Source organism: Pagrus major, chromosome 8 (assembly GCF_040436345.1).
Source record: "Pagrus major chromosome 8, Pma_NU_1.0".
NCBI classification, from domain to species: Eukaryota; Metazoa; Chordata; class Actinopteri; order Spariformes; family Sparidae; genus Pagrus; species Pagrus major.
Window position 1 is genome coordinate 5,439,304 of NC_133222.1, and position 144,179 is coordinate 5,583,482.

Below are 144,179 nucleotides of genomic sequence, written 5' to 3' on the forward strand. Positions count from 1 at the left end.
GTGAGTTTGACAGGACAAAAATGTTTTCTTTTATGGATAAACAATGGTTCCTTCATTCGTTTCTATGCTAGATTTATCTTTTTTTGTGCATCCTAAATGATTTAAATATGCAAATCTATCTTACCTTCCCGGTTTCTCTCACCTCAGGGATCGATTCAGGACCTCGGTGAACGTGGTGGGTGACTCCTACGGTGCAGGCATCGTGTACCACATGTCCAAGGCAGAGCTTGAAGAGCTGGACGCACACACGGCCAAATCGGACGACATCGAAATGATGACGAAGACCCAGTCTTATTACGATGACATGAAGAACCACCACGAAAACAATTCCAACCAGTGCGTCTTAACCGCTACCGCTACCGCTACCACAACCGCTACCGCCACTGCTAACAATTCTGTCGTAGTAGATGAATGCAAGGTACAATTAATGCTTACGGACATAGAGACTTGTATATAACCCACTCTGTTGTAGCATGCTCACCCTGCACCTTTGCTTGACTCTGTTTTATTCATTGCATCTCTGTTCATGACCATGTAAATGCATTCACTGTTATTTTATGACATGAAGCAAGAGAACAACAGATGCATGTGCACGTATGTATTTCATCCTTCTGGAATAGCAGCTTTTGTGTTGAACGAACATCCAAAATGTGAAGCAGTCTTGCTAAAAAGGTTTCCCAAAAAATTATTGCAGTTCAGTTCAGTGCATGCAAATGACGGATACTTCAGTCAGCCTAATCTGATGATTGTAACCTGTTGGAGATTGGCTCTAAATCAAAAGGCAGAGCCAGATAATCCTCATTATGACCCTGAGGAATTATTTAGCAGCCCTCCTATCCATCAAAAGTTCACACTGCATCCATTTTCCAAAAAAGAAACTTCCCAACGGAATAATGTTTTCCCTTTTCAGTAATCATTTTCCTTTTGTTTAGCCGGTGAGGTTTACTCTTTCATTTTAAAATATAGCTGACTTCCATTGTTAGTTCCACTTCCACAGTTTTATTTCTGTAGGATTTAAAAATGCAAACCTGGAAGGTGTTACATCTCATTAGCAGTTCACATATTCCCTTCTCAAGCACGTCTACCACGCAGTCACTGAGTTATTACCGTTTTTTTTTTTCCGTTTTGACACAAGCTATTTCTGCACACCGCTAGAACTACGTCATGAAATCAAAAGCTGTGAAGTGGCTCCCCACAATGTAAAACATAATGCAGTTTGAGTCTAGTCTTTGAATGTATCCCAGGCTTTCAGAATAATATATGGGAGTTCAGAGAGCTTGTTCCCCCACACACCCTGGTGGGAAAGGTCTTCTGATGAGCTTATTCATTTATTAAAGGATGAAAGGTGTTGCCTAGCAACGCTGACAACCTGTCACACAAGTACGTCAATCCATAGTAAAAAAAGTTACGTCCTCCTTTCTCTATTTATGAACATACAATTACATATGAAGGCGACACAAAGGCTTGCTACTTCCAGTATCCATCATGACTAATTTTTGTTTTTCTGTTTTCTGGTCTGTTTTGAATGTAAATTGTATGATTCACATTTCTAACCCCTTTCTCCAAAGACGCCACTGTAGAGTGCTTGCAAATTAGCCATAACGTAACAATGCATTCATTTTGTAGTGTTTGTACCTTGTTTTCTATGTAATCCGTCTGTTTATTCATATTTTATTTATTTGTATCGTTTGTTTTTTAACTGCCTGTTGAGTTTTGTGGTCATCATGAATTTGTGGTCTGTTCCCAGGTCAGTAAAAGAAACTCCACTCTTAGGACCACCATAAGCATGATCATCAGTGGTCATACAGGAGTTCCAGTAATCCTCCATAGTTTTTGCATATTGCAAAATAGCTATGATACTATGAGCTATGATAGGCTGTGTTTTAATTGCCAAAGTACCATCGCTACTGCACCCAAAAACTGCAGAAATGAATGTGGTAAATGGTAACACGGCTTTACAGTTATAAAATGTTTACAGTCAAAAAACACTCTTTTACCTCTGATAAAACCAGGATAGAGCAGGTATATATGTAGGTTATTGTTAAAGTGAAATTTTTTGATGGTTGACCAATCAGATTGCATGGATGTAAATTAATCTCATACATGGAAGCAGTGTGTTATTATAAGCTGTTTGATTGAAAGCTTTATAAGTAAATGATGTGTGTGTTTTCCCTGTGCCTTGGATCCGATGTTTAGATTTCCCTGCTAACTGCTTACAGGTAACCTCAGCCACTAACGGCTCTGCTGCGGAGTGCACGCTTGTTGAGGAGGAACCGTGGAAACATGAATAATGGCAGCACAGAGATCCCCTGCTCCTGGGCTCCACAAGCTTTCCTATCTGGTGATGAAAAAAAAAAGAGTGAATGAAAAAAAAGTCACACGAACAGAACTACTAATTGTTTTTTTATATAGTTTAGTTTTCTTTTTTTTTAATTAGTCCCTTTAAAGGTTTTTGTAACTGTCTATCTGACTGATATATAAATATATATATATATAATACTAATTCACTTAACCGTGAAATGATAACAGAGGTATACATTTACCTGTTAGAGCACAATTATGTCCGATATAGCAGATACTTGCACAACATACTTCAAGGCTTGGGGAAGGAAGGAAGGAAGAGAAAGTTAGATAAGCTATTGCTAGCAATACATTTCGCTTCTACATTTAAAAAGTTGAGAGAAGAAGAAGTGGCTGTATAAGACTGGATCATGCACTGAGATCATCTTCCAAGTTTCATACATGCATAAAAATACAGGTGATTCATTATTTAATGCCAGAAGATGAGTGGGAGTTAGAGCATTAATCATGATGTACTGATGTAACGTTTGTTGCTTTACATCCCCGTCAGTACCGTCGCTATGTGTGCATCAGGCCGCTTCTCTTCCTATCTCAGCTCAGTCTCTTGTCTAATAACATCTTTTTGATTCTGTCAGAGCCGCTAAAGTGCGTCTGACTGCAGATTGCCCAACACTACGCACTATCCAGCAAACTGAAGAAAGGGTAGGAGGCAGGGTAGAACGATAGTGAGCAGGAAAACCTACAAGCACAGTCAAAAACAGTGGTATTATAAGCACAAACCATAACACTGAGCCCATTTTATTTCCTTTTTTTGTTTTCCTCTTTTTATCTACTGTAAAGAAAAGGGACTTCTTTTTTTGTGTCACCTGTTGAGTGAGGTATAAAACTTGTTTGTTTGTGTGTGTGTGTGTGTGTGTGTGTGTGTGTGTGTGTGTGATAGAGGGAGAGAGAGAGAGAAAGAGAGAGAGCTGGGGTTAAGAACATGACCAAGTCAATTATAGGGACCAAACAGGCAGAAAATCAATCATCTCACAGAGGCCTTTGAACTGCCTCCATGACGTCGCTCACACACACGCTTCACTTTTCTTACATCGATGTCCATTTGTAATTGAATGGCACGGCGTTTGATATCGACGCTTTTTTCAGACGAAGCCTCAAAAACTTAAAGAAAGCCACTGCCCTAAATATGAAACTTTATACGCTCCCTTTCCCCCCAAAATATATGACTTTGCGATGCCAATGAAATTAAATTAGCATCAAAATTAATACAATAAATAATTGACATATCTGAATAAATTCTAGCACAACAAAGGAGATTATACAGAGCACAAACAGAGCGAGAGCACAAAAAAAAGCCAAAATAGCAACGAGGATAATTTTTTAAAAGTCATGCACACTATCCTTCCATGTCGATTGTATTCCAAGTTTAAAAAAAAAAAATGGTTAGAATAAAACGATAAGGGGAAAGCAAAAGATACTCAGGCTTGTATGTTTACTCTCTTACAGGGAAAAAAAAAGTTATAATCCTAAAATGTTTACTTGCTTGCTAGAGCTTCAAGAAAACGGCCTCTTCACAGCACAACATTTGAAAGCTTCGACTCTCAAAAGGTGACAGTTTACTGCAAAGATCTTGAAGGACAGTGATTTTATAATATGATAACACGCTGGGAAGCACAGAAATGTATTTCAGACAACATTCCAGTGGTTGAATCATCCTCAATCTGTGTACTATCTCAAAGCGCAGACACGGTTATTGCTCGAGTACACGAGGTGAACCACCAGACAAAAAAAAAGTAAAATAGAAAACGCAGAAAGATGCAGCGCTCGGCTGTCAGATGGAGTCTTGGCTTGCACAAACAGAGACGGATCATTGATGTAACACTTTTCGCTTGCCAGATTCTTGTTTAGCCAGACCTAAAAAGGTAAACAACAATATATTTTAGCCACCAGAGCTCAAGACTGTTTCTACAAAACCCTAGATGCTGCAGCTGTGTGTCCATATGTGTGTAGGTGTGGAGACTTTTTAAGAAACCTCAGAACAGAGCAGTGGACACTTCACATGCATTATGCCAGAATGTTGCCAAACTATCAGGTAATAAAAAAAAATACAGTATATTCCTCTCAAGAACCAAATGGCTTAAAAAGATCTGCAAACATACAAAAAAAAACACAGCTTGGACTACTGGCTGTTAATCTTTTTTTAGCCTGTGTGAGTGAGAGGTCTGTGATGTGGCTGCGAATTTGATTTCTTTATCAGTATCGTGTCCTTCTCTCCTGTCTTGTTTTCTTTTTTGTTTGTGCTTAATGACAACCTTGCCTTGGAGATGTTCACTTCACAAATGCCAATTAAAGTAACACTAGGAAAACTTAACAAACCACTTAGCGCAGCACTCTGTCCTTTATAGTTCCTGAAACACACTCTCATAAGACGACGCTCACTTTGCTTTTAATTTTTTGGTTTTTTTAACAGAAGTGTGCTTTGATACAACAAAGAGCACACTTGGCGTTCTGCTGTACACGCTGCACAGACTGATACACACAAAGACAAGCATGCACACACACTCAAACACATTTTTTTTTTGTCTTTTCTTTTTTCAAATGCACGCATACGAACACACAAACACCTCGAAGGTCACCACGTTTTTTTAATTGTAATCAGCGAGCTGCAGAGCACAGCACTGACACCCTAACCGGCCCCTCGAGTTTCATCTTTTGACTTTGTGATCTTCAGGAAAATTTAAAAAAAACAACATCTCTCCAGTAAGGAGACAATGCAGACCATAGTGTCATCGATGGGGATTGAGTGTTGGACCACTATTATGTTCAAACTCACAGTTTTAGAAGCATGAATAAAATAAAAATGATGATTATTTTTTTGCACCACTATCTTAAAAAGCATGATATTATGAAGTGCCTCCTTGCACTTTGTGTATATATTGTAGGTAACAGATGGTTTTTTTTTTTTGTTTTGTTTTTGTTTGTTTGTTTTGTCCTTTTGTTTTCTTTTGGGGGCGTTGAAATGGTATGTAGGAATATAGTTTCATTGCTGTGACATTTTTAATGTAATCCTCTAGAGAGAAAAAAAATATATCATCTGTGTCCTGAGTAAAAAAATAGATTAGAACAAAAATGTATAGAGAGGAAATCGTGTAATAAATTGCTTGTTTTTTTTATTCTCTAATAGCTGTTAAACTAGTTGTTTTACTTACCTGTCACACACCAATATATAAATATCTTTTTTTTTAATCTAATGTAAGCGTTTTGAATGTTTGTTCCATGAAGATATAAGAAGTGTGCATTCATTTTCATTGTACATAAATAAATATATAATTGTTCTGTTCAGTGGCAATGCAGAATTTTCTGGAAATTTTACAGTGATCCTGAAGCAAACACGGTTTGCCTGAAGATGAGAGAGGAAGAAAGAGAGAAAGAGAGAGAGAACGAAAGGGAGGGGAAGTTTCCTGTTTGACAAAGACGGGCCAACATGAGTTATTTCGGTGGGAATTAAAGGGTTTGCCGAAAAGAGAGACAAATAAAGGGGAAAGGTCAGATTTTGCCCTGTACGTAGGATAGAGTGAGGAATCAAACACAGCCTAGTAGTTGATTTGAGTGAAAGAACAAACATCAGATGTGTTCAGCTGCCTGTTACAGTATAGAGCAACATTCCTCAGGTGACTCATCTGAACCATTTTGTCTTTTAAATGGAGAAAAAACTACCTTAGTCTCAGGCATCTTTGTTAACCTGGTGCATGTGCATTTAAAAAGCTGCGAGATCTTTTAGATTCCCTGTCTGCAGACATCTTCACACACTCGACCTCTGACCATCAACATCATGAAGGTTTATATGACTCCCACTCTGTAAACTGCCTTTACTCCACATGCCTTTTTTTATTTTTTGCTTTCTACACAGAAACCTTTATGCACGCACAAACACCTGGATTGCAGAGCTTAATGGTACTGATTAAAATGGAAATGGATTGACACAGTGTTTTCAACAAAGAGCCAGTATATCTTCAAGCTTGTCCTTTTCTACTGAAATGTGTCTTTTTGAAGAACCTCAGAGCTAAAAACAAAACCCGAGCTGATAACCTGTCTCACTCCTGCCTACAACGTGCTTTCCTGATCTTACTTTTCTAGGCCTTCCCTCTTTGTAAAGCTGTTGTAATTTTGATGTAAAGGCAGAGCGTATGTGTGGGGGAGATACACTATCAAGAAAAAAAACGACAAAAAAAATAAGTACATGAATTCTTTCCTCGGTCTATGGTATACATAAAAAAATCTGTTTCTACATATCAATAAGTGTTGTACCTTTGGTGTACATATACAAATATAACTAATAAATGTTGATTCATAACTAAATATTGGCTGCTCTTTTGATTTTTTGACTGTATGAGTTATTACATCTTGTCACCACACGTCTGTTTCTGTCATTAAGTCTGCTTAATTCTGACTGCTGAGGCAAAACTTTACTTTAAAACAGGGGTATTCGATGTTTTTTTCAGGCTAAGGATCCCCTATCTGGTAATAGCACAGAGCAAAGGACCCCTCCTACATATATTTTTAAAAATCTGTTGCATATTAAACTGGGCTTACATTACCGTGTAGAACGGCCAATAGTGCCGTGTATAAACAAGTTGGCAGCAGCTGTAGCATAGCTAATATTAGACGCATTAGCCTCACCACTTGCAATTTCTCATTTGGTCTCTGATGTGGAGGGAGTTACAAAACAATCCACCGTGGCTCAAAAGAATATCCGTACACTTGTGATATTAATAAAGATAACTGGCTGATATGCTCCATAATACGGTTGTGGTTAGGTTAGACTATAATCAAAGGTGTGTGAATGAAAGCTTCTGTAAGTGTTCGAAATCAACTTGTTTCTCCTTCCGCCCCCTTATGGAGTTCTCTGTCCTGATTGGATAAAGTGGGCAGGGATACCAGGACATTTTATTTCTCTGTTACTCTGTGAGCGGGTGGAGGAGAGACATGGGTAACTAATCAAACACTGTAACAGTGATTACTGCTGGTGTGGGAGAACAATAGGATTCTCCCAGGTCATTCTGTCCTCATACAATAGGACGTCATACGTATCCTGTACGGACGTTAAAGTCTGGATAAGGATAGTGAAGTATTGTCTATGAGGAGTATATCTCATAGTCTCTGCAACCTAGTCATTCAAGGCTACTGTAGATATGTCTACAGAACAGAAGGACAGACTATCTCAACGTCAGTCATCGGTGTCTCTGAGTCTTCTTCATCTCTCCTGATTATAACAGCTGATTAAAAATTATTTCTTGCAAATAATATGTTGGATTCATGTTAATATGTGTTTTCAGTCACACAACTACACCAACATCAACAAGAAGATGTAGATAAAAACATCAAATTTTACATAGAGGAACGTTAAACATCCCCTCCAGACACGTATTAAGACAAGTGGTCTGATTGTCTATAGTCTATGAACAGTCTAAAGTTTTCCTGCTGGGTACCAGATGTCTACTTCATTGCAAATTCTCATGTGCACTGGCAGCTTCAAGTTTCTTAATCACACTTATATAAGTTTCAAATTGGACCAGGATCGACTTCCAAACTAAAAGTGATGCCAGAAAAATCATGCTTGTAGGCCCACCTCTTAAAATCTGATTTCCAGTGAGCACAGAGAAGGTTTTCAGCAATGAATATGTAAACCGCCTGCTAGTGTCAAACTCGCACACATCATTCTAGACCAGGTGTAGCCAACATGGTGCCTGCGAGCTCCTGGTATCCGGCTGTGAGCATATGAGTAGCCCGCAGGGGCACCTCAAACCTAGACTGTCTCCTAAAAAATGTAGCCTATTAAAGACATAATATTCCTCATTTAACGGTAAACTGAGCAAACATGTAGCCCTCCATATTACTCAATTTCACTGAGGTAGCTCAAAGTCTCCAAAAGGTTGGTGACCCCTGTTCTAGACTGTGGGACTGTAAACTGTAGAGACTTTAAGTATATAAGCAGAAATGTTCACATTGTAGAGGTGGCGGTCTAAACAAGTGTAAGCAAGATTTAGCATGACACTGTGCCGTTACCAGGGGGAAAAAAATGACATTGGATATCCAATAGACAATTAGGCAATAACAATATCCGAAGGACAGTGAAAAAACTGTTTTCACTCGAGCATGTTTTAACTGAATACTTAAAATGGAAACGGACAACGCCGAGCATTTCTAAGTGGGTTTGTTGTTGGCAACACTGTCGCAAAGACAACTGGATTGTTTCCACTGTTGTAACAACAACGCAGGACAAAACCTGAGTTTATTAATACATTTAGTCCTTAATAGAAAGCCGAAAGCAAATAGAAATGGTGCCAGTCAGCCTTCATCTTCTTGGGAGGTTTCATGCCTGGTGGCAGACAAAATAGCACAAATAGTGTAAAACAATGAAATGTTTTAAAAAATGTTTTATCAAGCATTTTTTTTTATTGTTCAATAAATAGTTTATAAAACATTTCATTGTTTGTTAACAGTCAAATTACTATTAACTAATGTTTAATTAACTATAAATGTACCCTTTATTAATGATGGTTATTATAAAGTGTTACCATAAAAAGAAGTAGCCAAAATGCCACATAGAATGCATGTTCATGTCAAGATCATAATAATTAACTACATATAAGTCAGCTGTGATGACAGTCTGAGCAGCTTTAGAACAGTATTTAATGACCCAGTGCACATGCATAATAAATGCATGTGCATAAGCAGCATAATGAGAATAGGCAGTAATTGTGCTCTTAACTCCACTATTTGCAGCTTATCGCTATATTGAAAGACGGCATCAAAATGGCCGTCTTTATCTCTCTATCTCAACCTTCGCTTCCTGCGTTAACATACTCTCAGATCACAAACCGCGGTGCCATGGAAACCTCACTTCCTCCTATGTGGCGGTGACGTAACCGCTCGCATTCCCTGTCATGCCATTCACACGCTCCCTTTTTTGTCCTCACACATACAAGAGCAATCAGTGAGCGAACACCACATTCCTGCACTTTCTATACAGATTTATTTTCATGTTCATGACTTTACAAATCTTTTCAGCGACGCGTTTTGTTAATTTTGTCATAGAACCTGCCTACACTAGTACATTTGCTACTTCTTCTCAGAAATGAGTCAAATAAGAGCAAAAAGCAGGAGAAAAAACGGAACAAAAACGGAACAAGTCAGAAACAAAAAATCAGTTTGCAATCGCTGTTTACAATTCAGCGTTGTACTGAAAAACCAGGAGAAATTAGCTGTCACACAGGGGATAATATTGATATGGCACAAAGTATGATATATTTCACCAATGAGAAGGTCAGTAGAAAAAACTGCAGCGTTTTTCGTTTACATGTGTGAATGTACAGAGTGGCTGAAACATCGAGGCCGAGGCAAACACACAAGCTTCATTCATGGCACCCCTCCCCCAATGTTGTCACAGCCTCTTTCTTTAGTAGAAACCGTTACATTGCTGTGTGTTTAGAGCACATGGGCCCCCTCATTACATGTGCCATGTAGCTTGGCTCCTAAAGCTAAGCCCTGTCACTCAACTTGTCTTGAGTGAGCTGAAATGTTGCATTTAAAAAAGGGTTAATCTCCTCTATCCAATTCTGTCTTTTTTTACGCTTCCTTTTTTTCTTTAATCAATGTACACACTGTGTATATAGTATGTATACTTCATCTTTATCATTTTACTTATCCTCAGGATAACATCAGGGACTTTTCATCATATTCCCAACTTCATATAAATGTATTAACTGACTTCAATGGTGCAACAATTGCGCAGTTTTTGGATGCTATACATCAACTTGATTCATACAATATCCACTCCACTTTGACTATTGCAAAAATCCATTCACAATTGTTTACCTCTGAGGTGCTGTTTCTAATTAAATAACTCTCAAAAAAAAAAAAATTACACATTCCTTTAATTAAAGGAGGCACAAAGCCCCCTTCTACCAAACAACAAAAAAGCACTGGCAGCTATTGCTAAGGCATTTTTCCAAAACATTATACTTTATATACAGAGACCAAGAAAAAAGGGACTCAAAGCTGCATAAATTAAGGTAGTGACATCCCCAGTTTTCTTGAAAAATGGAAAAACCAAACTCCAGTCCACAGGCAATGTCTGAAATATACACGAGGTTACAACAATAAGCGAACAAAAACAAAGAAACAAAATACATTGAAAACATCAAGGGTTGTTTAAAATGATCTTTTTTTTTATCTGTAGTATCTCAAAGAAAATAACCCAGTTTCTCACCGTTGATTTATTATTTCCCATTTAGCTTAAAATTTAAAATCCACCAATTCTATAAAAAAAGAGACCAATTTGTCTTTACAAATAAGCCCCTCACACCCCTCCCTTTAAAGCCTGTGTCTGTCCAGACCCATCATCAACAGAGAAATTGACACAAAAACACATTCATACGTACATCCTGCTATGCATCAATGCATGATTAACACTATCATGCATTCACTCCTAACTACCCCTGGCATCAAATCGCACAAACAAAACGCTCTACATGTTGGTTTAAAAGACCGTGAGGCAACAGCTCCACACCCAGTACAATACTTTTAACCTCAGTGAGACAATCTTTCTAAATAACACACACATACATCCTTACTCAGTGTCCATTCAGTGCTGGCCACTGAACTGTTTTATTTTTTTAACCCCCAGTGCTTGAAGCCCCACCCATCCAATCTCCTCACCATCTCCTCCTATCCTCACCTACACTCTTCCCTGTCTGCCTCTACGCTCCTCCTCTCTCACGCCAGCTGCTCTTTATCTGGCGACTCCTCTAGCGTGATGACGGTGAACTCCTCTGTGTTGCCGTTCTCCTGGATCTTCTCCTTGTTCATGAGGGTCACCATTTCCTGCTCTCTCTCCTGGGCGTGGGAGCTGGATGCCGATGCCGCCGCCCCGTTCCCCTCGCCGCCATCTTTGGGAGTGATCATCAGGGTCTGTTGTTTGCCGCACCAGCTGCAAGAGCACATTCAGACATATTTACTCGTCATTGATTTTTCTTTGCAATCCGCCAGTCTCCAGAAAAATATGTGAATACTGGAACACTATGAGACTATTGACTGCTGTGCACACTAGCAACAGGGGGTCATGTTGTCCCCAACATGTTACATGACATCTCTCTGTTAGTGTATGAAAAAAATCAAAGTCATACGTGTTTCTTTTCGCAACAGCTGCACACACGATGAGAATAACAGCAACGACCACAATCACGACAATGATCACCAGCCAGTCTGGAGGGAGAGATAACAAGCCAAGAAATAAAAGTCACTGTCAACAAAGAGTGGATCCAAACAAGAGTGCCCTTTTCCCAGCATGGTCTTATTTGACCGCAGTCTCAACGGATGTTATGGTGTTAGAAGTACAATCCTTGTTCCAAAAAAGTAAGGACACTGTGTAAGACATAAACTTTCCTTTTTGTGTCATGGTTTGGGTTTTTGGTTTGGTTATTTTTTGTTTTAGTCTTTCTACTTCCTGCTCACCTGTGTTCCCAGTGTTCTGTTTCCCTCCTGTGTTCCCTGTGATCCTCCTCAGTCTGATTTTCCCCCACACCTGTCTCATATCAGCCTCGTTAGCACTGCCCTGTTCCCAGTGTCTCCCCACCTAGTTAGCTTGTATTTAGGCCTGTGTTGTTCCCTCACTCTTTGTGGGTTCATCTGTTTCCTTCCACGCATGTTCCCTGGACCTTGTGTGTTCTCTCTGTTCCTGATTTGTTCCTCATGGTTTCTTCTACATCTCTTTAGTTTTTTCCTTGGACTTTCCTTTCCCTGTCTTTTGTTACCTTCTTTTTGGACTTTGGATTTTACATTTTGACAGGTAGTCAATTGAAAACAGTGCAAAGACAATATATTTAATGTATTACCTCATCAACTTCATCAAACATTTTGTATATATACGCCTATTCTGAATTTGATGGCAGCAACAGGTTTCAAACAAGTCGGGACAGAGGCAACAAAAGACTGGGAACGCTGTGGAATGCTCCAAAAACACCTGATTGGAATATCCCACAGGTAAACAGGTTAAAGGGGCAGCGTTCAAGAGCAAGGACAGGGCAAGGTTCAACACTTTGCGAAACATAAGATTGTATAAACGATATTAAAACATGGGCTCGGGAACACTTCGTAAACGATATCTTTGCAAATGATTACATTCCGTTTTTATGTACATTTTACACAGCATCCCAACATTTTTTAAGTCGGGGACGTAAATGTGAAGTAAGATGGTTGCTTACTTGATGAACCGCCACTCTCTCGTGACTCAGGCACATCCGAGACTCGTCCCCTGCCATTAGGTTGTCTTGGTTGTGGAGCTGCATGTTAATAAAACAGAAGGCAATGAGTCATGTCAGAAACAGGTAAGTCACTGACGTATTAAACTCAAAAGTATCCACTCTTGCAAAATGGAAAACAGAAAATTAGATGACCTATTCAATATGTGGCTGCATCACAGAGGTGCATGCATTTTTATCTCTTTGTAAGGCTTTGTGGCACCAGATAGTGAAAGCTTTGTATTAAGAAATTTGCTTTTTTCTTTTAAAATAAAGCTGAACTTTTACATACAGTACGTTTCAGTGCCTTCAATAGAGACTTTTATGCAGTTAGTGTGGTTGTTGAATATGCTGAGCCTGATTGTGATTCCTCTTCGGGACATAGAGACGGAGTAACTGAGGCCTGTTTTGTAACAAATCCAGTCCACAGCTCAACTCAACACAAGGGGGCGTCATGTGTTCTTAAAAGTTACTTCAGTCCTCCTAAAACCTGTTGCATCTGATGTCAGGAAGTGCTGCTCTTCAGTAATGTTTCCATGGATCATAATTACAAATGAACTCAAGTATCACCATTTTCTATGATTTCACTTTTGGATATACAGATGGTCGATGAGGTAACAGGAACCCTGCAATATAATGCAATCCAAAAAAATACTATAGAGTTGAGCCAGCAGTTGTACTGCAGCATTTATGTGTTTGATATATTCTTGCTCGTGTTTTTCTTACCCTCTGTCATGCCGTAATCTTCAGGATCCGATGGGCTGTCGTGATGCTCATTTGGAATGGTAGGATGTGCTTCCTCTGGCTCTCCGACAGGGGCCGTTGACGAGACGGCCCCATCTGGCTGCATCCCAGAACCGGTTGGCTGGTCGAACTCTACAGGATTGAAAGTGGACCCCACAGTGCCATTCTCACTCTCTCCAGAGGGACTGTCTTTCATGGAAGGACCCTCTGTGGAAGCCTCTGGCTCTTCTGCTATTGTAGTAGTTAGTACTATCAGAGAATCCTCCCCGGTGGATACCGTGGGGTCACCGCTCTCACTGTCATCCTGTGTTTTTTGAGTGGTGTCTTCCTGGCCTTCTGCTGGGGTTGGGACATGATCCTCTGATGATTGGGGAATAGAGAGGGTCATGCATGGTTGTAACTTTTGATATATTTTAACCCTTTCTTAGCAGTATCGTAGTATGTATTTGGATATCATATTATATATATTTTTTTAATGTCACGCCAACATTTATATTACAATGATAATACATCTTAATACAAAACGCAAGCATAATAACATGCATGGTGGACGTTACAATCGAACTGTGTGAGTCATTCAGCTCTCTTCTCTCTCGTCACAACTTTGTTTTGCTTCTTTAACCTCGAAAAAAAGGATTCCACTAGGGGTGTCACAATAATGCAATTTTCACAATAACCATGATATTAAAAAATGAAATATTGCATTAGTAATACACATATGATAATATCATGTGGATAATCAAATGAGTTCATCTGGTTGCCTTTTCACAAGTAATTGAGTGTAATTGTTCTTTTTGTTTTCTTTTCTTTAAAGTTATGGTTACAGACTCTCTCCACCTCCCTAAACTTGTATGTTGAGGGTAATTATTTGCCCCAAAAAAGACACAAAACAAATATTAAACAAAGTTAAAGATAATTTTGAATGATTGCATTTTATTTTAAATTTCTATAGATATTGCTTTAATATTGTGGTTGTGAATTTTGTAGTTAAAATCTGATATCTTAACAGCCTTAGTTTCCACGTGTGGAAAAAAGCCAATCACATACCGTATGCGTTTACATTCACATTTTTCATTTTCATTTTTCGAATTTCACATTTTGTTTGCAATTATTAGGCAGTTTATACTTCAGTGCACCGTGTTAGTGTAAATGCTGCCAACTCCATGTAAGTACTTAAAAGAGCTATTTTTATTCTGCTTTCCCTAATCATCATTCAAAAGGTTTGTTTGCAACAGCTTCCAGGCAGAAAACCCCTGCATCACACATCAGCTGACATACAATCTGACAGTCATACAGTCTTTTTTTTATGATGTGATTTCAAAGTGCATAAATCTTATTTATCTAAAATGCATGTTTGACGCTGTCATATCTCATTAATAACAAGACTTTCACTAATGTCAGGTTGGAGACCTTATTTACCTGTTAGACAAAATGACAGCTTGAGACTACCCAAAACTGGCAGTAAGCATAAGATGTTGCTGTTGTGTAGCTATTAAAGATGCTCACAAAGGGTTACGAAGGGTTAGGGCTAACCCTAACCCCAACCCAGAAAAACCAGATAGGTCAGACCAACGTGTTTTACCGTATCTTTAAATGTTACAGTTACGGCTGAAAATGACAACAGAAATAAACAAGTTTGCTGATTTCACATATCTCCAAGATGGCCAGTTATCTTTACAGTAACCTGTGTTACCACTGTTAATGTGCAGTGTGAAATAATGCTAACCTGGTGTTACGTGTGGGAAACTGATCCCTCATCAGGACTCAAAGCGGTCGTAAAAAAAAGGAACCTCACCCAACTGACTTCTTGTTTTGGCCGGGGAAGAGTTGGGTTAAATGTACGTCCCACTTCAGGTAACATAGCTAGGAGCTGAGAGGATGTTGGTGTTGACTATTAGAGATGAGATCATTTGGTAACCAGGAAGAGGTGTTGTCGGAGGGGTTTTCAATTCCTAATTCTGTTTTCTTTCCATTCAGATGAGTTTCATAACCTGGACATGCTGCATGTTTTTAAATGTTGGCATCCTATCAACTGTAATTTCGAGACATGTTACAGGATACAGTGCTTTTATTCTATCATTTTTGAGGCCTTTGTTTCAGTTGATCACCTATTAATGTTTAAACTTTGGACACATTGTGACAAATGTGCACTATGTGAATTACAAAAACATTAACAGGCATATGGTACCAACCTGGTGCATCTGAGGATAAGCGTTCGGCGGAAAAGGCATTCTCACAGTTCTTGTCAGGCCCAGCTAGAGCACAGGGGACACGGAAAGTAGACATTACCAAAATGGAGAGGCAAACTGGCACTTGAGTAATTTAAGCGTCACCTTTGGAATAAGCCGATAAACTGCCAATATCCTGTGGATGTAATCACCTGTTTCATCGTAGCAGTAGGCATCATAGAGGTCCTCAGCAGTCACACGTGAATTAATGATGAACCCAGTCATGTTCTTTGCACAGTTTTCATGGCTACTAAGTCTGAGGATGACAGTGCTCACATTGCTGGTCCAGCCGTACCTGAACGGACACAACAATATTATTATTTGGAAGACACATTTTGCCACAAATTTGGAGACATTTTGTTAATAAAGAGAGCATTCTGTCTCCAAGCAGCCTGGTCTAAACACATTACATCACACTGCTCTGAGAAGTGGAGACAAACGCTGTTGAGCAACAGACCTTTTCCTCTGTCGTTAGTTTACAGTGTTTCTACCACATGACAAACATGTGGCGTATGTGTGTTGTGAAACTGAAAGGCCGCCTTCCTCTTTCCTGGTTTTACATCTCTTAATGAAGTGACCAAGTGTATTCACCATTGTAGTTAAATTCTGGGATTTTTTCATGGTTTCTATTTGAGTTAAAGCGTTTCCTGTGACATTTCAAAACTAAAAAGACCCCAAAGGGGACATTTTGAAAGAAAAGGCCCACCTCATGGCAAGATCTTGAGAATTTTGAGGTCAGTGAATATTGTTTTATATGACTAACAGCGCCAAAATGTACATTTTATTCAACAAGCATTCACATAAAATTAATATTATTAATTTGTAAACCAAGGCTTGTGGTTTCACCTGCATGTTTCCATGCTTTTATTATAGGCCTCCTGGAGTTGGTCTGGACTTGCCAAGGTGCTCTTCAGCTGCTCACACACCTTTTGAGCCGTCTCAAAGTTCAGGGAGTGACGGCTCGCTCCCTCAACAAGAAAAACCCCAACATAGCTGCAGCTGCGAGAATTCACTGTAAGGAAAGAGAGGGAAAACAGTCAGGTTCAGGTGTCCGACAGCATTCATCACCAGTTAGATACGGTATACAAAGCTGTGAGTAGCCAGCAGGTATCAGAGTCTGACACCGTCATGTAAATACCAAATGAACAAAACTGTTTCTTTAAAATACATGTTATATCAACATGTGATTTCATTCATGTCTTCAAAACTCAACGCCACATTTACAACAAGCGGATAGTGAGATAGAGCAAAAGGTTTAAGACCCATGTTGCTTTTGAAATAATGAACAGTCAGGATTTAGATGCTGTGAGTTACATAGCGTGAATTTTATATTTTAATTTTAACAAAACACTAGGTGAGGATTCATTCACTAGTTTTCAAAGAGGAGCTCTTTACTGCTCCTTCATATTTTCTTTAATATTATTTTTTAATTATTTTCCCTTCTTTTTCATGCAGGAAACGCAGCTAGTCACTCATTTCAACTCCCATTCAGAAGTTTCGTTTTTTTTTCTATAATAAGACACTGTGATGGTGCACATGAATGCTTTCAGAAACATAAAATGTATGAGCAAAATCTATAATCTAATTTATGCAAGACATTGCCTTTTGTGTCAGTATTCAAGTGTTAGTCATGAGCTGGCTGGTTTGTTCAGATGAGTTCTCTGGAAGGGAAGCACCATGAGACAGGCAGCATTCTTCATCTCCAGTGTTTAGCCCTCAGGCCTCGCTAAGAGTGCGTTTTCATTAAAACAAAGTGTGCAAACAAGGAAGGATAGGCATACGTATGCACAAACACATACACCATTTATTTGCCTTGACATTAATTCCTCCATCCATCCATCCATCCATCCATCCATCCATCCATCCATCCATCCATCCATCCATCCATCCATCCATCCATCCATCCATCCATCCATCCATCCACTTTTGATTTTGGCAGTTTTAATCCTCCATAAACTTTCACTGTAATTAGCATTCAGAGAAGCATCCAATGGTCAATATTACTTCGGGACTACGAGAGGTTCCTAAGAATTCACGGGATTTGAGTGGTAATCCTCAAAACCTGCTCTTTGTCAAAGCAAAATCAATCACTGCAGATCAGTGAAAGTTTGTTCAGTAAAATCTGGCTCTGGCGCACACTGTTTCTCATGAGTGATTCTCAAGCCTATTTGCTTGCGTTTGTGCTTGCCTAAAGGAGAAACCTCAGGGGAAATTGACTCTCCCCTGCTGAAATGAAAGCAAAAATGCAAACTAGGCCTAGCAGATGAGGAGGCAGCATATGTATGCGTACACATGGAGATCATGGAGACACACCCTTTGCAAAAAAGACTATAATGAGTGGAAATGACAAGAAATAGCTTTCAGAGCTTAAACATGTGATTCTCGACATGAGCAGGTGATCATTTGCATTGAGGATGAAAAAAAAGAGCGTGACACCACCTGGTCAGAGCTCCGTATATGACCACAGCTCACACTCTGACACTGACTTTGTCTCCATAGTGATCTTTGCAGAGCCAATGAGAGATGAAATAATATTCATGAACAAACGTGTATGCCCGGAAAATCTGATCAGGAAACTGATTCTGATTCTGATTCTGCGGAGGCTTTACAGATATTTCTGACTAAAGTGCTGTGAACACATGACGACATTTAGTGTCGCGAAACTCAGGTCGAACAGAGTCTACTGGTTTCATATCAGATAATCTTTAAATATAAGAATAATTTGCCTAAGAGAAAGCAAAAGTAGAATCCTTTACCACAAACTCAGATATCATATGAGGGACTTACTGGAATCTGTACATCTGTGGATGCACAGAGGAAACCCATATCTGTACTCTGTGTTTGCTGCTTGTTTAAATGTGCTACCATAGTGACAGATGCACGTGTTGAGAAAGATGTCTATTACTAATGCTAAGTCACTCGGCACACTCACACTCAGCAGCAACACTTGCACCCACACACACACATACATACACATTGAGTCATTTGTTGCACCTGGTACAAAATAAAAATAACTACTGTGTCGACTTATTTCAGTGAACAACTTTCAAAACAAACACACTAAAGTCAGCAGCTGTAGTGTTTATGATTCATAAGAAATATACACCCTTGTGCTTTCTCACCTGAAAGACGTTGCTCAGTTTCAGCAGAAAATATGAGTTACAAGTTTGGTAGAAGATTAAAGTTAGAAAAACAAACAAACAAACAAAAACACTACACTTGTAAAACCTGCTCCCTGAAAAAAATATAACCACTTGACAACAGACCGATTAAGAACAATGCCTGTAAATTAACATATAATATTATACTGTGATAATTATCCTGTAATATATTCTACATTTGTGAAGCTTTATTGAGAGAAATGAAATTGACTTCATGTTTATTTTTGGATTGGCTTGTGTTGCTGTTGCTGTTGCTGTTGCTATTGGATTGCATTGTTTTGTACAGTATGTAGTAATCAAAAAGAGGGAAGTGCACTGTCTGGCGACCAACTGTACAAATTTCAGGCTGCATCATGAACTGAGGCATGAAAAAACAAGAAATAAAAGCAAAAGGATGCTACAACATTGAGATGATGTGAGGCAATATATTGGTTTTGCCTTAATAGTCCTTCATGTTGCACTTATTTCAACTAAAGCATATATATGTATATCCCAACTGGAGATGCTACACTCTTAGAAATATGGGTTCAAAACGGTTCTATCTGAAGGGCTGAGGTTCTACTCAGGACCACTTGCTTCTGAAGAACCATTTAAAAATGGTTCAATAATAATAATAATAATAATAATAATAATAATAATAATAATAATAAGACATTTTATTTATATAGTGCATTTCAATATACTAAGACACTTTACATAATCACAATATAAAAGGAAACAACACGTTAAGAACAAATGGAAAAATCCATTAAGATCCATTTTCTACCCAAAGAACCCTTCACGGAAGAAAGGGTTCTTCAAGGTTTTTTAAGGGTTTCTTGGTAGAACTCCCTAGATGGGATCTAGATAAAACCCTTGGAATGAAGGGTTCTCAGTGGAACCACCTCAGTGGGTTCTTATTTGTTCTGGATTGAACCCCCAGAGAGAGTTCTAGGTGGAACCATTATACCATAGAGAGTTTCCCTAGAACCACTATAGGGGGTTTCTGGGTGGAACCTTCACAAATGGTTCTAGGTATAAACCTTTACATCGGATTCTGGGTAGAACCCTCTAAAAGGGTTACAGGTGGAACCTTTATAAAATGTTTTACTAAGAACCAAAAAGGGTTCTCCTATGGGGACAAGCCAAAGAACCTGATACGGTTCTATTTAGCGCTTTTATTTCTAAGAGTGTAGATACGCCTCAAGTTTTAAGGAAAACATTAAGGAAGTGTGCAAAATCGCTATTTGTTATTTTGTGAGCATGTTGATCACTTTTCTGTGGAAAAAGCTGTCAAGAGTGAGCGCCAACACTTGTTCTGTACGGCAGTTGTTCTTGCCTCTCTCTCTCTCTTACACACACACAGACACACACACGCACTCACACACCTGAAAGGACTCCAACACATGCTGCCACATGGCTCAGTGTCCCTGAAAGTAAACGGCCCTGGCCTTGCAAAACTTGCCCGGGAGAGATCAAAGAGAGCACAGCTTACCATCAGCGAGCTGAAAAGGACTCTGACATGAATCTGAGCGTGATCATTAGTATGCAGAAGGAACGGTCATGGGTGTCTTTATACAGTCGAGAAAGCCTTCTATGCCAAGGCACTGACTCTCCCAAAGGCTCCATTGTCACCTAATGGAGTTGAAACCAAGGAGACTGTAAAGTCTGGGTGCACAGAACCTGAGAGAAAGGGAGCTCCAACACAGCTGCTTGCCAAAACCCCCAGCTGCTCTAGAAGTAATAGACAAGCCCCAAGCCTCAACTCCCACTTCACTTTCTCGTTCCCCCGCTCTGTCTCCTTTTCTCTTGTTTTCTCTCATTACTTTCTGTTTGTCTTCTCCATGCCAGCAATAAAGTACAAATTACCCCCTGCATGCAGGTGCACAAGCACACAGGCAGATCACAGATGCACATGCACACAACTCCGCAAGTCATAACCTTTGTGGAGTCATGACACAGCATGGAGCACAGCAAGAGAGCCAGTGAGCTCAGTATCTTGATGTCAAGAGTAATAACACACAAAGTTGGCTTATTTTCAACCTTATCTGCATTTTTACTCTTTCCACTTTTACTTAACACCTCACTGAAGTTTTTTTCCTATATATCACATGTGCAGGCATCCCATGCTTGAACACAGAATCAACTGTATGCATCCCACTGCGACTGTAACATCCTTTTAGTCACAGTTCATCAGCTGGTTTGGAGACCTTGTTAGTCACCATCGCCACCACAATGCTCCAGTGTCCTGCATTATCACACTTGAGTGAAGTTGCTCTGTCAGCAGGGATGTCTCTGCCCTTCGCTGGTCACAGGTCCACCGGGCCAGCAGGACAGGTGAAACATGAGATCTGGCGCAAAATGTGTTTGTGCGCACACACGCTCACAACAATACCTGAAGGTCACAAGAAGGACCCAGCTATCTGTTTTTTTGATCTTGTGCGCCGTTTCTTTTCACACCTTCTGTCTCCCTACGCCTCCACCCATTACATCTTTAACGGCAGCCTGGCTTTCTTTCATACAGGAAAGGCGGGGGTACTTTTCTCTCTTGCCTTTTAATAAACGCTGGCCTTAAAGCTCTCACAATTTAAAAGGTTTTATTGAACCCAAACAGATGATTTGTGATAAGACACTTGACCTCCAACACTTTTAAACATTCAGGTTTGAAGATAAAGGAGACGTCGCACTACAGAAGCCTTTCACCTGCTACTTCTGTTAATACTGTCACTCCAAAACTGTGATACGTCTTAACGAAACAAAAAGCAATTGTCCCACATGCTGTGCACATATTTTCATTAAAAAAAATTTTCGTTCACGGGCTGTATTCCATGAAATTATCAAGCTAAATTGAAGTGGCAAAGAAAAGAAAAGAAAACGAGGATGAAGTGTCTTTTCACTGGTTTGGAGTGGATAAACAACCATCAGAAGTTGACGGTACCAAACTCGTTGATGAAGAAGTAGAAGAAGAAGAAGAAGTAGAAAAAGAAGAAGTAGAAGAAGAAGAAGAAGAAGAAACAGTCACCTCAGCCATCTACAGTAAGAGGGAATGTGGGACTTTTCTTCTCTCCGAGCGGAAACACCTGATCAGTCATGTGAGCTAAATGTTTGCTACGTGTCTTTCTCAAAAAAGGGGAAAGCCGCATCAACCGAGCATACATTTTGTTTATTCAAATTATTCCATTCCTATCAACCTTTTCTGATGCAATACTACAAAATGCACAACACAGCCTCTTTCTGGGAACCGGGAGGCCCTTAGCTTAGCACAGCAAGTGGAAAAAGGGAAACACCGACTCTAACGCTAATCATCACATCTGAAGCTAACTATTAACCCATGTCTTGTTTCTTAAATCCATACACAGACATAAATTTGGACATTGCCAAGCTGTTTCATTCTGCTTCCAGTCTTTATCAAGCCCCAAGGAAGAGCACCAGGCTTTGAAGCCAACTTTCGTAGTGGCCAAACCGTGTAATTACAGACTTTCTCCCATAAGCTTACGCTGTAATAGAAGCAGCTGTACACAGCCCCTCGAGATGACTTGTTTCACTCTCAGAATTTGAACCATTTGGTCGATAACATAACAGAGCCACACGATAAAATCTTTTTATTTCCCATTCAAGTTAGTCGGTTTGCTAAAACGGAAGTTATCTGCACGGTTGGCGGAAGTCTCTGGTGCAAAAGCTCTTTAAGCCTCACAATGCAGAAGATCTAGGTAATTTACTAAGAGGAAGTGGAGCTTTTGGCTTCATGTACAAGTGAGCAGCTTACTTTAGGCTATTTGAGCATAGATACGTGCAGATTTCAGTGCCTTTGTGCATAATATCAAAGCATAGATCCAGTGTAATCTGCTGTTATGCCCGATGATACAGTGAGTTAAGAAATCAATGCCTCACGCAGGAGGATGTACGTCTATTACAGAGCTCTTTCTGAGCTGTTTTCCCAAGGAAACAAAGACTTTAGTGTACATGAGATTGGAAAGCAGGCAGGGGGGCGTGCGGTGGGGAGCAGGAAACTCACAAATCAGTTTTAAAAAGTAATTATAAGGTTTAACAGCACTAAAAGACAGACAAAACCTGGAATATGAGGACCCCTGCACCATGTTAGACCAGTTCTATCACTGTGCAAAGAAAGGAAGAGGAGGGGAGTTACACAATATATTGGTGCAGATTTGTAGACGGAGGTTACAGGGAAGGCGAACACGTGTCTGAGAGTCTCAGGTGGCAGGAGACGGTCCTTAGAGCCTGTACGGGCACAAGCCCTCTTTGTCAAGGACCGGTCCCAGTCTGCAGGCCCCCTCACCACCCCTCACCTTGAAACATAACACGGGGGCATGCAGGAGGGGTCGTTACGCCAAGGAGGCAAACACGGCCACCTTAACAGGAAGTCCAGCGGTCAGGTTGGCCCGAGTGCTTGCAATACTAATCCCCCGCATAGAAGAAGCAGCGCTCTGAATTACGGTCAGAGATTCTACAGAGGAAACTCGAAAGATAGACCAGCACCAAGAATGCAGATTAGATGAAGTTGATTAAGAGTTTTCCATGTGCTTGAAGCTTTACGTATGTGTTCATCGCGATCACCAGATGAACATGCTGGGGACAAGAAGTTGACAAATTATAAAATTTGGAAGGTCTCACAGATGAGAGACTTGACACTCCCATGATCAACTGAATTATTGAAGCACAGCATTAAATTTGAATTATCCTGAAATGGGTTTTTATTACATATCTTGTCACATATTTAGTGTGTGTCATAAATTCCTAGTCACACAGTTTCGTTCCAATTAAAATGGATGAAACCATAATTTCAATGCCATTTTCAGCCAGTACTGCATCAGAGATACCAGCTGCAATCTTTTTTTTTTTCGGACATTTTGGGGGAATCGTAGACATTGATGCAATTGACAGCATCGTAAAAAAAAACTCTCCATAAATGAAGTCTTGGTTAACTGGCCTGACCGCAAGTCCATGAGTCCTGCTCTTAATGATGTGCCGCAGGTGAAAACACAGCCACAGGTTTAAGGTTCAAAGACAATGCAGGGAGCAAGACGAGCTACAACCACCACAGGACACTTCTCGCCAGACGCCAATTACTCTCAACACTCCAGCGTAGAGATACATATACAAACACACACACACACACAAAAAGCTCACAACTACTCAGTACACAAGGAGCCTTGAGGGGGGCAAACACATGTTGAAGCAAGGGGGGGTGGAAAGTGGGTCCACCCCCTTCCCTCTTCCCACATACAGGGCACATATGAGCTATCTAGGTAGTCTCGTATTTGCCTTTAAATGCTGGTCAAATTTATAGCTTGATGCTGATTGTTCTCTGGCGGAGTGCCAGAGGGAGTCTTTGTGAACAACCCCAGCGCAGCCTCCTCGGGGAGCAAACCCAGACGAACCCAGACCTGTTTGATTCAGTACCAACTTCACCTCCAGAGATATATTGCCTCCGAGCAGCAAATCCAATCAAAACCTGACGCAGAAAGCACATGTTAGATAGAGACAAAGAGAGAATAGGGAGACATTGAGGAGGGGAGGGGGGGGGTGCTAGAGCGATTGCTGAACATCCTTTGTGTACAGAATAAAGCGTTAAGCGTGGCAGCACAGACTCCAGCTGTAGCCGCACAGCAAAGAAAAAACAAAAAAATAACTCTTTCTGAAAAGGACTGCTTTCGAAAGCTACACTGATCATCCAAAGCCCTGATAAATGAGGTTCACTTCCCAGAGCGTGAACATGTGTGAGACAGAGAGCGAGCAAGAAGAGCGCCTGTCTCCTTTGTGTCTATCAGGCGTCTCAGACTGCCAGACGTAAGCCTGTCTGCGCTGGTGAGGCACACACTCTCTCTGCCGGCATCCACTCATCCGTTCTACAAGCAGCAGCAGCAGCAGCAGCAGAGCAGCACAGCCTCTTTCTTCCACTGTCTTCTCTTTACATGAACGCTCACTTAAATTCTCAACAAGGCTCAAGAAGGGAGAAAAAAAAAAAAAACAGCAATAATGTCTGGTCCTAAAACCTGGCAACAAAGGAGCGTTGCCAGGTACAATTCTGGCAGAATAAGGTTAAAACAAAAATAAAAAAATGTAAAAAATTTAAAGAAATCCCCAAACAAAGAGCCATCCGCTGGGCGAAGGCACAGTCCCCTCACCTTGAAGTAGCTCCGACCTGGAGGAGGCCAGTAATCCAAAGGTGACCCCCAAGAGAAGCGTCCACATCCTGGGCAAAGCGTCTGGCGATGACTGGGTGAGTAGCTGGTTGTAAAGGTGTGTAACAGTTCTCCTGTGGTTCTGTCTTCCCCTCTGCCAGGAGTGTGGCTGGTTTGTGTGTGTGTGTGTGTGTGTTTGTCTGAGTGTGTGTGTGTCTCAGTGTGTGTGTGTGTGAAAGAGAGACAGTGAATGAGTGAGAGAGCAGTAAAAAAAAAGAGAGAGAGAGAGAGAGAAGAGACCTGTCACTGTGAAAGGAGCTGCTGTGAGTGTCTGTTCGCTGCTGGAGCTGAGTCAGACTTTGCCCCAACTTTTCTATTCTGTAGCCCGAAAAGACACAGAGGCTAGTGGCTCACAGGCAGAAGGGGAAGAGTGGTTCATGTGAGTGAGCACACACCCTTCTGCCTCTCCCACACTTGCCCCACCTCCCCTCCCGCCCCACCTCAGCACCAGCCTCTCTCATTTTTCCTCTCTTTGCTCTTTCTCTCGCCTCTTCCTGCTTTTATACAGTGTGTAATGGAGAAGAGAGGTGATCTTTTCCTTCTGTCTGGCTGCTTTTCCTTGTCTCCCTCCTTCCTCCCCTCCCTCCCTCCCCATCTCCCACTCTGCCTCCCTTCTTCCTCTTTTCATGTTCCTGACAGCAACAGTTTCTGAGAGCCCATCTGGTCTTTTGTTGTCCTCACTCCATTTTCAATTCATCCGATTTTCTTGTCTCTGCTTCCCTCACGCTCTCTGTCTTTCTCTCCCCTTCGCTGTATGTCTCAGTGTGATCCTGTGCCACCAATTGAAAGAGGTCACATCCATTCGACAGAGACACACCTCATCTTGAAGTTTTTATGGATCCAAAACATTGATTTAAAACTCTGGAACGTTGCACACACATTTCTTCTCCGTCTAACATCTGTCTTCACCTTCCGTGATCTCACTGCGCTGATTGGTCAAGGTATAAATTCATCAGAAGAAAAATGTTTAAGATGCAAAAGCAAGCACCAGTAAAGAGCGATGTATTTAAACCTCTGTCTTCTGCAGGAAACAACAAAGAGGATGGTCATGAAAATCTGTTCCAGTTACGCTCCTAGATAAGTCGCCTCCTAATTCAGAACCATGCTCGATGCTGTCTGCCACATCTCAACAACCGCGACTATTTTTTCCGCTTCCATCATGTGAAACTTGCCTCCATTCTTACATCGAATGTTTAACGTTTCACCTCAACAGGTGACGGTTGGAGTCATCTCAGGTTTCCGGGGAATCTCCCCGGCAACAGTATCTCGTGCTGTTTGCATATGGTTGTGCAATATCACAAATAAACAACTGAGATAAGAGTGCATGACTGGTCCGTAATTCTGTGACTTCCCTAACAACCAACCGTAAAAAAATGTCTCATGGCTCAGTGTGGCTGGTAATTTTGTAGTCATGGGGACAGCATTGAAACTGGCCCTTCAGTTGAATACATTTATAATGACACTCAGAGGCTCATGGAACTAAATTCACAGCGCTTTGAGCCCATTTATCAGGGAACAGGAACGTGAGGTAATGGGTAAAACTAGAAAGCACATGAACACAGATAGTGTGCAGATATTTAAAGGTAGATATGCTTCTCAACCGGAAACCTTCTACTTGTTTAGGTGTGACACACAGGAAGTATCAATAAACAAGACTAAGAGTCAACAGTTCAGCTATGTGAGCCACATGTCTTTGAGCTCAATGTCGACGTCAACAATGCTAACATTACAAAACTAACCCTGGTTCCCTCAAGTTAATACTTACGATCTGTTCAGCAAGACAATCTTCACAGATGAACACCACTTTTATGATTTTAGAAGCGTAAATGAAATCGCCAGAAGTAAAAAGCTAACGTTAGGCTAGAAACAAACTACACTGTGGTCACGACTTCAACAACACCACCACTAAGCTTCTCATTAAGCTATAGTATACACACTTCACTATAAATTGATCAATCTACAAGTTGTAAAGTAAGAATATTAGAGTATTTTTGCAACCAAAATCCAGCCTGTAAAGAGGGACTAGTGGGTAGACGAGCCTCTGTGGACTCGTTTAGCCACTTGTTAGCAACCGTCTTTTTAAAGACAATCTCACAAGCTTGTGTTAACCACAGAGGTTATTTTGGGCATTTAAATGAAGACCCATTGAAAAAAAAACCTATCGACTTTGAGACGAGGGAACCAGAAGCTCAAAAATGCTAACTTATTTCTGGGGTTTAGGACTCATTCTGGCTGTAGTCTATGGGACAAACTGGCCTGATGATGCCAGTAAATTAAAACCACAGATGTGTCAACCTAATGTAGGCTTTCAAGGAAAAGCACCACTTCCATTAGGGTTCAACCTCTGGGGCCCATTAATGTCTGTACAAAATTTAATGAGATATTTCAGTCTGAACCAAAGATTCTGGACCAACAGACTAACATTGCCAAGCCACCTCACTAGCATGGCTACAAAGGCTGACATAACTCCGATCACACAGCTGATACTGATCTATAAATATATACAGTGAGAACAATGTAGGGTAGGCCAACTCACAGAGGATCATTAGGACAATCTCTTTGACTTCCTTTTGCATTTACTGGCCTCCGGTTTGGGACAAACCACCGGTTAGAAGAATAACAGGCCAATGAAGAGGTCATGAAAAACAGATTTATGGTCTTTAATGGTCGTAAATGTAAATATTTAATAGGAGATTTAGATTTCGTTTGGAGAATAAATTACAAATGCAGATGACAGATTAAAGATGCAGTTGGCTATGATTTCTCACAGATTCAAAGAACCGAAACTGGATCCACACCCACCCATGATTTCACCCAAGAAACCAAGGTCAGTGTCAGAGTGATTCACACCTCTAATTTTGCAAAGACAAGCTACTTCCTGTTTTAGTTGTTGTCATAGTGACACAGTTCTCCTGAGGCAATAACAGCAAAGAAACATGAATGTTTCAAACAAATGTGAAAACCCATGAAAGACTGTACAAGGTTCAAGTTTTTTTTTTTTTTAAATAAAATGTCCCTTGTTCCCTTCCCTACTGTTTCAGAATCATCTGCTACATCTTTTATAAGAAGACTAATGTAAATACAGCTACATAAAAAGGGATTTATAGTCAAATTTAATTGCAACTGAAAATAAAAAACTGAAAGTTACTTCCACACTGATAAGATAGTGAAAGAAAAAAAAGCAGAAAGTGACAGACACTCTGAAGACAAATGATTATCCAGCCTGAGTTTGTTTCCTTCTCAGAACAATGTCTGTCTCAGTTTCTCTCTCTGGAGAAACATTGAAAGAAACTGCAAAGACGACCCACTCCCTCGATGCTTGGGTCAATATTTAACATTGGCTTTGTTTGATAAATCTCTTCTCAACCAAGTGAACATACAAACCGTCCCATTGTCTGTCCCAGGGCAAAAAAAAAATCTCATTTGTGGAATGCACAGAACACTCGATCACTGCCAGTCTGCAGAAGTAAACTCGTCCGCCTTAGTTGAACTTTAAAAGCTGTATATTCATTTTGAATTCATACAAAATAAATAAATACATAAATAAAAATAGGGGGCAGCATATCACCGGAATAACCACTAACTGCTGCTATATGCAGCTATCGTTAGCTAATTAACTCTATTGGCTGTAGGGGAGTGTGCAGGTACGAACAGGGGCTAGCTGGTTAGCATACTAATTTCAGTAGATATCTCCACAACACAATACATAGATGTCAAAATGTTAAGACTCTTCTTTCTTCACTTCATCTTCTTGATAATTTTGTGCACTTTTGGATGTTTTCAACTGAAATTCTCACTTATTGCTCTTTTAATAGGTGGTTTTGAAAGAGGAAGCAAAACAGCAGAGGGATTTTTGTAGCCAGACCAACCTGGTAATAACCAAACGGTTAACTGAGGCTCCAGAGTTATTAACTGGCTAGCTTTACTGTATGACATAACAGCAGTGCAAAAAAGAAAAACACAGGAGCTGAACAGCTGTATTCTGGGGACGAACCCTAAATTAGACACCAGACTGCTGAGTCAGCCAATACGCATCCAGGGAAGACAAAAAAAACATTTCCATGATGGTTACTCAGTGAGGACGCGCACATGTACTCTCGTCAGACGTCCTTGTGGTCGGGAATCCTTGTGGTAATGGCTGACTAATGGCACCTCCTCAGCATTCCAGTCGGGCGACGTGCCTTTTTCCCTCCAAACCAGCGCAGTCACTGGAATGCGACTGGAAGAGATTGTGAGATGTCCATATACGTACAGAGCTGCGAGGTTGAAATCCACTATTCGCTCTCTAAACATCCAGTGAATTTGAGCGTTTGCACAGATGTGGAGTAAAGTGGTGCAGGATATGTGTGTAACATATCAGCTGGTGACAAACATAGCATTAAGTGATCACACATTTGAATGTGATCCACCTAGGGGGAAACATGTGATCTTGTGGGATTAATTAGACGGATGTTTGTGTCTTTATCTGACAGTTTAACTTCCTGTCTGACTTCCTGCTTGCTGAAACTACTGAGATGCGATCAGAAATCCATCTACTTGTGCTGGAGGTCTCTGAGGAGGTGAGAGAGGTTGTCAGGAGTGTGTCCTTGTTGGCCCATAGATGAGCTCTGCCTGAATGAACTATCCTGGCGTCACGGGAGCATGAGTGGAGTGCTTCAAAAGGCCAGGCTTTGTGCAATGACAACAAAGCGAGGGCCTCGCTTGGTGTTTGGGTGCTGGGACAGCCGAGCGGGCGTGTTTGGATAGTGAGTGTCACAGAGTACTGCATAGCCATCTGGAATGTCCTGTGTCATCCCCAATGTGGGCCGTACTCTCGGTCAGAACGGTGATGATAAGCCGCGGTAATCTCACAGGTGAAATGTTTACGGATGCCACACCGTTTCTGGTTAGTTTGCATGTACTTCCTTTGAAACAGGATGCACCGAGTGAAGCTGCGATGGAAAGCTTTCTGAGAAAAGGCATGAAGGTCTAAATGTAGTATACCAGCGCATACAGAAGAAGGAAGTGGAAGTATGAGGTGGTAATTTCGCAGCAGGCTTTGCCAGCAGAGTCTGCATCCCAGTTAAAAGACGACTGAATAGAGAAGTGCTGGTGGTAAGGGAAAACGGGGAGAGCAGAGGAAATCCTGTCAACAATGGTTGAACAAACTTGAGCGTGAGATAATGTGGATGAGAGCAAGCCTCTCACCAACCCTGCTGATCATTCACAAAGCCTGTTCACACAGGGAAATATGTGTCTGTCTGTGTGTGCGAGACCAGAGAAAGAGTCAGGGATAGAGACTAAAATGGTTCAACTAAAAATAATTCATTAGGTAGCCTTATTTTATCCTCAAAAAACACTACCTCACTAGACAGTGAAATTCATTAAAAATCCATTTGATTTCATTTGAAAGCCTCTGGACTGATAAAACATAAATGGTTCCACGCTTTGATAAAGCTCACGAGAACTGGGAGGGGCTGGACGGCGGCTTAGGAAAAGGGTGGGGTTGCGGACTGGGGGAACTGCACCACACACCCACCCTGTGTGATTTATCTTTCCTCAATCAAGAAGTGCTTCCCGGCCCTCATTGGATGTTTAGTCAGTCACCACTCCTGCTATTTGGACCAAAGCATTCACCACGCGACGCATCTGAAGGACGTCCAAATATCGGCACAACAGAAGTGCACACTCGGCACACTGGCTTTGGTCACCATGGCAACTGCCTCCATCACTCTGCACCATGCTGTGTGTCCATGAGTCTGACCTACAAGCCAGCCCCGAGCCCGAGCGCAATCTTCAAGACCCTGCGCACAGTTCATCAAAACCTCAGTGGGAACAAATCAGATTCCTCCTGTCTGGCGGCTCTCTTATCCAGCTGTTACACATAACGAGATTTCTGGGCAGAGATTGGCGGGTGGCAGTCAGAGCAGTAAATGTCAGGCTGGTGGCAGGAAAGCCTAGGAAATGTCAGCATCTGTTTTGGTGCATTTTGCAGAGCTGATATTTGGAGGGGCATTGTTCAACTGCTCTGCTTCACAGTTCCAGCAGCAGTTGTCAAGCTGATAGCAAAATGTGACATAGCAGCAAGTCCTAATAAAGGAACATGATTTCACCATCTCGACATACAATACCAACTAAGGGCATTATTGCATCAAGAACCAGAATAGTCTGCTTTGTTATACATATTTGGTATATTGCATACCAATGACACAAGGAGGCTTCATCTCTTTATGCCAGGAGGTATGGCTGCACAAGAACACAAGACACCTAATGATCATTTCTAGGGAAATGTACATGCAGTTATCACTTGCTCTGAGCATTTTAACACCGCTTTCCTGTCAGTGTGCCTGTGGTGTGACAGTTCTCTCATCTATGGGTGTTAAAAAAACAAAAAGTACTCTACACACACATTTGTGCTCACTTCCTGCCGTTTTAGGGTGTGATTTTTTAAAAATACGTGCTTTGATGGCAGCTTGCAGGTTGGTTTTGCCGACGTAGGCAGCTGCGTCAATTTCTGCATTTGACATGATTGATCTCAGACCGATCCTTGAAGCCACTGTATCTCCTTCCAGCAGCTGGTGAGGTCGTACATACAGATATAATGCTATGAGCACTGCTCACTCAGAAATAAGACATTTACATTCAGAGATAAGCAAAAGAAAGGGATTAGCCTGGCTGAAGCTGAGAGATGATGCCAGATGATAGCAAATGGTCTCCAATGTGCTGGAATAACATATATACTGTGAGTGAATGACTTTCAAATATATATAAAAAAAGAAATGACAGAAGCTACAAAGCTACACGTGCACATCACCGACCCTCCTCCACGTTGCTGTACGGTGACTATGACTTTCGCTTAAATGTTAAAGGCCACTGTCTTTGTCCTCTCCTCACGTTTATTTGAGCGGACCTTCCATCACCGTGGCAACTACCACCGTGGAAGCCGTATGTGTGTTGAGCCGAACACTGAGCGTACTGTAGAAAACGGCTGGGCTTTGCCAATTGCCTGTTACCGCAGAATGCATAGATATCTATCTGATACCGCAGCAACCACATAACGCCTGTCCTCGATCCAAAGTCATTCAAAAGTGGTTGGTTGAGAGTGTGAAAGAGCTGCAGTTCAAGAGCCGTTATCGGAGTCGCTTTCAGACGTTGGTTTTCTCCACAGCGCTGGCCGTAACAGCTTGAATATTAATTCCATTCCACCGACTCTAGTTCATTGCTACCTGCATAATCCACAACTCACTTGAGGTAATTTACATTCAGAGTTAAAAATGTAGAAAGCCAAGTGAACGCCACACACAAAGCAGAGCCTGGAATTCAAGTTCGAGACTTGTCAAACTGCTTTAAGAGCAGCAATATTCTCATTGTAGATGCTGCCTCGTATCAGCATGTGTAAAAAATGGAAATCTAAGTTTCAGAGAAAGTCTAAAAATCACAACATTCCCCATTCCAGCAGCTCCCTCCTTCATCTAAAATAGAAACAATACCCCTGCTCATGCATATCTAGGATAAGCTCTGCCCGACTGGTGCTGATACATATGTAAACAGCTGTTCTGCCCGTGTTACAGCGAAGATAAACATCTGCCAGCAGAGGCTGACCTGTATACTCAGCCCAGCAAATTATCTTAATTGGCTTCTATGAAATAATATTATGTAATCTCTTTAGATTCTAATTAAATAGGAGCAGACACACACACATCTGCAGTCTCCCTGGTAGCTGTGCAACATCATGAAGGCGGAGAGACGTTTTAATGAGGCGCAGCAGACAGGTCAATGTTAAACAATGTGTTTTATTGGCATCGAAGGAAACCAAGAACTAAATGGCCATTTTTAATTTTTTACAGTTGCAAGATTCGTTTTCAGGTTTGTCACAAGCTATGAAATAAGTTAAAACATATTAACATGAACAATGAGTTAAGTTAAGTCTGTTTCAATTTGTAACAACAGGAAATGGTTTGTCTCGAAACAGGATTTCCCTCGATGTTCAATAATAAATATCTTTGACAAATGAACATATGGGGTTTTTTTTTTTTACAGAATTGTTTGGATGTGTATTAATAGTGACACAGATTTGATACACTGGGACTGAAAAATAGAACTAGAATAACCATTTTATATATACAACACTTGTGTGATGGAACAACCTCCCCTATTACAGTGTGTGGGATGCACCCTGCCATGCAACTTCTGTCTTGTCTTGCTGCGAGAATCCTCAACCACTCTAGCAGAAGCCAATTTTAACTCCTCCATCACAAAGCCTGCTGATTATTGTCAGAAGCAAGCCACAAACAGCAGTTTATACTATGTACAAGCCTACTTTGTACGCCTTAATCCAAGCACAAGAACAGGAATCAACTTTTCTAAGAGCTCTTTGCTTGTGAAAGCACGAGTCAGGCTTTGTCATGCAGGTGGTTCTTGCTTCCTCTAAGTCCCTTCCCCACAGCTATTTCACTTTGTCTTCCTCAGGCAAGGGCCATGCGTTGCGGTTGTTCTAAGTTGGCACGGAATTTGTCGAGAAACCGCGAGGCTAATTCGTCATCCACCAGCCGTCCGTCACTGGACAGCGTAACTGTCATCAGCTGCTGGGTGCGCAGGGTCTGGTCGTCCTCGCACAGTCGCAGCTCGGCCCTGGAGGTCCCGACGGCGAGGATGCACGCCTGAGGAGGGTTGATCACAGCGCTGAAGCCACTGATACCAAACATCCCCAGGTTGGATATACTGGTGTTGAGAGAAAGAGAGAAGGGAGAGAGGAAGGGGAAACAGTACACATATTACATCATTAGTTGAAGCTCAGCAGGGGTCAGAAAATGCATAAAAATTAACAAAGTGGACATAATTGTGGTTCTATAACCGGCTCCTTGAAGCAAAAGAGAACATTACATCTTAAGAGCGAGTGAATAAAAAATGAGATAGTGAATTGTGAACATCTTATCTTACAAAAGAGAACACTGATCAGTAAAGATTAACACAGCAGCACTCACCATCCACATGTCTCCCTAAATGTTCTGTATGGTGAGCAAGGCTGACCCGAGGGCAGTTTCAGGCTCGCCTTAATGAGAATTATAGCTCAGGGGGATGGAAAAATGAATAGAGGAAGGGCGTACACATATATCCTCAGGAGGACAAAGAGGGCTGCATCTCCATAGGAATTCATCGCTCCTGCCTGACACAGAAACCCCATTTATGTCTAAATGACACCATTAATTCTAATGAGTTGAAAAGCCTCCCTTCCACTTTTCTGCAATTGATGGCGCAGTAACTGATGGCGCTTGTCGCCCAAGACCACATTCAGTTCAGGCACCAATGAAATGTAGAATATGCATAATGTATTGACTATCTGTGGAACCGGATTCAGGTCATAATAGCGGAAATTTATGATGACTATCTTATCTCTGAGCTACGCAGGAAATTGTGAAACAGAATTAAGTGTTAGAAATGACAGGGCCACTGCTCCCACATACCAAAAGTCAGTTTATTGAATTAATATAATTGAGTTGTACTAAATAGTGAAGATTGAAGAGGACGGGCAACATAAAGTTTGATCATTTTCTAACTTCCCATACAGATTTTTCTTTTGCTCAAGAGATGATGTTTACCTGAATGAGCCTCCCTGGTACTCCTCTGGAAGAAGTTTCCCATCTCGAGCCTTCCGGGCCAGTGCCTGTGGAAACATTACATGTCAATCAATCTCTAGAGCTTCATGTCAGTGTGTGCCATATACATAAGACAGAAGGAAGCAAATATCCAAATCATTAGAAATACACCTGAGCTCAGGGTGTATTTCTAATGGAAAAGTCAGGGGATCAGCAAAGATTCATCCTCGCTGTGTCATGAAGGCCGTTATAAAATGTTATGCTCATCCATAAAGTAGACGATGAGATATTTATCAGGTTAAATGAAAAACTTGTCGCTACAGGTAAAGTCAGGGGATGATCCAATTTGGTAGAATTCATCCTCAGATGACCATGAATATCTGTACTTTATTTCAGGGCAATACATACTATAGTTGTTGAGATATTTCAATCTGGTGGGTCAACCAAGTGGCTGACTATCCAACAATGCCAGCTGGAGCTATGCTGTTAGCATCCTGGCCAAAAGCTAGACACCATTAAATTAATGCTACAATATTGTGTAAGTTCTGTTGTACTGACAGGGACCAATGCGTCTATCGGATTCACCACAGAAACTGGTCAACAAGCCGCAAAAGACTTCTGCTTTAGACAAAAGTTGTCCTTAAGCAGAGCAATTCTCCTAAAGTGTTGAAAGCCTTTCAGACACAGATTTATACCATTCAGACCTTTTGGTGACAGACCACAGGGGTTAATTTTCCAACACCATGTCGAAGAAAAATAATTAAATGTCCAAAAGCCAGCCTTGAGATAAATGGAAACTATCAGACTGTGCATTGTTAAAATGAAGAAAGGGAATTGACAACACCCAGAGGGGAAGATGAGACATCTTGTGGGGAAAACTAACACATTACTGAAGCCAGGTTCTATCAGCGCATGAGTGAGAGCGACAACCTCGGAGAAAACACAGCGTATCTGTCGATATAGAACAAAGTACGTTGATGGTCCCTCGTGGGCGATTGTGTGCATCGGACAGACCTTCACCAAGAGGCATTCCTGTGACTCTCTAAACGTACGCAGTTGTACCACTGATTAAATACAAGTCAAGTTAAACTACAGACCTTCCTGGAATAACAAGCTGTTAAAAAGCCATTTCTCTCAGTCAGGTTGAGAATGCTGGTTAGCCACCAGGTCTTCATTCAAAATTGAACTTTATTCAAATGGAAATGAAGTGTAAAGGTTAATGCAGTGACACAACTAAGACAGAAAGTCAAGAGTGACTCACTGGTTCATGAGACACAGTGGGATATGGTGGGCACATTCGAGATAAGAGCATTAAATACAAAAGCTGTCCGATGTTCCACTCCATCACATCAATAGCCAGCAGCGACCTCTCTGTGCTTCATTCAAACCACATGTTGATTTTAATCTGAGACCAATAAAGACTTGCAAATGTAGATTTGACTCAAGGCTGCAGCAGAACTATGAGGAGCAGTGGGCGGCAAACCGCATTTTGAAGGCTCAAGTGGACTGAAATGTTTTAGCCCTTATCAACCATATCAGATGTTGTTTTGATGTGTTTATGTAAGGTTTTCATGCTGTGATTTAATCGCTTGATATTACAGTTTTGAACTAGAGGTCATCAAAAGTGTTTCCACTCCACTTTTTATTTTCCATAACCATATTTTCCTCTGAGGCTTACCATAAAGGGCAAAATTAATATTCCACTGCATTACAAAAATATGGCAGATGAGGATAATAACCAAAATAATTTGCTCTTCACTTACATATGCATTTTGCTTCCCCTGACACACCGAATATATTTTAATTCACAGCAATTTTATCACAATCCAGCATCGTCATTACGGTATACAATATCACAGCAATTCCAATCTAAAGTTCAAACACAGCAAGTGAGAAGGAACACGTAACAAATAAATGAGAGAGGTTTGACAGATTCAAGATTCAATTGTTAAAAGATCTTCTCTACTGTATTGTAATATGTGATATAACACCATAATTGGCCACTCTATGTGCATGCAGTAAGCATTGCTTTGTGTTTTTGTATTGGGTTGTATGTTTAATTTATGTTATCTGAATATGCATAATAGACTGTGTGTTAAAGGTCACACTAGTTGTATGATAAGTATATTATATTATGAATGAGACAAAAAACTTGTTCTATTGGTTCTGCTTAAACTGGGAAGTCGGAATTTCCGAGTTCCCAGTCTGCAATTTCAACTGAAAGTCGGACTCACCTCACCAACCTCAACCTCAAAATCCAAGATGGCTAAACCGCTTATAAACAGCTGAGGAAAGCTGTAGAATATAATATTTATTAGCACTTCTGTTGTATTTGTGTCTCATTAAATCAGTCTTACACAGTGTACTAACAAACTGTATCTGTGGACATGTTGCTTTGATGTTTTTAATCATTGCCATCAACTGGTATTGCTGACAATGATGAACAATTGCTAACTGGTATTCCAAGCTGTTTCACTGTAACGTGGTCGACTCTGCTGTGAAATCATTTCCAGCTCTGACTTCCGTCTTCCGAGCTATATGAATGCACCCCATAATGAGGCTCTGCTATGTGCAAAAAATGCATTAACACAATGAACGCATCCAAAAAAGGGTCGATGAGAAACAAATATGTAAATTGGGGCGATGTGTGTCGAACTTTAATGATGTGCTTCATGAACAACGCATCATTTCCGTTAGCACTAAAGCACCGTATTCACAGCTAGCTTTGCGAACACATACAGTATAGCACTATTGTCACGGGCTGAGGCAATCACATCTACATCACAAGATCTGTTTGCTTGCATGGATTAATGCCATTACAGCACAGTCATAAACGCTGAAATCTGAGCAGAAGTATGTCTGAAACCTAATTACACAGCCACTCACTCCCTCCCTCAACATCTCTCAGTGACACTCACAGACAAACTGTGTGTATTCCCCAAAAACTACCACGCACACTCTCACTCCTGCCAAGTTGAAATTGGTACTGTCACGACTACAAATACAACCATGCCAATACTACTTCAGCCACTGTCACTGCAACTACATTACAGCTGCCACTATTACTATCATCACTACTATTACTGCCACTGGGCCTGAAATGTGATGTCAACACTGTGTCAACCGGCTGATTTATTGTCATTAGGGTTAAGTCTACAGCACTACTGACAATGTTTTACATTTAATTGAAACAGTCAAGGGTCTCCCATGTTTGTTGAGAATTGGATGTTAACATCAGACATCATATCTTCACTTAAACATACTGCATGTGCCCTCAACATTTAGGTGTATACACCAGGTCACTGCTGGTGAGAGAAACTTCATTAATCACCCTCATCTTGAGAAATTCATCCATGTGATCTGTGTGTTTGTCTGTGTTTTTAAGGAGAAGGAGAGTGCGTGTCTGTACACGCATATCAGGTTTTCAGAACACATTTATGCGTTTGTGAATAAACGGCTGTCCCCAGCTGCTGACTGAGAGCAGGGGAGAGAGCTGACCATTGTTGCTTTGTTTTCCATCTGTGGCCAGTGACAGCTGAGACCTGCAACCTAACAACCCAAAAATAAAAAATATCCCAAATATAATCGGTTATCTACAGATCTATCCAGTTGATATCAAGCTGCTATTGCTACACTGAGAACAGGAATAAAAAAAACTTGTTTGTATGCAATGCATCCAGCCAGAAGGTGAGTAAAACTCTACAGATGCCTGGAGAATGTGTTTTCCCATACAGCTGGACTGCAGTCAAGTTTCAACTGCCTTATCTATTCTCACAAATCAACAGCAAAACTGTGATACACTGAACGCCCCCGCAGCTTCGAGTTATAATCTACCAAAAGCAAAGAAAGCGTAAGAAAAATACTCCTGCTAAAAGGCATTAAAAGACAGCTCTGACAACAAGATTACCTCATAACATATAACATAACATAACGGTTTACAATGTGTTCTTGTTTTTAATTCCTCTTACCCCTGTGATGTTTTACCTGAACATTAGTCGAGATCTCCTGGACCCCTTTGCTTGCAGCATCCTTGATGATGGGGGTGATGAGGCCCTTGTCGGTCGCCACTGCGATTGAAATGTGGATTGAATCAAGTGCACGGGGCCCATCGTCAGACCAGGTCACATTCACCTCTGGCATTTCCTAGGACAAAACATCAGAGGTCAGCCCAGGTTCTGACCGATATCAAGAGGGACAAACCACAAGACGATGAGAGATAAAAAAACCTTCCTGCTTTGGTTACATGGTGCTTCCATGGAGCTCATGGGTGTGGAGAGGCTGATACAAAACTTAAAATGTGTATAATATGACCTGTGGCGTTTATAGTAATCAATTATGATAACATTCAAAAAAACGTTCATCGATTTTGTGGTGAATGTATACGCTTGCTATCAGGCAAGCAAATCTAAAAACAGATTTGAACAGATTTAACAACAAAATAAATTGTAATATTGTAGTTTTTTTTAATAAAAAAACATCCATTTTGAATTCCAGTTGAAGTTTAATCAGTGTACTAAAGGTACAGTGAAACACGCCCACCAGATGGTTAAAAAGGTAAAACCAAATTTGGCCTCAACACCTACGTCCTGCTGTATAAAGGTCAACTCAGCGGAAAGTACAGTTGCTTTTTCCAGGTTACAGATGTTACACAAGTGAAACACATATCGCTGTTTGGGGCAGGACCCAATCCAGAGGGGCATTTTGACCATGTGTGACATTGTACTAACAGCAAAAAAACATGAGAGAGAGACATGTGGTGCTTGAGCATTTTACACTCACATTATGTGGGAATGTACCCGTTTTTGTTCCACATTCCTCACATTTACTGTAACACATGCACCCAACAGCCAGGTTTTCTCAGCTGTTGCTTGCGTTTCATCAATATCTTCCTACAGACTGCATGATGCAATGATGAGCTCCCATGATGTCTGGCACATGTTTTAACGCTCAGGGCCAACACATTTACATAGTGAAGCACAGAATATTCCACGTTAAGTGATAAAGTCGATGATAAGACGTTCTTATTGCTGCTGAGACATTACACGCTAGAATATCTAAATGAACCAGAGAACTGCATCTGTTAACATCCATACTTCTCATACATTCCTCAAATCATCATCAGTCAGTACTTTTCTTTCTTTGCTGCATTTATTATGGGAATCAAAACAAATTAAAATGCTGTAAAAAGTAATATCTGTGATTTTGTCTCTTTCTTAAACTAATCTAGTCTAATCTATATTTAGTATCCCAAATGCAACTTTACAGCAATAAAAAACATGTTAACTGCATGGTACAAAAACGGTTTTGGTCTCTATAACTAATTTCCCTGGATATTACAACTGCCCTGGGAGTACATTTATATATAACTCGCTCATTTAAATTATATTATGGCTTAAAGTTATGTAGAATAGGGTGTGGCTGCTTTGAGTGACAGCTAGCCGCTAGCTTTCTAACTCAAGCAGGCTTTGCAGAGATGGCAACAGCTGAAGCTCACTGAGAGCTCTTTAGAAATTGGGAATCTGTTACATCACAGAGACTGTATCTGTGTTTCATACGGTCTGTGGTTGACTCACCACTTGAATAAATCAGCAATGAGGACAACGGAGAAACCTTGCTGCAGAAGGAATACCGTATTAATTGACCAAATGATGTTGCTTTAGAAATCATACACAGTCAGAACACAGACTGCTGCTTTTAAAGACTTAAAAGACCATATACCTCTATACACATAAGCTGAATAACCGTGTGGTATATTACAGGTATTTACTCTTCAGGGATGCATAAACAAAGATGAACAGGTTAAATTAACAATAGAGTTGATTCTCAACAATACTTACTTTAAGTGTAACAGCAGCTGCCTTGATAATGAAATCATTAACGGACACTTTGATTTGTTCTGAAAAAGACAAAAAGAAACAGTCTGTGAGTCCAGTTCAAGGTCTAGAAGGAATCAGCACAGGAGATTTTTGCTTATAATCATGATTAAGGCTGTGAGATGGCATCTATAAGAGGTGTTCCTAGCTGCATAGATAGGACCAAAGACAGATGAGGGCTGACAACAAATGGCAAAATGAGCATGTATTGTGGTCAAGATCGGTGAGTGATCCTACACAAGAAAAATCTCATATCTCCAACTGATCAGAAAAAGTCCCTCTCTGGATGACTCAGTCCCGACCATTTGCTCCACTCCTCTCCTGTGTGTGACACCAGCGGCCTAGGCCTGGCATTGCTGCCAACTTTTACTGGTGTCCATTAGTGCAGTACCAGACAGTTATGAATGCTGTGAGCGGGATGATTAACGAGCTAACCGTGAAATCGCGCTGCTCCTGAACAATGAGGGTCCACAAAAACAACCGGGCAGAGAGAATCCCCTCAGTACACACACAACCTCGCTAATAGGTCTGGAATGGCCGTCCCATTTCCTCCATCACAGAGACAGGACCCGGAGAGATTTACGGTTTGTTTGACAGCTGGGCATTGTCAAGCTAAATACAGCCGACTACGTGATGGCATGTAGAACTAAGTTTAAAAATAGGAAACTGACAAAGCACAGAAAATGGCCCAAAGTAAGCAAAGATTACATTTTAGGAATTCTTGAAAAGCAGCCGTTATGGATTATTTATCCATAACGGCTGAAAAAATGACTGTTGTGACGCACGAACGATGTTCCCTTTCCCTTAACCTTTGTTCACCTTTAACTCACACATTCTGGTGGGTCTTGCACAAGAAGCTGCGGTTAGCTGACAGTTGACTGGGGAAGTTGCTACAGAAGGCTCCAAGGCCCAGAAAATAAAAGAGCTGCTTGCCAAAATGTTGGTCAAAGATACTGCTAGATCCTTTTAGTATTGTATTTATTATTCAAGCTCTACCAGGTACAGTCCATTCATACACTGCACAACAAATGTACCTTTCTAGCTCCTTTCCTCTAGTTTACATTGCCTTTACAATCCTTTTCCAGAGTCTTGTAATACTTTTCCTTCATCTTGAATACTGTCATTTATTGCAAAAGTTGCACTGAAGAGCCGGCACCCGAAATAATCCATTTGAAACACTTTGAACCAGAGATAAATGGTTACCCTGGTAGAGTACTCTACTGTCCTGTAAGCACAAAGTATCAACTATATGAAAACCTCACTGTTATAAATGAAAACAGCTTCCATTCCTATGATTTTTTGTCATCGAACTTGCTGACACAATATGCTTTCCAAACTGGAGCGAACAATTTCAAGCAAGCAGACTCAGCCACCGCTGTTTGTCAAAAGTGAGCAATTATAGATTAGAGTTCTATGAGTATGACAAACTCTGCCTGTATTATCAAGATATGATCAGTCTTGTGTTGTAAAGTGTGGTGTGAAGAAATAGCAGATCTGATCAGTGTCGGACATGGATGTGTCCGAGATACCATAACGAATAATTATGATTCACTCATTTATACCCACTTCATACCCAATGAACTCTCATACACCCACAACACGATGGGTTATTCTTAGACACGAGGAAAAACTACACACATCGGTTTCTCCTTATCACAGAACGAAATCTGTGTGAGGTGTGTGTGCAAGTTGGTTTGAACATGACGTACATGACTACCCTGACTGAGAGGACATGTAACATGACTGTCCTCTTTGTCAAGCGAGCAGTCATGTGAAAACCTTGAAATCTGCATCTTCATGGAAAAGTTTCCTTCTAAATGTTACTGTCAGACTGAAGGACATGATACCAACATGTGCGTGTAAAGAATAGCCTCATCTCCCTCAGCGTTTCCTGTTTTTACCTTGGGCCAAGTCTTTGCGGAGGTGCATGATGGCAGCCATGTCACAGTCGACCGAGGCGTACGCGTGGGGGATGGTGGTCTTCGATTGCGTTAGCCTTTGAGCAATAACGCGGCGGACGTTTGAGGCCGGGATCTCTGTGAAAGTGCCCTGAGGAGGACGAGTGGGAAGGAGAGGTTAATAATTGAATGAGGAGGAAAAAAGGCAATTTTAGAGAGACAACAGGGAAAGACAGGGAGACAAGAAGAGTGATAGTCATATCTCAGCTGCCATCAATCACTCAATAAATGCAGGGCGTTAACAATGTGAAGACGCTATTGACAAGCTTGTTACAATGAGTTAATGATTGGTTAGGACAAAACAAAAATGTCAGCATCTGGTTATTTATAGACCCAGTTGTTGACATCAATAGGTCATAATTTACAACATAAATACTCATGTAGACCAAAATATCATACGGTGAAAAGAAGGGGGGAAATATCAAGAAGTATTTGGAAATACAGATATAATTTGACTGATGGTAATCTTTCACAGGCATACTAAAAGAAACTCTTTCAACTTTCCTGTTAAACTTATCTGTGCTATGTGGTAGTTTCATCCATCTTGATAAGAAAAACAAGTTAACAAGATGGTTAGAATATGCCGATACCCCGACTGTGTGGGGGTGTTTCATATCCTCGCCCGAGTCGAGGGTCTAAGGACAGAGGATGTCGCTTGCTGTGCAGATTGTAAAGCCCACTGAGGCAATATGATTGTGATTTTGGACTGTATAAATAAAATGTATCTGATTTGTTTTATTCCGTCCCCAAAACCGACATGGTCCACATTACTCGTGTGACCGTGACTCTAACCCTAACCCTAACCTAACCCAGTCACATCTTAAGCTAGCTAATGTCAGCAAAACTGAGCCATATAATGGTCAGGTTACATCAAGAGGAGTTGGCCTGTTAGTCAGCCAGCTCTGCTTCCTCCTTATTTCTGTGGTAACATTAAGAAGATTTGGACAGATAGTTTGGCTGCTGACATATTTTTAAGATGACAGAAAAGATCAGGGCTGCTTTTGCTCAATACTCAAGATGATCATTTGTCCATCCCATCAGGGCTTTGACACAAGCCAAATGCTTGAAGATGGGTGGTTGTTAAGCTTCTGTGTATTAGCTCTTCCACATTAAAGAGGGTATGGTGTGTAAGTGTGTGTGATAAATAGTGTGAGGAGTGCTCACCGGTGCTCCTGGTTTCCCTGGTATAGAAAGAGGAGGTATGTTGGGCCTGCTGCCTGGGGGTGGAGGGGCAGTTGCCGGGGTGGGGACAGGACTCGGGGGAGCCGGAGCAGCCATGGCTGGGGCAGCTTTGGGAGCAGGAGACATCTTCAGGAGATTCAACGCATCTCTGTTAAAGTAAAATCAAACAAACAAAACAATCATTTTTACATTTCTGTCTGATAAAATATAACAACACAAACTTCATATGATTACTGGACACCGGCTTCACTCTCGATCTCTATTCTTGGCACACTTTACACACTTTTTCATCGCAGAGTAAACAGGGTTCACTACAGAGATAAACTTTTACTTTTAAATAGGCCACTTGGGTTTTTCCATTATGGAGACAGAGTGGGAGAATGAGTAATATGGTCAGAGATAAAGGTGGGATAAAGGACAACCAATAAGGCACCGCAACCAGACATGACTCAAAACCAAACAACAAAATCTCAAACATACGCAACGTGTCATAACCCAGATGTAATATTGTAGTGAAGCACAAACATTTATATGGCAACAAAGCTGTTCCCAGCTTCTTCTGAAATATTTTGCAAACTGCACTCTTTTGTTTTGTCTCTATTTAATTTGGGTGCGTCTTTGTTGAATTGCACTAGTAAACTGTGATTCACAGCATGACCCTGTCAAACAGATGAACTATGCTATTACAAGTTGCTGGAAAACTTTTTTTCTTTTCATCATGTTTTTCTTCATTTTCGGTATTTATTCATGATGGCCTGATTTTTCTCTACTGTGAAAAACTGAATCATGAAAAGTGCTGTCATTTCTTCATTTTGCTTTGACTATTATGAATTAAATTACAAGCGTATGCAACAACACTGGCACAGCTTATGCCAGTACGATAATGCATTATTCACCCATATGCTCCCGCTTGGAAAGCTTATAAGCAGCGCTCGGCTAGTTTTGTCTGGTTTGTATTTGTGTCAGACGTGTGGAGAGAGGTAACTTCAGGTTATCCTTTAGTGGATGGGCGTCATGAGAATCGTTTGCTAGTCATAAACAAACCCCATAAGGGTAAGGCCAGGCAGGATCAGATGTCAGCTGCAGCAAGGGACAAGCTTATTCAAAATGCTGGCTTCATCATCCTTCCCTACTTTTCATACAGCATCATTTTCCTAAGGCACTATAAAAAAATAGCACAGACTAATTAATTTTTGGTACAGACACCTAATGTTGTGCTGCACGGTTAAAAGATTTACATCTCTGATGATTGTGAATTCCCCACTCATCCCACGGCTTACTCTAATGCCAGTTAGATATGACATTTCTCTGTATGAGGTCTTTTCTTGTGCTACTTTCCACATGCAGAATACTTCATGTACATCATTTTGCTGCTGTTTTTACAGAGATAGTAAAAAAAATAAGACTGCTGTTTGCTCTGCTTCTTTGCTCTGCGATTGATAGACAGGAAAAAAAAGAAATGTAAAGAAAGAGGGAATCACAATTTAATGAAAGATCTGTCCTGGATTTTTATTTTCTACCCATTCATTTTGGTCTTAGCAGCAAAAGAGGTGGGAGGGGCAGGTATCAGGTGCGCCTGCTTCGAGCTCTCTGGTTCCACCTCAGTGCACTGGGTTCCACCTACCCACACACATCCAGTCTTTTGTCTGGACCAGCTGCCTCTGACCTCACCATGTAGCGGGAACAGTCTGGGCCCCACAGCTATTTTCTCCTCGTCCCTCTCCGGGCTTCATCCTTTTATTTATTCTTGCACACTAGCTACCCCCACCCACTCCCCTTCTCTCACTGATGGAAGTATTTGTTTGTGGAGGCAACTTGGAAATCCCCCAACTAACCTGAGCGGACCACATAGACGGTTTTATACCACATGGAAAAATTTGAATGCTTTTAAAAAAGAGGATGGAGTGCATAATTTAACAAAAAGATGATGCAAATGAGATTTAATGATGAGAGTAAGAAAGAAGGTAAAAAGGAAAAGGATCCAAAATGCTTAGCTGTGCCTGATAATGTGTTAGGTATATCCCATATAAATTCAACAGGAAGTCAAGTCAACAGCAGCCCACGGTGGCCACTTGGCGATGATGCCATAGAGACCTTTTGTGTAGCTGGATGGCATGTGCTATTCACACTGACCATTTACACCCCTACTGACAACCAAAGCAAAGGAGCCTGTGAAAGACTGGGAGAGGGTGAGTAGAATATTAAAAAGGGTCTGAGGCAGCTCTCACATGCACCTCAGCACACACACACACACACAGACACACACACCCACACATAAAATGAGCTCGAAATGTACACACATGAGCAAACTTTGTCTTCTACTGCCACCTAGGACAGGCAAAGATGGGAAGAACAAAGGGATTGATGTATTGGATGCCTTTATCATCCACACTTGAACAACCCATCATGGCTGAAATTGAGTCCAATATAAATGAGGAGTGTGCTCTGGTCTGACTGATGATGTTGACTTTAATAGTAACATCATGTATACACATACAGCACATTTGAGCTGTGGTAACAAGAAAAAAAAGGACAAAGAAAGAAAAATGGGCCCAAATCACCATTTCACCCTTCAGGAAGTCAGCATAAACAGCAGTTTCACAGGCTAAGTGTTGCAGAAAGGAGATGTGCCTTGACACTATGATAATATGGCTGACTTTGACATGCCAATATTCTTTCAAACAGTCCTTTAATTTAAAAACACAGCCTTGGGTATAATTGTGTTTCACCTCTAACTTACCGTGTGTATGGTTTTTTACATACTGTAGGTTCTATGTGTATTCTGATTATGTATTATAACTTTGGCTAAAGCGCAGCTCTTGTACTGAACATGCCAGGAAGCCAGGGATCAAGATAACCTCTCTTGGTCAATGAATACCTTTGTTGGTCAAGGTCAAACATGTCCTTAAAACTCTTCTGTTGGGCCAGCCCCTACTGCAATTCAACCCTTTTTTGAGAGTTTTGCCATTTTCCAATGCTGACCTTCTATGCAGCATGAAGCAAAAAGATAAATGATGATTATGTCATAATTCATATCGCACTTTGATATTCAGCTACTGAATAATTACATTAAAGATAGACTTAGTTCAAACTAACAAGCACAGCAAAAACAGCTGCTTGTAGACAATAGTTACCCTTACTACTGACTACATGACGCAGACAGCTTAAATGGGCTTCCTTGTTAAAGTTTCAAACTGTGTGTCCTGCTTATCTCATTTAATAATTCATGCTTATTAAGGGAACTTATAAAGATAAAATAAAATTGGTTCAGACTAATCAAAGAATAGATTGATATACATCATGCATTTTAAGGTTCATTATTTCCACATAAATGGAAGCGTTCTCCTTGCATTTACAAGGGCTATAGAAAACTACAAACACACACTAGTGGTACGGCTCACGGGGAGGTTAAACTCATTGAAACATGTACCTGTTACTGTGTTAGTCTCGCCTCTTGGCTAACTTTCTATTTATTACACTGATGAAAGGGAGAGAAAAAACAGTAATAGAAATGTGTTTCTTTGTACCAAATCTGTATTTAAACCTTGCTATGCGTTATGTAACATGCCATGATCTCATCGCTGGGTTGCGTGACCTCTGTTATTCATGCCCACTATAGAGGGGCCTCACTAGAGCAGAGGGTGGAATGGGAGGGGTACCTTTCCCTGGTTTCAGTCTTATCTGATGTACCAAAGGACAAAGGAGCGGAGATCGGGTCTTTAATGCCCTCTCTTGAAGGAGCTAAGCCTATATGAAACTATTCTTTCCAAGGAGATTTGGTTTCCAACAAGAACACAACACACTTCAGCAATAGCCTTTATACCAAGGCTCAACTATACTGTGGTATAAAAATGAATACATGTGAAAAATCTAAAGACACTGGCTAAAAGGAGAAGACTAAACACCACACCAATTTAAAAATGCCATCAATTGACTACTAAATAGACCCTTAAGCTTTGGCTAACAACACACTAGATCACAGACAGCTAACTCATAACTTATTGTACTTCTATGGATGAGTCATTGGTTAAACTTTAAGGGAAGTTTAATTTTTGCAATCACATTTGAAACTGATGTAATCACAACCTAAAAGACACTGTTTCTCCCAACGGAAAAGCCACACAGACACACAAAAATACACCTTTCAATCCCAGGCTAGATGGAGCCTTAAAAGTAAGGCTTTGTGTGGTTCTTTTTGTCTGCGTCTTGGCCAGCAAACTATTTGGAACAACACATCATTTAATTAAAGCAGACCTCTCAGCATGGATAGTGTTTTTTTTTTTTTCTTAAATCGATTTGTATCCAGAGTCTTTCACTTCCTCCAGCACCTTCCTCTGCTTAGTTTCAGCATCAACCCTCCTTCCCGAAGACTTTCTGAGCTAATTAGCTTGCCAATGTGTCAGTAAGTGAATCATTATCATGCCAAATCAAATCACTGCGATGTAATTAAAACTGCATTACTAATTAAACAATTTAAACTTCAAAACCTAGAAAACATGTTGACACCCACACAGCACAGAGAATGCTCGTGTTCATTAACCTTGACGACTTATTACAGCTTAATACCAAAGGAATGAGAGGCACACAAATCAGAAACTTATACAGAAGTCGTTCCTTCTTGTTATTTAGGAAAATTGGTGTCTTTGATTTTTTGATTTGTCATTTTCCGTTGGCAGCAGGTAGTGCATTACTGGCACCGGACTTCTGAGAAAAAAACACTATTGTAAATTTGTTAAATAATGCTGCAAATGAGACAAGGTTTCTCAACGGTAAAAAGACCTGTTATAGAGATGGAAAAGATGGGTGTGTGTAAATATATAACTCATAAATTTAAATTAGCCTTTTTGAGTTATTATTCTTTACAATGCTTGGATTATGAAGCTTTATATAGTTATCTTCCACTGTCTAAGACATACATCCCCTGAACATATGGCCTGCGTTTCTATGGGCACCAGTGAGTCTCGGAGACTGGGTTGCTATGGCAACCTAAGTTACTTAATGAGATTCCCCAGCAGGGTGTTAGGTGGGTAACGAGAGCATTCAATCAGGTCCCTACTGACGGCAGGCGGCCATTAGAGCTGTGAGTGAGTGACTGAGTGAGTGTGTGTGTGTGTGTGTGTGTGTGTGAGTTCACAGGTCTCTGTAGTGTAAATTCACCACATAACTGGAATCACCATATTTTTCACTTATTTAGTATTGTCTTATTCACACTGCCTACACAGTGTCTATAACCTGCCCTGAGCGGTTTGACATCTCTCTCCTTCAGAGATACTGCAGTGTTACAGTGGCCACAAGGGGACCCGTCCAATCTGAGCCCGTAAGGCTGGTACAATGCTAAACAAGCCCCTACACTAACACATCACTTCCTGTGTAAACAAAGGAAATAAATCGTGGCTTAATGTGAGACTTGTGTCTTTGTAAATAAATGTATCATCCCACGACCCTGTATCATTAAAAAAAAAATTAAAATTGTCAAATTATTTCCATCCCGAATAACCAATTAGTTCTGCTTATGCTTGTCATAACCTCATACTGGGCCCAAAGACATTGTTTTCTGCATGCTTGTTATGTAAGCATGAGGGTTCTGTATCGTGCATGCTTGTATTAAGTAGAGTACACCTCACATGGAGTATATAAGGGGTTTCTACAGCTAACCCATTCATCCATACTCACTCCTTGGTGATAAGTCCTCTTGGTCCAGTGGCTGTGGCCAATTCTGGGTCTAAACCATGGGTGTCCAGTATGTGTCTTGCGGCTGGACTCAGACGTAACCTGGACAAGGGTAAGAGACACACAATTTCACAATAGTTTTAGGTCAAATGTTATGCTATTGCTTTAAAAGCCAAACAAAAAACTTGATGGTTTTAATAACAGAAATGACTAAATTCAATCTTTTCTGAATTCCTAGAGAGACGAATTCTCAATGAACCAAAACCTGGTCTAGCTAAAGGTTATTAAGAGCATTTCAGTCTGGCTTTAGGATATCATAGGATGCTGTAACAACGAATGGTAAATAGGGGTGTCACGCTTCTCAAAATCCATGATTTTATACGCATATAACAGCAGCTTGACTTTATTTCTTTCAGGAAAAGTGTCTGAAAGTACACCGGTGCACAGACCACTGGTTAGCTAGCTTTGTGGTCTAAGAGGTTTTTTTTGGCAATACTGCCTTTGAACTCAATTATCGAAACTGAAAGCTTATTTACATCAATATTAGATTTAGTATAAAAATCGCAACACCCCTAATGGACCTATTGTGTAGCTCAGATACCATTTTTTTCTCAGTTTAAGTTCTACTTGGCCTGACTGCCTTAATATAGCCCATTCCTGGCGCTATCACCGAATAATTACACCTTCTGCACAACACGTCCACGTTTCATCTTTCACCCCTGTCGAGCTGATGTAGCAAAGGTGCAAATCTGAATATGTGGACGGGTTCAGCAGAAAATGTTTGCATAACAAATAAGCCGTGTTTGGTCTCTGGCAGCTCTCGTGTTTTCCCCAAGTGTATTTATTGTGTAAACAGGGGCAGGTAGGATCTCACACATTGTGGAATGCTAACAGAAAAATGGTCTTATTCAGGGTCTTAGATGGTGGCAGAGGCTGCAAAACCTGACATCAGCAGTATGGCTGTATACTGACCAAAAAGGGATTAGTTTCATCCTTCCTGTAACTTTATGCTATTGGACTTTGTTATCCAACTATGCCAGACTTATTATTTGGCTTTGCTATCAGGATGGTCAAGGAGAGAACTGGCTGTCCATACATAATATCTACACAACAACCAACACAAAACACACATCATAATATATCTGACCAGTTTTGAAATGCCTACAGCTGTTTTCACTTATCCCAAAGTAATATGTTACAGGTTTTGCTCTGTAAACTGTAAAGAGCCATTTATAGCAAACAAACTCCTTTAGAAGAGTAATTTAGCAACATTGTTTTATATATCATCATCTGTTATCTAGCATGGCCTGATGTTAGCGCTAAAACTGCACTACACACTAGTATTAGCTAATTTGGAAATCACATGGTTTAACAACATCATGACAATGAACTGAATCCCATTGTGTGTACTTTAAGCTTGACAAATAAACAAAATCAAGCTTAGTCAGGGGCAAAATGATCAGTTTTGGGGCTGAAACAGCATATAAATCAAAATACTGTTAAGATGGCTAAATTGTATGTTTGGATGTCGACAACCACTGTGGCCCAGAAGACGTGACCCTCAATTAAGGCAACATTAGGCCAGGAGTTGAGTGGAGAGCACATATAAAGCCACCGTAACCTCACCCAGTTAGTTGACTACTGTTCTGATGCCTTGAGTTTGGCATTAAAGTTACGGCTATCTTGTTTTTTTGGAGCCAGTTGTGACCGTATTTAAACGACAGGGTGGATCTGAGGAGGATGTCCTGACTAGATCTACGAACCCAAGGACACGCCGAACGCATATCCGGATTTATCGTCTATTTTACTTTAAATGGGAACTTAATTTACAAACCGAGCATCATGCTGTGTTGAAAATGATTTGAAACTAGTGATTGAGACCTAAAACTCATTGGGAAACCGTTTACAGACGTAATAAATCAGCTGAGAGGAATGGCCAGCAAATCCACTGTCATCTGATTAATCTTTACAGTAGACAGGTATGATTTCAGCTGATAAAAGTTGGAGGGCTGCACTCACGGTCCTGATGTGGCTGGTTTCGGTGGAGGAGGTGGAGAGGGAGCAGCCGGGGGCACGACCGGGGCAGCGGCTGCCTGCGTAGCAGGTGGAGCTGCAGATGGAGCTGGAGCCTCTGGAGGGGGGATCTCAACCTGCTTCCAGTCCTGCCCTTCCTCCACCATGAGGGCAATGAGAGTGCCTAGGCGCACATTGCGACTGCCCTCCTCCATCTGTAAAGAGGATGAGAGAGGTACTTACACAGTAAGAGGAGAACATTAGTGAAACTGGTTCAGACAGAGCATAAGTACACCTGAGAGTGCTACTGTAGAATAAAGGTGAAGGTCTCTTGTTGTACGATTTTGAAGAAAAGAATAAAAAACTAGATGAGGGAAAAGTGATAATGAAGTTAATCAGTTAGCCAGTGGGTATTGAACAGATAAATATTTTGACAGCTGTTAACAGGGGGACCTGCCGTGTCATTCCCATCACTTTACATCATTCCATGTTCTCCCTTTGTTAACTTGAAAAGTTATACCAAAAACCTGACTGTTCTTGGAGTGTAATGGATGCATTTTCATGCTGTCAACTATTGATTGAGTATCTTGTTACAACGTAATCCAAATCCACTGGAAGCATTTTGCTACTCTCCCCAAGCTGTCCAAGGTGTTGTTCCTCAATCAATATTGATCAGCCTAAATGAAAGGCCAGGCACAATACACAGGGCTGGGCTGCTGCAATTCATCTCTTTTCAAAAGGTATCCACTTAGTGAGCGGCATCTTAAAAGGTGTAGCTCGATGCAAGGAGTTCCTCCTTTCTATCTTCTTCTCTTGCGGGGAAAATGACAAAAAGACAAAAGACCCCGCAGTTGTGCTGGTGTATTCAGTCAACCAACATCACCACCGACCAGCCTACAGATGATAACACGCGTTTTTCTAACAACTTACAAAATGAAAGAAAGCTGCAATTTCACAATAAAATGATGCAAATGGAAAACACCATTATTTAATCTGATAATCAACAAACTCCACCCCCACCTCCTCCCTCTCGCAGGCTTGCAAAATCAAAAGCAAGCACGCCAATGATCATATCCACCTAACTGGAAAGAACAGCAGACTATATGAACACCTGCGCTCACTGGTAGAAAGAGCTGCACTCTCATGCTTATTCTGAGCTCATTTAGTTCAGTGTAGACCTAATCGTCCCGCAGCAACGTTATGAAGGCAAAGACGAAGATGAACTTGCAAATCAACTTGCAGGTCGAGCCGGTAAGTAGCACTGCAATGCAAAATATTGTTTCATTTGGGGAATTTAGAAACAATAAAATAACTACTTCCTGCAGAGCACTCATATTAAACCATATATACACCTATACCTAGGTAGAACAAACTGGTCGATACAACAAGACAACGCCTGAGGTTTTCAAACACACTACTGACAAAACGCTTGGAGAAAGTATAAACCTTGAACAACAGGTCGGATGTGTGATTAACACAGATCTGCCGTGGGAGGTGATGGATGAGGGTTGAGCATACGGGCCTCTCAGGGAAATCTGTACTCCTGTAAATTTCCACAGAGATCCCTCTATTCAGTCCCAAAGGCATTCTTCCACATGGCAGAGACCAGAGATGCAATATGTTTCGAACAATGCCTGTGGTATCGTGACATCGTGTGTTACGTGATATGTTGTCAGACGGCAATCAAGATATCTGTGTTTAACAGAAGAGGAAAACACATCCCTAAAGAGATCAGATGACTAAAAGATGGGATGCATAATGTACTACATGTATTACTTGCAGGATGAAGTGCATACACATACAAACACACACACACACACACACACGCCCCCCTCACAGACACAAACACACACCAGCATGCGCTCGTGTCATTATTCAACAGCAATGAAATGGCAAAAACATCTAACTACCAGAAGGCAGAGACAGTTCCAGTGTATAGATAATACTCTTAGGAGAATGTATGACCACGCAGGTGCCATTTTATCAACATACAGTAGTATATTAACAATTAACACATTACATTATACAGACTATAACTGGACAACCCACCTATATAGATTTGCACCCATCCAAAAATGCTGTGTGCACAATTTGTTTGTAAAATCTGTGAGGGAATACATGTGAAGAAGTACAGAGTGAGCGGCAGCATATAGAATGGAGCAGTCACAAGTTAGCTAATGAATTTAATGCTGTTATGCAGCTGACTCCATAAGCTCACACCACAACCAGCACATTTAAAAAATAAAAATCTCAACCAGTGGGAAAAGCTGTCAAATATTTATCCTACCCCTTTTGTAGTCAGTGTAAAGTTAGAGCGCCTGATTGGATGTAGGTAAATCTTTCTTTAGCATTTCATGTTTCAAACAAATCAGAGTTACAGTTCGCTTTACTGACGTGTGTAGGTTGAGTAATAAAAGAAAACTCTTCCCAAAAAGTGCCCGCCAGGCAAGTGCATCTCTCACAAAAGTGGAAGTTCTGACAACACACAGTATGACCGTGAGTACTTTCATCTTGAGACTCGCCACTTCAGAGTTAGTCACACAACAACACAACACTGCTACCATAGCAATTGGGTGGATTCTCACTGTAAAATCACATATTCTGTGTACAGTATGCATGGTTGGCAGTTGCATAAACAGGTGCTGAGGGAACTATAGCGGTGTGGGGCTCAACACTGCCATCAAATGGTTATAGAACACATTGAAACCTATGGGAAGTATAGATGACCCCCCCAGTTTTTCAAATGATTCGTGGATTTGAAGAATCATTACACCTCTACTCTAGACATGAGTACAGAAAGACTGTGACGGTTAATGTATATTATATTTCAACATGCTCACATGATGATGGGATTTTACTACTAGCTTTTTCAGCAGCACCTCTTTCCAAAAAACTGAACACAAGCACAGGGAATATTTGAACCAATTCATTTTCAATTGAACCATTTTTGTTTTCAGCACTGACGGCTACGCTATTGTCAAACTATGGCATCTGGATTTGTAAAGATCAGTTTTATACCCCATGACAACTCTCATTTACATTTTCCAACTTCTTTCAGAAGATAGGGGTATTATACAACAGCAGCTTCACTTTATCACAGAGGCTTTTTTCAGGTTAGGTTTAGGCAAGTTCAAATAATATTCACTAGAACTAAAGATTACAGAGTTCACGGGGGATTCAACAGTGAACAACAAAAGATAGAAATTCTGTTTGTTTCAAAAGTTCTGTTTCTCAAATCTGTCCCGAGTAAAGCCTCAAACAAAATGAAATGAATCTCTGAAAAAGAAAATAAACCCAACATCTACAGTTGACACTGGTACAAGTTGGTTGATTGTATTCGTGCACACAGGACAGGTGTCTGGAGGTGCAGCTGCTGGCTACTGGTAAGTTACCTGTACTGTATCATCTTTGAAGTGCTTTTTTTCCCCCCTTCAGACAGGAGCAAGTAAGCAGTGGTGGAGAGGAAAAACACTGGGGGAATCACCGACCCTGCTTCCGACTTTGACTGAAATTGAAAGCTCAAATCGATCGATTCTTCGATCGAGTCTGAAGTGGCACAACATAAACACTTAGACTATGCCAAACTTCATCTTGTCATGAATGGATGACAACCTTTGAATGAAATAATTGGAGAATGTGTGATCCCTGATCTTCAGGTCGGGTCCTCGCAGCCATCCATTCTGCTGTATGAAACTGGACTCACGACTGTGAAGAATGACAGTCTGCTTGCCCGATCCAGTTTTATCTAAAGCAACATTCTCGCTGTGAAAAGTCTAACAGATCACAGACAGGGCTCTTAAGGGACATCTCCAGAGCCCATCAGCATGGCTAATGATATTACAAAGCCTAGACTAGACCATTTATGGGGGTTTAACCTACTTATCGCCAAACTGTTATCATACAGCCTTATAAGCCCCCTGACAATCTTAGCCTCAACAGTTTAAAACATCCTTAGCAACAGAAAATTTGTCACTTTTCTAAAAAAGGAGGTCAGTTGTTCTGGTGGCATCAGATTGTATTGTATAGTGTAGAGCTGGAGGCACATATAGGGCTAAGCACAGATCAACCTCTCATTATGTAGTGTGTGAGCAGGTTTGTTTGTACAAGAAAGACAGAGTTTACCTTAAAATGCATACAAACAGAGAAAAAGAAAAAGATCTTGTTCAGGGAGATAGTCAAGACTTGCCTCTGATCAATAGAGCATGACAGATGTAGCACAAAGAAGACTGCAGCCAGATCCTTTGTCTCTGCAATAACAATGTGACAGTACAATGTAATCTCATACATAAAAACACAAAGACGAGATTCAAGCTGCAACTCCCGAGTCGACTCTTTCCTTCTGAGCATCGTGTTAGTTTAGCTCCAACAATATAACTGCCACATTCTGGGTTTAGCCTGTCAGGGAACCTTTCTCACAGGTCACTTTCCTTTTTCAAACCCATATTTTCTGTTGCTCTCCACTCACTCTTCTCTCTGAAGGCTAGATGCCATGAAAAATAAAGTGTCTCCTTAATCCCAACCACTTCTGCCCCAATGCACTGCTGGTCTTTCTTGAAGGAAAATACAGTTTAAACTACAACAGTTCAGCCTTTTGGACACATGCCTACAGGCTATGTTCTCTCATTTTGAAATGGTTTGATAAGAAACTCTGGAGCAAACAAAATACACAGAGACTTTTCACTCATTTTGACCAGAGATTACATGGTTAGAGAGTGATTTATACCAACAATTGATAAATTGATCCCTTGGATGACAGTTTGTGGAGATGAAGGGGGGAAAGGGAAAGGGAATGATATATGGGAAACTGACAGAATGGGCTGGATATCTTCATCAATTTTTCATCTATTTATACATCTATCTATCATTCCCTTCTGCCATGTTCTTCCTTTAGCAATCACAAACTCGTCCACATTCAGCTACCATCTGATGCACCTGCTGTATCAATCAATTTTTTGACCTGTATTCTCCGTTTCAAGCTCAGCAGAATTTATCTTTACATGCATCTGAACACAGAGCAGCTATGTGCACCTTCAGTATGTATCTGCAAACAGGCGTGTCACTTCCTACAGGATATGATTGATTGTACCCGGGGCAGATTTTCAGATTGAAGCCCTTGGGTCAGGGTAGAGCAATACAGTAAGAGTATGATGAGGTACAGTAATCTGTGTTTGTGGCACTGGTGCTGCAGCTTCTACCCCCCCAAACCTCCTCATCCCTGTTCTCTCACCTCCCCAAGAGCTGTGGCTGGAAATTGGTATAGGGGCCAAAGCAGTACTTGACCCTCATAAATAACCCCTGTGGAGCGCGGAGTCCCACGTCTGCTGCTGCCTGTCCAGCCATTTGGCCACAGGCAGGCAATTATAGTAGCCTCTAAATTAGAAACCTACTGGGCTCTTGGAGAGCCACAATTACACCACTAAGCGTAAATGCACTCTGACCCAGACAAAGTGGATGCCACATTGGCCATGCCATGAGAGGGGAGTGTACGAATCTCTGAAATATTGCCACTAGCTGCTGTTTTTCTTATTAACTATACACACACTGTCTATAACAGAGAGAAAGAGAGGGAGAGCTCGGGGGCTTATCTAATGCAGACCATCTTTCTCTGCCAGCTTCAGCTCTAAAGCCCCTACCCCCAATTCTTGGGTGGTTGCTATGGAAACTACCTCATCCCCACTGTGGAAGACAAGGATGGAGTAAGGGAATGTGGAAGGATGGAAGCAAATGAAAAATAGATGTAAGGCCATGGTTCATAATTGACAATCACCCCTCTGATAATTAATTGATTCATTTTGTCATTTCTGTTTGTTAGCATGTGCGTGTCAGAAAAAGAGGGTGTGTTGTCCATGAACAATGTATCTGTGTGCTCATTTGTGATGGGAATTCGCTGGTGCGGACTGGCTGTGTATTTTTGTTGTTGTTGTTGTTGTTGTTGTTGTTGTTATGGTCGCACAAACAGACACATCATTTAATTAAAGTCCCTGCTTCACTCAGCTTCACCGGAACGTGAGCATGTCCAAAATTACACGGCCAGGGAACATGTTGTTTCGTAGATAATGCGCTCTCTGTGACACTGAGCGAGGGAACAAACATAGCGAAACCTCACAGTCAGCTCTCAGTTTTTAAAAATAGGGAAGCTAAAAAAGTGAACTTAAATCTTGCTTAAACTACGAGGAAATACCATCACCATTCCCTCCCACTCCACATATGTATTCAGAAGAAGATTAAACAACTTAATCTTTCTGTTGTGGGGGACGAACATGTGGTGGAAAAATGATGAAAGACAAGTGATCGCTCCGTCTTTGGCAGCCTATTAAAAATTCAAACGACAAACAGCACAGTGGGGGGGGGTGGAGGGAGAAATATTTGTCACTGAAGACGCCTCGCCAACACTTTGCTGTCACTGTGTAGGAAGAGCAGATTTAACAAGCGTAGCCAATTAGCACCAGCAATGAAGAATCATTAATTAAAAATAAATATCACCAGGACTTTATTCTATGCGAATAGAAACTCATCTCAAATTCACAGTTGCTGACTTTACATCATTTAAGGCCATTGTAACAGAAATCCTGGCGCTGACACACACTTACATACACATCATTTAAAAACTCTGCCAACACACCACTTTCACAGGAAGTGCACCAAAACCACACTCAGGCTACACCTGTTATTTGCAGATCCCTTATGGAATCAGCTCCTGCAGAAGATGTATATGTTTGTTTAGATGTGTTTGTGCCCACTCACCAATATCTTTGCCATAACACCATCGTCATTAGATTCCATGATAACAACAGCCTTGTCAGTCTCAATCTCACAAAGGGCATCGCCTGCTGCCACCGCCTCACCTGTGAAAGTAAAGAAACACGTCAGAGAACTTTAAATAGAACACAAGCTTTCATTTGACATTTAAAGCCTGTAATTCCCAAACAATCTTTTCATTACAAGGGGTTTCTGACCTTAGTTATAATGCAAATGAATCATCTCAGCTGTGATTGGAAATGCATGAATCATTTGCAGCATGTACAAAAAAAAACACTGCTCCTTCACTGGGCCTCTGTGCATGCTGAGAACAAATTGGTTGCCATAAAAATGAAAGAATTTCATTGAAGGTACAAAAAGGTTACACTAGAACGTATCTGCTTGGGCTTTGGCCTACATATCAAATGAAGGGCTTAATCAATGTTTCATGGGAAAGAATGTGAGATATGGCAACGCGGCGTGTCTGATAGAAGGGAAGATTTTCGCCTATCCTTAGAATCTCGGTAGATTCCCACTGGTCCACCGCATGAGAGAGCTGGAATATATTAGCATCTGCTTAGCAGTGAAAGAGGTTGGCAATTAGGAGCCACTGGTTCAGGTTCTCCGTGTTCATATGCCCATTTTGAGCTACACCTGTTTATGGCGTTGGGCTGAATGATAACAAATTCAATTAGTCTTCATAATTTTAATTTTGTCTATTTTTGAAATTGAATTTTTTGCATTCTAAAAATAAAAACAAATGTTGATGATTTGATGGTGATTTTTGATTCCTTAAGTCTGCAGAATATGATTTGTAGGCTGAGGCATGCAGCACCACAATGTTACATTTATAATAGTATGTTTTGACACATTTAACCTTTATCAAAAAAAATTGTAGATGCTGCTTCATTAATATTTCTAATAAATGGTAAACCCTTTAGTGCATAATCTAAATGGGTTTAAAATCGAAAAATACCCCAACAGATGGGCCTCATCGTCTCCTTGGACAAAGAAGGAGAGAAGAAATAAAATCTATTGTTGTCAGTTGCAGAGCAAATGCTTGTTAGAAATCAATAGTTTAATGTTGGAGATAAAGAATGTTTTGGTTACATTGCAGCAGAACGGAACCTGCTTATTTCTATCCTTTAGCGCTTGCAGTAAATCTATTTCATGGAGAGAGTCAAGAGGAGGCACAGGATGATTGAATCGTCTTTGTGACATATGTCCATGTGTTGAGATGCGAGGCGGATACAAGGTATATGAGATGCAGGTCAAAGGTTAGGCAGAAAAAAAAGCTGCAAGAAGGTGCATCAGAGTGTCATTTAGCAGGCAGTAGTGAAATCAAGATATGTCAAAGGCAAAAAAGAATCGTATAAAGCCTCAAATTAATACCTAAATTGAAAAAGACATGAGTTTGTAGGCTGTGTTTAGGGTGAGAGATGTGTGGGAAGGAAAAAGGAGAAACAGGGTGGGTCAGGGAAGAAGTAGATGGGGATGGGTGAGGGGAAGGTTGAAAGAGCAGAGGGAGTATTGACGTTGGAAGCCCCTGAGAGCGAGCAGTAGCGGAGTCGAGATTGGATTTGTATGAGGCTTTAACACCGTATGACCCCAGGGGTTAGGTGTGATGTGCAATATTAAAGATTAAACAGGCGACCCCCGAGCCTTTTCACCTCTGCTCTACCGGAAGAGCAACGGACATAACAACAAAAAAAATACTCAGGAAGCATAGATATGTAGACCAGGGATAGATTATCATACATGACCTGCATTTATGTGTTTGGAAGAAACTCAAAAAGGGGCAACTTTGTGGGAAAAAACATTATTTTGTTTTATTTAGTAAAATTCTAATTAAAAAAACAAGAAAATCTGAGGATTTCTACGCGACAAAAAACACAAGATTCCACTGTAGAACAGGTAATAACACTAACCAGAATACAAACAAGTGCTTTTTGTAAGCTGGGACCAATTTAGTGAGAGACAGTAGCATCCCAGATGTGTTTTTCTTGTCACTGAGAATTTATTTTTTCTCCCCTTTCCCTTTCTCTCTCACACACATATGTTCATATCTCAGCCCGACTCACAGAAGCACATGGCAACACAGCAGCCAATCAGAATTCACTGCGCTGCCTCCTGATAAATGAGAGTGTGGCTGAGGCGGCTGCCTGAGCAGAGTTGCTAAGCAGTGATGAATAGTGACTGCTGAGTTTCCTTGAGCCAATTAGCCACCAGAGGCCCTCAGGTGCTCTGGAGCTCAGGCCACAGCCGCTCAGAGCAAAGTAATGTCATCGAGTAAATGATTAGTGCAACTGTTGGTCAATCATTATGGGAGAAAGAAATCAGCTTTTTGATCCGATGAGCGCATATGCAGAGGATTTTTTCTGTGAGAACTACATATATTTGATCTTAGTAGTAAGTTAGTTGGAAGAAGTGAAGGAAAAAAACAGTGGTAATGAGAGCTGGCATATGAAGTCCTGTGTCACATGTTCATTTTACCTTCCTTCTTCATCCATTTGACAATGTTTCCCTCCTCCATGGTGGGAGAGAGAGCGGGCATTTCCACTTTGAGTCCGCTGACACCTACAGGACAGAAAGAGAACATCACAATTCACATCAGGCTTGGAACTTTAGGCAGCGATATTTCCATTAAAATCATATGCAGAACCTTCCTACAGTCAGGTCAACATCAACGAGGGCATGTGAATGTCAAAATAAATCAAGCAACACGCCAAGGAGTAGCAGTGCTTGGCTGCAACAAGGCCTGAGGGGGTTGCAACACATTCAACTCGGCAGCAGAGCGCAGGAAGAGATGGTGGCGCTCTGACAGGAGAAGGCTGGCAGGTCACTTATGTAATTGTGATCCTGGCTGACAATGCACTGGAGGCTGCAGAGCCACTTGTACTCTTGCAGGCTTTTGCGCTATTGTCAAAGCCCCCTGACTGTCACCAGCAGAAGTCCCTCAGAAGGCCAGGGTTCCGGACACCGGGTCTCCCGGTCATGAGGGGAAAGCACAAATCCAAGCTGAAGAGGCATCACTGCTTTACTACAACTAGCCTGCAGTGCTGCAGATAAAAGCAGCCAGGCTTATTGCTCAGACATGGCAGGGAAACCCTTTTGTTTAGTGAATTCTATTTGCTCACTGAACTGCTTACATACATTTATGATATGCAGAAAGACAAAGTGATATGGATATAATAGATAAGAGAGAGAAAAGGTAAACAGATGAGGCAGATCAGGGTTGCATAACCCTGAAGGGTTTTGTCAAGTTGAGCAGTTTTATTGGATGTGATGTGACCCAAGAGTTCAAATAGAGCCCATAAGACTCGATCGTTGAGATTATAAGATGCTGCTTGTAGAGGCGATATTAACAATGCTACTACTGCCTAAACTAAATAAAATCATTGGAATAATCATTAGATCAAAAGTAATTATGAGATATCTCTATTTGTCTCCAAAGTGCATATTATCATATTTCAATACTATTAATGAAAATGAAAAATCGTGAAAAGTGGTCTGCATTCAGTTTTTGGCAGTTTTGGCCATGATGAGATGTTTTGGTACATAACATAACAATAATCCAAGTTATTTGAAATTAAGAAAAGTAAAATGAATGCTTTGTGGCCATGTTGTGTGCTGCTGCCATCTGCTGGATATTTTGCAATGTTACAAAATGTATCTGTATGAAAAAGACTAGTTTATTTCATATATATTCAGCTTTTTTGTGACTTCACTTTTTACATTTTCCTTCAGTATCTGGAAGGAATACAATTAAATGCAAAACAAACATATCTGTCTATTTATATGTGTGTGTGCGTGTATAGAAAAAGAGAAAAGACACTTTTCAAACATATTAACACATTAAAATTGAGTCAAACAGCAGCTTTGAACATCAATCTTTTTGTTTTATGAATTACTCCTCTGTTTGTGTGTTTGTGTGTGTGTGTGTGTGTGTGTGTGTGTGTGTGTGTAACAATCTGTCACAGCAGTACACTGCTTTCACATGGAGCCCCTATCATGTGATCAGTTTCACAAGCGCTATTCCTACAAAGCCACATCAAACTGTCTGCAGCAAAAAGTGTTCACCACTGAAATCATGAGCAGCATATCATCAGTCCATTATCTATCATATATCAAACATTCACATAGCTCTTAGCAGGACAATCCCCTCAATTCATCCTTTGGTTTCTTCAGGCAGACAATTATTTCTGCCCTGATTCATTTCCCAGTGCCTTTTACTGGTGGTGAATAGTGAATACCTGCCAAGCGGTGAAATTGTTTCCCGCCGGGTAAGAGCTAAGAAACTGCTTAATAGCAATTCATATATTATTTCTGGCTCCAGTATGAACCAGTCAGTATGCTAATATTTCAACAGTCAGACCTTTTTGTGTAACTGATTATTGCTTCCCAAACCTGACTTTGTCCATGTACCTTCTTCATTCTCACTAGGGCTGCAAGATACAGTTTAAGTGCTAGAGGGACCTGAGGTGGAGGCTGTGGACTCATACAAATACCTCGGGCTGTGGCTGGATAATAAACTGGACTGGACAACACACACCAGCCACCTGTATGGGAAGACGCAAAGCAGGCTGTACTTCCTAAGGAGACTGCGGTCTTTCAACATCTGCAGCAAACTGCTGTGGATGTTTTACCAGTCTGTGGTTGCCAGTGTCCTCTTTTACACTGTAGTGTGCTGGGGGGGCAGCACATCCAAGAAGGACACATCCAGACTGGATAAACTGATCAGGCGGGCCAGCTCTGTGGTCGGCATGAAGCTCGACCCTCTGGTGACGGTGGCAGAGAGGAGGACACTGGAAAAACTGCTGGATATTATAGACAATACCAGCCACCCTCTGCACACCGTCATCAGTGACCAGCGGAGCCTGTTCAGTGAAAGACTGCTCCTTCCCAAGTGTAGGACCAACAGACTTAAGAACTCCTTTGTCCCTCATGCCATCAGGCTGTACAACTCCTCACTTGGGGGGAGGAGGAAATAGGAGGAAACAGATAACCGGCAATACTGCAATACTGTGATTTCACTGTGCAACAACTTATTTATCTATTTATCTATTTATTCACATACATACCTGGACACTCTCACTTTCGTGCAATAATTTCTGTACAATAACAAATATACAGTCCTACATTCACATTTATTTTATTTTATTTTATTTATCCTATTTTATTTTAATCTATTTTTATTGTATTCTATTGTATTTTGTTCTATTCCTATCTTTATTTTCTATTTTTGCTAAGAGTCTATTTTCTCGTGAACTGTATGCTGCTGGAAATTCAATTTCCCTGAGGGAGTCATCCCAACGGGATCAATAAAGTGAAGTCTAAGTCTAAGTCTAAGTCTAAAATAAAAAAAAATCACATTGGGATTATTTTGACAGATATTACTGTTGCACTGTGATTGACAATTGGTGGGAATGGTCATATTTGCATTATAATTTTCATTTTCACTGATAAAACTATCGTGATGGTGTGACATTTGTTAAAGTCTTTCCAAAATTTTTTTTTTTTTTTTCCCACATATGGGGGGAAAGATGTGGAAAAACATTTTAGACATATTATTATAATGCTCTTTTAAAAAATCTGCAATGTACACTTTAACATTTTCATTGGTCTTAACTGTGCCTGATACTCAGCAGGTCAGACTTAAAAAATGTATAAAATATTTCTTTTAACAAGCACCGATATAGTTTGTAGACAGATCTATATTATATAGCTTTAACACTAATGTTGAGCTTTAATATCAAATGTTTTAGATATTACCCCAACAATATTTGAATTTAATTTATTTATAACTATTAAGCACTTTATCAAACACATCAGCCTTTTGTAGCTTTTCTTCAATTTTTTGTTGTGTGTGCTGAGATTAAGAATTATTATTTGTCTGCACTTTATTTTCTGTTTGCAATAATTTACATAATTTGTTCTGACACTAAATCAAAATCTATTATTGGGTGCACCTACATTATGTGCCGGTGCACAAAAATGAAAAATAAAGGCGTGCCAGTGCAACTGGTGTAAGGAGTTAGTCTGGAGCCCTGTTTTAAGATTTATGCAGTATAGTTTTTTGATTAAATGTGCAACCCAAATTCTCACACTGACCACAGAAAACAAAAAGTGGAGTGACTAAATGATGTCCTGAACCATCATCATCCATCTCAGTGATGCTGCACATTAATAACTATGAGAAGGCTACAGCAGTCAGACCACTGGATTCAGTCGAATGAACTTTGAAATGTCACAGTAGGAAAAGCACTGGTGTTAATAACAAAATAAATAATGTCTGACTTTAATTAACCTGCTTCAGTTCTAGGGTCTTGATTCTGGTTCAGTCACACTGTCAGGTCTTACTGGGACACTTGCTTAGAGCAGAACCATCTTTACTGTTATTGACATTGTGAGCAACACCTGTGATTTCCTACAATGACAAGGCAAACTGTCGGCTCTGAAAGAGACTTTTTCATCTAATTTTTCTGTCTCATGTTTGTTCTTAAGAGTTAGAAAACACAGGTGGGATCAAATTATCTTCTTAAACTGTCAGCTGTCAAAAAAGGGAGATTCTTCACAACCCCAACATTAATGGACCTCTGCTCTCCCGTCACCTGAGGCCAAACGAAACCCGGAATAATCAGGCTGGAATGCGACTTAACAGTCCTCCCATTTAACAACACTGTTATTACATACAATGCTATGAAAAACAGTAACGAACGACCCTAATGACACGACTAGAGGTGGAATATTATGTTAGCAAATGTCAGCGGCTGCCCGCCCAGACGAAGAGGACAAACGCTGTCCTCCTATTAAACTGTCAACACTCACCGAGGAAACATGGCGACTGGAAGAAGTGTCTGACGTGCTCCTGCCATGGATGTGTGGCCCGTGAACATTTACTATAACCTGATAATCTGAGGCCAAATAATATCCCTTGACGACCCAGACGCAAGGAGGCCGCCATGTTCTCGTCCTCCGTCGGTGAGACGTGTCCATATAGATGCCTGACGGTAAAACAGCGGAGAGGGGACGGAAAGCATGATTTAAAAATGAGAATTAATTTTGTGACGAGTGTCTACTCCAGAAAGCTTTTATAAAATATCGGGTGTTATGCGATTTATTCAATTTACACATAAAATGCAATATTGATTTATTTTGGTATAAACGAGCAGGCGAAAAAAGAGGCAACTCCTCTGGGTCCTTCGACGGCCTTCATGCTGTTGTTCTGTTGTGTGTAACTGGTCGAGCTCTCCAATGGTCAGTCATCTACTGCCCTCTGCTGGGGGGATCAGAACCAGAATCAGAATCTGAATTCCTTTATTTGTCCCGCAAATAGGGAAATGTCTTTGTCACAGCAGCCAAAGGACAATAATTACAATAAACAATAATAAAAAGTAAAAAAAAAAAAAACAATATAATAAGAAGATAAGAAATATAATTGACTCGTATATACATAGTATTTACAATATGAACACCGTAGTAATATTTATAATATGAACAGTGTAATTATAAATAGTGTGGTATCTTTATTTACAAATAATACATAATAAATATGGGTATTAAAAATTGTCCAGTTAGTGCAAACCAAAATGTATATGGATATGTGTAGAGTTTTTTATGGCATAGTGCACATGTGAGGTCTACTACTGGGAGCAGTGCTCGTTGTACAGTCTAACAGCAGCAGGAAGGAAGGACCTGCGATACCTCTCCTTCACACACTTAGGGTGTATCAGTCTGTCGCTGAAGGAGCTGACCAGTGCAGTGATAGTGTCCTGCAGGGGGTGGGACTCCTTCACCAGCAGCGATGACAGCTTATCCATCATCCTGCTCTCTCCCACCACCTGCACTGGGTCAAGAGGGCGTCCCAGGATGGAGCTGGCCTTCTTGAAAAGTTTGTCAAGTCTCCTCCTACCTGCTGCCGAGATGCTGCTGCTCCAGCAGACTACACCATAGAAAATGGCTGATGCCACCACAGAGTCATAGAAAGTTGTCAGGAGTGCCCCCTGCACCCCAAAGGACCTGAGCTTCCTCGGCAGATGGACTCTGCTTTGTCCATTCTTGTATGTTGCTGCAGTGTGATCAGTCCAGTACAGTTTATTGTTCAGGTGAACTCCCAGGTACTTGTAAGACGTCACCATCTCAATGTCTGTTCCCTAGATGTTCACCTGTGTGCAGGGTTGTCTGTGCCTGTGGAAATCCACCACCAGCTCTTTGGTCTTCCCGGCGTTGAGCTGGAGGTGGTTCCGCTGGCACCAGTCTACGAAGTCCTGAATAAGTTCTCTGTAGGCTCTGTCGTCCCCGTCCCTGATGAGGCCGACGATAGCAGAGTCGTCAGAGAACTTTTGTAGATCGCTGTGGGGTGAGTGGTGGGAGAAGTCTGCAGTGTACAGGGTGAACAGGAAAGGGGCCAGGACTGTTCCCTGTGGGGCCCCCGATGATCTACTGCCCTCTGCTGGGGAGATCATAACATGCTCCTGTCAAAAAAGTAGTTATGTGTTTGAAACTTGTAAAACTAGTTTCAGAACAGTGTATGTGGAAACGGGCTTATACTCATAATTTGACTACTATTAAACAGTTTTTTTTCTCTCACTTTAATTGCAGTTGTTTGGTGTGCATGCAGATTCTTGAATGTCAGAACCATGTCAGTAACTTATTTTATATTTTGTTTTATAATTTCATTGTTCTCCTGGTGATGCCTATGCAGGTGACCACCATAGAGATAAATGTCTGTAATATATAAATGTCATATTTACATTAATTTACCCAAGTATTAGGCTCTGATATCTTTTTTTGATTTTTGAGAGCAAAAAAGCTTTTTTTTTTAAAATCCTCCCAAGTCTTGTTTAGTCTTACATCAAAAAAATGTTGTGATAGCTTACTTACTTACTAATTCTTGTTGTTGTCTTCCTTTATATATTTGACCTGTGAATAAATCCATCAATATATATGAACAAACAAAATAAAATATCTTAAATCGAATCAGATTTATGTTGATTCCATGATAGATGATGTAAAATTCCACTTTGATGGAAGAGAAAAACACGGCAAATTTATAAATGTGTCTGGATTGGCGAAGATTTATATCTCCTCAAGAACAATGATATCAAATCCATGTGAAACTTCCCTGATGAAAACATTAGAAGGAAATAATAGAAGTAGGTCAAGAAGTGAAATTACTGTGACTTGATATGACTTAATGATATACCTGTTCTTTTTTATTACAAATGAATGTGATGTTTCTAATTTTGAATTTCAGTTAATTACATAGGGGTTTGCTAAATGTGAAAAAAACAAATTTATTTTCTTATAAAACATACAGCAGAACCACGTGTGTTAACTTCCCATTTCTTTTAAAAAACATGTCACACTGAACAAAATAATGTACACATGTGAACCTGTATTTATAGATACAGCATATACTGTATGTATATTTATGTTTTTGTGAAGGTGTTATAAACAAGGAAACATTTGGTGAATTACTGGTTAAAAGCACCTGGGGAAACGAACAGTTATGGTAAATCCACAAATCTGAGCAGGAAGTTGGCTTCACGACAGGCTGACATGACAAGATAAGTCTGCATCGTCATGGATACTTCCGCGTGTTTTCATCTCATCACAATGCAGACAAGACGTAGGTGTGAATCACACTCAACCTCATTGTCAGTTGTTTATATAAACGCTGTAGGCCAGGTGTTTAAGTCCTACCTGTCTCATATGTTACTTTCTCTTTCATAAGATTATAAAGTTGTGTGTGATTTTTAACTGGGCAGCGAACTGCGACGCAGTCCCCCTCCAAAAAGCTGCATTAGTGACGCGGGTCTAATCTGTCCAACTCACAGTTTGGGCTGAATGCCTCCCAGGTCCTTTTGAGTGTGAAGAGAAAATGATAAGGGGGGCTGATAAGCTGAGGCTGTGTATCTGCTGAGAGAACACAATAGCCCCACTGAGCAGGCACGGGACACAGACACAAAATCCCAGCTGGCTCTCTTTATGCCCGTGCTCTGGCTATCTTTCATCGCTTCCCTGTTCTTCCTCCAGCATGTATCTGATTGAATTAATGTCCTGCCTTTTTAAATAATAAAAATAGCCCGTGCGTGGCTCATTCAAATCTGAAAATAATTTTCAGACAATAAGAGATAAAGGCACTTGGGACAGATATTGCATATTGTTTTTCGGCCAAACAAAGGCAGCCATTGTTTCATCAGTGCAGCCTGAGGTAACACAGTGTAGGAGGTAAATAGATTTTTACCTGTACATGGCGCCGTCATTTTCCCAGACAGGTGTCTGCGATGCAAACACACTCGCCACTAAAGTGAGACTCATGGATCAAATATCTCTTCTCATTTGTGCTTTTTGTGTTGTTTCCCAGATCGTTTACAACCGGTTTGGTTACATGTTTGCCTTCATGCCATCAGTGCCAGCCACTGGTGCCTTACGACCGTGTTTTGTTAGTACTTGTTACGCTGGTTTAACGGTGCTTTCCCAAATTTCCGAGAACAATACACTGACTTTTCTTGCTAAAAGTCAATTCTCAAGAAGCGCTGAGGTCATAAGCCTCAATAAATCAAACTTAGAACTCCTGACACCCGACAGCTGGTATCTGGTTTGAATCAGATGTCAGGGGCCGTCACAGATCCTCACGCACTGATGGCATGTAAAGCCTGGGTTTGCATTCACAGGGCAGTGGTCTGGTAGGAAAATCAAGCTCCGGTCTCTTTGTGCTGCAGAGGTTAGATTTGCCTAACTGAACACTTATCTTCACTCAGTTACATCAAACACGTCCCCATATCACAGCTCAATTGAAACTGAGGCCACATGCCTCTGATTAGTGTTGTAAAAAGTCATACTCAAAGTGAAGATATGCTGTTTGACTTTGGAAAAGTCACCCACACAAACAGTACTTGAGTATTGAAAGTAATCATCTGGCAATAAATGTACTTAACTATCAAAAGTACAAGTGAAAGTAAATTAAACATGTATTTACATGTATACTTGACGTTGACTTGGCATTTTTCTGTTTATCAGAATAATAAATTAATCTGATACAGCATGCAGTCTGCCAAGTAACTAGTAGTTCTAGCTATCAATTAAATGTAGTGGAGTAAAAAGTGCAATATGTCTCCTCCAAATGAAGTGGAGTGGAAGTATAAAGTAGCATAACATTGAAATACTAGGTAAAGTACCTCAAAGTTGTATGTAAGTGCAGGACTTGAGTAAATGTACTTAGTTACATTCCATCACTGAAATGAAAACTAGCTTTAATCCCCCAGTTGATCTCTTTGTACTGCATCAGTGTTCATGTAAAATGGTTTAGTAATCAAACCCAGTGAGGCATGTGAGGCGAACTAACACACATCCTGTTCGTGATGCTTTACCTCATTTGTTTGTGGCAGTTACACTTATCTTCACTGTCATCGTTAAGCTTATAATGACTTTTCACTAAGTGACATGTTAATCGCAGCTGTGTTTGATTTTGAACGCTCTACTAATATAAGATTCATATTAAGGCTCATGACAAGTGCTGCTCCGGAGAAACTACAAAGTGTGATTGCCGTACGTTACGTCACATAATCCAAACAATGGAATATGATGGCACTTCAGTCTCAATCGCATCGCTTGCTTTTCTCATGTAATATAACAATATTGCAATCAGTGGCTATTATCTCAACCCAATCAGGGGCAGTCGCTGGTTATATCAGCGCTCTGTGTTTCATCGGGTCGTCGATAGAAAACAAAATTAGAGCAAAGTCCTCTAATCAGCGACGCTTTCCTGCTAGCAGGAAGAAATGCTCTGTTAATTGTTTACAAATTCCATTAGATCTGATGGTAGAAGATTGTTCATGATGTGGCTCTTGATAATGACATGTGGTGTCATTTCCTCCATCATGCTGGTTAGCGACACTGATGAGTGTGAGAGCAGAGCGACTAAAACTGAAAGAGATGCAGCAGCGGTGCAGTGGGCAAATTTTGGAAGCCATCAGGAAAAGATAATAACAGAGCGTGGTGTCAATCAATGCCACTCTATGTAAAGAAGGCTTATAAAAGGCAGATAAATTGGAGTGTAGATTAGACACGGATTTGCTTGCGAAACGCAGGCCAAAGAAAGGAGCCCTTTATTGACGCTGCTTTTATCTGCTTTGGCCATCTAGGCCCAGTCAGTCGTGCAGGCCTGCAGGAACCAGCCTGGCAGCTGTGTGGCACGCACTGGTGAACAATTAACAGTGGCATTTCACACTGATGTGATAAAACAGAGATGACCTGGACTATCTCTATGCAGATGACTATTCAAAGTTAAATGTAGTAGATCTTAGTCACACTCGAAAATGCCGAGCGAGAAGAGCTGCGATTTGGTGATCGATCAGAACAATACTTCTTATTCTCATAGCGAGTAAAAGTCCATTGTCCGGTTTTTGATTCATACAAATTGTACAACTGCATTCTGAAACATGACCTTCGTGAAATAAAAACAACAGGCTTTATTTGTATTAAACATTAACAAACATTTACACACTTTTTTCTTTTACAGCTCAGTGAATGCAAACACAAGACAAATCATTTCCTGCTTGTTTATGTATTCTATCAATTCATTGCTGCATCGTGCTTATGGAATGCATTTATTATTATTTATGATGTTGTTTTCCTGCAGTGATCAAGCGTCCCATCCCAAAGGACACTTCACAGTACACATGTCAAAACACTCACCATACATCCACGTCTCTCTGCAACACGTGTTTTGAATGCAAAATGTGCTCCTTTGGGACTTTGGGAAAAAAAATGTAAGAGAAACGGGATTCGCCGTGTTTTATGTTAGCTTCTCGTTTTTTCTTTTCTTTATGTAAACACAGGTTTGATAAGCATGTTTCTAATAAGGCACGGTAAAGAACGTCTCAGTGCAGTCACACAGCAAAGGGATACGTTTAAAAAGCAAAACAAACAGATACAGTTATCAACAATGTGTAAACAGCTCAAACAACTCTTTATCAAAAAACAGTCAATGAAAACTACAATAAAACATGACATTTGCATAGAACTTCAAAGAAAACACATTAAATTAATGAAATCGTCACTTCTCTGACTCCCTCCAGCCTCTCGCGTTCCTTCCGAACTTGTAAACCAGTCTGCGTCCGTCTACTCGCTCTAGGATCTCTCTTTTGTAGTAATATCTGCAAAAGAGCAACAGATGAACTGGCTGATAAATTCAATTCAAAATGACTTTTTGTGATGTAGTCTGATAACTTGAATATGGTATGAATCAGATTAATAACAACAATTCAGTGTTTTGTTTTTTTTTGCCCTCAAACAACATGTCTGATAACTAGAACGAGATGAATTACAACAATTTGTGTCTGGTGAAATAATCCCACTAACATATGCACTGTCTGTGTATCCAGCCCACATGGACACTCGGCTAAGAATAGTCCCTAACACACTCATTCCTCCAGTAAGAATAATGTTTGCTAAAAACTAGAGTATCCAGCCTCTTTAGTTGACTTTATTCACCTTGACATTCTGAGAGGTGGATTACAGCATTGCTGGTTTTGGCCTTTTCCATAGGATTTGTTGACAATAACACAATTATAGAGTTTTGGCATTTTCATCTCACTTTTGTTATCATATGTAAAATGTATGTTTGTATTCCACTACAATGACATACATAAGTTGTGTTCCCCTCCAATCAGTATGAGTAAGAAGCTTAATTGGATTATTATGCATTTGTTAAAGAAAGCATGTTGGATTATCAACCTAGCCGCCAGAATACAATGTTGGTAGTTAACAGTTCTGCAAACCACTGACACGTTCACATTTGTACATGTGAAGGCTATGTGTGATATCATGTTCATGTTACATGTTTATGACCTCATGTCCATAATAGGAAATAGTGGATGGCGGTGGAGTTAGGCGACAAGACTGGCAAGCCAGTGACCGCAGTTCAAGACTAACATCTGTAAGCATGACACCAGTGGATATTTAAGGCAAAGTATTTCAAAGTATTTTAAGCCAAAACATGTTTCCCTAACCCCGACCAAGTTGTTTTTGTTCCTAAACCTAGCCAGAATATAAGCACAGTGTTGTATCAACACAAAATTGAAAATTGAACCTAAAGAAACATAAAGTTGCAACATAAAGAAATACTGAGTGTCAACATATCTGTGGTCTGCAGAAACTCAATTGCCAACATTTATTCTGCCGATTGGGTTGGCCTGCTGTATATTGCTTTTATCAGATTACTCTAAAGTCGAGGGTAGCTATCAATTACTCTTCTACTTGTTTGATTCACTGTGTTCATCCACTGGATGATCAATAACTTTGTCAGTAGAGGTAAAAGTTGCCTCACTCATCTGTTGTGTGGCAGATATCTTTCCTCTCAAAATATTTTTCAAATTTCCTCCAACTTCAATCCCATAAACTCAAATGAAAGAGAAACTAAATTAGTTTGGTTGTTACTCCTTTGCTTTTGTTATTCATAACAGAGAGTATCTGTTTGGTGATGCCATCAAGCAGCAAATTCTTCCGCTGCACCACACTAAAGAGAAAATCAGCTTTGTGGTCACAGTGACAATACCTTCGGGCACATTTTGTAGTTCCCAGTGGTTTGCACTACAATGAAATTAAGCTCATTTGATGAGCTCATTTGAATGTAAAGCTGTGACTATTGCAGGAGCACAAGAAGATTTTCTGAGGAGAAGGCCATTTGGGAGAAAAGCAGGAACATGTAGCAGTTCAAAAATGAGTCCATTTTAGGAAATCAGTGATGGTAAATGGTAGTGGACTGGTTTTTGGATGTGTAACTTTTAATGGTGTCAAGCATATAAGTGAAAGCAACAAAAACAAGTACATTTCTTAGTCATTGCAGTCAGTTCTTTTCAGTAGCAAGTGCATTATAAGATGCTTTAGTAAATTGGATTAGGCACAATGCAGTGTGAAATTTCTTGCTCATCACAGATTTTACAAGCTAATACCAAACTAAAGACCAACCCTGTGTGCATGTAGGATGTATTCTGTACTGGATGTGCAGGACCTTTATTTCTGCTGCCAGGTTTCACTCCCTCTGAGGGTAAAGTGAGGAAAAAAGCTGAGTAACAGCCTACATGATAACATTAAGCAACCACAGTTGCTACTGAACACAATGAACAGTATCAAAAATCAAAGAGACCTAAATGTCTTAATTGTCTTGGTAACACGTTACAACAAGATACACAACAATGTGAGTAGTTACTGAGTCACGAGTAAGGAAGAAATCTGGAACAACTTGATAGTCAAGAAATTGTTAATGAGGACTATAATGATGAGTTTCTGGAGAGCGGGCTGGGAGATATTATAGTAATGAATCATTAGGTAATTATTAGTTCATAAATATCTGTAGATCAACACACTAGCTACTTTCTTCATGAGTTGTTCCTGATGAACCATGAACCTAATGAATCATAGTATCTCCTTCTCTGTTCTCTAGTAAGTCATCATTATCTACTATATACACCTCGAATCACAGTTATTCAGGAATTACTCATTAAAGATTCATTAACTATTTATTAACTATCAAGTCGTTCCTGATTCCTTCTTTACTCGCTCCTTAGTATCTACTCACAATTTTGGGAGCCTTATTGTAAAGTGTTGTCCTTGCCTTTGTTATCAAATCTCAATTTAAATGAATACTTTTTGGAAATTTAATTTCTTTTCCGGTTATTGATAACTTGCTTTCTGGTTTTGTACTTATGTAACCACATGTATGATAGCTGTTACAGGCTTACCTCATTGCCCGACTTAGTTTCTCGTAGGTCATGCTGCTGTTATTCTTCTTCTTGCCCCATAACTGTGCCACCGCTTCAGACTTAAGGAAGCGAAAAACCCCCTCTGTCCGATCCTCCCACTTGATCAGCCCTGGGTTTCGCTCTGGGTTCAGCAGAATGTCCCTGATGAACTCCCACAAGTGGGTCCCCCTTGGGTCTATGGGCAAAGAAAGTAGCTTAAATGGGATGATCAAACATATCGATCCGGTGTCTAAAGCCTAAATCTACAAGACACATTAAAACTTAACAGAATTGTACCAATAGGTCGGTTTAAAATCTTGATTACAAAGTAGTCTGCTCTTGCGTGCAACTGTTTTTAACTATGTTGTGTTTGTTTGTTTTCACGTTTATCATTTTTATGTGTATTTATTCTGTTTTACTTTCAATATTAATGAAAATGAGGCATTTAAGTAAAGACTGAATAAATGAATATCATAACATAAATGTTCCTATAATATGTAAACATGTGTTACTTACTGTGTTTTTTGACCTGATGAGGACGACTGAAAGATCTTTTGATATCTAAGAGAGAGAAATCAAATTACCGTTGAATCCTTTTATCAATATTATTTCATTTTTTAGGAAACACTTTCTGGTTTTAAATTGGACCCCAACATAAGAAAAAATGCATTACACTTATTATAACAATGAATTGCTTTGCAAACAATTTATTGTAAAGGTTCAGTTGAAACTTAATGACATTCAAATAATGTTTAGATTTAGATAAACTCCACATCATTTATGAATCTGATGTTGAGTATTGTCAACATCAGTAGCAACCTTACAATAAACAATTGCTTAGTAAATGGTTAATAAAGCATTTCACTAAGTTTGTTAACAATGAAGTAACTATTCACTAAAGTATAATAACTTTAAATTACTATTAATCAATTATTGTTACTTATGTCGGGGTCCAATTAAAAACCAGAAAGTGTGAACATGTTTTGTTGCGTATATCATGATTCCTCACCAGGGCTAGAAGGGGTTGGAGAGGCAACAGGTGCGAGGGGGTGGATCGAGGGATCGTAGATTTCTGAGTTAATAAAGGAAAAAAATAATCAAAGTTAACATTTCATTTATTTGTGACATTGTGATTTTCAAATTGAGCAATAACAGAGATAATGCAGCAGATTGATATAGGCTGTTTGTTTACTGTACCTCCAGGTGAATAGCTGACATCTGGAAATGGACAAGAGAAGTCTACTGTAAAGAGGAGGGAAATAACATAAGCGAAAGCAGAATAACAGGACACAATGATTAATGTGATTTATCTGTGGCCAACAACAACTGTGGCCAAGACTGATAGTGTTGACTTTGTTTTGTTTTGATTGGATGATTCTTACATTCTGGTTTGAGTTCCAGTTGCCCTATATCCACATGGTACTGGCCTGTGCAGGGATGAGAAGGAAAAAGGAAGTGAATTATCATCACAAATCAGTGAAATCTATTTTATTATTGAAGAATGATTGTTCACATTCACATCAAACAGCTACGGGCCAAACCCTTGCTTACAGTGTTCAAAGCATCTTTAGAGCCACAGATTGCATGTTTGAGGGTGAAGCAGTGAGAACATCACTTTATTGAATATGCAGATCCTGTTTTACAGCTCCTGAACAGGATGGTGCTGTTTTCAGTGCCAACAAAGCCACAACATTTACTATTTTGGACGCTAAAAGGAGTAAAAGATTGGCCGAGAAATTACCTGCAGTCTTTTGTTGTTGTCAATTTTCAACAGGGAGCAACATGCGCAATTTAATCCAAACTTGATAACCACTGACACAAACAGTCCCCACAGTGCTATCCCCTATGGTCTCAAGTTTTTGTGGTGATTATCCATAGTTATCACAAACAGATGACAATATTATTTGATATCTGAAAAGGTAACACCTCGTCCCAATAAAACAAAGCTGTTTTTTCTTCACAGGTAGGAACAATAGCAGCACTGTGCTCGGGTTTGGTAATCTTTGGCGTATTGAATGGAGGTTAAACCTGTTGTGCTTGGTTTTCCCGTCACTACTTTTGTGGTGAGATGCCATTGACCACATACTGTAACAGAGGAATTTGCATCATGTATTGCTTTAAGTTCCTTCATTTAAAAGTAATAGTTGAAAGTGAAAAGCCTCTGGTGTATGAACTCCCATTTCTTCACAACAACCCTCAAACTCTAATCAAAAAAATAGCTTGTTTCTCAGCTACATCCCCTCTGTGCTTTGTTAAGAGACCCACTCTACCAAGAGCAAACAACAAATCCATCATCTCCTTCCCTTTGAGCAGTGACTCGCCCCTCCACAGCACCATGCAGTGTGACCCCTGACCAGCTCTGTGATCCCTTCTCAACAACACTTCAGCAAGAATCTGTTCCAGACACACTCAAATCAGCCAGCTTCTCTTTTATTGAGACTAATCAACCCTCCCCCTTCAATCCCCTCTCAGACTTTCAGACGCACCGCCCCACTTGAGCTCTGTGATGCTGTGGAAGAGAATGGGTCCCACGCTGCCGGCAGCACGGAGGAAGTCCTGGTAGCTCAGGCTACAGAGCTGATGGCCGTCCATATCAAAGTTTTGGAAGGGAATGTTGGAGGCATCGATCTGGTGCATGTCCATGACCTGCTGCAGCCACTCCCACACCTGGTACTTAGTCCAGAACTGAGGCTGGGACTCACGAGACCACAGGCGACTTGTGTAACCAGACATCACCATCGGAACTGGGGGATAGACGTCAATGATTGTGTATGAAAACATTGTAAAAACTGCACTCGACATCAGTGAATTAATTTTGTTCGTCAATGAACGCACTTCTGATGAGGGAAACATGAATTCCTCCACTGAAGGTATTTGTCAATAATTAATCTGCAGAGCAGTTTACTGAAAGAGCTGTTGAGCTATTTCTCAGTCGGGAATCCCTGATTCATGCCTTGTGTTTCAAAGCCCTGGGCTCAATAGGTGAGCAATACATCAGCTGCTAATTGTCAAATGATTTTTCATTTTGCATTGCAGTCTCATAACCAGTGAGAGAACTGTATTGTTGAATATAAAGCAATCAGACTACTTCAGCAGAAAGAAATGTCATATTTCCTCAGTGATATTATTCAGACAAGTTAATTAACTGATTTACGTCAGTGAAGAGTGCGTACATAAAGCCAGGCCACATTTAGAGTGTGTTAGTGCGGGTCATGAGCCTCACCATCAGGGTAGGAGTTAGCAGGGCCCCAGGTAGTGGTCAGCTGGCTGTCCAGGGTGGTGGATGAAGTTACACTCATATTGTAGCTGCTGCACTCTGATGTACCATGGCCCAGGGGCTGAGGCAGGAGAGGAGGAGTTCACTGTGTGGATAAATCAAAAAGAAGTTTCAACTTTTACTGACTTAGGGCATCCTGAAACACACAGAACAGCAATGCTTAAACAATTTCAATGGATACACCTCAAACATGATACATTTTTTACAATTATATATATAATATAATAACAGTTAAGTTTGTTGAATTCAAATGAATGTTTATGTACATTAAAGTTGCAATTCTTAACATTTTCATGAAATCCAACCCTATTTTTGACATTTTGAAGTTATAGGTGACATTTTTCATTTCATTTTTCATTTGCAGACATTCAGTAATTATCTCTCTGTACAGCAGTTTAGATTGCTTGTGGCGGAGATCGCCATTCCGGCATTGACTTCAGAAGGAAGGATTCACAGGAAAAACGATGCATGCATGTAATCCAGCGCACAGGGGTCGGTGAGTAAAGGCATGCGAGTAAAAAAGTTACTTTATTAAGAAACAAGTGCTTTTCATGTTACACTATTAAACACTACTTCCACTCTTTACTCAAGTATTTTTCTGATCCAGTAACATGCCTTTTAATTTGCTTCACTTGCCATTACCACTGACGAGATGTCAGCTGCTTGGAAGAAAAAGAAGCACCACCTGTCTTTTGATGATGGAGCAAAACCCAGAACAATAGGCAGCTTCCACATCTGGCCACACCTTTTTAGATAGAAGTTAAAGTTACGCACAGCTACATAATAAAGTGCTTGCTTTGCCTCTCGAAAAGGACCTCAGCTTTAAAAATAAAACAAACTCCTCTTCTAACCTCCCTAAGCACATTGAAGTAAGCTGCACATGGGTGAAAATGGCTCACATTAGCTACATCAATTTCTCATGCGTAACATTAATCGTTGGTGTTATGATAGTGACATTAACTTGTGGCTCGTGGTCTGCTGAGCATTACAATTTCTGTACTTTAGACAGAAGTTGACCTGACGTAGCCTGATAGCAACTTTGTAGTAGATTTCTCAGGTTGTAATTTTCACTTTTACCTGAGTATAAACTTTCAGTTCTCTCTACTCACCACTGCCAGCACAGATTAATCTCATCGCCTTACCTATTATTGCTTGCTGTCTTTACACTGTAACAGAGCTGTTTCAAAGTCTTGACTAATGCAAATGCTGGAAATCTTTCATCTGCTGCTTCACATCAATTGAAAGGCAAAAGCCACAGGAATTGCAATGTGCTTGTCACCACAGTAGGTACTAACAGTCATCTGTTAAGGAGCTGCTCGGAGAGAATAAATAATAATAATTGATACATATTCTTTATTATAATTTTAAAACAAGTTTTAAAAATCTAAAATTGCTTCTCTTGCCATGCTTAGTAAACCAATCGGAGGGCGCTGAAACAGTAGCACAAAGGAATTCTGTGTCAGTACGGTTTATGGGTTTTGTAAGCTTTCCATTAACATGGGTCAGTTGGGTTTTATGTTTAAATGGAAACGTATTTGCATGTTTCACGGTGTAAAACCTCCATTTTTATCTGTTTGTCAGTTGGGTAATCACACAGTTTGTTTTGGACTGCTTGTCGTGCCTTTGCTTCAGGAAATGCTCAAAATGCCTTAAGATACAGAAACTAACATGCTGCTGCTGCTGCTCGACTTACTGATGTTATCGTATTATCCGCACTGATTTTACATAATTACGACTGCTTATATCTTTGTGGGCTGATTGAGTGTTTACTATATACTATATCTCATCCTTCACACTCACAGTTAATATTCAAGGCTTGTCTGTGCTGTGCATATATCGAGGTAAATGAAGGCATATTTCAGACCTAACTGCCAGCATATTTGCATCCCATGTAAATAAAGCTTGCAGGATTTCAGCAGCTCCACTGTTTTGAGGGCTGTTGAACATGCACGATAGCTGAGTCATGTTTGTGGCTGTTCGCTGCCAATAACCGGTTTTACGTTTCTGTGTGAGTTACATGGAAATCGATTCTGAATGAGACATAAAACTCCAGACTGTTACTTGACCCATACTTCACCTGCTGTTGGTTACACCTTTATGGTAGGTTATAAACACATTTACGCCAAGCCCTGTGACACATCTTAACTGTAAATACCTTGCCGGCAGCCAAACACACCTGTGGCAATCGAACTAGGTCACTGGATCCCCTTAAAGATCAGGCACTTCAGCTTCACAACAACCTAAGGTTAAGATACCTGAGCAGCAGATAGGTGAAACTTGCCCTAATGCCAAGGTGGATTATCGCCTCGGCTGACAATCTGCCATGCTGTGTTAACCCTCACTGCTGTCTACTAGTGCCAAAAAAGTATCTTACCAACAAAGCAGCAAATAGTTTGTGTCAGTGCAAAGTCATGTCGCTTAAAAACTAAAGACATAGTTACAGTAAGTGATCAATATCCTGTTAGCTGAGTCATAAAGAAAACAATCACTTCACTGTAAGCCTAAGACAAAGTCCGGAGTGAGAATTGAGTCAGCTGTCTCCTGACTGTTGGTTTCATTTAAGTCATAGTGGCCTTATCACAACATTGATTCTAACTCAGTTAGAGGTTTTTCTGTTTAAGCTTCCTCCATTTTTGCTTTATCTTTCTATTTCACCTATCTGCTGTAACCGAGGTTGATTCCACAGCATTAGATATGCAACCTTTCTGCGACACCATCGCCTGAAACAGAGTGCGGAGGCGCAGTGTTGACAGTGTGAAAGTGTGTTGAGAAATTGTGAGTGCAGGGGAATACATTAAAGTAAACGCGTTATTCTGCATAGAATTTTCACACCACATTTATCAGATAGTCTCTTGGTAAATGTGCAAAGTTGTTACCTTCTTTACTGTTTCTGTTTTTCTTGAAAAACGTCAGATGCTGCTCAGTGTGATTCTTCAGATAATCATACTTTTACCATCCTAACACTGGCATGTCTCTACAATTGAAAATTGTTGCAACAACACCAAAATACATTTGAGACAGCTGGAGGTCTACATCCACTGGGGGAAAAAAATAACTCTATACCTTAAAAACTCCTTTTTCCCCCATAAAGCAGACACCCTGAACACAACAGGTTAAAAGGCCAAATAAAGCATGTTAAAAAATATTATAACAGTTAATAAACAAGACAGGATTTAACAGCATTAACACAAATTGGGCCTTTTAGACCAGCCCTCAGTTCGATCATACTGCCCTCAGTTATTTTGAAAAACACTGCTGGTTGCCCACCACCAGTACGGCAGCCTACCAGAACAGCAGAATGGGGTCCAACCAGGCCTGATAGTCGTCTCACACAGATCCACTCAAAACACAGCTGAATAGAGATCAATACAGCTCCCAATACTCTGGAGGACTGGTGTTCACGGTCCTTCAGCTTCCTAAATCTTTGAATTAACAGCAGAAAGCATGCAGACACACTGGGTGCTGCCCCTCCACAATGGGTGTTTTATCCTCCCAACTTCCTTATCCTGCTTCAATTGGCTACCTGTCCAGGTTCATACCAGGTAGGTATTTGCATAATGCACACCCACACACACCAACAACACCAAACATTACTTTTATAGTCCCTACTGGCACTGCTCCATCTCACTTGCTCTCTCAAACACACGCTTACTGGAGCAGAAAAGCACACACACTTGTGAGGAGACACACACACAGGCATGGATTCAAACAAACTCACAAGCCTATAGAGGGAATGTTAAATTGCTTAAAGTCATTGTTCATACAGTTGCTCAAAATAGTGTTTAACCTTTAGAGAAAATTTCCCCTGTGTCATTATGTTGCACAACATTTGTTTTCCTTATTTCATCATGATGAACGAGGTGCTGAAGAAGCCCTGAGAGGATTTCCTTTCCTTTTTGAAAGTCGTTGGAACCGCACGGAGGAGAAATATCAGCGACTGTGAGCCTGAAAAGACTGAAGAAGAAGAAAAATGCCGTGACCCGGGTTACACATTTACAAATCTCTCTAATTTTCTTCAACACAGTGGCCCGTCTCAGCTTTGAATTTGCAAACTAAATCTGCACGTCTGTTTGACGGATACTATTTAGGCCAAGCCTATTTTAGCCTCACCTACATTATGGATGACCTCACATCATCAGAGTCATATCAAACTTTGATCAGCTCTTAAAATAGCTTCCGCCGGCATGCTGTGATCCACAGGTGCCTGATTGGAGACTGACAAATGACAATTAGCGGTGGTGTGCGCCACATAAATCCCAGTGAGCATCAAACAACAATGATAGGAGTGGGTAATCAAAAGCTTTGTTATTATGTCTGAATTCTTTGCCAGTGTTCATATATGCTGAACTATTATCCTGCTAGGGTTCATGTGGCATGTGCTAAGACGAGCCGTCTTTGCAGAGGACTATCAAATCTATAAATGACAGGTTACGTTGAGTGAAGCCGCTCTTATCTGAAAGATAAAATCATGCCTCTGTTCCAATGAGCCATACTGCGCTGTGAGCCTGTAGTAAATAAAGACGGTGAACGTGACGGTGATTTTTTTTTTTTCTTTACAAATTCCTCAAAACATGTTTGTCCTGTTTTCCTGTGTTTTCCAGTTCACACCAACCGAATGCACAGCACGCCTTTCTTCCAAATCAGAACCAGATAGATTAAACAAACAACATACATGCAGAGGTAAATGTGTCAAAACAGCATTTTTTCACTGAACTGTTGTTGCCCCACACTGATGACAATCAGAGAGAGTTCAAACATTCTATTTTTTGCTTGACGCCAATTAGGGTTTGGGGCAAAATGTAACATCTTTGATCCGAGATCTAAATGTGATCTGCAGCCTTGTACCGCTACAATACCTCTTGGGACCAGAGGCACTCACAGTAGCATGTTGATAATTGAAGTGACTTTGAGCAGGGTTGAACTGTATAATAGGCTGAAGCTGGGAGAACTCTGTCAGAAAGTATGTCAGGTTTCTCTCACAGCAGTCGTGTGGAGGGGAAACAAAAGGTGATGCCGAACAAATAAACTTAACTGTTGTTCTTATATAACTCATTATTACATTGATCTGTGTGACCATGTGATCATATATCACTACCACAGATCTTATTATTAACCCAGCTCAATACACATTAATGGCCTTTCTCCATTCAATGATATCAACATACTGTCTTAGCTCTGTGCTCACTCTCACTCTGACTGTGTGTGTGTGTGTGTGTGTGTGTGTGTGTGTGTGTGTGTGTGTGTGTGTGTGACTTGGCCTCCTGCCCACAGCTCAGCCTCAGAGGTAATGAGGGAGTTCAGTGTTAGCATGATTATCTCTGAGAGTTCCCCTCGTCTCCCCATGCAGGCCAGATCGCTCCAGTCCTAATGGTAAAAACCCACCACTCCTGATCTCTCCTGCAACTCTCTGACACCGTGCTACCTTGCATGGGTTATAAGTCACCCCTGGCCCTCCCCGCAGCCCGTCTGCTTCCTATTTGTAACACAGGTGCTATTTTCTGGATTTTTTTTTGCAGCAGTTTCCCATCCTCTTTTTAAAGGGTAAAGTGCCTCCAGGGTGTAATTTGGGACCTAAGCCGCCGTGGTGCCGTCCCCGTTGTGAACGCCTGACCAGCTTTTATTGCAGTATGATTAATACGCCCATCAGCGGTGAACTCAAGTCACACACTTCTCATAATAGCCAACAGTTTCGGCCTGCTTCTCAACTACTTTTTCTTATTTTTTTTGTTCTTCCTCTGTCACACTTTTTTTTTTTCTCTCTCTCAGTGTCACAAGGAGAGCAGAATTTGGCATCTCATTTCATGGATCTTCGTTCTGCTTTTTCAGGGTGGATGTGGGTCGACATATGCAGAAGTCCACTGGGGGAATAGCAAAAGGCAGAGACAGAGTGGGAGAGATCAAAGTCTGTCATATCAACTCCACTCTGTGTGAGTCAGCCTACCAACATCTTGAGAGGCAGTGAAGACATCCTCCCAGACACAAGAAAATGTCATCAAATTGCTGGCATTATAGACAGTGTCATCTATTTTTAAATAGGGAGTCAAGTAGAGGCTTATGTCACCCTCCAATAATAGCACGCCACTGATCCATCTATAAAGAGGCTTATAACTTGCTTAGTGGTGCTGTGAAATATTAATGCTTTATTTGAGGATGCGGTCAAAAGTTTCCCTTTGACAGGAAAGGCTGTCAAAGCTGTCAGTCAGAAGAAACAGACAAGACAGGAGGAGGGTACAGTTTGTATGCTCTAATGAACAGGAACTTATTAGCGGGAGTATGTCTATTACTGTCCCACTTGCCTCCCCTCTTTCATTAGCTGCTTATCACGCCCGTTAGTGTCTTCTTTAATACTTCACATTTTGATTAGCATATGATCCGAGGGGAAAGAGGGAAAAATCATTTTATTAGTGTCAATTACTGCTACGAATGACAATTTCACCGCCTAAACTGTAATTTTACGTTTCCTCCTTGTCAAAGAACAACGGATGTGTAATTACAGTAATGAGAAGTGCAACAGAAAAAAATGAATTATTCACAATCCTTCTTCCTGTTCTTTTGAACTCTGCCGTGTCTGTTTTGCTTGACATCTGGCTTGGCTGTATTGATCACGCTGCACGGAGAACAAATGTTCTGCACGTCTCACAAGTGCTACATTCAGGTGCTAAAAGCTTGGAGTGAATGATGTTAAAAAAAAATACCTTTCCACCTGCACGGTGGCCACAAGCTTGAGTGCACTCGACGAAGGCAGGGTGCAGGTCTGCCCTCTGCCCGTAGGTGACACTGTTGTCTCATATACTGCTGGGAGCTCTGAGAGCAAGGTTATGTGATGAGTGAGCAACACTGATGTGACATGAAAATGTGAAGGCGATGAAACAAGCTCCCTGACAGTTACTGACTACAATGCCACGGATGGTGCCGCTAATATAGCGTTACAATAACCTACATACACTATCTCTACCAACTCCTGAGGGATGTATCACAGAGAGGTAAGGGCCCACAGTATCAGGCGTTTTGCAGCAAGAATACAAGTTATTCGATTCATTTCAGCGGGGGTAGTGTGTTTAGGCTGCGGTGGTACAACCCTACAGCTAATTGCCGCAATGCCTGAATTCATCTATAGGAAGGGTACATATAGGAGGGAGACATGAGAGACAAGAAGGAAAGTAAGACCATACTGGAAGGTAGTGCAGTTTGTTTTGACATGCTGTACTATGAGTTTGCCACAGAGAGTGACAGTCCCTTTTCTTTCAATTAACACGTCAGAGTTGGACCACCAACAATGCTCTTCACGGGCTTCAGCGGCTGCTCGTCTTTCAGTCTGCTAACCACTGCAGGTACAATACATCAATGTAACTGCCTCGCTTTTAAAACAAGACACTGAAACCTACACAGAGGCTGTAACCTCCAGCCTGAATGTCGTATAAAAGAACAAAAAAGGGGGGAAAAAAATCTTAAAAGCTGCTATATAAAAAAAAATCCCCACTCGCTCCTAAGGGCAGTTTTGTGTTCTTCCTCCCTCATCCAAGCTCAGGTCCTCTACCAGAGGCCTCAGAGCTTGAGGGTGCTGCACAGTATCTCAGCTGTTCCTAGGACTGCGCTCGTCTGGACAGAGATCTCGGATGTTGTTCCTGAACTCTGCTGGAGCCACTCTCCCAGTGTTCCTCTTAGCATGGGGACCACTGTTGCTTTCATTCTCCACATCTTCTCCAGCTCTTCTTTCAGCCCTTGGTATTACTCGAGTGTCTCGTGGTCCTTCTTCTTGGGATTGCTAAATCTGTCATCACTGCCTTCTTCTGACGTTTGTCCACCACAACTATGTCCGGTTAGTTAGCCATCACCAGTTTGTCGGTCCATATCTGGAAGTCCCACCTCAACCTAGGGGCTTCCAGCCCATGCTCAGCATATATGTTCCTGTACACTATGTCAGACACTTGGTTATGGCGCTCCATGTACGCCCTGCATGCCTGCATCAGACAACCCGCTGCTATGTGCTGGATTGTCTCAGGGGCATCTTCGCGCAGCCTGCATCTGGAGTTCTGCCTGGTGTGGTAGACCCTGGCCTCAATCGATCTTGTGCTGAGTGCCTGTTCCTGTATACATATATATATGTATATATATATATATATATATATATATGTATATATATATATATATATATATATATATATATATATATATATATGTATATATATATATGAGAAGTGGTCGACTTTGCAGCTACCTTCAGCTTTATAACAAAGAAATCCAACAGTGACTGAGCTTTACATTTCCCAACTTTATTGTTTTGGTTCCCTGTCATTGATCTCATCAGCGTGATCATTTTTTTTAACTTTCTGTATCCTCACACCGTATGACACCAAAGAGCGAACAAGCAAAGTTTGTGATCACATTGGATTTGCTCAAATTGGTTTAAAGGTTGTTAAAATGTTGTGGAAAGTGAGATTTATATGTCTTTTTTAAATTATAAAGCCCTAGCCCTAGGTGCCCTATTAATAATGTGACATCAAAACAATCCACAGAGAGATGCATACAGTCCATATTCAGAAACTGTGCCTTCAAAAGAGCAAAGACCCATCCGGACTTCCCTAGGGTTGTGATTAAGTAATTATATTTTTTTATATGACCAAAGGAATGGCCACACACCATTAGCACTGAGACCCACACCAGAAGAACAGCAGTGGAACAATTCCAAGAGGAAGTAAAAATGTATTTTCACATAGCTGAACTTCCAACCCTTTCTCTCTTTTACATCTAAAACTTAACCGTCTGAACACGGAGAGCAACACTGTACTGTCTACTGTATGCTTTATAATGAATATGTTACTGTTAGGAAGTGGCTGACAACCACTTGCTCTCATCCTCAATTAACATTTCATTGTTGGGTTTTAAGCTGCCATGGCTAAAGTGGTTCGGCTAAAAAAGATAAGAGCACTTAACTCATTTGAATCTCAGAATAATCAAAGACAGGAAGTCAAATGATTTCTACAACTTGACATAATAACTGCATTACGTAAGTAAAAGAGGTATTCTGATTTTCCAGAGGTCACTAAGTCTTCACTGTTAATATTAATGTACTTACCATTCGTATCAGTCAATAGGTACAGTGGTGTTTATTTCATCCAGGTGTCTTATTGTAGTAAATAACGCTTTTAAATAATTAACATCAAAGTGATTTTGCAGACCAATAAATAAATCCTTAAATCCACTAAATCCTTGGTTACATGGCTTTTTTTTGTACAACCTAAGATTATAACTACCTCACACTAATTGCTTCACTGTAGTGGAGACTTCTCAGAAAAGACTATCAAACGAATAAGAAGGATTTGCATTTCGAAATGCGTAAAAGACCAAAAGATTTTAAGGGCGCGAGGCTGAGACGTTGATCAGTAAAACACCACTTGATCTGGATCGAGAGAAATATTAAGATATCTATCTTGAATAAATGCCATGACAGTTTTCTATGCAAGAGTGAGTTCAATGCAAGAATAGTGGTGCTCAGTGTGTGTGCTTTATTATTTGGGTGAAATCGGTGCTGAAAAGAGAGAGTGACAGGGGAACAGACATAAAAGTACACAAGCTTTTCTGACTGCGTAATTAGTCGGGCGTTGCTTATGGGTATAGTAGTTGCTATGGAAACGTAACCCCACTCGGTGCGGTTCGTCTGCAATCAAGACCTGGCTGAAATGTGACGCGTGGCTACATTTGAAAAGATCAGTTGTAGAAAGCAGAATACCATGTGACTACCAACTTTAAAGGTTGAGCCATACTGTCAGGTAACTACAATGTAAGCAGGGGGCTGATATGCTGGTCTTAGTGAATTAGCTGTAGAGCAGAGCTGTCAACCTTTTCCTGAAATTACTAGATGCCCCCGACTGTGTTCATATGATTCTGGTAGTGTGATAATTCTGTGAAACTGCATGTCGGAGGGCAGATTCATCAATTTTGACCCCCCCCCCTGCTGAGCAAAAAGGTGCTGTCATATACTGTAGGATAATATATTGCAGTTTTGCACACTTCACAGGTGAATATGCACTCAGCGAAATATTATAAATCAGACAACAGCAGGCTCCCATGATAATGAGGTGTAATAGTTGTAGTTCGTCATGTTTTAGCGGTGAAAGAAAAAAGTGAGGAGCAGGATTTTTGGATTCTGTGTGAATCGCACTGGCATTTATCACATTTTGGGGGAAATCTGTTCACACAGTTGCCTTGTGGGACCCTTACTCCCATCTAGGGACCAGAAAGCTAAAACCCCGCAAGTTTAAATAATAGGTTCAGATTTCCTTTCGAGTAAGAGTAGGAGTTATGAGTTGCCGTTATTGTTCTAACTGCCAAGTGGCTGTCAAGCGATCCCTTCAGAGTCCGACTTCAATATAGGAGATAAGGGACAAAATCCACACTGCAATAATGCATTCTGAAGTTCGGTTGGAGCTAATAAGGCTTCAGTAGTCTGAGTGTACAAAATTCCAAAGTTATAGTCTTTTTAGTATGAAATTGTCTCTTTGTGCCGCTGCAGCTCAGAGAGGAGACGCAGCCGGGGCTCACACAAAGATAATGACTATGGAAGATACTCAATTTGATCTGAACTCAGACTGTTAAAGCCACATTTATGCGTCAGTTGAACTTTCGGGTTTTATTTTTGAAACAGAACTGGAGATTTAGCCCGCCATCTCACACTTCAGAGTCATGCAAGGAAGGGAAATATTGTAGTTATGGCAGATAAAGCATGATTAAAGTATGGACAAAGTAAGGCAACTAAGACAAGGTTTCACAATTAGGGAAAGGTTGTGGTTATGAAAACAAGGGAACAGGTGTGTGACAGGGCATGAACTTATGTTACTAATGTACTATATGGCCATTCACGCCACCCTTCAAACCATTACATTTCTCATCCGTGCTCACACGACCTCTACAACCTGTTAATTATACTTTTTTCTTTCCTGCAGGCTCTAATGGTGCACGTACATTTACTGACAGAAAATGTTTTTTCGTGTATGACTCATACAGTAGATCACTCTTGTTTATAACTCATTTCTTCTGTAAAGGGTATTTCACCACAAGACAAAATGCATTTCTTTCCATGAAGTTTACCAACACTGCTCTATAAATATAGTGATAAATTACCAACCAATAGTAGCACTATTCCCCAATAATAGAACTATTTATATGAGTTTTGTCCCTTATCTGTGTTGCGATACTGTAGTTCATCAAGGCTCATTAAGAATCAATTAGAAGAAATGTGAGGGCGGCTGCAGACAGCACCGAGCGCGATTTTGTGGGGAAACAAACAAACAAACAATGGATTCATTAATGAGCCCACAGTTGGTTTTCCATTCACTATTACTTAATGATGCGTAACTAGGCTCCGCTGCTTCATGATGTTTCAGACCAAACTCTTGGAAAGATCATTTTCACACAGGACTGGACTTACTATTCATCAAAACTGCAAATAGTAACAAGACTGAGGAGCTATGCATCAGGATACACTTCTTGCTGACCTATGCCCATAAACAAGCGGCCAGAGATGGACGATAGAGTAAAAGGTGGACAGAAAGTGTTGTTAGGACATGTGAAAAACACATTTGCTTTCTCAAAGTGACGATTGTCTGAGCCCTCCAGCCTGCCATCCTTACCTTTACCCTTCTTTTTGTCTAACTCTCCCTCTCCATCTCTCTCTCTCCTTCCATTATGAATTAATAGCTTCTCAGCAGGGAAATTTAAACTGTAATTTGAAAGCTTTTCTGAACAACTTTGACAGTCTAAAAGTGGCACACCGCGCCACCTGCGGAGCGAACAAACGAGGGGAAAGAAGGAGGATGTGAGAAACTGTATGGAAAAGCAATGAGCGAGCGAGGGGAGGAGAGCAACAATTAGCATTCCTGAGGCTCTATGTGTAACTAATTATGTGTGAGCATTGTGACAGGGAGGCTGTTGAGTGCAGTAATGGGATCCCTGCTGCTTAATGAACATGTCACAAGCTTTTGTCTGAGCTGAAGGAAAGAGACAGTGCTTGATGACCAGTGGGTATCCTGCGGACATTGTGTGTGTGTCGCATGTGTTTTTGTACGTAGCGTGTACACAAGCCTACAATAGTTTGGTAAACATGTTCTCATGGAGACAACAGGAATTATCTCCCGCTTACATCATTAACATTCAACATATTGTTTAAGTGTTGCATAGTTACGCACCTTTTCCTGCTTTCAGGCTCATATACTATGAATAACTTATACACTTATTAATAGTATGTAATTATACATGTAAATCATAGAGCTTTTATATCTCCATTAAAAGCAATTCTTTACTTGATAATCAGCCTTGTATAGATGTCTGAAGTGTTATGAGTTGTGCACATTGCTCAGCCTGTGTGGAAAATGTCTAAGGAGAAGCTTTCAAGCCGCATATATGGATCTAAATCTTGATTTTGACGTCTTCAGACACTTTCAGACTTACAATTTTTGCATTTATAAATAATGATTGAATGTGAATAATCATCGTTGTTCAAAAAGGCCCCCTGGCTGACTCAATCAATAATGGCTGCAACATTTGCATGCACAATACCGTTAAATAGGAAGACTGCAGTAATTTGGTTTCTGAGATCTTCTACGTGGCAGAGGCCGAAACTGAGAAAACAAAGAGGGACTGGTTAAACGTTTTAATTTGGTCAATTCTAGCCATGCTAAGGGCATGGCAGGAGTGAAATATCTCAACAGCTATTGGATTGGATTTGCTAACTTTTCCTGTAACACCAGTTGCAGGTCGTGGTTTTCACTTATCTGGTGAAATATCTCAACATTTACTTGATAGATTGCCAAAATTTTTTTTACAGGTAGTCATTCTTCCCAGTCAGTTGGTGGTTCCCTGGCATTTTCTCTTTAGCGCCACCACAAGGTTGACATTTGACTATTGGATAGATTTCCTTGACAGGCATTCAGTGTCTTACTTGCAGTACAACTTTGCTGTTTCCCTGAGTAGTGCCATCATCAAGTCAATTTTTTTTATTTGTCCAATACTTAATGACCAAAAACTTAAAAACCAATGATATATCCAGGGACAAGTGCTTATTAGTAACCATAAGCACGCAAACACTAAACCTGTGAAACATAAACTGATGAACCTACATAAAATTAACACTTGAATTTCCAATTTCCTTCGGCTTTAGTGAGTTGTAGCTCATTGTTTAACATCCCTCCCTACAACTTTACTCTTCTGGCTGCAGAAGGCAGCTGTTTTCTATAAAAATCCCACTGCACTGTCTTTGCTTGGCACCAAACAGCAGATAGATTCAATTAGCTAGCTGCTGTAGCTAGCTGGTGAACACAAAAAGCTAATTTTAGAAGCCAAAGAACCAGACATTTCCATCAGGAGTTGGTAGAGTCCAAAAACAGAAATCAAATGAGAGTGAATACTGGACTTACATTAGCCACGGGGCCAGAAATGCACCCCGAGTGAATGATAATGTTTCCCCATAACTGCTGGATGTGTAACTAAGCAGCTGATAAATCAACTCAAGAGGTTATGACATGTCAGTGTTGTGTTCACAACGTGTTTCTGCTGCCCCCAAGTGGCCAAAAAAATATTGCATGTGTAACTGCTATTTTGTTTTTTTAATTCTTATCAACAAGTGCTAATTTATTCCATGCTTATAGATGCAACAGTGACTTAAAATTATTAAAACTAAAAACATTTATCAAGCAAACATTCTCAGTTTTATTCTCATATTTATTTTAAAATCCATGCATCAAATCAAGCCAAGAGAAATATACTTTTTCTATATTATATTACATATTTGATAACATATTGAATGACATGCTGTGCAAGTTTTTGTCACTGCCACTTCAAATGTCATCCCTGAGGTTTAAGTGGCAAAGGGGATACGCTGCTAATCTACATTTCCAAAGTTTGACAAGTCCTCCTTTAAGGTAAAATATATACAATGTAGAGAAACTCCTCAAATACAATTAAGTCGCCATAATCACTTTCTCGAGACGACAGTGAGAAGAGAAAGATTAATGGTGTGGAAGGGCTGTGAGGGAGGGGACGTATTCTTCACCATCTTGCCCCTCTCGCTCACTTCCTTTCAGCCCCCGTCCTTTTGAACAGCTGAAAAGTCTGAGATACATTATTGGAGCTAATCAGAGTCGAATGAGGAAAGCGCTGAGGTGAGACAGCAGAAATTACCTCCCTCCTCAGCCTGCCTGTTCTCCGTGCCCTCTTTCACTGAGCCTCTGTCCACATGCTCTCTGATGGAGGTGGAGGGATAAAGGTTGAGGGGGGATGATGGTGTTGGGGGGGGGGGGGGGGGGGGGGGGGTGCGGCTGAGGTGTAGTCGCCATCGCGCTCCTGAAGTCAAGAAGGTGATTAAATAATTCTCTAATACAATAAAGCGAGATGAAAAGAAATGAAGGTTACAATAGAGGGTGATTAAGACTTAATAGAATTTATTTTCTCCCCTTTGTTGTCCAGATGGTGGCAGTTCTAACCAACATACCACTGAGAGTACAGAATTCACTTTAATCTGTGATCTGGTACAACATCCCCTCACATAATGATAAAACATGACACAGTCAACTTTATAGCGGCTTCAATCCACAATTATGTTTGGCAGTGTGGGTGTCGTGTATGTCTGCACAGAGCTGAAAATGGATCAAAGCCTCCTCGTGGTTGGGGGTGGATGTCCAGAGGTAGTGCAGGGATGACAGGTGGGAAATAATTGAGCCTGCGCCCTTGGCAGATTTCTTGTATGGAGGTTCGGTGCCAGGTCAGACACATCCTACATGCTTACGGTAAAAACACTGAGATTTCCTCTTTTATCTCATCCATCATAACAGCAGTCAAGAAAAATCTTAATTTCCTCATTGCTTTCTTCGAGGTGTGTTTCCGCATTCCCTTCAGGTGTGTTGCCGTCTCCTCTCTAAACAGAGGCTCTATGATGCTCTCTGGGAATAATAAGCACAGTGAGACCTGACCTGTAAAACTGGATTGCGTTGACCTTAATTCTGAAATATGATCACAGAGAGGTTAGAAAAAGGACATTTATATAAGATTGCTAATTTAAAGACCCTATCCTGACAGCAGCAGTGGAGGAAGTGTTCACATCCTTTACTTAAAGGTACAATATGTAAGAATTAGGGGGCTGGCATATCACCAGGGTAACCACTAACTGCTGCTAACTGTAGCTGCTGTTACCTAGTTAGTTCAGTTAGCCCGTGTAGCTAGAGGTCCTACCAGCTGACTTGAGTATGCCCGTACTGTGAGCTCACACCGCTAGCACAGGAGCCTTAAGCCACTTGGGCTAGCTGGTTAGCATGCTAACTTCAGTAGATACAAGTTAATAAATACACCAATGTTTGACATAACATCACATTTGTATTTATTCTGTTGATACTAGTTTTTTAAATGTTGTAAAATTAAATTCTTGCATATTGCACCTTTAAGTAAAGTACAAACTACAACCTAAAAACACTCCAGGAAAAAAGAAAAGGTTGAATAAGAACTGAAATAACAGTACATGTATGAATAACCAGAAATAATTACTTAAAGTAAAAGTACACAATACAGAAACATGTCCCTTGTGACTGTTATACTTATATTATATATTACATTAAAGCCCGATTTGACTGTTGTGGTTAGTTGAGGTGGAGCTATTCTGTAAAGGACTGCAACTAATGATCATTTTCATGGATTCATCTGCTGATTTTTTTCTCTTTCCATCAATCGACTGATTGTTTGGTTTGGAAAATATTATAATATTGTGAAAAATGCTGTCACAATTACCCAGAGCTTAAGTGACACCTTCACAATGTTTGTTTTGTCAAACCAAACGCCCAAACCTCAAAATAAGTATTAATTTTTCATGACAAATTACTAAACTACTATCAAAATAATATCCAATTAATTTTCTGTTAATCAGTGAATCCACTGATCGTTTCAGCTGCACCTACATTTCATGATTTGTGTGCAAGAATGAGTTGTAGACTTTCAGTTGTAGTGGGGTAGAAGTAGAAAAAGGCATGGGAATAGTGCAAGTACCTCAAATTTGTACTAGACTAAATGTCTCTAGTTGCCTTCCACCACTGGCTGACAGCAGGGGTGTGAACGCAAGTAAAATGGAGCAACTTAAAAATGATTGTTTGTCTATGAATTCTTGCTCCTCTATGAATACAGTTTACTGATGGACATTTTTATGACTGCTATGGGTTTTTGTTTCATAGAGAAGTAGACACTCTCACCCACGCATTAATGTTACACAAACAAACAGCGTTGCCCTGCGATACTTGCACCAGTATATCACCTCTTCAGCATCTGTCACCTCAGAGGATGATCACCAGGTTTAACAAAGCAGTGACAGCCTCTCTGCCCATTCTCATCGTCCCTGCTGGCAGACCACTTCTCCCGCTGTCCTCTTGCATTATCTCTTTACACATGGCACTCCTAGCCTACGGATGGACGAGAGGGCTTAAAAGGTTCATTAGGATTTATTTTTGTTCATTTTGTGGTGTGCCTATGGAGTGTTATGGTGCCTCCGCAGCAGGACTGACCCTGCGGTTCAAACGCTCTAACAGCCCATAAACAGAGACAAGGCCTGCAGATGACAACCTGCCACCGCCCGGGCTCCGTCATCTGCAGCTCACCAAGCCTTTTAAATAGGTGTCTGGGGTGTCATCGTCTCTGAGGGCTGCCTTATGGGGAGGTGTATAATAAAACCAAGACTATAAACCTGAGTGTAAGTGGCACAGCCTTGCCTGTGGCTCATGCTGCAACTTTTGAACGGCAGCAGCAGATTGTGGGCTGTGTTAGTTGTATGAGAGAGAGAGAGAGAGAGAGAGAGGGAGACAGAGGGATGGAGAGTGAGACAGGATGAGGGAGAAGTAATGAAAGAGGCTTTATGACATTAAGATATGAAGGCAGTAAATCAGCATTAATGTCAGGCTGATGTGTTCTCTGCACATTCCTCATGCACGTTCATGTTTTTTGTATTCCGTGCGGTAGATTATTACAATACTTGACGATATGTGCATTATGTGCATTCAGAAGACTTGACATGTGAATGAAATTTCTATTAAATTTACTCCACACTGAAGCTTACATATCTTCAGCCCCTTGTACGAGGCTGGACTGCCGCGCTGCTATTCTGTCTCGTGGCTCTGTGTGAAAAAGTGCAAACACAGAAACAGCTGCCCTGCCTTTAAGCCAGCAGCAGAGGTCAGCGGCTGTGTAAAAAGGGTGAGGCGGCAGGGCGGTTGCTTTTGAAAAGCATTTCTTGACTGCATCTGCCAGTGGGCCATCATGATAGTTTCGATCAGGAGAGACTCATAATTTCTTTGAGCGAACAAGAAGATTTATTGCCATGTGTACAAAGAGAATGAGAAAGTCTTTGGTGGTTAGACTTCATCGTTATGAAGATATGGCTTTTTCCATTAATTACAGTTGATTGCACAGTGCTGCTCCACAGGCGCACCCAGCTGTTTTGTCCAAGGTCAACTTGAAGTACCTTTTCAGACCCACGGCTCCAAACCATAATCAGGAGACCTCTTGTTCATAGGTTTTGCAACTTAAAGCTGTTGTACGTGAAGATTTTCTTATTGAAGGAGGTGTTTCATAGCTTTATATTTTAACAGTAATCACTGTTGTAGAGTGTTTGGTCAGTAACATGTTTCTCCTCACACTGCTCATACAGTAAAAGAGAAAATACATGTTCTGGTATCACTGCACACTTTTTGCTGACTGAAAAACGGACAGCTAAAACAAACAACAGCGCTCACAGCAGCTTTACGTCTTGTACCTGGTTACCAACTTTTCACAGTCTGCACCAACTCTGCTGTGAATAATACAGGAAGACACTGTAGTAACGTTTCAACAACACAGACTTTTTTTTTCTCTTTTCTGGCAGTGAATACAACACACACTGTTCGCAGTCTAAGATGACGGCATGCACTTTTTCTGTGGCTGGGTACACTCACTGCCCCACTGCCAACAACAAACCTGATAGACTACGTCTCACACAGATACTCTCAAGGATGGGCCTGTAGCACACAGGTTCAGAGCAACAATGTAACTCATTGTGCTTCATCCTGAAATCTCACGTTAGGAATTATATAGGCTATAATAGGCTAAGCTCCAGCCTTATCACTGAACAATGGCCAGATTTCGCCTCAGCATTTCAGGACTAGGGGGCACAGAACCCAATGCCCCTCCAAAGGTATCAGCAGAAATGAGTTGGAAAATATTGGCATAAGGAAACTCGGCAAAAATCCAGTATTGACGACATTGTTTCATTAGCTGTAAAAAAACAAAATGATTATGATGAGTCTTGGTTGTGGGATCTCTGTGTAAAAAGGGGCGACAGATTGATTCTGTCTACCTAAACCTCAGAGTTCTCGTTCATAACCACTGAGCTGTTTTCTCTCTCTGAGGTTTACTTACATCTTGCCAGGTCTCGCAGTCTGGCCAGTAATGATGTGTTCACAGTGCTGAGGAGAGATAGTAAAAAAGACTTGTTTTCCAGCAGCTATAAGTGCATTTAGCAGTGTGATCCGGAGTGAAGAATGGCCAAGAGCCATCTGCCAAAAACCAGAACATCACAAGCAGCTGCTGTGCTTTTATGCATGTGTTGACTTTTTTTTTTTTACATTATGTTGTTGATGTCTTGACCCTCGAATCCAGATGGAAGCATTCAAGTAGCTGGGGAAATAATAAATATGGGAATAGAGGCTATTCACAGTCATCCCACTGATTTATGAATGCAAATGTTGTAAAAGAGCTGGTGCAGGGATTTAACGAGCTATGTGTTGTGTGTATCTGCAAAGGAAGAATGACTGATGTGGTTATTTTTCCCTCTGAATATCCTTTTTCCATGATGTGTAATACTGATGCCGAGGGGGGAACGGGTGAAGAAATGATGCACTGCGTTACATGACTGGTGGCTGATCTTGTTTTTTCTTGCCGTATTGTAGCGCGTTGTTAACCATCGCATGGATGGCTGTATTTGTGGCTCTTCCACCATATCTGCGTAATGACCACCTTCCTGTAAAGGGTCCCTGTGAGAGTCATTATCCCTGATCCAATCGTCGATGACAGGAGAAAGGGATGGAGAGGACAGATGTAAGATGACAGGCGCTGGGCTTTCTGATGTCCCCCGCATGTCTCCGGGGAGAAGACTCACAGCCCCCACGCTTACAACGAATCCACAGAGCAAGAAAAGTAATCAGGCCTCTTCAGCGTCAAACTCAAGGATTATGTTTTCTTTTCTGGGAAAGCCACATATTTACTCATTGATGTGCTCCTTGAAGGGCAGCCTACCAGTTGTGTACAAGATAACATCCAGGTCACAGGGGTTTAGAGGAAAGTCTCATCACACACCACATGTTCCCTGACATTTAGATATGATGTTTCTATTGGGCAATACTTGACCCCAAGGGCTGTGTGCATAGCACAATGCATTGCTCTGGCTTTGTATTGTACTGTATGTATCTGCAGGTTTTGTCTTAAACCAATTGCCAACACATTTGTATGTGCTGGATTTTTGATCAAAAAGTGCTCAGTTTAAATGTTGTATGATAAGAACACAGTATGAGATTACGAAGCTGTTTGTATTCTGGTGATTCATATAAAAAATGCACATTCAATCACAGTGACTCATACTAATACTAGACATGATACTAAACAACGCATTACATAATCGCGTCCCTCCGTCACTCTGATTCCTACATATTTTATTTAGTGAGAGCAATCTTGTGCTCACAGTATGAGCTGTGTGATATGTGCACAGTATGTGGTTGACAATTAGCTTTATAGTTGGAAGTGAGACAATGAGACATCAACAGATCTGTGTCAACTACAAAGAAAATGTCATTTAAATAAAATAAGACATGAGAAATATATGATTTTTACGATACACAGTAGATAAATATAATCCTTTATTATCTTTATTTATATTTTTATGATAATATGAAAGGAGACTTTCTTTTATTTAACCCACACAATGTACATATATCAGTAATCTACAAGAGGGATTTACATTCAATGAAACATTTAATACTGAGGCAGGAAGTGATGGGCACACATTATATTTATATGTATATGTAATAGGAGTTCAGAGAGGTGGCTAAGGGAATAGTGTTTGACTTATATTCCACTGTTTGATACAGGAAATCAGTGTTAATGTTTTTAGCATGTAACCTGTTAAAGCAACATTATGTAGAAATTGGCATTTTGTGCGATTGGGTGCCCCCCACAGTTTCTGAGTGCAACACAACTGTTGTAAAAATACCAATCCCAGATGTGTAACAATTTGTTGGACGTATTGTTGCTGCTAAATACAAATAAAACTCATTACATAATGAAAATGTCATGTCTAGAAAACCTGACCTGAAACATGTATTTAACGCTGTGATCCTACCCTCTCACTGAGGCCACACCCTCAACATACATTTTGTGCAGATTTTGCAGCAGTACAGTAAAAACAAAACGGGAAGCTTTTGCAGAAATTCTCAGTAAGACCATTCTGTTTGATAAGTTGTTAAAGGAATCTAATCTGAAAGGCATTATGTTTCGCCCCAAAATGCATTTTGCTGATGCAAACCGGTTGCATATGAATTTAAATTCATAGAAGAAAAAAGCGGAGGAATTATGCCACACTCGAGAGTACAGCTGGAGATGTTTGTGTATGAATTAACTAAATGTTTTGTTCTGACTGGCTGGAATTTAGTGCATTCTGCTCACAAGTGTTGCTGTGTCTCTCGTTTTCTTTTTTTTTTTACAGCTGGCTGAGTTGCTCGGCTGTAGGGAGCCATGTTTTCTTATATCTGCCAGGCTGCACAGCTCGTCTTTGCCTGCTGACTCTGTACTTTGTCAAAGTGGTTCTGTATTTAATGCCATTCTCTATAGTCAGGTAATCTGCCACTCTCTTCTGTCTTTTAAGGGGCCACATAGCACCGCATTTTCGCTTTGTGCTTTTCCCTCTGTGTTCAAATGAGTGTAGAAGTTTTGTTGAAGTGTTGTAATTTGGTTCAGTCTCATTGGTTTGAGGGTCCTACTGTGGCACAAAAGAAATGGTTAAGAGAGGAGGCTTTTTCTCTGCTCGTCTCTTGGCTTTGTGGAGTTTTGTTGTGACGTGAAGAAGGGCTTCTGGTTTAGAGACGTAGCCAGGTTTGGACACATTTGTTTGGATCCAATTAAGTAATGCAGGAGCTTAATTCATTCCTGTCCCTTTCTATTCACTTGTAGAATGTCTACAGAATGCCTCTACAAAAACCCTTGGTATTTGTGTCAGTTGTTCACATTTCCAAAGAATGAAAAACTCACGGCCATAGAAAGGAATTTGTTTCAAGATGAACTGAAGTTTTCAACACAATGTGCATCTTTGGACAGTGTGGTCTGTATCACTGACTGCATTCATGAGACGATGATGCACATACGTCATCCTCTCGCCCAATAAATTAGGAACTCTTTAAGTTGTGTTCGCCGATTTCCCTCTCATTTCCACTATCCTGTTTTCCTTCTCTGTGGGCACAGAACAGGAAAACAATTGCAGGCAGCACACAGGCTTAAGCACAAGTTACAGTGCTTTGTAGATACAGCCTGTTCATTCAGGATTGGTTAATGTTATATTACCACAATCAAATTGGAATTTGGATATAAATAGCAAAGAATGCTCTGCGTGCCCTCCTTCTCTATTCCCTCAACGCTGGATGCAGCTCTCATTACATCAGAGCACAGTTCAACCCATTACGTTAATGTGGGGATGGTTGTAGTTTTAACAGTTATCCAATTTGAGTGTCTGCAATTTAAGAGGATGTAATGTTTCACTAAGATCTGGATCTTTTGAGGAACTCATTATTGTGGGTGTTTTTCTGTTTTTGCCGCCACCAAAATCTCGCTTTCATTTCTCTTCGCACTAATGCCAGACCTCATGCAGGTATTATATTGATTTTTCCTGTGTGTGTGTGTCTTGGGTGCTACACATAGCTCTCTATCAGCCTGCTTGTGTTTTACAGTAACTCTTATTTAGGTCTATGCCTGTGAGCAGCGGCGTGGCTCGGGAGGAGAATGGTATTGTTGTACTGAAAGGTTACCTCGTTTGGGAGAATGATAAAAATATAATTGAGGTTAGCTGTTAGAAGATATACATTATGAATACAATGAAATTCACTAGTGAGGGGGCAATAACTCACAGCCTCTGAAATGGTGTCCATAAATTATGGAGTTCAGAGGCTAAGGATTACGGGATACTGTTTGCACGCTGACCTAAAAATGTTTAATTACATGCTCGTTTTTGTCTCCTCGCCACGTAACGAGCCATTATCTTCCCAGACCGTGTGAAGAATCTGGAAATAACAACAATTAATTTGGATTATAACAAAACAAACATAATTAGCGGAGGTAACACGGTGACAAGGATCTCCAACCTGATTCTTTCTCTGTGCGGCCTGTTTCTGCATTCAGTGTGACAGTCATTAGGGAGCTGATGCGGGTTGTTGACGATTGGCTGTGTTCGGCTCAGCTGACTAAAACAGAAGCACTCGTCTTATCTGATCGCCAAGGAGATGGTTCTATCAAAGGCACCCATCGGGAAGCTCGGCCCTGCAGAATCAAGTAGTAGCTCTGCAGATTAGGCAGCGGAATAAAGAGAGAACTATGAAAGAGAGAACAGGTGTGAATTAAAATTGCACCCTGGAGGAACATCTGCAGGCCTTGACAACTCGCACACACACACGTTCACACACAGATAGGCACAAACAGTTACTCCCCTACACCTGTACTCAAACGTGCATCAACACAGTAGTACCAGAAGCGGGGGAGGGTAGCGGGAGAGAAAATGGCCTTCAATAAAAATTAGCATCTGAAGCTTTGTTTATGACCTTGACGGTGACATTGCTGCTTCACCTGCACTTGATTCCCTTAACGCACACAAGCGTTCGGTACTGTAAAATCTCAATCCATCAAACCCGTATTCAGCAGGCTTCTCGTAAACCGTTCCACGGGTACATTTATATGAAACATTAAACACAGCTTGGCTAGCTTTTGGTCTCTATTTACCTGCACTTCAGTGTGACCCCAATTACATTAGGTAAACTGCTGATTCAACAACTGACTTTTAACAGACTATTAACAATAGAGGTAATAACCCAGATTGTGCCGAGAGTAGCAAAGGAGGAGATTGTTGCATGATATGTTAACGTCAGATCACAGCTCTCAGATGTAACATGACTAAATCATTCCTCGTGTCTACTTCTATTCTCTCAGTAATGATGATCGTCGACTGTTGGAGCGTTTAAATTGCGTTTAATAAATATGAGCGTTGGGAAGTTTGTTTCACTTCTGCTGCATGTTAATAATCATTCATCTGTGATGAATAGACTGGACTGGTGATTTAAATCTATCCTGCAGCTCATGTTTCAGCTATGAAAGTTTAAAGTTGTTTGTATCACATGTGTCTTGCTCCTGGTATTGCTGTATAGGTGAGATATTATCTATACAGCAATACCTGGCCCAACAGTGGCAAAAAAAAGCTGTTTCAAAGGTATTTTTGAGTATCTTCCTGGAAACTCGTCAAAAAATGCTGATGACCTTAACTCTGGGATGTATATTAATTATTCGTCCAATAAATGCTGTCTTTATTTTATGACTCTGCCATGGATGTATAAAAAGAAAAATGCTGCCAAAGTGGTGTGTTGCTCAGCACCAGACTTTATGGATTACTGTACAAAAATACAACTTGGATTTAGGTGAAACTGGGTCATGGTTGATGGAGAAAATATTTGCTGGTTTCCCCTCGGGCTGCTCTGCCTTGAGAAACTCTGGACAGATAGCTTTACTAGTTGCTAAAGTAACTGCTAATAAATGTACTGATGAGTTGCAACTTCACAATGAACATCTCTGGACCGAGGCTGTACGTGACCTCCATCAATGGCGACTGAGGCCAGTTTCCCGGTTGACAGATACCGATAGCTTTGTGCTAAAGTGAACTGAGACTCAGCATCGACTCTGTGGTTAGGGCGTAGGGCGTGACATAACTACGCCAAAGAAAATAGCACTCCATGGGCCGTGTCATAGGAACTTTAAGTTGTCCCAATGTTATAATCAACCATTAAGCCAATGCTTCTTCTCCTTAAGTTTTCTGACAGCTAACCCTCCACAGGTAAAACATGTTCGGGCCAACTTGGGGTTGCAGTAGTGGCGTGCAATGACAAACTTAGAGAAGGATTCTGTGAAAGGGTCACACAAGTCTAGAATGATTTATTACCCTTTGTCTCTCTCCCATTGTCACACTGAAGACTGTGTGATGTATTGCATTTTATTCTCACTGAGAATTCCATTGTCTTCTAATGTGGACGATTCTGCATGGGTCGTATGGGACAGCTCAAGTGCTGTCAAGCTGTCCTTTATTTCACACATCAGCGCTCTCGACGCCTTCAGTATTATAGGCATGACGTGAATGCTTTTGGGATGGTTGATGTATTATAATGCTCACAGATAAAGGCGCAGTGCACAATTGGCCGCACATGAAATATGACTTAGCTATTATGATATCAAAACCGGTGAATAGTATGTCATTTCAGGTCCTGCGTCCCATCTACATGCTCTCGAAAAATGCATCTGTGTCACTTTTTATAGGTAATGTGCATTAGGCTGTGGTAAGTGATTGTAACACACCGTCTTTGTGGTGCTCTCTGGGGGAATACAATGAATAAATCACATTTTATTGAATATACCAGACTTTATTTGAGGCCGCGCTGTTGCTCATTATGCGATTAGAGAAGTTAACTTTGGGAGTGGGTGCTTTTTTCTAATATGCGCATTTTTCAGCGACCTTCAAGAGGAAAAAAAGTCAACACCAGTGTGAAAACACAGTCTTATTCCCCTGGTGTTGCAGAGTTACCTCTCTCTTAGAAACACTGCCCTTTTTACCACCTTGTTTCTCCTGATGTGCAAACGCAACATTACTTGGCCATTACTTTCTTTGTCCCCTCATTCCCCTCATTCTCTCTCCGTTGCCCCGTCTCTGTCGCTCCCACTGCAGACACCTAGCGCCTTCTTCCTCCACCTGCTGCTGCCCTCAAGCATGCACCTGCCCTTGACCAGTGAAGTTGCCACTCAGAATCCATCTCATGTCAGGAATGTAGTCTTCCACTTCCCAAATCACTGGTGCAACACCTCTGTATGGCAACAGCACACCATTAGTGGTCTCCACTCAACATGTGCACTTTCACAGGGCTGGCAAGGAACTCCACGGGGAGTTATATCCAGTGTGTGTGTGTGTGTGTGTGTGTGTGTGTGTGCATGTGTGTGTGTGTGCTTTTTTCATTTCCTGTAAATCCCCTGAGAAAAAGCATTCACTCTAAGAACACAACACTGAGGGCTGGTCACACCTCATTAATCAACCGGGAATCCTTGTTTTTTGCTGCCATACACCTGTATCCTTTGTAACAATCTCCACAAATCTATCAACACGTAAGGAAGATATGAGGGCTGGTTTGTCTGGTGTGTGTATACACACATGTGTGTGTGTAAGAGCAAGGCGGAAGAGCTTGATTTAACCACAGCTTCCACGTCTTTGTCCTTCCACGCGTCCTCCTTGTGACTACTGTCCAGGTCAGCCCAGATTTATAATTGTGTCCACTGGGCGAGGGGACACTGGGTACGTGGATAATGGGACACCCCCATCACATGCACACAACCCCACCTTCACCTATCATCTGTTCGCTCCCTTCAAGGCTACTCACAACACTTGTGTGTGTGTGTGTGTGTGTCCCTCAAATCTATTAAGTAGAAAGCTAATGTCCCATCATGCTCACCAGTACAGCCACCTTATAACCATATGATAAAATGAACTCTGACCGTGCCTTGACTGATAGCGCAGTTCAAGGCTCCTTCTGTGCTCATGTTTGGTTTCCAGTGAAGCAACCGTTTTCGTCAGCTCCCACACAGTCCACCATTCCTGCCTCCGCCATAACCACAAGGCCGTAAACAACAGGAGCTGCCTGAAGACGAGAATGAAAGCTGAGTGTGAGTATTCACCTTCAGGTGAGCTGGCACTTCATACAATCCAGCGTGGGAGTGCGCTTGCTTTCCCGCACGTTCCTGTGTCTGTGCTCGTGTGACTGAATTATTAATACTTGACAAATGACAGCCATTTTGAACAGGACCTTCCACTCGACATCGATTAAATATAAACAATACGCATGTGTGAGCAAATGTGTTTCCACCACTGCCACTGCATGGAGCAGCGAGCCACTTTTAGCTTGGGAGAGGGAGGCAGAGATTGTGCTTGATGGCAGGGGGTGAAATTTATAGCACCAGACAGTCACTTGGTATGCAGGGAAGGGGCAGGCTAGACTGTTTTCACATAATTGTTCCATCATCATCTTCTCAGAGATATGCTTTTGTTTTCATTTTTCCTTGTTCATGTATTCTTCTGTGTGTATCTTTGTGTGCCTGTGGCAAGTGGCAGAGAAGAGGGAGTACAGAATGAAAATAGAAAATCCTGAGGACACATGAGTCCAAGTTTGTGTTTGTATAAGAAGAGCGGCGGCGACGGCGAGTAAAAGCAAAATGTGGAGTGTACAACAGCGCTTTGTGTTGGCGTGCCTCTGTGTGTGTCCATGTGTTCACCTGTCCACGTTCACCTGGGAGGGAGAAAACTGAGAATGAGATCAAAGGCAAACAACTTTATTGGCGGTCTCCATAATTCAGCAGCTATACCAGGGGTCATAGTCTTTCCTTTGAGGTTGAGCTGCAGAGATGAATCTTTAATGCACTCCTGCCTGGGAATAATGGATGGCATGGGCCAGCTACTACCAAGCCCTGCTGCAGGAGGTGGGAGCGATGGAGAAAATGAATGGGGGATGATGAGAGTGGGGGAGTATACGGAGGACTTGGATGGACTGTGGACAGAGAGTGTAAAACATGTCAGCTTGCATTCGTATGTGCCTGTATGGACACCAAACATGCGTGCACTGCACGTCTTACCACAATGCTCCACTGAATGTGTAGGGACCACATTTCTCCGGATGACAGTCTTTTCACAGCTGCATAGCTCTGAGGTGCCCTTAGGGTGGGGGGAATGATTGAGCTGCACCACCCTTCCCACAGTGACCCACTAAGCCTCTCCCGCCCCCTGTGGTCCCCTGGCAGTCCTGCCCCTGTCCACCTGCTCTCCTTCCACCTGGACTGGAACAGCAGACTCACTTGCTCACTATCTCTGAATGCAGTGAGAAGAAAGGAAATGTTTAGGACCTCCTGAGGGAGGAGCAAACCTGCCGCGCAGCAGGTAATGCAGAACCATGGGTTTTGTGGCTCAGCACAGCAGATAATACCATAATAAAGCTTGTGAGGTAATGTTAATATAGCCTCTTACAAAGGGATCCTTGTTATCGTGCTGCTCCTTACTGGCATCAGTCTCTGTAAGAGACGTAATCTCAGTTTTCAAGTACTTCAGGTAGGACAATTACTGCTCACTCTATTATGGAAAGTTTATGTTAAAGTCTCCCATGTGTTATCTTCCTTGTATGCTCCTCTGTACCCACAAACAGGCCATCTCCAAGTTAAAGTACCCCATGTTTATATCCCTGACGGCCCAGATGAGCTTTAGTCCTTCTGATGTTTAGAGTGCTGTCAGAGTGGTGTCACGCACTGCGCTAACATGCTAACGTACGGCATAGCTGCGCCTGAGGGGACGGGGCAGAAACTATCGCAGTGGAATAGCTGGAGTTTGTATTTTTCCCTCTCAGTGAACTAGTTTGAAGGTATATTACATTAAATCAAATCCACAAAGTGCAGCTTATTTACTAAAAGTAATGTATTAAAAGGGGGGATGTTATATTATTAGACAGAGAGAGAGAAAGAGGGAGAGTGAGAGAGAGTCACACAGTGTTGTGAAACTGGGTCACCCGCAGCCGGAATGTGGAGCCGGCTCGTCTGAGCCGAAATGAGGTATAAAATACAAACAAATGAGCTTGCGATGCAATAAACCGAGCATCACACATTGCCCCAGCCCTTCCCCTCTCTTACACACACACACCCATACACACACAAGCACGCACTTCAAGATTACATCTCAGCATCTTAGTCAATCAAAACCTCCCATTCCCTCCATCGTCTTGATCTCTAACCCGGCGCAGAGTGGAGGCGAGGCAAGGTGAGGTGAGGTGAGGGTGGAGAGGGTGTGGCGGTGGGGGGGAGGAGTAACAGGTATTTCGGGGTGGTGACAGAGAGAGAATGAGGACAGAGAGAAGGCGGGGGGAAACAGTTGTCTATAATTTGACAAGGCAGGGAGATAGAGAGAGAGAGAGAGACCCTTACCCCTTTGCTCTAGCTCAAAATATATTCCACGTTCAGTGGCTGTGAAAGCAGGCAGCCGCATGGCAGCAGAACGCTCAGAATACTGGAGGAGAGTTCATTATGGAATGACATTGACTCAGGCTGATTTGCTGAGACGAATAAGATTGCAAAATGAGACATATGCATTTTTTCCCCCCCTCTCTCTATTCCCATTCCCTGGCGTGCAATGAAATATTAACTCGTCCTGTATGGCAGCCCCTTAAATTGCACGCGCGTCTCACACAAAGGGCCTAGCAAATGTGCCATTACCTCGTTTTAATCTGAACCATTTTCCCGGCTGCCTGCCTGCCTGCTCGCGCTTACCTAGAGGACAGATTGTTGATCTGAGGGATCGCAATAGGGAACAGAGAGAGACAATCCTATTTAAGCGTCTTTCCTCTCTCCCCCCTCGATTTAAGAACATCCATCAACTGATGAGGATCATGTCTTTTATCGAAAATGCAGCAAAATCTGGGAGATGAACCGTCGAGGAGCACACAGTGACACGGGGATCTGCACACTGACGTCTTGGCTCGCAGTGTTCCAGGGTTGATGATTAAGATGTAGATGATTGTACATTATATGACTGCTGAGATCACACTGACAAATGAAATCTGCTTCTGTATCCGAGAAATTTATGTCGCTTTGCTATTTGTATGTACATTCACACTGAGCTCTATAACACAACAGAGCACAGTATGCTGCCGTATACAGTGGGATGACATGGCTGCATTTTAATTTTAGTAATTGTAAGAGACAAGAATGTCAAATGACATCATTTAGTTAGCAGATTATACACTTAAATATACACTCAAATATGGCCGGTTATGTTGCCATGTCCATTGTGCAAATACGTAGCTGATGATAACATCTGGGCAACTTATAAAATCCTGAGAGTCCAGTTTTAGGAAAGGATCCACAAGTTTTCAAGCTTCTCAAACTGCACAGTGTCTGGAAAAAGCACCGATGTGCCTAAATATGAACCTACAGGGCCAGTAGTATGCTGACTGTCAGAGTGAAATCCTACCTGGTATTAACATGTTACCTCAGTCCCTGAGTGGGCAGCTCTCAGCCTGATACTTGATATGTAGCAAGTTTTGAAGGCATTTTAGACTACTAATCATTAAAACATGCCAGGGGACTAAAGTTTTTATTTATCTTAGAGCCTGTTCATACCTGGTATTGACAGTAGCCCAGGGTGATCTTACCTAAGAATAAAAATATCAAGATTTTAAGAATTTGTTGTAGACATTGTTTCACAAAGTTTCTAAGGTTCAACAGCTCACAAAATTGAGCAATTTTTTTAAGGGAGTCTGGTATTTTATCCATAGGTGTCAAAGAAGTTGCCTATATCAGTTGCTGTTTTATTGTATTTGTAAAATCTGACATGTGTGCTGTCAATAAAATGTCGTCTTCTTTCATAAATCTTGTGTAAAAGGCAAAATCAGTTGAAACCGTGTATTCAAACAGCTGCCAAATGCAGGAACGTAAGATGCACTTAAGACAAGGAAGCAAGGATTCTGAATTTACAAGAAGATCTGAATGATTTCAAATTTGCGGCTGTCATTTTGCAAAGTCTGTTGAGCTTCTCCACACTCAACAACTTTTGGGATCACACAGCGCATTCACAAACATCCGCCACTAACACTGGCAGGTTAATAAGAGAGCTAAAAAAGGAAATCAACCAAATGGAAATCAGACAGCGTGTAATCCATTCTGCCTCTTGTTGTGGCTTCTTGTTGTGCGTACACCCTGATAAAATGATGTGATCATATGTGACCCAAACCAACTCAGATAGTGGTCTGAGTGAGTGGACAGGTGTAGATACCAGGTCTGAACAGCTTCTTAGGTTAGTCTTGAACCCATCTCCTTACAGGAGGTGGATCAACCAATCAGGCTGCTTGACACTAAACTCTATTTAGAGAGAGTGAACGTTTTTGTATTACATGAGCAAAAAATGTAAAATGTGATTGTTTGTAAAAGAAAAACTGAAATCCTTATTAAACATTTGTATAAGTAGTAAATATATTTTTCTTTTCTTTCTTTAGGGTTCAACTGGACTCTTATATTTGTAATTATGAAACATTTTGAAAAGAAAAAATAGCAATAATTCTAAAATGATGATAGTCTAATGCCCACCAGTAGATAAATGATAGCTGCGGTTAATCAATGTATCTGCATCTTTTCTTGACTCTTAATTCCCGTCCACCGTCCTTCTATAGTGGAGTTCTGCTTCTGCTACCTTAAAAAGGGATTTCAAGGTAAAATGATTTCTTGACTTTCTTAAAAATTCATTTGACTTTAGCAGTTCTGTAGGGTCGAATCTTCTACCCATGCTGCTTCCATAATAGATTCAAACAAGGCAGATCATTTCCCAGCAGTCTAACTTCATCGTATTCTTAGTATCTCAACAATGGTTCCACTACTACATCTCTGGTTCCCTTCCTAATGGGATTTTGTTGGGGCCTAATTAGCCATGTTGATGGATTGTATAGACCGCATGCTATGCTCCTTACGCGGGGTGGTGGGCTGTGGGCTGCGAGAGTCTCTGGGGTATATGTTAACGCAGTAGTTCCTTTTCACAGAGTGCTAGCCATTAGCAGGCCTCTCACCCAGCTAACACAGGGGATTATAGGAATAAAGGAATGAGACTGTGTGACCTTGGCCTCACACAGCCACTCCAGCAACAGCGCATCACATTGGGGTCATATGTTTGTCTGCACCTTGGTGTGTTGTGTACGTGTGTGCCCTATTCACGCGTGTGTGTGTGTGCAGTCGTGTGTTTATGTTGGGAATGCATGTGCTGTTCGCTGACCTGTAAGGAGAGAGAGAAGGGTTCACACATAAACACTTCCTTCAAGGGCAACCCATACAGCACAGACCAACTATTCTGTGAGACCCGTGGGCTCTCTTTGGCATCGAGTCAAACAGTCGAACAACGGAGATCTGAAAATTGTATGAAAGCTCACCTCGCTGCGTGCTGAGACACTGACATTCTCGCCAGGATGAGCTGAAATTCCAAGGGAGACAATAGGGAATGGGGAATTGCACCTCAGAGTACCCAGCAGGAAGTGATACTCTATCAACCAATCAATTAACATCAAAACGATCCCATGGAACCTGACAGCCCTGCAGGAGCCTCACAGCAAACCTTCAAAGCCTCACTGTAGTGTTACCTTGAGAAAGCACTCCAAGCTGACAATGTGGGCTGGAAAACAGGCCGAAAGACTGGAAATGAATGCTCTCTTTTACTATTGACGTATCCTACCTGCTGCTGGATAATGCGACCTAGCGGCAGATGATTTCTGTCACAATTGATCCGTTGCGCTGAGCCCTTACGCCTCTCTTGCCAACAACTCTATTTAAGGCGAATGCCACACATCACCCGTGGAGATGAGCTGCTGGTGAGTACGATATTTACAAACCATTTGCCTCTTTCCCTTTGCTGGTGCCTCTATCCCTCCCACCCGCCACTGCTTTTCAATTTCAATCTCTCTGTCAATCTTATTCGTTCTCTTCTGCAGCATCACGAACACACGCACATGTGCACATCGAGCGTGCACCCAAACATGTACACAGACGGCACATTTTGAGTGCCTGGTGCAGATGGGGGTTGCGCTGATAACCAGTAGAGGGAAACAAAGCGCTGTCAGTGCCCCCCTGTGCAGCTGCAGTCTTGGTGGCCCTCCTCTGCTGCTGTTGTCATGCATGCAACAAGCATTAAAAGTCCCTCATCATCCTCCACCCACAGAGGTATGTTGTATGGGAGCTCGTGCAAGCAAAATGAGCTACAACTAACTCAGAGCGCATTTATAGTCATTGTTTGAACATGTTTGTATTTACAAAAAATGCTCAATAAGGATGAAATCATACTAACAATAAAACAGCTTTGTCATAAACTATTAAAGAGTTCTAACTCAATCACAGTGTATTATGCTGCCCAGCAGTTTAAACCTACAGATTAAGGAGAGAGGCTACACTCCATGCACGTCATTCACTCCGGCCCACTAAGCAGTTTGGAGGTACAGGTGATCATTTCTCCAGCCAAAAGCTTATTCTGCAATGCATTTGAAATGAATCAGACCAGAATGTGTGATTCGGAGACGCCCATTCATTATAGTTATCTACACAACACTAAAAAAAAGATTTTCTTTTTATTCAGCCTTATCATTTTTCTCCCTTATACAGACTTTGCAAGTTAGCTGAAAGGGAACTTTGCCTGTTGAAGTGTCTTGACCCGTGACCTTGTGATTCACGCAGGAATAGAATAAGAAATTCGCCGTATGCCCCCCCGCGTCACTGACTTCATTTTAACAGTGCACATCGTCGGAATACATTATTCATACAATCAACTTGCTAATCATCTTTTACCGAACATCATCTAGGGAATGGCTATTTTTACTTTGCTCATTTTGATGACTTGCTTTCATTCACTTCCAGCTGAGCTGAGCCGAGAGTGACAATAATAACAATTAGGTGGATGCACAGAAATTAATAGGTGATGTGAACATCAAGGGAGAGATCACAATAACAGCAACGCATTATAATAAAAAGCGATACTGAACAAACAACACCCACAGGCTCAAAAATGCCACTGAAAGCTAATTAAAAGTAATCACAAGGTTATTAAGTGTCCCCTTTATTGTGTCCACCCTGCATATGCAGACTGCTTTATTCATTTGATATTCATCATACCCCAAAAGTGGGAACAGAATGTAAAATACCGCATAGACCCAAATTTCAGAGAAAGTACTTTGCACTACCCAGAGCCAGTGGTAAAGACTTTCAGAAGGTGGACTAATACGTTACGACAGGTGCCAATGTCCATCATATCACTGTGTTGAGATGCACACGTCTGCTGCTGCAAGCCAACACGTCAGGCCCAGGCTTCCATCGAAGAGCCCTTCTACAGCTGACCAATCACTCAGCGATGACGGGTTGAAACAGCATTTTCAGGAGGACAGACAGCACGGCTCGGTTTCAAAGACATTCAGTGGACTGTGAAAACATGGAACGGCCTTCTGATAATGGCAACATCAAAGTTGTGTTCACTGTCGTAAGAAGACGGCTTCGTAATGATCAAGGTGGATTTGGGTGGACTATGTGAATCTACACAATGATCTTTAGAATTTGACAAGATGTAGCTGAAGGATCCTGATGAAACCTCATGAACAAAAGCATCGTACTTGCCAGCAAAGTGAGAGAAGTCAAACATGGGGCATCACTGACAAACTCTTTCTTAGTCGCGATTGTCTTTTATCAGTCATTTCTGAATTGTTATTTCTTCATTATGTTTTTTTCTCTATGTCGGAGCCAGGAGGTGGAATACTCATTAAATCTCATTGATGGAGGGGGAAAGCAAGGTTCATGCTATTTTGCATTTCATACTTGTTTGATGTTTTCATTTCTAGTGGCTCACTCTGTTTTTTATACTTTCTGATTTCCTTACTCCTTATATTTTTTCGGCAGGCAAAAAGATTCATATGAAGGCTTAAAACAGGCTCTGCGCGGGACAGATAGCAGAAGGAATTAACAGCCATTTCACGCTAGCACCTCGGTCGCCGAGCAGGGCAGTGGGAGAAGGAAGCAGCTTGGGTGCAGCCGGGGCACTGACGGCCCCCGAGACACTCTGTAATTGTGCTGCTCTGAAGAGCAGGTAGGTGTGCAAATTACCAAATGTGCCGTGTAAGCCCATTTCAGCCAGCTCAATCACTGTCAAGCATTTCCAAGTTTTGAGCAATTTCATTTTTGGTTAATTTCGGGATTTCTCAGTGTCGTGAATGGAGCAGAGTTTTTCTCTCTGTTCAAATAGAACAGAGATGATATGTAAGATGTGCTCCGGCCTCTAGGCGCAGTGAGTGATTCATTTTTGAAACATATCAATTGAATCACTTCAATTATACTCATTAAGTTTGTTTGATCAAAGGAACGAAGGATATAAATACAACTGGATGATATGGCCTCAAAATAGTGCAACATTTACAGGCTGCATCACGATTAAATCTCCTAAAAAAACACTTGATATGTGCTGGTAATGGGTGACAAAATGAAATATTATAATATTTTTCTACCAAATACCTCGATAATACAATGCAACAATGCTGTAGGGGTGATGACTGGTACTTTTTTAAAATAAATATGATATATGATATCAAGAATGATATATAGTTCATATCATACAACAATATAACTTTGATATATTGCCCAGCACTATATATATTATGGAATAGTACTGTTGGAATCAAACATGCCTAATTATATAAGATTATGGTTCGGGTTAAGTATACTACATAGTACTGGAAAGACTTCCTTACGTCCATCAGTATCATGCCATTATATTTCTCTTCATTTTCCCCACCATCTACTATTTCACTTTGCCACTCTGTCCAACTTTTTACAGGACAGAAATTCCCTCCCCTTGATGTATTGCCTTTATATAAGAAAGTGTCAAACCTGCAGGAATGTGAAGGATTGCAGGGCGACCTGGGAGAGCCTCGGGGTGGGCAAAAAATACCAGCTGATGTCACCCGGGCCTCTGCTAACAGAGCTGCAGCCTCTGTAGGCGGCGCGGGGTTGGGAACCAGAGAGGGAACAAAGGAAACGCTGACCCCTGGGTGCGGGACAATAAGGTGGCCCTGCAAAACAGGGTGGACCGTACACAGAGTCCGCCTGGCGTGGTGCACTGTGATTTCTATCTGGCCTCTCCAAGTATTCGCTGTCATCCACAAGCCACTCTTGGGGCAGGTGCCAGCACATCTAGGGCACAGGTCCTGCGAGCTGTCAGGTGTTGGAGTAATGCTGACCGAGCAGGGGATGGGTGAATAGTCTACATCACTGACCCGAAGAACTGGAACGTTACCAACATCCTTATACAAGGTAAGAATTACTTCTCGTATTCAGCACTTTGAGTGCAATACCTGTGTAATTTTTGGTATTTTGCTTTGATGTGCATTTTGTATAGATATCTAAGATATAATATGTAGCAATTCTGCATTAAGACTTTGTGCCTGAGTCACATCAGCAGTGGTGGTTGTATGGCGTATACATCAACAGTGAAGCGAGTTTGATGGCAGGAACATCAGTTTATTTGCGTTGCTCGTGCCCCACACGACCAGTTTACTTTCCTGAACACTTGCCGTAAGTTTAGTAAACGTTCCGGACCAGAGCGGAACCCAAAGTGATTTCAGGTGTCTATTCTCTTGAGGGTGAGGCGTTAATCCAGACTCTCTAGCCTGTTTCGAGCCGACACCTGCTCCGCCTGGCATTTCACAAAACACTCAGCAGACATCCTTGTTTTATTTTGATGGAAAGCCCCCTAGCAGCAGAAGATACATATTGTACATTTCGGTATATTGTGAAGTTATTGTTGTTATAGTTACAGGACGCCTTAAAGCAAAAGTTTGACTTTGGAAATACTCTTAGTCACTCTTGGGTTGAGAACAGCTGGTTAGCTTGGCTTAGCATCAAGACTGGAAAGAGCGGGAAACAGCTAGAATGGCTCCGTCTGGGGGTAACAAAATCCTCCTGCCAGCTTCTCTAACTCTCACTTATTAACACATTATATCTTTCCCGTGCAAAAAATAGAGAGTAATAGTCAGCCCCATAACCCACCAGTAAAATGGCTAATTGTTGTTTTTACAGCTCTTTTTTTCTTTTTTGCTTCGTTGATCCCCTTATCTAATTTCCCACCTGAAGGCAAATAGCATATTTGCCGAAATGCCAAAGTTTTGCTTTGATGCTCGGTACTTTGGTCTGATGTCACAATCCGATATCCGTTGAAATCAGGTGTTAATCCCAAGTGAAAAAATAAGATTTCTTTTCATGTTTTTGTTGTTTCATAAATCCCTTATAATGCTTAGCACATATATTATTTGCGATGATGCACGATATAATGTAATGTAACACGTTTCTTCTCCAGAAATTGAGTTGTGTGTGTTTTTCTACATTGCCTCAAAATTCAAGATCAGAGCTTATGGAGGATTTGAATAAATTCAAATGCCTACACTATGTATTTGCCTGCCAGGCTTGGCTCAGTGTTACACAACAGCATGCAGGCTACTTTGATCTTGTGTGTAAATGCAGTAATGCGCCGTGACCCAACATCTACTTACTATAAGAATCACTGCTAGAACTCAACCCATGCAGTCCACAAATTCAATGCAGATGCAGCGATAATGAGCCTGATGATCCATCACCATTAAAATCTTTTAGTCATGTGTTTTGTTTTGTTATTTGGTGCCAGTCCACAACATTGCCTTAGGCCAAAACCCTGTATAATTAATAGTGATAATATTTTTTTTTATTTGTAAAAACGACTTCGATTGAGATTTAACCGGAGAGAAATTTAATCTGTCTGCTAAAGTGGGCAGGTGTGTGCAAGTGTTCAATAATTTATGCATTTTCCACAGGCTGGAGCCTGAATGACATTTGCAATTCAAAATAATATCCACTGAATGAAATAGGTATGGTCTGACATTTTAACAGATGTAATTCATTATGAATCAACTAAATTCCAGCCGGAATTCATACCCACACCATGTTTCAGATTATTAGCTATTATGACATTATAATACCGGTCAGATTGCAGGGTTGAAACAGATGAACAAAAAAAAAAGAAACCACAGGAAAATGTTGGGTCACATCTGCACCTCCACAGCTGTTGTAAAGAGGCATAATACTACACATGATACTGAATCCATGCTGTGTGGTTCACATATAAATGTTGCCTGGATTTTTTTCAAACTTCTGACTTGATAAGTAGCAGGTTTTGTAGGCACAACAGGCTGCTAATCATCAACGCACACCAGAAGTTTAAAGTAACATTATTGTGATATGTTTACCTCAAAATAACAGTTTCAAAATCATTTTGATGGTTCAGAGTCTCGTAATAGGGTGAATGGTGTCTCTGTCTCAGCCCCTCCATCCTCCTATCACTTGTTTCTTGTAACATCAGTGAGAGGGTAGTTAGTTTTTTAACTAATAACATACAATGACGTAATGAGTTTAGTTTGTAGTTAGCACCTACATTATGTCCGACAAATTGTTACAGACCTGGGATTTGTATTTACGACACTCAGAAACTGTGGGGGGCGCCAAATCGCACAAAATGGCAATTTTCTACATAATGTTTGTTTCTCTTAGAGCCTGTTCATACAGAATTGAGTGATGTTTTCAGCTTTCCGTTTTTGACTTTGTGCGTGTTAGCGAGTGTGTGTCATCATGGCACAATGCGATCCTGGTAATACAGTTTGAAATGGAAACCAACACAGAAGCGATCTCGAGTATTTTGCCATGTGTTTAAATGTCTGTGTGGACAGATTTTTGCCTGCATGATAGCATCACAACAGTGCAAGATGCAGTCACAAAACTCTACAGGTGTGTATTTGAGCTCAAAATGAAGGCTGAGGTCTAAGATGGGTGTGGTCCAACCCATGAGTACTGAGAACGATGTAGCAATCACTACTGAGTAGTCATCAGTAGGGTAGGGACACAGATGAAAAAGAAATAGTCTATATTGGTTTCAGTTTACTTTGTTATTGTAAAATGTTACATTTACCATTAAATGTTGGCTTCTTTTATAAATGTTGTGTAAATGGTAAAATCCGTTGCAGCAGTAAGATGGAAGACAGCTGCTAATTGAAGGCAAGTAAGATGCAGTCAAATCAAATCAAATCAACTCTATTTATATAGCACCTGTCATACAAACATGCAGCCCAAAGTGCTTCACAGAGCAAGATATAAACAACACAGACGGAAAGTAAAGACGAGACTAGACCGCAGTAAATAGAAACTTGGGAGTTCGAAGTAAAAATTACAGCAATAAAGCATTACAAACAATAACAACAGTATAGCAATAAAGCGATAAAAGTGACACTGTTTCAAGGAAAAACCTTATGTAATGAAATTAATGTCAAATTTGCAAGAAGGCACAAATAATTCAGAATTCCTTCTCAACTCAACTCTCAGAACTGCAGGGGATGTAAGGGAGTCTGGGGAAATTGCAGTAACTCAATGGTGAAATGAGTTGAAACAGACGGGTTTACAAGCATATGCTGCTAACGGCACCTTGGCAGGTAAGACAGCCTGAACGCGTAATTTGCATTGCAGTGATCTATTATGCCTATTGCTGTTGCATTTTCTTGTTGTTTGGCAGAGGACTTCAGTTACTGATACCTAGATTTAACACATTTAAATGGGAAAAATTCTGTCCAAATACATGAATTAGCATATACGCAAAATGAGTGTATCCGTGGAAAACTAATCAATGATTTGTCTTTTTCAATAGTCCTTTGTCTCTCTAGATGTTCTGCTCCTTGGGTCTGGATATTCTTCATTTGCTTCCTCCCATTTTTCCATCTATAAACCTGTCACAGTGAGACATTACAATAGAATTTCTTTGTCAAGTCATGTTGCTGTGATGGCTGAACAAATGCCTCGCCGATAACAACAAAGGATACGGGACTAAAACGAGAAGGGGAAAAAAAAAAAACACTTACTCCAGTGCCCACATTCCGCCACATTCTGTGGCTTTAAGTGCCACTCAAATGATGATGTATTTGGAGCATTGCGGTGGCCACCAGCATGTATGGCGACCGACGCACCTCAACTGTAAAATTGGGCGGGCATGTTGACCCACGAGCTTCCGCTTCGGCCGCATCTCCTCAGTATTCAGCCACCCAACCAGATCAGAAGCAACACCGTCGCCTCCACTCATCTCACAGTAGAAAGCCTCTCTGCCCATTTCACTCAAGCGCTCACGGTCCGGAGCGCAGCGATAAGACAACCTGTTGACGTGTGGCACCTAACTCTATGTGTCATGGTCTAGAGTGTTTTTCATTCTGTGCTTGTCACTGCGGTGGGTGGCCGGTTGCCACACTCGATTGGTTCTCTGAGCAGACAGAGATACTTCTGCAGTGTTGTCAAAAAGAAAATGGAAAAAGAAAAATCGTTGAGATTCACCAGCAGCAATCTATGTGACTTCAGCGGATAGGCTGCTCTAGTTCTACTTTGAATCATCACCCAAGCACAGGAATGATGAATGTGGACTTGTAGGCCTCCCGCCTCCCATTCCTGGACACAGCTTCATATTTAGCTCTTTTTCTCAACTCCCGCCGCTCTTGCGGCACACGTCTTCTTTTCCTCTGGCATTATTTGCTCTGGGAATACATTGAAGTCACCACTAATGAAAACACAAACACACGACAGCAGGCGTTTAGGACTTCATCCCTCATCCGCCGAATCAACCGGGCTCTTATCTAAATGTTGACATTTGAACCTGAGAGTAATATCTCGAGGAATTATGGTTTTAAGCCGTCCTTAATGGTCGAGCCGATGGATCGAAATCAGCAGTCATCCTGTAGCAGCCGACTCGCTGCCCTCAGAAACACTGAGAAGTGGAGAGGCTTGATGAATAATATATCCAAAAGGGAAGGCGATATGACAGCAGGAAATTAAACACACTAATACTGGGGACGGAGGACAGGGCGATCAGGACGATCAGGACTTAATTAAAGACTTTGAGGAGTAGAGGGCATGATTTAAGGCCAGAGATATACTGCTTTCCTGCTGACACCAACGTTGAGCTAAGGATTATGGGGGCATGGCAACCGGGTGTGTTTCGCAAGACCTTGTGCCCTCTTATGACTCTTGTAATGAGCTGCTATTTCTGCTTTGGGATAATTACCTCCTCCACGCGTTAACATGATGTAAGTGTCTGGAGAAGCGTCCGCTTTCTAATAAAACGTGTTGGCAATGAGCTTTATTTCACCTCACACAGACCCTCTGTTGTTCAAACACTGGCCCTCTTAAACAGGAACCAAACAGAAAGGTTTTTTTGTGCTGTTTAATTATGTGAAAGTAAGTACCAGCATCTTTCTAAGCCGAGCATCCCTCTTGTTGTACAGTAGCTATTTAATAGAGATGCACCAGACATGACAGATGTTGGGTTGAATCGGACAATCGCTCAGAGAAACTACAGGTACAATCTGTTACACAAGAGGAATGAAGGAGAAAGGAAATAAAAAGTCCACTACTCTCCCTCAGGTTCAGGCTGCTATTCATCTTCAGTGACATGTATATTTTTATGTACACTTTCTGGCTGGCTAATCAGGCATAATTTTATTCTGCCATGATGTGTGGGGCCTGTATAATCATCATTTGACCTCATTAAATGACTGATTTTGGCATGCAAGTGAGGTCTTTCAACCTTTTTGCGCATGGCCACAGATGCTGCGTGAAATCATCAAAGCAAATAGGGGAATTTTAATGATATCTATCCACGATTAGAACGTGAATCACTACCATGTTTATGTAGATGCTGCTAGATCATTAATTAATAATGGTAGTAGTAGTATGTAAAGATGGAAGAACATGTCTGAAGAATCCTGCTGTGCTGCTTATAGAATTTTCTTTAATATATATATATATATATATATATATATATATATATACAGTATATATATATATATATATATATATATATATATATATATATATATATATATATATATATATATATATATATATATATACTGTATATACAGGTTTTGTTGAAATCTTAGTTTTTTCAAAGGTGAAAGCTATTTGCAGTGGCACTCATTCAGGAAAACTCAATGAGTCCTCGTTAACATTTACAGATATTTCTTTATCAAAGCTGACATAATGCCATTTTGAGACTGAATTGAGCAGCGAGAAACAATCGACGGATGAAATCACAGCAGATGCTTATCATTCTTATGTAACTCACCTCCAGTTCCACCTACCTCCTGTCCAACTAGTCCCCCCTCTCTCTCTCCACCTTTCTCTCTTACCTTCACTTACCCCCTCCCGTAGATAGTGGATGTAAGGTTGATAAATTGAGCTAATTGTTTTATGGCATGGCTGGCCTGGTCCTGGCAGCACAATCAGGCTGAATGAGGAGGCCTTGGGGAGGCCATTACCCTTCCCATTGTTATAAAGGACAGGAGGACGAGGCTAGGCCACTGCACTCTGGAGGGACTGGGTCACCGACAGAGACCCTCTAGCAGTGTGCACTGTTGCAGCCTTTGAAATGCACACATGTGTACACACATGCATGTACTGTACATGTATATGACCTCTAGAATTAAATCAAGACTTGTGCACTTCAAAACGTCCCAGTAACGACTTTTACAACACTTTCTTCTTCAATAAATTCTTTCTTATTTTATCAGAAACTCATTTGTGTTTGCTTAGAGATTTAAAGCTGCCCTAAGCAATAGTTTCATGTTGATAATGGATTGGGGACAAGGCCTATATGTAATCGCTCATAATGATGAACCCTCTGAGAGTTATCACCAAACTCTGCAGTTGGTTTTACTGCCCACAACTTTACTGTTTTTTATTCACTCTCACCGCTTTCATCCATCTTGTTTCCCAAGACAGCAGACAGAGTTTTCAGAAAGAAATTGTGTAAACCTACTGTTATCTTCTTGTCCAACAGTAAACAGAGGCAGCAACTGGCTGGTAATCATTGTGGATTACTTTGTTGCTAAAAACCAAGATCGTTCCCTAAAGTGACTCGCAGAGCTTAAAGGGGAATGAACATTGGACTTACTTTACATCAAATGGCAAAAAAGATAACTTCAAATGAGTTCTGTTGTCGCTCTGTATCTCCGTATATGTATCTATCCGCCATATCCATTACATTGGTCAAACAATCTGCTTATGTATTAATTTAAATACACACTCGTACATCACCACACCTCACGATTTACATCAAATGCCAACGTTCAATGGTAATTTTTTACATAGCAAAGCAGAAAGAAAGTCTTGGTGGAGGTTGGAGTGATAGATGGGTGTGTGGCACTGACAGTCATGCAACAGACCTTCAATTAATGTTTGCTTTTCTTGGCTGTAAATACCATGTTTCCCTAACTTTAATAAGAACAACTTCTTGAATAACTTGCATAAGAACACAAACAATCAGCTAGGGGTTAGCCTACCTTTCTGCACTGCACAGACTGCATAGATTACCCTCTTCTAGATTAAGCCTCATCCTTCCACAAAGCTAACAGACCTATATCTACATTCAGCATTTTTCGTGAAGAGCTGACTAAAGGCTAGTAGAAGTACAGTGTGAATCATATAGCCCTGGGCTTAGGTTAATCCTGGGTCCGTGAAAAGGAGCTCAGTTTTTCAGGGTCAACTCATAGCCTAGGGCTAATGATTGCTCTGGGCTAAGACATACCTACTATATACTAAGTTGACTGTATGAAACTCTCAAAGTTCTGTAAGCCAACTACATGTGCATAGATGTGTGTCTACTTTATCATTTCTAAACTATCTGGTCATTAATGGCAGTGGGCCTAGTTAGAATCATTACTTGCTGCCTCAGCATGAATACAATAATATGTGACTTAGACCACACAGTGGCTAGTTGCTTATCTCTGTCAGCACATCAAATGAATTATATCTGTCTTACAGTTGTACAGGTTGTTACTGTAATCACCCGATCCGCCAAAATTTCATTTATTCATATGTAGTTATCTCATTTTTCTTAACATGAGGTTCAGATCATCATTCTTTTATACTCTTCTATAATTATAAAGATAACACAAGTGTAGATAAGGCACCATCTTCTCAAGAAATAACCACGTAGCACATGTGCAATCAAACTGACTGCTATTTTAATAATGACAGCAAGCACAAAGGGTATTGCAATCGGAGCCATAATGTCCCTGATGTGGGGAAGGCTATTCAGAATGATGACTTCTTTTTTTCCCTTTTTTTTTTCCCCTACACATTTCCATCAAGGATAAATTCAGCAGAGCAAAGGTTGTTACACACTGCGGGCTTCTGTAGTGGCAGGAGGTGCATTACGGTCAGAGCTACCCGAATTCCCATCCACTATTTTTATGCACATCTTGAATTTGAGCCAAAGAAAAACCTGAAGGTAAACATCAGGTTCATAAAAAGTTCACATGCTTAACTGAGATAGAAAAGTTGGCATGGTGATAAAGAGAAGATGTGCTGAAGTGAGATTGAAATAGTTTTTTGAATAAATGATGCCCTGGTGGGATTGCTGGCAGTGTAAACACAGCTCACAGCAGCATTCATTCACCTGGTACACACACAGACCTCAGCAACACCAGCGCTTACTAACTGACTCATATATCATGAATGTTGTATTTGATGGAACGCATTAATAAATCGGTGCATTTTGAGTTCGAAGATGAGCTACCAGTGCTTATTTGATTACATATTCTTACAAAGCCTTGTCGGACCATTTCCTCTAATGGGAACACATGTTAATTGTTGCCCCATGTCCATTTTTTTTGAAGATTTCCAATGAAATTCTGTGCAACAACAGAAACATACCCACTCTGCGTTCTTGTACTGTCAACAGTGACTGCAAAACAGCCAACTCTCTTGGCTCCAAAAGCTCAGGCTAAACTGCAAAATCCAGCTCCACTGCCAACATGCATTGGACAACATTGCTCTTTGGGTTTATAGCCAGTGTGAACCGGGGTCAGGTGTTCAGTCAGCTGGACAGTAAAGAGCATAACCCAGATTGTCGACCAGGCAGGGACAATGAGGTTTTCTGGGTAATAAAACCCTTGTATTTCTTGACCAAACACATGGGAAACACAGATGTGGTGGCCCCGTAGTGACATTCAACTATTTTTCTTGAACCATTGAGGGCAGCACTGCTCATTTGATTGGGAGGAAGGCAGCACATAATAAGCCTCGGTTTTGGGAGAGCAAAATGAGGCAGCTTCACCTGACTGTTACCACTCTGTTCCCTCTCAAATTACCAAAAAAAACCCAAAGTCAACCAAGTAAAAATCTTTGTTTATTCTCCTGTGGATACTTAAGCTCTGGTTTTAAAAATGTCGGTGATAAGTGGTTTTAGTGGACCTTGGTCACAATAACCCCAACCCTGGCCCCTGATGTAAGCAGGTCTTTGTTCTAGACCTTGTGTTCTATAGCTCGCATTGACTACAAATTTGCATTACTGTCCTTTGCACTTAGCTGGAAGGTATCATGTCACCTGCCTGCTTGAAGTAGCAGAGCCTGAGATACAACTTAACAGGGATTTTCACTTTTTCTTTTTTACTAATAGATACATTGCTCCATAAAGCCACTATGGTACCATCCAATTTGAGAGTAATGTGTAGTAAATAATTTGAAGAACCAACATCTCACTCACACAATAACCACTGAAAAACAGAGGGATCTTTTTTTACTCTCATTGCTAAATGTGTCCTGCTGTCCCATGTCAGTCTTTTGCTTCTAACATGAGAAATACTGTCATGTATCCATAAATCCACAGAGTTTCAGACATGATTAGCTGTTTCATCTAACTGATTCTTGTTTTTCACACTTTGTTTGTGTAACTTGTCAGAGAAAAACTCATTTTCTCCTTCCCCAGTTGTGTTCGTGTCCTCATGTACTTACAGTTGCTGCAGAACAATGATTTGGGATTTAACCATGGTAATCTCTCCCCTAAGAGACATCTGAACAAGAACATTTTTAGTCCCATTTTGGCATCGTGTGTCAGCTTTCAGTTCCAGCAGAAATGTGTTTCAATGTCCTTCCAGCTTGGTCATTAATGTTTGTGTAAGGCTCGGTTGCACCCCTGTAAACCCAATACACAAAGTGCTGCTGCTGCCAAGAGAAACACAAGTAGACCACCTTTCCTAGCGCACTAACAGTGGAAATGCTGAGTTCCTTCCAGCTGTCGCTGCCTATCCAAATCAAGGCCACACTTCCCCTCAACGCAGTTTTCTCCAATCACTGGAGCTGATTACAGACATAGCTCATCAGTTTCACAATGGCAGTGGATATGAAGGGAGTTAGTTTTTCAGGGGGCAATCAGTGCCAAATGGAGCCTCTTCATGCTTTGGTTCACCCTTGCCCATTAGTTAACCATGATTGTCTCGCTCCTCTAACAAGTCCCCAGCATCCTTTGGCTCAGAAAACTCACCATGCAACAAAAGTAACCGCTGTGGGAAAAACACGACAATATTCAATGCATAAAAAGGGGCAAATGTGATGGGTTAAAGTCTGAAGGTCTTGATAAGGTTTTTTAAGTTAACTCGATGTTTTCTTTGTTTGTTTCTCTGCAGGGCTGCAATTCAGCTTTAGAATAGAAAAACCCAACACTTCCAGATGGCGGACACAGTTATACAAATAAACTTAATGGCCTCAGTACAATGAGTTCAGAACCATTACTGTGGTAATAAAAATGAACCCAATTTGAGTTTAACATATAAAGAAATTCATTACAACAGCATTTTTCTTTGCCCGACAAGTCACTAACAGTTGTCAAGCCAAAGGTACAACCGAGTGTGAATTTCCCCTGGAAATGTCTGTATTATGTTAGTGGGTAGAGGTAATTATCGATGGTTCCTCTCCCTGTAGACTGATAAGGTGGCCGAGCTGACAGATGGATTGCTGTGCTCTGCATATCTGGGGTTGGAAACATTGATCTCTGGGATTAATGCTGGCCCTTGAGGAGTTGATGGCAGTCAAATAGTGTTTCTGTAATTATACATTTACATAGGGCTACTATCTTGAAAGGTGCTGACCACACATTTTAACGGACGCACAGCTACTCAGGTGGGAAAAGAACAGTTTTTTCCACCCTCACTTACTATAATACTACTTTGCCGAATGAAAATAACCAATCCATCCTTCACAAATGCAATGATTTACAGTTCTAAAAAGATTTACTGAATATTTTTGTATGCAACCACATAAAATTTACGATCCCAGGTGAAAACTCAGCACTACGCTGGCAGCTAAGAGGCAACACCCAATCACTATTTTATAGTCCAAATGGTTGCTGATATATTGATAAGCTCACTTTGAAATTCACCAGACTGTTATTTAGGCTGACCTACCCGAATCAGTACATAAATTTGTCACGCTCGCCATCATTTCCCAACTACAGCCTGAAGGATTTAAGGCGCACGACTGCTTGATCACTGCAACGGCAAGGGATGGTTTTTGTGAACAAAATATTATAATGCTGTGTTTGTCTGGAGTGAATGCAGAGATGAGCCCAGGAGAGTTTATAATCAGTGCAGAGCAGGTGATCCTCACACGCAGGTTGGGGAGTGATGTTTTGACAATTTCAAAATGAGTTTTTTGGAATTACAACAATTGACTGCCAATCTCTCGAGGTCAGAACAGTTCAGTACTTCAGTAGTCTCCAGGCATTTCCAGGCATTTCCAGGCAATCTTACGATAGTTAGGATGTCCACGTTATTTATCAATTATAAGAAGCCAGGTGAATATACGAGAGCTTCTTTACTCAATTAGAATGAGGATAGTCTGATGCACTATGAATGCAGCAGAAATGTTGCTCATGATGTCCCAGCTGAATAATTGATGTTGGTGTTTGCTTCTATTAATTGGTGTTTGGGGCAGCTAACACTGATTCCTGTGAAGGACAATGACGCAGTGGCTAAAGATAAGCCTTCTCAGTAATTACTATTGACATTGCTTTAAAGGTAAGCCATGAAAGTGTTCCTGTGGGGTATTGGTCTTCTCTTTTCTCAACAATTATACACCAGGAAGAAATAATAATTTCAGTTCAACAACAACAACAACAAGATTAACCCTTGGATAAAATACATCATTACACTCAGGTTGTAAAAATTCATTTTGGACCAATAAATAATAAGTACAAGTCGATAAATGGACAGATTAGCAGTGACAGATTAGCCCGTTTTCACACACAGATTGTTAACCCAGGTTTAACCTAAGCCCAGGGCTACCCGATTCACACTGCACGCTTACTAGCCCTGGGTTAACTGTCTGTTGGAACCCACAGCTAATGGTAGCATTTTAGGATGGTGTGTTACTACTTTGTTTACTTAAGCCCCGTTTCACACTGGCATCTTCTACCCTGTGTTTAACAGATTTTCTGGGCACAACCCCACAAACTCTGGGCTAACCCTGCTGCGGAACGGAGCCAGCAAGCCCTCGGCTAAAGTCGGGGTTAGCCCACTTTGGAATTGGCCATGATTGTGCCAGTGTGAATGCCAGAACAGCTCCCTTAGCCCGGGGCTAAGTGCAGTGTGAGAAACAAGGTTTACAAGATTTTGGCAATAAACCATTGTATTGGATAAAGTAAAATCCATCTGATAGGTGTTGAGCTAGTTTACTTGATACCACAAATATCAAGCTCATGTTGGTGTTAAATGGAAAGCCAGTGGATAACCAAAGAAGGATTAGAGGTTATGGGCTGTGCAGGTTGACTGGGCAGCTTGGAGGACACGTGTGAGGCTAGTAAATCTTATCAACAGACTAGGATGAAGAAAGCCTTACCATAAGCAAAGCCCTGATTGCAATACTACTTGTCTGTAAAGACTCCCAACAAAAAGAGGTTTACACCCTCCACCAAAAATGTGGAGGCTTGAGCGAGTACTCAGCTGAAACAAGACCCGAATACGAGTATCATCCAACTAAAACATCCCTACTCGTGATGAGGGAAAACTCTCATTGGGTAGCTGACTGAAGTTTATTTAAGTTCATGAAACAAACTTATATGGCAGATCTTTTTGTAACTCTTGTAATCAAAACCATTGATGGTTACCTCAATTCTGAGGCTGTTCTCTAAAACAGTTTGTACAATTTTGTACAGTGCCGCCTGAAACATACCCCGAGTCAGTACACAGATGGAGATGTTTCGAGCTACACAAAGTTGAAATCTGCTCTCTACATTTTAAAGTGTGTCACATGAAATTCTTAACATGGCACTGATGTGATCTGCAGTTTGACTGTGTCACAGGTGACACTGTTAAGCACAGTGCGGTAGGCGACACGATGAAGCTGTCTACTTCAATTTGCGCCTCAGATCTGTCTCTCAGAGTCATGGCTGCCTGGTTTGACGGGTCTCTTGCTGTATTGCCCCTTTGAGGGACACAGGTGTTGTCATGTAGTTGTCAATGGACACTAATAAGCACGGCCTAGTATCAAAAATAATATACACAACATAGCTGTAGCATATAAATCAGCACTGGTGAATAATCATTTAAATGTATTTGCATGCCCCTGTGTGTTGCACACAGTTGTAGGGAATCCGTCTGGAGTGTTTGGTCATTACGTTGTTAAATTTCTGCTTGGATGAGCAGAGAATCCTCACAGCTGGGCTTTAGGTAGGCTACAGCCCATCGAATGATAGGAAACTGGGAGGCAGTGAAGTGAAGTGACTCAGATCGCATTCAGCTGAAGGGCCCTTTCCTGTCAAGCCTGATTTGCCATCATCTGTCACCCCGTTGTAGAGATTGGTAATGCCACTTATTCTGCCAAATATGTATATATCAGCCCAGGTGACAGAAAATTGTAATCAAGGCTTGCTACGAGACGCCGCAACAGCATGTGCTCGCCCTAAAGTATTGCTCCCATCAGATGCAGTATGACTGAAGGAGACAGTTGGGCGGGCGTTTCAGGCCGATGTTATTGACAACTGAGTGAGATAAACTAAATTGATATTGTCCCAACATTTTTCTTGATTGTGTTTTGTTTATGTTTGCCTCTGGACCTGCACCATTAACTCATTGTCCCTGTTATTATGGTGCAATACCACTGCCGTGTGTGAGGCATATGCTTCCATCAAACTCTCATTAACCTTGTGTCTGATTATGTCCTGCACGGTGAGATTACTCTCTGAGATTCCCCTCACACAACAGAGTGGCCATTTACAGCTCAATGATGATTAACAGTCCAAACAAACAGTTGCCCTCCAGGCTGAGCTCAGACAACTGTGACTGCAACGTGGTCTTCAGGTGCCGCCGGTGACAACAAAAGGCGTATTTCTACGCTTTTGTCCTCAAAGTTGAGGGGATGAATTTTAAGTAACTCTGTGAAAAGAGTTTGATATTTTGGGAAATGAGGTTATTTGCTTTTGTCAATGAGAAAATTGAAAGCACCCACATGTCTGGAAGCGTAATTATGAGGCTACCGCTAGCAGATGGCTAAATTAGCTAGCATAAAGACAGAGGCAAACGGCGAGCCAGGGTCCTGCCACCCTCCTCAGAAGCTCACTAAAAAACACATTACCTTATATCTTGTGTTTTTGAATTTGTACAAAAACCAAAATGTAAAGATGATAAATCACTATTTTATTCCAGGGGATTTCTGGTCCAAATCAAGAAATAGCCCACCACTATAACATCCCTGTAAAATGGTGATAGGTTGCCTGTACACTTAATTTTATATATACAAAGCAACATTTAATGTGTTAATTTAAAGGTGCTGGTAGGTCGATTTTATTACCTGACAGAGCCAGGCTACCTGTTTTCCTTTTTTTCTGCTATACTTGCTAAACTAACTAAGCTAGCTCCTGTGTGTAGCCTTATATGTAGTGTACAAACATGTGAGTCTTCTCATTTAACTCTCAGCAGATGGCTAATGAGCATATTTCAAGGTTCATTTAATCAATGTCATTCTACAACGAAATGAAAGTTGCTGTTGCTGTGGAGTGTTGAGGATCAGTTAAGAAGTGGGGGAAAGAAGAGGAAAGAAGCTACGTAATAGTCTGGTGGCAGGGCAGTGGATACTTCCGTATCTTTTGCCAGACGGCAACGAAGTGAGCACACTGTGGCCGGGGAGGGTGTTGTCTTTTAGTATCCTATGGGTTCGGTGCAGAACTTCAGAGCCTTCATGTCCTCTGCTTTTTTCTGTGATTGCTCCTAATCTTACTCCTTTCACAAATGTGAATTTTCACAAATGCCGTGAATGTGCAGTGGTTCCCAAATGGTGTGCTGAGGCCCACTGGTTTACCCAGAAGTAGTCCTGGTGTGCCATGAGATTTTGTTACAACCAAACATTATTATTTATATAGACAACTAAAATAAGAAGAATGAGTTATTAGTTTACTATATCAGTACTTAGTACTCATTCATTTCCCAATACAGAGACAAATGATATACCCTAAAAATTCCTTTAAAAAACTTCCAGGGAACCCAGGAATCACGCAATTGTCGGATGGTGGGAATTATTAGAGCGTGACACAACAAAGGCAGTGATTGACAGCCAGTATGAAGGAGGATAACAAGGGGGGAAATGGATCATTTTCTTTTGTGTAGCAGTTGTGCGTGTTCTTGCATGTGAAATTGCCAAAGTTTCATATTAATTCTTGAATCATTTTGTTCATAAATATTTAATGAGTAATAAAGTTGTTTGTCAAATTTGATTTGGCATAAGTAGCTGAAAATAAACATATACTGAGTGATTAGACAACAGATGTTGTTGAGGCTATTTTTCATGGATATGAATACAGGTGTGCCTTGAGAGCTTTCTTGCCCTTTGGTGTGCCCTGGGCACAAAACATTTGAAAACCACTGAGCTAGAAAATGAATTTGTTAACCTGCCTGCATCTGCTCTATGATTCACACAGTCAAGGCCATGTCTTACGCAGACTTTTCAACATAAACTTGTTTTCTTGCACACCTCACAGCATTTCTTCATCACAATGGTCAATACAGTTTTAATTCCCAAAGTCTTCTTCACACAAGGTTTGTGTTGCATAGACGTAGGTGTGGCTCAGATGGGGCTCAAAGAATGGCTCATACAGAGTCATACAGGGAGGGCAAAGGCATCTGACTGCCTTTACACAATAGTGTTCACCTTCGACGATAACTGCCTCAATTGACTTGATGAAAAGATGAACTTCTATTAAGCTGCAACTGAATGTGTGGTAAAGGGCCCTTCTAAAATAGTCATCCAACAATTTATGGACCAAAAAAAAGTCAAATGTAACATTTTTTCAACAGTTAAATGAAATAAATCTGCCACGCTTCATAGAAAAGTAGTCCATAGACTGAAGGGCGTTTTGAAGTTTGACGGTTTATGTGCCCTTTTGCATTTACATCTTATACAATTTCCATAAAATGCACTGCTGTTACACACTCAATGGCGTTTCCTCACATTTGGATTTTCTCCCCTGTCACGATTCACAGATGCCCTGTGAAGAGGTCCATTAACACTAGCCACAGAGAGAAGCTGAGATGAGTTTTAAATGCTGTAGGATGTAGAGCCATCTATTTTCATCGAAGGGCAAAGTGTGGAAGGTCAGCAATTACACAGCAAGTGGTTGGTCTAGCTCCCCTTTTTCTCAGACAGTAAATAGATGATGTGCATATACAAAAATCTGAATTGATGAAATTATGCCGTTTATGCCGCAGCATTTAAAATTTAAATTGACGTGGATAAATGAGGTGAGGGTCCTCCAAAATTGTGAGCTTTCTGTTTGCATTCATTATGGGTCTAATAAAGTTTGCTGACGTGCCAGCATGTGATTAATATTTGTTTTAATTTCATTCAAGCTCTGAGTTAACACACAGCAATCAATATTTAATGTTTTCAGTGAATATTCATAATTGCGCTGTGACAGAGTAATTGGTTCGCAGCACAATGGCCCAGATTCTCTCTGTGTGCGAGAAAGGGAAAAGTAAACACTTCCGCCGTCTATTTCGCTAAAGAAGGAGCAGCATTGAGAAAGTTTACATCAACACATTGAACAAGTCGTGTATGTGCTTAAGCAGGAAGTCGAGCACAACAATGTAATGCAAGTATTTGTTGTTGAATCGCAGTGTTAATACAACACGTTCTGTCAGTCAGTTAGAAGCCAGACCAAAATATCCCACTACTGTGTTTTCTGAGGATAAAAAACAAACACCCAATATAATCCCCACGTATATTATTATACCCTTGCAATATGTGTCATGTCATTTCTTCCAAAATAATCAATAACTGTGTTTTTTAATGGCCAACGGAATGCTTAATTATTTTTCTCATACTCTGGCAACACTCCAGCTACGACTTCCTTAATGAAATGGATTTGATGCAAAGAGAACTTTGGAAGATGAGCTGACTTAACAATTTTTGCTCTATGTGAAGCAGCCCTGAGAGTCCAAGGTTAAGTGAGGGGAAGGGAAATGAAGTGAATATCGCTGTACTGTTTGTCTCTTAAGATTCAGAGATGAGGGGGCAGGGTGACTCACTTTAACTACTGAGCTGTGAGGAGAGCAACTGGAGTTTAAGGATGCTGAACTAACATCACAGTGAAGTGCAAAGCAAATTAAAAGGAAAATTCTGCTATTTTTAAAACCTGGGCCATATATTTTCATGTTTTGTTATGTAAATGTTTCATACTCCCAAAAGTTTGGGAATCGGTCAGGTAGATCGTCTCAGCTGGCAGCCGTTACATGGCTACAATGGCTTCAGCGTAATAAGACTACTTAATTATTGCACTCAACTCAACCGAGCATATGCAGTTAAGACATAAATCATTTCCCACCTCCTAAAAATGCAAGCTTGCTTCATCATTTTTTCTCAGATAGAGCTAATTTTCATCTTTTTCTGCATTTCTCCTACTGTACACCCTTGGATATCTACTATACAAATGTAGACAGCACTGCCTTTATAATATCCTTGATCTGTGATAAAATAATGTCCTCTTAATCATTTCTAAAGGCATCATAGAGAAATAGAGGTCTGAAAAAAGTGAGATCTGAAAAAAAGCTAGCCTGCAGGGTTTGGATGGGGTCAGCCCGGGTTTGTGATATCACTCTGAGATCTGCCAGCAATGCTAAAACAAGGTCATACATTCATTGAGATACCGAAGCAACAATTCATTGATCTAGTAGATTATCAGCTCTCTGATGAATTGAAATGATTATCTTTGTCATGATTTACTAAAGATCCCCCAGCGGCGCCTGATGTTCCCAGCCTCCCTCTGCTGTCTGCTGCTAAAAACCAGTCTCTCTAATGCACCACTGCAACAGCGCCTCTGCAGAAGCTCTTTATAAGTCTACTACAAGCTTCAATATGCTCACAACCATGGCACCCGTATGCTTGGTCACACCTGCTCCTGAGTCCACATCAGCCCCATCCACTAGTATCTCACCAGGATCCCAGGTCAATAACACTGCATCTATCAGGTTTATTAATCACAACCTACACAGGCTTAGTCATCGCAAACAAACTTTTTCTACTGAAACTTTACCAAAGTGCCTTTTCCTTTCTTTAGAGCAGCTAAGTTTAACCTGGCAGAATAAATTCAGTATGAGTTGGATGAAAGACAAAGAGCTTATGATTATTACATTATGTACATAGCACCGATAGTTCCTCATTGTTTCCTTGTTAAACTTTCGTTGACCTTTTTCTTAAATTCGATGCTGAATTACAGAAACATAACGAAGCTATGTGGCATAATGAGTGGCTCATCTACCAGCTCCAGTCTGTCATCGTATTGCGAATTAACCCTGATGTTCACTCACAAAACAACACTTTACAGCAGCCCAGGAAATAGATATGAGACAACTGTGCAATTTACTCAAATGAGTATCACCGCTAATGTACTCCACTCAACTCACAACTTAATCATGTTAGAAAGTTCTGCAGTTTTTACTTGTGGGTTAAACGTGGGTTAATAACAAATTAAACAAGAAATAAGATTATGGACCGCATCGTTTCGAAGTTATAAGAGTCATTAAAGGAACTGTTTATTAGCATTTGTTAGAAAATCAGTTCTGCTGCTGCCGGCATATTAAACGTGCGTATCAGAGGAGAGTCAACTTTGTTTGTCTGTTTGGCTGCATCACTCTGAGAGTGAAGGTGTTTGGAGAAAAGAGAAGTTCAATTTCATACAAGCTTTGGTCTCTAATGGGGCTTTGTTGACTTACCCACTCACCTTATAACACACTTCTTGCACATAAATCAGCCAATCACAATAAGCCTTCTTTATCGCTCTGAGCTCATTACAAGCACAGTTTAACATCCACTTTTCGGAAGTATTTAAGGAGGAGTCTAAAACTTTTCTAGCTAAATAATGCCCGGCATGTCCAAGTCGGATCAATGTCATTGATTTCATTTGTCTCGGCAGAACACCTGGTGTGTCTCTAGGCCTCTCTCTGCTGTAATGCTGGCAGTTTGGGAGACACGCTAAAGACGTGCAATTCCCTGAACAAAAGTCTAACTGCAGAATTAACTGGTTAAAAGACGGCATTGGTCAGAGTATTTCCTGATTTCTTCTGGTTTCACTAATGAATTCCTCCTCGAACTGAGAAAATGGTGCATTTGGCAACATTAATTAGTAACCTGGGTTATTAGAGATGTTTCTGTCGTAGCTTCACAGTTCCCTGGGTCATATCATGGCCCTGTGCAAAGTCTGGCTAACATCACAGTGTATCAATCCTGGGTGAGGTCTGGTGTGGTCTGTTGAACTTGCGATACTGTTATCTCGTGCTGCAAAATAATGCATTGTGAAACACTGCATTGCGCAGGGTGGGGGATAAAGCATGCAGCTACTGCTGTATGGCAGCACCAGCAGGGTTGTCAGTGCGGGTGTACTTACTCTTTAAAGACTAATTTCTCACTTTGTCATCTTTTCACCCTGGAGACAGAGATGAGCAGCAGGTAAACTGCCGCCTCCGGAGCCCACATTCCACGGGGCAAACAGCTTTTTAATGTCGAGTGCAGAAAGTTCCCTCTGAGGATTGATCCTCAGGGCTTTGTCTGCACGCCTTGTAGTGAAACAAATGGCAGGTTAGCCACACCTCCAGGAGCCTGGAACCCACTGGTCATAGAGAGTCTTGAGTATAGCAAGCTCCTATGGAGAAACTTGCCCGAAGTCTTTGAGATCAGTGAATAAAGGACAGCCCATTCGAGAAATGCAATGCGTGCTGTCCTCAACTGACCAGTGCAACTGTGTGCAACAGCCACCAGTGGGTATTAAAGGCAGTGAAGCTTGTTTTACACTCAGTCGGTCAGTTCAGGATGAATCAGCATGGTAGAATAAGTCGTCTGTATAATTCACTCCCTCTCCAGCCTGCCTCCACTTTTGACCATCAGACTTGTGTGTTTGGTATTCACTATGACAGTGGTCAATAAGACATCACATAGCAGCATTCGTGCCACATTTATTTATACCTTACTGCTGAAACACCTCTGCAAACCACAAGTATGTTAAATCTTTCTGTATGTTGTAACCTTTCAATTAGGTTTAATTTTCTATTTTATGTTGTGACATTGCTGTGCTTATGATGTGATTAGGTTCCACAACACAGTCCCAATAGACGTCTTGCCCCTACCGCCTAATCCTACCCCTATGTTTTGCGTGTTCGTGTCTAGGGGTAGTGGTGTCCAGATTCTTGTTTGGACAGGGGGGCGGGGGTGAAGTGTTAGGGTTTCATGGCCATCCAGATGCCAGATGGAGATGTTTCAGATGCACACTTCAAAGCAAGGGTTATGCAAACTCTTTGCCGTTTCCATGTATTATGGTCCCTTATGGTATTATAGTGACTTCCAAAATTTAACTCAAGTCCAGCAGTGAAGTTGCTGCAATTGTTACTTCTCTTCTAATATCAGTGCAGACTGGCAGGTTAGGAGTACGGTTCCTAATGTTAGCCTACAAAGCGTCGCTCACGTTAGCGGCCAGTAACAAAGCAGTCTTTTTAATTTGATGACTTGATTGATAGCCTGACTTGTGAACTGATTGCAAGCATCCGTGCTTTTCTATCTCTATCATATAAACTGCAGGAGAACACCATCAACGCCAATTGATGATGTACGAGGGTTGAAGGGGTGGCCCATTTCGAAGGGAGAGATTTCAACCACTACTCATTGTAACTGTGTTCTGAAGGGCAAGAGGTTCACTCAAATACGCGGGGTAGGGGTAAAACTTTGAAATGGGATTGGGCCTTGAACTGCTGTCACAGGCTTGGTAGTCCACCTCCTGTGTTGACAGTCAGGTCATAAACATGCAATGTGAATGTGATTTGACATACTGTAGAAATGTCATATGGTATGTATGGTATGTGTTTTTCTGGCTCACAACAAATACAAAAGAAGGTTGCCTGTGTGGTCACAGATCAAACGCATAACTGTTTTCTTATTACTGTACAGTTCTGCAGGTAACAAGAAATCTTTTAAACCAACCACCTGAATAGATAAATGAAAATACAGGTTCATATTTGTCTACCAGAGAGAGAGAAAAATGAGGCAACAGAGAGGAGAGGGGAGACAGAAGCATTTTTCACATCCACTGCAGGTACAGTATATTAGACAACGTGGAGAAGAGGGCTTGGCGACCCGTGTCCCTCACCTTTCAAATCCCATCTCCCTCAATGAAATCAAGTGTCAAAGTTTGCAGAGGATGTAGTGAAAACAAGCCAAACTCGATCACGGCTGGAGCTGTCACAGCTGTTGAGAGGGCCGATAAAATAACCTAATAAAGGAGAGAGAGTTGTCTTCAGCTCGTTGCTGCTGTCGCGGGCAGCGGGGCAGGAGCATTTTACAACGACATACGTGCACAAGATTGTGAAAGAGTAAAAGTTGCTGAACATTTTAAAGCACGGCAGTAAATCTGTGTGGTGTGTGATGAACAATTTGGGGAGCAGCATGGGAAGTCTTATATTATTATGGAATAGAGATAGAAAATGGTTGTTTTGTTACCAATGTTCCAAACTGATGATAATGAAAAAAATCTGTATTTACAAGTATTTACAAGATTTGAAATCAAAGAAAAGTGAATGTGCTTGATGATACGATAAGCATCAGTAATTATTAAGATTTCAGATATGACAAATAAATCATCTTAGCTTAGAAACACATGTTCAGCTGTGATTTGAGGATGTAAACGTGCATCTGTTATCAAGTGTTCCCGTTGTCTAGAAACTACAGGAGCTTTCAGGACTTCAACATCGTGTCAGTGGGACTGCAAACAGCCACAAGATCATAACAGAGGCTGGGGACCTTCAGGGAAAATTTGTTTTTCTGCAATCTCACATACCTTTCACATGTCTGTTACGGATGAATTCCTTTATTTTCTGCTGTATGACAGGATATAAATCAGAGTCTCTAATTCTGAAGTGGCTTTGTATTTGCTGCAGGAGGAGTTGTTCCATCTGTTCATCCTGAAACCGTTTAACTTTAAAAACTGAAGAATGGGCAATTGTTCTCTCAATTAGACTAAAGTCATGTTCTCCAAGGTTACTGTGTAGGTACAGTATTGTGCCATTGTTCTGTATTCAGTGACATAAGAAGAGGATAGAAACAACATCAGTTACTCTGACAGCAACATATTGTTCATGTTTGCCATAATCATGACTTGCCAAATACATACAATATAGACATCGTGTAAAGCCCACATGTAAACGGACCATTGCAGTTAGAAGCATCAAGCTGTCACAGCAGCAGTAGATGCAAGAAACAACCAGTGTCTTTTTGTAGACTGATCAAGGGAATAATTTCCTCTGGGAGCCGCGGGACATGTTTATTTTTGTCCCCCTTGCTGTTAAAGATTTGTAAGAAAAGTTGATTTTTGAGTCTCGAAAACTGAGGCTTTGGGATTGTATGTCGGTTCGGCTGCCATCTAAAAGCGTCAGTTCTTGACGAGCTGGGTAAATCACATTTGATCACCAGGTTGTGCTCCACAAGCTCGCCCAGTTGTTTTGTCCAAGGTGATTTTGATTTTGCAGGTGGAGTAGCCTACCTTTCCAGATCCGCGGCTCCAAACCATACATAGTAACAGGTTATTGTAACTTCCAGCCGTTCAGTAGCCTAAGTATTATTCTGCAATCTGAGTTTAGCATGCTTTCAACTGTCTGAAGTATTCCCAACAGCATACACTTTTCCGTGGCTCACTCCCCTTACCTCCCCTTACTTCCCACAACAAACCGCAAGGCCATGTCACACATATGTACCCACAACGTTAGGCCAGTAAAACACAGGTTCAGAGCTACAAAATATCCACTGTGCTTCATCATAAAATCTGTCTCTATAGGCTATAAAAGGCTAAACTCTATCCTGGCCAGATTTTACAACCACGTTCCGGGATTAGGGTGGCAGCAACCCACATCTTTAACTTTGAGGGGGCATGAAACCAAAGCCTCTCCAAAGATTGAGCCTATGTTACTACTAATAACTTAAAGTCCAAAAACCAATTCCGTTATGATTTATGTGTACAGATTATTATTTATTTATTTGTTGTCAACACTTGCCAAAACAGCCAAGTTATTGGAGTGTGAGGATGTCAGACCACTCTTAAGACTCAGAGTCTAATGCTTAAAATTGTCTAATTAAAGACAGTCCTCAACTTCCCCAACTTCAGCCTGATCTTAGTGCATCTTACCTGAATCCGCATCCATCCAGAGGCCAGGCCCCTGCATTAGTTCTACTGCTAAACTTAGTACCATCGTGTCTGCTATTGTCTCCTGTAAAATGAATCCTCATGAGGGCCAGGCTCATAGATTCACCAGAGATGATGGATAGCGCTGCAATCTGTCATCCACTGTCATTTTCCTTTTTGAACGTGTCCTCCTCTGTCCCTATATCGTGATACAGTAGAATAGTCAAAGGTGACACAACTAATATCATATGTCACCCGTCACCTCAGCGCGTGACAGCCGAAGGATTTATATTTAGATCATTATCATTTCCCTCACAATGCCTTCACGTGTCATTTGATGTCATTTAATATATCCATTGCAAAATGACCATCTGGCTATGAATTATATGTCACGCTTTTGACATTTAAAATCAACATTTTGGCAGCATTTTAGGGATAAAAAAAGTGTAGCAGCATTTTCAATTTTTTCCTTTTAGTAACTCGTTGTTAATTTGATTTTATATCCTGGCCTCCTGATTCCATGATTCCTTTCATATCATAATGCAACATTTGCATAATCATGTGGTGCGGCTCACCTAATACTGGTTCAGCTTTAACTGCCCTCTATTAAGCTATAAGCTGATACTTGTGCACAAATTACACCTGAGTGGTGCCATTAATTATGGGCTAGGTTCAATTGCTGAGCTGTTATTTTAGCCACTGGTCTGATTTGAGCAGTGAGAGAGGGTCGGGGACGGTGAGGAGGAGGCAGAGGATGACACCACAAGGCCATAACGAGTTGTGTCTTCCCCATTAATCAATGCCTTCCACACAATTTGCTGTCTGTGAATTGGGACTGACCTGTCTCTTGGGTCACTTGCCAATTTTCGGCTGCAGTCCGCCCGCATCGCGCTGAGCTCTGTGCTTATGCCCAGTGTTCCTTTTGAGTGATTCCATCTCTGAGATCATGGCTGCCGCATTCCTCTCTCTCCGTGAGGATGATGTAATTCTCACTAAAGGCACTCCTACACAACGGCGCTGGGGATTTAAGGGCGGTTATTTACCACTGCTAATGGCGTCTGGATAGGTATTGTATGATTGCGTGTGCCTTTTATGGTTTAGTTCATTCATGTGTAGCACATTTTCCTGATGCATAAGGAAATAGCCTAGGCTGTTCCATTTCCCAGAAAAAAGACTTGGACAGAATTTTGCAGAAAAAGGTTGCAGGGATGTTAATGATACTGTCTCTGACCATGTTAAGGCAGCAGTTCAAATCTGAGGAATTTAAGCTCCATAAATCGTAAAAACAATAATAATCCAAAAACATTATAACCTAGTTATATTTGTGTTACCATAACAGACTTATTTTAAAAAATACATTACTGCTATGCCCGGCTTCCCCTACTGTCGCCATACCTATCATGTGACCTCTTCTCGCAGCTAGCTAAATGATAAGGATTGCAGATTTAAAAACTTAGAGACAACAGGTACTTCATTTCAAACTGTCGGAGACAAAAACAGTTGCTGAACAGTAAACTAAAGCCCCTAAAGTCCCGAAAGGCGATATGTTTTTATTTTGTGCGAGCAAAAAGTTACGGATCTTATCAGAAGATAATACTTGGGCTACAATAACGAGAAGGACAGAGCCACTAATAGGACACATAGCATCCAGGACAGACTCCTACATTGGTGACATACTCCACAGTAGATGTGTTCAGGGCTGCCAACATCTGCTCATTATAAGACACTATGGGCTTGTTTTTCAAAAAAAAAAGTCACTGGCATACAATTGGAGTCGCGGCTTATTTCTCAAATGTAGTTGCTTCTTTGGGTTGCTCCCATGTCTCCTGTCTCTCCCATCTAATAAAGCCAAAATGCCTAGTTTGTCCTGTTGCAGGATCCATCTACAACCTTAGACATAGGTGAAATTTCAAATCAAAATAGCGATATTTATGGAGTTTTTCAGCTACCTAGCTAACAATGCCGGGGACAAAGTGGGCGAGATATGGGGAAAAAAATAACAAAGAGTGGGAGAAAGAGACTGTATTGAATGGCTGGATTTAACCTGAAGTGGGGGACGATTGAAAGAAACTCAGCAGTGAGAAATACGTGCACATCATGCAGATCTTCTTCAACATGCCAACTTAAAGGTGAAAATGCAGTATCTGATATAGTAAGTGTAATGATATTATTGAAATCCCACTGTTATTGGGTTTTGTTATTGTTATAATTAATACACTACTGTTACCCCAAACATTATTTGCTAATACTTTACTAATTTCTTAGTATTTTTTCTTTTTTTCTTTGGAGTTATACTATATACAGTATAAACTGACCAGCCTCTCTCTTGTATTAGGTCATTTCACCTGTTTTAGGCCTTTTTTTTTTTTTTTTTAGAACAAAGTCGCTTCTTTTGGGCTTTTTCCATAGACGTGGTTGCTTGTTTCTCTCGCGAGATCTGGCAACACAGGATGTGCTAATCTTTATGAGCAGGGCTTTTTCTATTTTCTGCTACCTCACACACAGGTAGTAACTAGTTACATGCTAATGATCGCAGCTTGCGTCTGGACAGATAAACAGCACAGTTTAATTCATTCTGTACATTTTTCTCTTGCGTTTCACCTTCAAAACTTTTTTGAAAAAATGCCAAGAATGATTCTTACCGGAGCCCCACGCACACCGTTATTTGCATGTTGACGAATCCAAAGCTTGACAGTGCCTGGTTGCAGTTGATAAGCTACGATTTAATTTCAAATGTTCAGGGTAGGGGTTTAGCAAATGCATGATTATTTGAGGGACAGCTCAGATATCTTAAATAAAAATGAAGACACTACCCCGTCCATATCAACTTTGAGAACCAATTATAATCTCATATAAAATTTATTTCAATTTATACTTCTACTTTAATGAAGTGGGCACAATCTGTAGCAGCTGTTATCACAAATTTAATAACTGAATTGTTCAGACGAAGCTATTGATCTCAGCTGGTGCCAAGAAGTACCGTCTCTCTCACAAACGCAGTCACAAAAGCTGGTATTTTGTTTGCAGAGTGTAGACTTATATACTCCTATCTTATAGACTTCTGATGCTTCAGGAAGAACCAGGAAAGATGTGCATTTTTGAGACTGACAGACATACAGCGAGATTCATACAAGCTGCTGCGGTCGCAGCTAAAAAGGGACCTTTGATATCAGCGCTGCACGGCCGACCAAATCACCCCTATTGCATTCATCAGAAGAGCAGTGTGAGCTTCAGGTCCACTCCAGCCTCTCGCCATTAGCCTACATGCTTTGTGGTGGAGAAACCTGCCAGCTTTAAAAGATACAAAATTGCCTAGAGGTTTTTTTTTCTTTTTTTTTCTTGCCTGCTCTGTTCACACCATCTCCATTTTAACTGACAGCAAAGGTACAGAGATTCTCGCGCGTTGATTGTAATTGGTTTGAATGAGAACGTGCACATTAATGGTAATGATGTTTTAAGATATTTTAATTTCGTATGATGTGTAATTGAAACAAGGTGCTCCAGTGCTTGGGGGTTATTTAATTAAAAAAGCCGTACCCAAAACAGCCTGAAAACACTGATGAGGGAATTGGTGAATTAATTATATACACATGTTTGCAAACACGATGCTGGTGAGATAAAGGGTGATTATTACTGTTTTGTAATACATTTGATTCAATTACACAGTTACCCCTGCACTCAGTTTGCTGCACCTTTGAGTTTGGATCTAATTAATACATGTTTAAGCAAAATGTGTCTACTCTGAATATTGTTTTGCATCCAGGGGAGACATGATACCCCTCACAACTTACTATACATCGTACCTGTTTACTCAATATCAGAGCAACTCTCTGCCGCGCATAGTAGAGAAAAGGTAACTCCACTAATTTTCCAAATTAAAGTGTGTTTACAGGTCTCAGGGAGGATGGCTGCATATGTGAAACGCAGTAAAAAGCCTGTTGTGGCTCCAGAGGAAGCTGCATGCAATCTGAAATATCTGCATAAATGAACTGCTTCCCCTTTCAATGTTATCAGCAGGACAGTCATGGAGGACAGATCGCTGCCACTTTCATCGTCACGTTAATTCCCAAACTTTATGAAGAGACAGGACAAGGAATTGTCAAAGAATTGTCCGACACAGCCTACGTAGCTCTTACTACAGTACAGATGGATGGACTTCCACGGCCACTGAAAGTTTCCTAACTGTGACTGCCCATTACATTACTTTAGAGTGGGAGATGAGAAGGTCCGAGGACCCGCCCTCTTTATGAGAGTATAAGTGAGCATCTCTCTGAAGCTCTGACACAAGCAGCGTCAGAATAGAAATTGGAGAGGGGCAACAGCACAATCCCTTTTACTACAGGACATGACATGTCCTTGAGAATAACACTGTAAATGGTGGATTATTAGGCTAGATATCTTATGCTGATGTATGGTATTCCTGGAGTGTTATAAAAAAATAGGAAAAAAACAACAAGGTATGCTGAACCAAACCGAAAACTGTGACTCCAAAACAAACCGAACCGTGGATTTTGCAAACCGCTCCACCCCTAATTTTTACCATATGGTGCAGCCCTAATTGAATTGTATTGTAGGACCCCTTAATTGACTGACTTCCTGGTCAAAGTGTAACTCAGATTATAAAACGATTGATTTTTGGTGATCCTATATACTTAAAGAGCATATTTACCTCAGAAAAAAATAAAACAGCATTAACAGCAATTTATATTATAACTTTTAATGATTACATAACACATTTGTATCACTGCAAAACACCCAGTGGGCCAAATCAAAGCTTATGGTGGGTTAAGTTTGGCCAGCCCTGCTCTAATGCCTGATGTGATACTGGCCAATACAAATACAAACTGTGTAGTTGGAAAGGGGAAGAAAAACACTGTAAACATCCCTGTTTTACTGTAGCTCTGCTAACTAGATGTAGCAACCATAATACCTGCCAATGATATTTATTGCTGACCATAGTGGTAACATTACAGAACCACTGACTCATTAGCCAACTGCTGTCTTGTTCCTATTGGCATCGGTTGTTTCTTCTGGTGTATCTTTATAAGACAGTTTCAAGCTCCCCTTTGGCACACACTCGCCTCCCTCTGCACAAGTGTAAGCACCAGACTCCAACAAAAACAGTCAAGTGAAACTTGCTTCAGCACACACACACACTCCCTCAGCAGCACAGAGTTTATTGTCCCGGCTAGCAGTGCTGCTGGCTGGCCCAAACTTTGGCAGCCTGAGCTGCTGCCTCTATTTCTTGCATTTTCTCAGCAGTGGACTTTGGCACATAAAGGTGCACTGACAGCATTATAAAATGTAAATCAGTAACCCATAATATCCTCTGCGCACATGTATACTTGGAAGTCATCCTGGATTTATGAAATGTTGGTTTCGACTCCAAATGCATTAACACTTGCTTGTTTTAGATTTGCAGATTTTGTACACATAAAGGCTGCATTTCATAGCAGTCTGTTTCATAAGAGGGCATAATGTTTACACAGTATATCTTAGCTGAATACAGATTTTATGGGGATAAGAAGGAACCAAGTTGCTCAGACACAGCATTTCACAGCCAATGGGCCACTCTACTGCAATAATACACATTTTTTCAGTGTCAAAACACCTCATTCAATCTTGTTGCAAACTCTCAACACAAATCAATGAACAAATCAATGTGGTTCATTACGGTGAAATCCCACAGGATTAACTGCAGTTGCTTGGTCACCAAGAAAACAAAAATGCAGACTCAAGCTACTCTATCATTGTAACTGGACAAAAAAGCTGAGTGACACGGGGGCAGGCTGGGTTTTCACTAATGGGTCTTGCTGCAATTCAGAAGACAATGAAAGGCCCGACAGGCAGAATTCGATGGTCTGCCATTGATTTAAATCTTGTTTTCAAGTCATGTGTTGTCTGCTGACTCTTGTTGAGTCCTTCAGCCATAACAAAGGATGAGTGTGTAGTGCAGTGAAGATCAGCTGTGGGTAGAGCAAATATATACTCAAATTACAATTACTCCCATGCTAAGCACTCAGCAAAGTGTCATCTGTAAATTAAAGCCTATACAAATTTGCTAAATTATTCATTTCCACAGATAATAAAAATCCAATTTGTCCCCTAACTAAACCCTTTGAAATACAGGTTTAACCAACATCCTCACAACTTTTATGTGACATATCATAATCATAACACGGCATGGGATCAAATCCATCCACAAAAAGAATTTAACACAGGATATTTTTGATCTTTCCATACAAAAATAGGCCGCTTATCAACATGGAACACCTGAAGCAGGAAAAAGGAAAAATCCCTTTGAAGATTGAAATCTTGTGAAGGGATGGGATTCATACAAGCAACAGTATAAGATAACTGTGATTGGGATTTAATCTGTGTCCTGATTTACATATGCAGCTGGTTAGCCAAAGTTACAGTAATGGAGTGGACTTTTGAATAGTGAAATGACTCTTGATTACCAGGATGTTTTAACACTGAGCAGTTCAGTTCATCCCTTATTTGGTGCTCAGGCGACCGTGAGCCCCTGAACTTCAGTTCAGCGTTTACAGTCAACTCTCACAAGAGGGTCAGCCAGTGCAAATGTTCAGACAAAATATGAGAAAAACTAGAATTCAACCACTGGATGACAAAGCTTGTGTGGATTAAGTCGGCTGAGTGAAAAGGAATGCAGTAAATACGACACACACAGTTTGGTGCTGGGACACAAGGACGCAAGAAAACGAGTGAGTCTTACCAGAACGGAAGGAAGAAAAACATCATCTGATCCCTGACAGCAAAGAGTATACCTTCATATAAAACTACTCAAGTACTCAAGTACTGTCCTTTTTGATACTCACTACATTTATTTGCTAACATAAGTGAGTAGTTACTACTGTAACATAATCATTATTATGGATCATAATGAATACATTTTTATTTGCTTTTATTGTTGTTATCTATTATAATCCTCAGTTGTTGTATCCAGAGGCTGTAGTTCTGTCTGAACAACACTGTATAGAAGCTATGCAATGTATTATTAATAAATAATACATAAAAATGTATTAAATGTGTTATATAACAAATACATTTTTAAAGTTATTTATTTTATCAGCAATCCGATAATTGCTGATTCTGACAGTCAGAAAAAAACGCTCCATATTGGCTCTGATAATCAACCAGGCCGATGATCAGTTGAACCATAGTTTTGATCCTTGAGTACATTTAATATCAAATACTCTACGTCCAATTCAGTACGGGTGACACTCAAGTTACCAACAAAAATTTGATTTAACACAATATCTTTACTTTAACTCAAGTACAGTCTGACTTTTGGCTACTTTTTACAACACTGAGGATACATCTGTTCCTCACACCAGGACCGCTGCAGCTCACTCCTGCCTGCTCTGCCTACATGTGCCATCTTTCTCTATTCTCACTTCTGCAGCTCATCCAGAATGCACTCGCCCTTCTACTGTTCAAGCTACTTAAGTTCTCCCACACCACACCGCTCCCCTGCACCCTGCACTGGCTACTAGTGGAACGATCTTAAACTCTCCACTTTCACTGCTGCTCTCTTGATCTCAAGCTTCAATCGGATGAAACATGTTTCCTGGGGCCCGATTGGTCCATTATGACGGCATGTTGGCATGCTGCATCAGCGACACACATCACTGAATATCTACAGAAATGTATTGATCTGTAATACGGGATGATTTTTATCCTTGGCTCTCTATCGTGTCGTGATGTCAGTTTGAATGACCGTGTGAAAATAATGCTCAGTCTGCTGTCATAGAGAATAAAGGCAACTTACATCTATTGATCTCCTGTCCCTCCAGCTGCAGTCTATCGGATACAGAGGACAGAGTTTAGTTTTTTAAGGTATTTCTGAGCAAAAAAAAAAAGTTGCTCATTGTGCTTTAAAAATGCAAATATTTCTCGACCTGTCTCTTGTTAAGCACATGTACTGTATGTGCAGCCTGTCATTATTATCTTCGATTGTATCCAAAGGCTGAACTGTAGTTACGTTTGCACGACTTTGTCTGGAAGCTCTTGTGGTCGATACTGACTGTGTTGGTGTGTGTTCACGCATGCTTAACAGATGAAAGCGAACGCCATTCAGATGGTGAAATTGTCAGGAAAGTGTAATTCGTAGTGGACGTATAACTCTTGGGCGGTGCAGTAACATGAAGTATTACATGTCTTTCTTCTATTTAATAACATCAGAATTACTGCCCTTGAAGTGCAGCTCATGCGGGCGGGTGACACATTCTCTGAGAAGCCCATTCATGCAGAACATCTTTGAAGGTTCTGGAATAATTGCATAGCTTGTTGATATGGCATCATATCACTTGCCATTAGTGGAAAGAAATAATTACCTCTTTGTGTTTGGACCTGCTCATGTTTTTGTTTGCATGCTAACTGCTGGAGATGTAGGTTTTAAAGGGGCAGGACTGCTGCATATGTGCCATGTGAACAGATGCACTTTTGAAAGGGGACCAACATCACTGTCAACATGGATTATTGACAGCCGAGGCTGGCGATCAGATGGCACTTGTCTTGTTTCTTGAGTGATGATTATGATGATGGTGCTGTAGGCACCAAAGGAGCAGAGGAAGAAGAGACATATGGGTCAACAGAGGCACCATATCCCTGTCTGAGAGCTGCACTGGAGTCATCCGAAGTTGAGGCGGATTTCTTTTCTTTTTCTAGACACTGACGGTCAACAGAAGTTTTGAAGTTCTGTTGTAGTTGAGCCCAGAAATAGCAAAAAATAGGAAATCGGCATGAGGAAGACAATCGGCCACATCCATCAGCTGAGTATTTGT

General features: G+C 41.0%; 4 protein-coding genes across 4 annotated transcripts in view; 1 reads left to right on the forward strand and 3 right to left on the reverse strand.

The window, feature by feature from the left end:
* Positions 1-2,291, forward strand: part of LOC141001181 (excitatory amino acid transporter 2-like) — a 12,558-nt gene extending 10,267 nt beyond the window's left edge. Inside the window, exons 10-11 of the mRNA XM_073472171.1 lie at positions 148-418; positions 2,220-2,291. Coding sequence (XP_073328272.1) covers positions 148-418; positions 2,220-2,291 — 343 coding nt within the window. The remainder of the gene's footprint in view (positions 1-147; positions 419-2,219) is intronic.
* Positions 2,292-9,320: 7,029 nt separating this feature from the next.
* On the reverse strand, positions 9,321-25,313 carry cd44b (CD44 molecule (IN blood group) b). The gene is made up of 8 exons (XM_073472713.1): positions 24,861-25,313; positions 16,421-16,586; positions 15,727-15,869; positions 15,539-15,601; positions 13,329-13,706; positions 12,567-12,644; positions 11,490-11,568; positions 9,321-11,293 (listed from the first exon to the last, which is right to left on the reverse strand). The coding sequence occupies exons 1-8, from the start codon at positions 24,925-24,927 to the stop codon at positions 11,080-11,082; spliced, it is 1,188 nt and encodes a 395-aa protein (XP_073328814.1). The 5' UTR covers positions 24,928-25,313; the 3' UTR covers positions 9,321-11,079.
* A 7,356-nt stretch (positions 25,314-32,669) lies between these two features.
* pdhx (pyruvate dehydrogenase complex component X) lies at positions 32,670-64,918 on the reverse strand. Its single transcript, XM_073472820.1, has 11 exons — positions 64,755-64,918; positions 60,420-60,503; positions 57,933-58,033; positions 51,195-51,403; positions 49,179-49,277; positions 43,488-43,653; positions 42,267-42,414; positions 40,330-40,388; positions 38,477-38,635; positions 34,496-34,560; positions 32,670-33,617 (listed from the first exon to the last, which is right to left on the reverse strand). The coding sequence occupies exons 1-11, from the start codon at positions 64,888-64,890 to the stop codon at positions 33,362-33,364; spliced, it is 1,482 nt and encodes a 493-aa protein (XP_073328921.1). The 5' UTR covers positions 64,891-64,918; the 3' UTR covers positions 32,670-33,361.
* A 6,003-nt stretch (positions 64,919-70,921) lies between these two features.
* On the reverse strand, positions 70,922-76,974 carry ehf (ets homologous factor). Its single transcript, XM_073472617.1, has 8 exons — positions 76,899-76,974; positions 76,162-76,419; positions 75,058-75,102; positions 74,873-74,917; positions 74,685-74,747; positions 74,192-74,236; positions 73,676-73,871; positions 70,922-71,089 (listed from the first exon to the last, which is right to left on the reverse strand). The coding sequence occupies exons 1-8, from the start codon at positions 76,972-76,974 to the stop codon at positions 70,990-70,992; spliced, it is 828 nt and encodes a 275-aa protein (XP_073328718.1). The 3' UTR covers positions 70,922-70,989.
* Positions 76,975-144,179: the final 67,205 nt, after the last annotated feature.

Coding starts and splice junctions, on each gene's coding strand:
- cd44b (XM_073472713.1), bottom strand. CDS start 24,927: ATGTGGACGCTTCTCTTGGGGGTCACCTTTGGATTACTGGCCTCCTCC. Junction 11,569..12,566: donor AGAGAGTGGCGGTTCATCAA/GTAAGCAACCAT, acceptor CTCTCCCTCCAG/ACTGGCTGGTGATCATTGTC. Junction 11,294..11,489: donor GCTGTTGCGAAAAGAAACAC/GTATGACTTTGA, acceptor GTGCTCTTGCAG/CTGGTGCGGCAAACAACAGA.
- pdhx (XM_073472820.1), bottom strand. CDS start 64,890: ATGGCGGCCTCCTTGCGTCTGGGTCGTCAAGGGATATTATTTGGCCTC. Junction 60,504..64,754: donor CCAGTCGCCATGTTTCCTCG/GTGAGTGTTGAC, acceptor TCTGTCCTGTAG/GTGTCAGCGGACTCAAAGTG. Junction 38,636..40,329: donor CAGCTGCTGTTACACTTAAA/GTAAGTATTGTT, acceptor GTTTTGTCCTAG/GAAATGCCAGAGGTGAATGT.
- ehf (XM_073472617.1), bottom strand. CDS start 76,974: ATGAGTGTAACTTCATCCACCACCCTGGACAGCCAGCTGACCACTACC. Junction 74,918..75,057: donor ACTGGAACTCAAACCAGAAT/GTAAGAATCATC, acceptor TCCTCTTTACAG/TAGACTTCTCTTGTCCATTT. Junction 74,237..74,684: donor TCCAACCCCTTCTAGCCCTG/GTGAGGAATCAT, acceptor TCTCTCTCTTAG/ATATCAAAAGATCTTTCAGT.